General features: G+C 36.8%; 1 protein-coding gene across 3 annotated transcripts; it reads right to left on the bottom strand.

The window, feature by feature from the left end:
- Positions 1-7886: 7886 nt before the first annotated feature.
- On the bottom strand, positions 7887-87442 carry METAP1 (methionyl aminopeptidase 1). 3 transcript variants are annotated; one of them, XM_063107823.1, is made up of 12 exons: positions 87261-87325; positions 86053-86101; positions 37472-37523; positions 32177-32289; positions 28268-28328; positions 24175-24266; positions 23162-23245; positions 20812-20950; positions 18907-19038; positions 15672-15815; positions 10895-10960; positions 7887-8254 (listed from the first exon to the last, which is right to left on the bottom strand). In XM_063107823.1, the coding sequence occupies exons 2-12, from the start codon at positions 86074-86076 to the stop codon at positions 8091-8093; spliced, it is 1071 nt and encodes a 356-aa protein (XP_062963893.1). In that variant the 5' UTR covers positions 86077-86101; positions 87261-87325; the 3' UTR covers positions 7887-8090. The 3 variants fall into 3 exon arrangements, with proteins under 3 accessions (XP_062963893.1, XP_062963894.1, XP_062963892.1); XM_063107824.1 differs by lacking the exon at positions 87261-87325 and adding an exon at positions 86902-87075; XM_063107822.1 differs by lacking the exon at positions 86053-86101 and having other exon boundaries at positions 87261-87442.
- Positions 87443-109614: the final 22172 nt, after the last annotated feature.

Raw genomic sequence — 109614 nt, 5'->3', positions numbered from 1 at the left:
TTCACTCAGTATTGTGTGATTTTTCTCTTTTGTATGTGAAGCTCTCATTCATTGATTCTAATACTGTGTAGCACTGTTCAATTATATGAACTACCATAATTTAACTGTTCTCCAATTAATGGCATAAAGTTGTTTTCAGAGTTGTTTCTGTACTAACAATACTGCAGTGGAACATTCTTGTGCATTGTGCTCAGTGTGTTAGTTACGTAGGAAGTGTTATCACAGAACAGCATATTTAACCTTACTAGATGTTGCCAAATTACTCTTCAGAGTGGTGGTATGTTTTTGTGAATCAGAAGGGTGTGAAATGGTGTTTGTAACTTTAGTTTGCATTTCCCTCAATTACTACTTAAATCTTTCATTCTAATGGCCACTGTATTTCCTTTTTTGGGAAGGGTCTGTTAATATCCTTTGCCCGTTTTTCTATTGGGTTATTTATCTTTTTCTGACTAATTTTTAGGAGTTCTTTATTCTAGACACTAATCCTTTGTCAGTTTTTTATGTTGCAGTTATTTCCTCCTAGAATAACTTGTGACTTTTGTTTCTTGGTATTTTGTCAAACAGAGTTTTTATTTTAATAAAATAAATCTGTCTTCCTGGTAGTTAATGCTAATAACGTTTAGGTTTTTTAAATCTTGATAAGTATAAAGAAGTATAAAGTATTTCTCTTTACACGACAGCATATTTTAGACTATTTTTGTATCAGCACATCAGATCTGCCATGCACATAAATATCTTGTTTGAATTGAAGCTATGTTCTTTTTAAAAAAATATCTTTGATTGATATGGCTTATATGCTCCCAAAAGGTGGTATTTTTCAGAGAGCAGTATGTAGTCGATTGAAAAGTGGAGAAGTGGAAGTTCTGATCAGGACTAACCCTTTTCGGATCGTTGGTGCATTTGAAGCACCAGGCAATGTAACCAGTCTTCTCTCCCGTTTTACCTAGACGCTGGAGACACATTAGGTACCTAAATGGCCCCAACTGTTGTCCTCAGTGAACTGGAAGGTAACTAAAACTAGCTTCTACCCCTGCTGTAAGAAATGTGCTTTTGGTATGGTTTGCTTTAGCACAGCCTTCTACAAAGAAAAGTTCTTGGCAATTCCAATAACAAAATAGGCATGGAGAGTAATGGAGGAAAGCTATTAACTCAAAGTGTTTATTTCCTTTGTGTTCTCATACATGAGATATACTTGAATGGCAAACATTTTTATGTTCACCAATATAAAAATGTGAAGTAGTTTTAAGAGATTAAAATAATGTTACTCCAGTTTTTGTAGCTGGCCAATTATTGAGTTTACTTTTCGTTTCTGCCACCGTTCTTTTGAGCCAGCCTATTAAGTGTAACAAATATTAGCATTTCCTGGCTGAAAGCACAATTGTCTTTTTCGAAGATCCAATATAATAAATCAGTTTTACAAGATCCTTACTGTAAGGATTCCTGGATCATGGGACTCGACGGTAGGTGTAAAGTCTCCTTTTTAAACTCTTTTTCATACATCCTGTTGGATGGAATCTAGGATGTTACATATGTTGTTGAACCAAACAATTTTTGGAACAAAGTATATAGATGAAGCACAGGGCTAAAAACCATTTCACTGTGTGCCTGTCAGCAAATCTACTGGTTGTCCAAAATTAGGATCCTACCACTTTGGAAGGATGGCTGGAAAATTTTTGAAAGTATCTTTAAACTGCTTTCTTGAACAAAAGGATGGATATTAACTTCTACTGCATATTTCATGAAAGCTAGTAAAAGATTTTAAGGATCTAAAATTTTGCAAAATTAGGTACTAACTTTAAGCATCTATATGTTATGTTTAATTGGAAAGTTTTCATGTCTATCATTTTTTCAAGTCCTGCCTGAATGTCCTTTAGTATGTTGGGCTATTCCACTTTCTATTTAACCTACTTAGTAATATTTGCTGGAGAAAGTCCATATACAAGTATGTCTGACGTGGAACAAGTTCTTTATTACATGCATAGGGAACTAACATATGAAGTAGAATGTATGGGATAACGGGTCATTGGGATGGAGGTAAGGAAGAAACTGCATTATGTTCAGAATTCTACTAAAGTGGAGCCAGTTAACACATGGATACAACTTATACCAAACAAAAACAACTCCAAAAATATACATAGTGCTACTTCTATTTATTCCATTTGAATGCAAAATTACACTAAGCTGGCTATTCTCAAAATGTTTTCTTGATTTGAGGAAGGGGAAACATTTTATATGCACAGAAAAGTTTCAGAATTTTTTTCTGCTTGGCTACCAATCTGCCAGGTAGGCTGATAAAGTCCTAAGGTAACTGACAGTTCTTTGGGCCTTGAAAAACTTTGCTAATCCAGAAAAAAGACCTGCTTTGGATTCAGCCAATTTTGTTTCAGTTAACATACAAAGTCAGATTCTTTGTCAGCAAATACCTTCTAGAAAATGTATACCACAAACACATTTGGAAAACATTAAGTATGTTTAAACAGCTATTTAGATAATAAATGCCTAAAACTATATCAAGGGAATTGTATCTTTAAAGAACTACCAACTGAGCAAGGACTTAAGAAGTCCTCTATTACACGCGATTTCTTTTGGTGGAACTTTATGGAAACAAAGCAGCAGAATGGGCTCTTAAGCATATTGATTTTTATCAAAATGGGCATTATAACAGAATTTCTTGTGTATGAGGTACTTCTGCACATGTTCCTTTCAAAAAAGGAGTGATAAACCACCGTAGAATTACCTCCAGTTTAAATATATACTGAATTACTTAACTGCCAAAAAAATATCAAGATGTATTAAAACAAGAATGTGCTTTAAAATATGTTGATCTCTTTCTCTAATTTACATTTTAATATTAAAAGTTCTTATCCTTGGCTTTGTTTCCTCAGAATTACCCAAGGTTCAAATTCAGTGATTTAAGTTTAAAAAATCCTGACCTGAATTGGCTGATGACCTCTGACCCAATTACTGAAATAAAGCAAATTGGCTTTAGAGTGGCAATACATATATAATAAAATAGTTGCTAAGTTGTGGTACCACTACACAAATAGGAGCTCTCCATAGAGAAGTGTGGTTGGTCCTCCTAGCCATGCAGTCAGTTAAAAAATTGTAGAAATCAGAGAGAGCCCTGGTGTCCTGATTGTTGGTCTTGTGCTCTTCTCAAGACACCATAGTGCAAATATGCTCACAAGGTTTGGAAAATAAGTGTCCTTGGCACATGTTTTTTTGTTAGAGTGGGATAAGGAGGCTGGAGTAATAATAATAAGGGCTGAGAATCTCATTGCCCAGGAGATGGGAGTAATAACTAATAGCTTTATGATAGTAAAAAGTCTGGACATTACAGCAATTTCCATTTAAAGAGTTATTAAATACTCTGAAATAACATATTAGTAATAAGTGTGAAAGTCTTTACAAGAAGCCCTTCCTGAGTGCCCCACATACTGACTTTATGGCATATATTAGTAAAATAACATACCAGTGTTGACACAATTGAAAAAATAACCACGGAATTGCTAATATAGACAGCTCTGTTGTTGCTCACCCAGAGTCACCAAAACTAAAAGAGGCATATAACATGTGGCCAAGACCACCTTATTCCTGCTTTCTCTTGCAAAACATCCAAATACAAATAAAGAAGTAGGGGAGGAGGCCACCACAACGCTTTGAGCAGCAGCCACCAGAGGCTGCTGGCCACTCAAGAGTTCAAATAGCAGGGCCAGAGAACTTCCATGCATAGATCCAGTGCTATTAAACCCACCTTTCCTTAGGTGTTCATTTTTTAAATGAAACAATACACTTTAATAACTGAGTATTAGTGTAATGCAGCCTACATTATGAAACAATTTTTTCTTAAAACATTGTCTAGATGTTATCTTCTAATAAAGGAGCTGGAAAATGAGCCACACATCCAATTACAAGTGGTATAATTTACTCATGTATAAAGCTTTGTAGAAGTTAAAAACTATCAAAAGTGGACTGAATCTTATCACACTATCTCAAATGGTTCCGGTATTTCTAATTTCCAAACTGCTAAAATATTCTACCCACCCCTACTATATGTTTTGCTCCCAAGATTCACTGCATTCATTGTTTAAAAAAGTAGCTCATGGTTTGTGAAATTTATAATACAATAAGATCAAAATTCAAATGATATATTCTAAGAAGAATCACAAAGAAATTTTGTAGTTAATAATTTTATTGGTGGTAGTGATCTGGGTATACTAATTCTGAAATAATTTTACATGTCTTATAGGATCAAGCAAGTGAATAAATATTAATGTTGTTTGGAACCAAAGTTCTCACCAAGGGAGAAAGAAGATACAAACATGGAACAGGGAAGGGTGAGGAAGATCAGTGTTAGATTTGAAATGAAAATATCAGAATGATCTCATAATTTATGAAATCTATCTATTCCCTAAAAGGGCCCAGAGGCAGTGATAGCACAGTAGCACACACATCTTGATTTCCAAATGCCATTCCCCTTGAAAAGAAACCAAGGATTTTGGAGAAATAGCCAGTTCCCAGTATGGGGCAGGAAAAATAATAATATATAAGCCTAGAACATCTTGCTATGGCAAAAAGCAAGGAAGTACTCAAAAGACTGATGGTTCAAATGACCCATGAACTAGCTTAAAGGTGCTCCCACTGGTCATATTTGGAACTAATTAAATAGAATTTAAAAAATAAATCCATAAGTATACATTGATACTCAAAGAAAGTGAGTAGAGGGAGGAAAGTGCTTCCTTGTAGACAAATGTCAGCTAATAAATGTAGATGGAATACTAGGCTTACAGAAAATTCCAACTTGCAAGGCATCAGTATAATAAAATAATAATTGATTTAGGCAATCCATTTAGCATCCATGAATGATTTTAGCATTCCTTGATGCCAAATGGATTTGTGTTTTAGCACTCACTGATGCTAAATGGATTGATGCTAAATGGACCAAATGGTCTCCCCAGTATCTCCTCCCACATTACCTGTTTAAGAAAAAAAGATATTTTACAATGAAAAGACCTGAAAGACACCAAGCGATCAAACTTAGCACCAGCAATAATGTGACAGTAACATTATGTGCTTCCTTATATGATGCAATGAATGGGACACAAAACTTACCATCTATGTAGTCTTCTGCCAAAATGTTTACCCTGAAAATTACACTCATGATAAACATTCAGACAAACATTCTTACAAGCTAATTGGCCTGATTTTTCAAGTGTCAATTTCATAAATCAAAAAAGGTCGGAGGATTGTTCTAGGGTAAAAGTGACTGCACATACATGACAGTCAAATGTCATGGTTTGGGATCCTAAATTTTTTTTTGAAAAAGAAATGCTTTAAAGAACATTTTAGGGAAAACTGAATATAGCTTAAATGTTTAAAATTCAATGTTAAATGTTAAATTTCTTGGGTAGGGTGTGATAACTATTATGATCATGTAGGAGAATGTCAAGTTTTAAGAGATACATGCTGAAGTAATTGGTAAAGTACGATGGCACTTCTTTCAAAAGGAAAGTGCTGTATAGAGATGACACAAAAGTGGCAAATAACAATTGTTGGATAAAAGTAATGAATATATGATTACTTCACTGCATTATACTTTCAAGTTTTCTGTAAATTTGAAAATTTCCAAAATAAAAAGTTGGAAATAAAAAAAAATAATTTAAAAAGAAAAAATAGCTTACAGATACCACAAGGGTACATTTGGAGGCTTTAGCAAAGTACAATTTTAACCAAAATTGCTCTTAATTTTAACCAAACCCAATGAAAGACCAGAAGTGGTCAGAGGACAAAACTGAGGAATCAAGCTAAAATGGCAAACAAATTCCTAAACTTCCTTTTGCCTATTCATTTTGATATATTGGTGGCTAGTAGTATAAAGGTGTTGGAGAGTGGGTTCTAATCCCATTAATCCATCTGATCAGCAAAAGACATAAAGGTAAAAGGCAAACATGTTTCCCTTCTAAATTATAATTCCAAGGAGGGTTGGAGGACTGGCAGGAAAAAAAAAGATCATTTTAAAAGTTAATATAAAAAAGAATGCATTGACTTATTTTGTAAAAAGTTGGCAGAATTATGAAACTAGATGTTTTGTCACCTAAATCTAATAAATATTTGTAATTAGATATATGCAATTAGACTAGAGCACATATTGTTTTAAAATCTCCCAAACTGAGAAAAACATTGTCATCACAGTGGTTGGTATTTTATCTTTCAACCAAAAAACTATCCCACCAAGATTTTTTCTTTCCTTGAGCTTATTTTCTAATGATAGACATTGAATAAGCTCACACTGTTATTTCCACTATCAGTAAATAAAATGCTCCCCTAAATATTTAGCACTGTCTAAAAAGCTCTCAAAAATATGGTTGCATCTCAAATGCTGCTGGCAGACTGCTGAATTAAGAACAGTACTGCAATTATTGTATAGCCATTAAAACTGAAAAAGCATTTTTACTCAAATGGTCAAGAGTTTATTGTAGAATATGAAATCAGCCTCCCCATTCCCATCACTTCCATCTAAAATCCCAAAGAAATGCAGCGAAGTTAATGACTACATGGTGGGATAATCATTCAAACTTTTTAATTTCCCTTTACACATTATATTAACATTCATATTGCAAGGCATTCCATTCACAAATATTACAGTTTGATAAAAACTTCACACACATATCCCCAAAAGTCTATACTAGATTTAGTCACTTTACTAAATCATTAAAATAATAAAAGTAATGAAAACATTATCATAATTTTTTTAAAGCAGTAAGGTCTGAGGCACTCTGGAAAAGATGTTCTCTTACAAGTATAATGTGTCAGTGTTATCAAATTACACTACAAGGAAGTCATCACATACCCAGTAATCAAGTACACAAGAATGACAATGACTTTATGATCTGATGTGTCCTCATTGGATACACTCCTATTTGGACAACTGTTGAAAGGAGCATAGATATTCAGCAGCTAAAGTCATTTCTAATGAGGTTCCCCACTATGTAAAAATGAGGTGTGTTTGCAGCACACCAAGGACAGCTGCATCCCTACTGCAAGGTTACCAGTACTCAAAGTTCCTTTCTCACGATCAGGTTTACTAAGTATTAGACTCTAAAAGCCCACCTGAGTTACTGTGCTCACAGCTGGAGACATTTTAGAATTCTTTCCCATCATCCTCCACAGTGCAACCTCCACGCTTCTGAGTATTGCCAATGTATGCCCTTGAAATAAAATAGACGGGAAGAAAGGGAGCTTTTTTCCCTCCTACTTCTGACCAAATAGAGGTCTGAAACAGCAGTGTATTACAAAACTCTCATGCCCTGCAACAGCCAGCCACCACTTGGAGCATGGCTACTTCTGGCATAAGCTAGACTTTTAAAAGCCTGATAACCTTCTTCCAAGGTGAATTTTATCACACTCATTCACTGACAAACACACACAGTCCACATTGGAGAGAAAATATCATTGAGTGCTTTCCTATGCACAATTACAACGGTAAATAATTAGCAAGGAGTGGGGGATAGGACAATTCCCAACTAGGAATTAAATCATTGCAAACTATGGGTCCATTTATGATAGCATGTAACCCTGTAGGAGCAGAATCAACACAAACCCCAGGTCACATAGTGTTCAGTAATTACGTATATGAAATTTAAAATGTATACATATTTCCATATATATAAAATTTTTTTAAAAAATCTGGAGCAACATATATTGCTAAAGTTTCAAGGATTCTCATCTTCAACATTCACCCAGGAAGCAGCTGGCTCTTGATGGCCGGTTTGTGGCAGTGATAAAAGCAACTAGAAGCAGGTTTAAGTAAAAGTGCTCAAAAGGCAAATGAGAAAACAGATGTGCAGAGATGGGGGGAAGGATGGTGGCAGGGTGACTGAAAGGAGTTGAGCAATGTTCTCTTTATTCTTCTCAGCTTTCGCAAATCCAAGACAAGTTCTTGAGGACACATATCAAATGCTGTAGTCCTTTCTTATCTATAGTCAAAACAAAACAAGTGATAAAAAAAATTTCCTCTTCCTTTCTGTACTCTCAATAAAATGCATAGTACAGTAAGAAGGTATTATTGAGATGTGCCATCTTGGGAAAAATTAAAATTGGGACATGAAGTGAGGCCGTGCACTATCAAGTCGCCGGGTTAGAATTTCACAGCCAGTGTCCGTGACCAGCAGGGTGTGTTCAAACTGAGCAGACCGCTTTCCGTCTCTCGTCACCGCGGTCCAACCATCTGGCCAGGTTTCATCTTGCCAGCCGCCTTAAACAAACGAAAGCAGTCTTAATTCGATCATTCCATTTTCTAAATAAACTCTCTAGGTAAGTATATCAAAAAGAAAATCAATTAGAAAATTCACTATTAAGATCCTTATTTACATTTCAACTGCGTTAGCTAAAGCCTTTCCAACTTCATTTAGATTCTTAGTACCAACAAAGTAACGATGTTTAAATTTCCTCAGCTGTGTGACAACTTCACATTTTTTATATTTCTCAAATATCAAATCAAGTTGGCATTTCCAAAATAAAGGCACTGGATTTCATTTCAGAAAACTCATTGATACCCTCATTGAACCACTCATCACAGAACTATGAGTAAAAACTTGAATTACTAAATTTAGCTCTTCCCTGGTATAACTACGGCATCTGACTATAGCCAGTGTATACTGTGAAGGAAATAATGTAAATTTTTATACTTTTATATAGCTTTTAATTCTGATATAATTCTTAAGTGGCAGGCATAGAATCAGATGGTGAGAACAGACTCAAATTTTTGTTGACCATACTCTTATAACCAGAAAGAGGGGAAAAGAGAAAAAAACAGGGATTTGGGAGAGGATAAGAAAAATACGATGAGGCAGAAAAGGTTAGAGAGGAGTTGAAACTAGAGAAGGGAAGTGAAGGGACAGTGAGAAAAGCTGGAAGACAGGAAAGCAAACCTGGGAGTGGAGGGGGGCATGCAAAGAAGGGAATGCGGAAAGGTAAAGCTCAAGAGAATCAGGGGGGAGTGGAATGAGGAAGTTAAGCAACTCTGGATACTGCTATAAAAATACGTATTCACAGAACCTTGTTTCAAAATTAGATGTCAAAAAAAACCAATATATTCTTCATTTTCAGTAGTCTTTAGGTGAAATATATTACTTCTAGGCCTCACTGACTCACACAGACAAATCCCAGAATGTAAACTCTGTAGTGAAGTAACTTAGTTTTGTAATATTAAATCCCAGTCTAAAAAAAAAATACGAGGCAGCTTAAAGAAAGTTAAATCATGCTTTGTCAAACACTTAAAAATCACTAAACATATTTTTAAATGTAATGACTTCTGCATACAAATGGATTTAAGACATATTACTTCTTTGGATTTTATTGTGATCTGATAAAACAGGTTCTTTTCAGTAATGACAAGTCAAACATACTTGGCTACTATTTAGAGGAAATTCCTCTTTGGATTTGAGACTTTTCATTCCAGAGCTGGGATTTAACATACTTGAGTTACAATGAAGTATACGTGTTATAATTTGATGATTATCTGAATCAGCTCTATACAAAGTTATTTGCTTACTCCCAGAAATACTACATTATGTTTCACCAGGCGGGAGCCAGTTAATGAAAATATGTAAGCAAAGTGACACTTTCCTCCCCACTGTCTTTCCTTTCACTGCTAATATACTTACTGCCCTTACAATTGATTGCACATGATCAGAACTTTATTCTTTTCCATGAGGGTGACAAAAACACTACATTATATTTGTGCAGTCCTTTAAAGTATACAGGATATTTTATGTTACTATAAATCATCTCAATTCTTATAGCAGCCCTGGGATGTTGGGCAAGATAAGGATTATAATTTTCATTTTACAGAAAAGGCAATAAAGAATCAGGTTAAGAAGCCAGACTCTAAAGTGACTTCCAATGATCCCCACCTCCTGGTATTCACGCCCTTGTGTGAGCACCTCCTCCCCTTGTGTGGGCTGGATTTAGTGACTCACTTCTAAAGACGAGACATGAAAGTCACTCCCAAGACCAGGTTACAAAAGGACTGGAAGGATCCAGAGAGGAGGTATTCTCTAATACATGGCTCAGGAAACACAAGCCCTACTACTACTGCCTCACTTTGCATCTCCTACTCCCCACAAAGAACTAGCGGGAAGCAAGCTCCTGTAATTATAACTGCTCTGACAGTCTCAGTGAGGAGCCCTAATCATGACAGTCTACTATCACTGCTGCATGCCTGTCACATGGGACAACAACAGTGGGAACACAGAGGCTGGCTGCCAGAGCTAGGTGAGTCTGTGCTGTGCTTTCTCCACAAGAGCTGTATAATGGCAACATGAATGCGGTACCCCAAAGAGTCAGGACAGCTTGTGAGTGGAGAGTCTGACAAATTCTGCCATATAACTAGCTAAGTGATGCAGGCAACTCAAGGATCAGTTTATTCCTCTGTATAATAAATATATAATGTATACTGCCCTGTATAATGCTCCTCTCTGGATATCACCTACCTCATAAATTAAGGAGAATGAAATCACATAACTGTGTCTGCCTCCAAGGGAGACTCTACTTTTTCCCTCCTCTTTCCCTCCCTACATTAAATAAAAACTTCTACATAGACTTGATGTAGGTTCCTAATTATTACAATGCACCCTTTGACAGGATCTTTAGGGACCAGGATTCAAGTACTTCAGCATCTACTGACAGCAGGAGAATTACCATGCAGAGAGCATTACTTTCTTGCCAACCCTTACAGTTTTCAGTTCTCTACATGATACTGTATCAAGTGCAAGATGGGACAAGGAGTGGGAATGAAGCAAAAAGAAGGCAAGTAGAACAGATCACTGATCTTGAATGACCAAAAATAAATAAAAAGTCAATTAAAGAATGTTACAACATCCTTTTTTCTCACCTTCACAAATCATTGGCTCAATTGTAAATACATGGCCCGACTTCATCACTCCAACTGCTTTATTTTCTGAAATTAAACAAAAAAAAATCTCAAAGGACAGCAAAAATCAAGAGCGTACTGTTGAACAGCTCCCTAGAAAGAGTACACAACTTATATTCCCATCAGTGATTCTTAAAGTATTATTGTCTCCTGATTCTCTTTCTTAAAGTATAACATTCAACAAACAGCTATTATACTGATAATACCTACACTGGGGCAGATATTGTCCTAGGCACATTTCTTTCTGCTCATATTTTCCCTAGGAAAATACAGAGATATCTGTAGGCTGGATTTCAGATATGATTACCACTTCTATAAAAGGAAAAGAGCTGCATGATTAGAATTACAATCACAAAACCAAGCAAAGTTCCATTACTCATCCAATTATAGAAGTTTAAAGAACAACAACAAACGTTTCTGATTATGTCAGGGGTCTCCCACCTCTCTGGTGGTGGGTGTGTGTTTGTGTGTAGGGGTATAGGCTATAAAGTTTTATAAATTATTTCCTTTTTCTCATTTTCAAAGGGGAACAAAGCTTCTACACACTAACCAATTTTTTTTAAATGCTGAATAGATCACTCTTTTTTATTTGAAATCAAATTCCATTTCTCCTTCCAAATACTATTTTAGTTTTTTTGTCCAAGTTCACTAATTCAAGAATATTTTTCAGAACCATTATGAGAAACACAATTATGAATTAAAGAGTCCGAACTTGCCATGTCCCCAAAAAGGTCAAAAATTTAAAAACAGGAATATATCTTTTTAGACAATCTCATAGAAAAATAGAGAACTAGTTTAAATTTCAAATTAAAAAACAAGGACTGATAAAAATACCAGCTAAATGGAATGAGTGCATTTGCTCTGCCTGACCACCAGATGGCAAACACATCAGCCCTTCCAGGTTCCTTTGTAAGGCTGTTGGTCATCAGGATATAACTTTCGTAATGAATGATAAATGTGTCCACTTAGGTTGAGTCTACTAAACCCCAATCTTTCTAGGTATGGTCTAACCTCACCTATACTATTCCAGCACATCTTTCCTGGTGAATAGCTATTATGCTGCTTTCCACTATCTTAGGTATTGCCAAAATACTCTTAGTGCAGATTCCAAATCTGGAGTTTCTAAATTAAACTGTTATAAAATCTGAAGGGCAAAAAATAAAAATCTGACTTTTCATTTCTAACCTCAGAAACTTTCTCTCAAAATGGATGCAATTTACTACATATACAGAATTGGTCTACATTCCTTTGGAGATATCAAAAAGATAATGTCAAGAGTGCTAGTGTAGTGTTGTAGAAGTGCTGTCCAACATGGCAGCACTGGCCATATGAGGTAGCTAGTCAGAACCGAGATAGGCTATCAGTGTAAAAACATGCTGGGTGTTGAATATTAAAATAGCGTGTAATATACCTCAATAATTTTTACATTGATTAAATGTTGAAATGCTAATATTTTGGATGAAATGGGTTAAATAAAACAGATTATTAAAATAAAGTTTATTTCTTTTTACTTTTTAAACATGGCCTAGAAAATTTTAAATTACATATTGCCTCATAATATACAGGTTGAGAATCCCTCATCCAAAATACTTGGGACCAGAAGTGTTTCAGATTTCAAATACTTTGGGATTTTGGAGTATCTGCAGATACTTGAACCGGTTAAACATCATGTCAGCACTCAGTTTTGAACTTTGAAGCACTCTGGATTTTCGGATTAGGGAGTCTCAACCTGTATTTCTATTACATAGTGCTGATACAGAGAATCTAACTCCCATCCTGTTTTGCCACTGCTTCATTATTACTCTAGAAAAGTTACAACTCCTACTCATTTAGACTCAAAGTTGCAGTTTCTCAACCTGTCTCACACAACAAATATAAATTATCTGAGTGACTATACTATTGCTGACACTATGCAGGGTACTTTTTAAAAAATTTATACCTGCTCTACCATCTATCTCATAGAATTGTTGTAATATACATTCTAAATGTAGAGGCTTATCATCATTACTTTCTAAACAGTAATGACTGACAAGGAAGCAAATAAACTCTCGCTTAACAAAGACTTCTCTTACATAGAAGGGGTGGAGGGAAGGTATAAAATTTCCTGGTTCCTCCTTCATTTAGGTTAGGAATATAGAGTTACAAACCAAAGCAGACATTATTTACATTTCAAAAGGTATCTCTGCTATACAGAAAATCCCTCAGCAATTTCCTTTAACACTTCCCCCTAAAATGATCACAGCATAATTATATTTATACAACCCCGATTTGCATTTGATTTTTCATAAACATAACAAATGTATAAAGTGAAATATACCTGTGGTCCTTGCTTCTTTTTTCAGAATTGTTTTTTATGTCTAATTAAATGCTTTAATATGAAACTCGGGTGGTGCCTCTTGACTATCAGTGGCACCATATTTCACTGGCACTACCACCATTAACCATATCCCCTTTGCTCATAACTTCTATTGTCTTCGAACAGTTTCTCTCTCCTTCTCTATAATACTTATAAAAACCCAAGTTTTGTTGCCTCTGCAAGGACTTTTTTCATTCCCTCCCCTGCACAAAGTCGTACAAACACACACATGCACGTGACAGTTTAATCAGAATAGCTACTTCCACTCTGTGAAAGAAAATGCACACTCAGGTGACTGCAGGGCTTCATAGAAAAGAATGAAGTCAGCCATCTGTTTTCTGTTGCTAGCTTTTATTTCAAGGACGATTCGCAATTTAAATAAAAAGAATGTGGTCTGCTAATAAATGTTTATTGATGTACATCAGATGCTGCACTCTAAACGACCGCTCCAGCTTCTCCTACTGAGAGGTTTCTCACTTCACTTTCTCTTCACAGCTATCCACATCTAGGATTTTACCACCTCACACCTGAACTACAGCAACAACTGCCCATCAGGCTGTCTTGAATAGCTCCCACCTGCAATACATCCTAGACACTACTGCCAAGTTAGTCTTCCCAAAATACCAGCTTCATCATGCCATTCTTCTGCCCAAAAATGTTCTGAAGATTCCTATAGATGAAGTCAAATTTCCTCACTCTGGCATTTACCACACCTGGCCCTGCCTGTGCTTGTCCTTAACACATAACACTGAGTCAAGTTTAGCTTGTCTCTTGTATGGTCTCAGCTTTAAGCATCTATTCACATTCCCCACTCCACAAACCAAAATCTCAACCATTCTTTAGTTTTCCCACAGGACACAGCGCCACACTGCTTCAGTCCTTATTAGGCAGCACAAAGTATAGGAGAAAAGATTTGACTCCAGAAAGTCAGACAGCACCCTGGTACCAATATTAGCTCTGACAGCTATTTACTATTGACCTTGAGCAAACAAACTACCTCTGTAAGCACAGAATCCCTTCATAAAAATAAGGGTAAGAAATTATCATAGAGTTGTGATGACCAATGAGATCATGCATATTATCATCACTGCCATACTAACATTAAGTGCTTTTCAGGTACTGTTTTCATGCTTTCCATACATCATCTCACTTAATCCTCATAACAATTCGAAGGGAGGTTCTACTACCTACAGATGAGAAAACTTAGCGCAAGGAGACAGGTGAAAGTGTTTACAGAGCAGTGGCTAAATACATTTATGTTAAATTCCTTCCTAGGACACTTATGTGGACAGCTTTCATTTCTGGCACTAAATAACCAACTCATTCCTGTACATATCTCTTGTCTCTAGAGAAAAGGATTCTGGAAGACATTAATTATCTTACATTTCCTTTGTTATTCTATCATACAACACTCAACTTGAGGAAAGGTATTTTGTTTATTCCCCTCTATTTATGCCAACAAATAGAACAGTATCTGACATACACTAAGAACCCAAATGAAACCAAGTGAGATAAACTGACTTCACCTAAGTAATCAGCACAGTGATGGCTAGACATGTGGCAGACTACTGACTGTTTGCCAAAATTAGTTTACTTCTCTTCCTGAATACTCAGCTAAATTAGAGTTCCCAACCTTCCTTGCAGTTAGTTGCAGCCATGGGACTAAAATCCTGTCAAATACCAGTGATTCTTGAACAACATGGGTTTGAACTGCATGGGTCCACTTATATGCAGATTTTTTTCAATAAATATATGTACAATACTGTAAATGTATTTTCCTTATGATTTTCTTAACATTTTCTTTTCTGTAGCTTACTTTATTGTAAGAATACAGTATATAATACATATACAAAATATGTGTTAATCGACTGTTTATGTTATCCATAGGGCTTCAACAGTAGGCTACCAGTAGTTAAGTTTACAGGGAGTCAAAAGTTATACTCGGATTTTCAACTGTATGGGGGATCAGACCTCTAACCCCTACACTGTTCAAGATCAACTATAAAAGTAAACGATTTATGTCAATTCCAGGCTGACTCATTAAAACCTCCCAAGCATACTCCTCCAAGCTTTTCCCCCTACCCCCATCATTTGTTAACTAGGAGGGTGACTCCCAAGGTGACCTTGAAAGCCACAGGTTAAAGATGAGAGCACCTGGGTCACAGAATAACTGTCCTGCCCCCACAGTGAACAAACACACCTGACTTGAACTGTTATGTAAGCAACTTGAATGAATTTGAATTGTGTTTGAGCAAATATGTCTATTTATTAGCGCCAACAGATTATTCTAATAAACACCAAATAGTAGGTTCTGTTAAATGTTTGAATAAATATTTGCTGAATAAATGGATAGCACATACCAAATATATGGACAGTACTTACTGGCATAGTGGGGTACGTTGGGTGCTGTATGAAAAAGCTTGTGGATTCCATGCCCACAATAGCTTCGAACAACTGAAAACCCATTTGCTTGGGCATGCTTCTGAATAATGTTTCCCAATTCTCTGTATCGAACGCCAGGTTTCACTGAAAGGAAAAGAGAAGATTCATGACAAAGAATTATAACAACTAACAATTACTAAGCTATTACTATCTATGTGCCAGTAACCTTTCTAAATGCTCCCTATGCCTTCATGTCTAAACCTACAGATAAGGAAGTTGAAGCACAGAGAGGCCATACAACCATTAAATAGCAAAGCTCTGATTCAAATCAAGAGCACCTGTAGTTCCTCCTTTGATGCCAGAAAAGAAGTACACCCACAGTATTATGGGGTTGGGGACAGGCACCTTTTGCTTTCTCTGACAATAGAGAATAACACAGAATGGAAAATAAATTTCTCTTCCTATCCTTCCCTAGGGTCAAGTGTTCTGTTCTATTAAAGTCAGCAGCAGAGATAAGAGGAAAGTGCCACAGAAGAAAAAGGAATGTCCAAAAATTAAGTTGACATATCTGAGTGTCAGTCTGGTAAGTTCTCAAAAATTACTTCCCCTGGGCTTCTTTACCCCATAAAAACAGTTCTCAAACTATTCACAGTTGCCTCTGCAGAAGGTCCTGCGGGGTAGGGTATAGAAAGGTACTTCTGACTACATACTTCCTTCCCTATTTTTTTATGACTTTCCTACTGTTTCAACAAAAATCAAAAGAAGTGGTTCTCATTGCTATTAAGACTCTCCTAGCACTAAGATCCCAAGAGTTGGCACTGCCAGACTCCTGGGGAGTCTAGCCATGGTTCTGGAGGTCCTCTAATTCCCTACAGTCTCCTACTCAGCCTATATGAAATCCAACCTGAGCTCAGGCACAACATATCTTCCCTATCCAATCAAATTTCTGGGTAAACAGCTCAAGGACTCATTTTAATTAACATTTCTACTTGTTCTTAACCATATGTTCCAGCTTGACTTTTCTGGGATGGTCCTGATTTTGAGTACCATGCTGACTCTCACAATGATTTTCTTTCATTCCTATCCAGGCCTTTCTATCAGGCCTGGTGATAGGGAAGGAGATCCATGACAGAATTTTAATCCACGTTGCATGGTATACAATAAAGAGAATCCCTGTTTAACAATAATGAGGAAGAGTGACAGGGAAGATTCTTCCTTAACTCTCAACCCCAGGGCAACTCTGGGCCCAAGGGTAATATCTACCGACATTTTTGGATGTCACACAGTGGGTGGTGGTATAACTGGCATCTAGTGAGAAAAGACCAGTGTGTTGCTAAGAATCTTACAATGTACAGGACAGGACCCTACAAGAAAGAATTATCTGGCACAAAATGCCATAATGTGTAGACTGAAAAACCCTACTCTAAAAGGTTAGTTTCAACAACTTTTCACACTCTCTAGTGCTCTACACCAGGGTGCACAGCAAAATTAGTGGAAAATAAAGGGCAGAAATGACATATACAAAGGTATTAATAGCACTTTCCAGAGATCAAGCAACTTTTGCTATTTCCTGGATACTGTTATGAAGACTCTAGTTTCTGGTAGTTTCTTGGCAAGTTCTAGTCATGTGTCTTTGTAAAACAACATCCCAGGTGACTGGTTATTTCAATTAATTCACAGAGAAGCAAAAAGGATATAAACATTGAATATATTATCTGGCAGAAACCCTAGAAATTATTTAAAACTGAAGCTTCCACAAATGAGAAACAAAACTAAAATGCTTGCTACCACCTAGAGAATTAAGTTATAAAATAATTAACAGTAAATAATAAGTAAAAAGTTTCACATACTGGTACACAAAAATACAAGGGGTCTTCAAAAAGTTCATGGAAAGATCTGCACTATCTTTCAATTCTACTTTTCCATGAACTTTTTGAAATACCCTCATCTATCACTTTCTTTCATTTTCATTCCTCCAACTTTTTAAAATTAACAAAAACTTCATCATCTCTGATGCACATTAAAGAATAGACTAAAACAATCAAAATAATAGATCAATGTTATTAGTGATAACCACATGTCTGATTAAGAACTCCGTCCTGGGCTGGCTGGTTAGCTTAGTTGGTTAAAGTGCAGTGTTATAATACCAAGGTCAAGGATTCAGGTCCCATACCTGCCAGCTGCCAAAAAAAAAAAAAGGAATTCTATCTTGTTCAATACTCTGCTGATGATATATCAGGGGCTTTTGTGGAAGACCAAAGGTAGGTGCGGTGCAGATAATACACTGCATTTAAATCCATAATATTTGAATAGAGATCAAATGCTATGGATTTAACTGAAAGGTTGTTTGCCCTGATACTGCCCTTTTATTAACAGTCTGTAAACAACTGCAACAAGTTTTTCCTTTCCTTCTCTTATTCCCACAAGATACTGATTAAACAAAAAAGCCTGGATAAGTTGTTTGTGTAGACAAAGACAGACAGCCTAAGGAAAAAATCCTACAGAAATACTCAGATCCCTACCCAATATTACAATAGCAAGAAATCTGGAAACCATCAAAATCTAGTGGGAAATAAGTGATAGAAATTTTGATACTATGGAATTTAATATACAGCTATTAAAAGAATGAGGTAGATCTATGTATGCAGGTACATATGCTAATTTGGAAAGAGTGCTAAGATATTATTAGTTGAAAAATACCAAATTACAGAATATTACAAACTGTATGATTCGATTTAACTTAATTAAGCACATACACATTTCTGTGTGTGCATTAATGCATAGGGGAGAGAAAAATCCTAAACGTTAACAGTGAATACCTCCAGAGAGAAGAGATTGGAAAACCAAAGTGGACAGGCAAGTGTAAAGGAGGATCACTCATTTTCCTCTCATAATCTTCTTTCTTTCAATTTTTTACACTTAGAACATAATACTCATGTAGTTGAAAGAATAAAAAAGTAGAAATAAAAACTGCACCAAAGAACCATCCACACACTCCTCCTCATTTATCAGGCAAAGAAAAGAAAGATAAATCACAGAAGAGACAAAGGATGGTCCATTCCCATCAAGAGATGCCCAAATCACCCTCAAACCCACTGCTACTGAAACCCAAAGCTAACTGAGGCAGGGCAGAGGTAAAGCTGGCAGGTACAAGGAACGCGCAGTCACGCAGTGCCGAGTCACTTGCAGCCCGTTGACACAGAGCCGTGCCAAGGTGCCCAGCACTGAGGCTGACCTGCATCGATGGCTTGCATCAGGCACTCATAGGTGGTCTGAACTAGTTTCCGTGCTCCCTCATCCACATCTCCAACAAAAAATGTCTCATTCAGGTCCCCGTGATAACCATTTCGATAAAGTGTGATATCCACTGCAAAAGAACATGCAAATATAAAGACCACACTTTTTTTCATTTCAAAATAGAACTGTTTTTCCAACATGACAGCATCAAGCAAGCTTAATGAAAATATAATTTCTACATTCTCAAATTAGATCACTCTCAAATTACTGCCCAACAGAAACTCCTTGAGTGTAATGCAACTAAACTCACTGGTAAACAGGAATATGGCCACACAGCACAAGCCTGATGGTGAGTTTTATACTCTTACAGTAATTAACCAGTTAGTAACATTAAATTGATGATTTTGCTACATGTTGACAATAAATAAAAAATACAGTCACCCCTCAGTATTCCTGTGGGACTGCTCCCAGTACCTCCCTCAGATACCAAGTCCCTGATATAAAATGGTGTATTACTTGCATATAACCTAGGCACACCCTCCCGTATACTTTAAATCATCTCTAGATTACTAATAATACCTAATACAATGTAAATATTATATAAATAGTTGTTATACTGTATTGCTTAGAGAATAATTACAACAGAAAAAAGTCTGTACATGTTCAGTACAAACACAATGTCTTTTTTCAAATATTTTCAATCCTCAGTTGGCTGAATCCACAAGTAAGGAACCCAGAAATAGAGGGCCAACTGTACTATTTTCATTTATTATCTTTAATGAGTTTCTTCCTCCTCCTAAGGAATAACAGAAAAACTTACACTGTTGTACACTTATTTTTTAAACTCATTTGCCTTTCACTTATTTGTGAATATTCATCTTTTTCTTTGTCCCCATGTTTAAGAATATAGGTTATTATTACACCAGTATAATACATTAAATGCATGTCTAGAGAGCACATTGAATGAGTATTTTTATACCATGAATTTTAATCAACCTACAACACTGCAGTATAGGTGTTTCAGCTCTAGCACAACACAAACATTCCTGAAAACCCTCACATATCGTACATGTAATTTTTATAACAGGGTTTATATGAAAAGCAAAGTTGGCCTCAAAACCTGTAGAACTCTATAAACTAAGATACCCTAACTAAAGCAATAACAACTCTAATAAAAACAGTGTCACAGTTAAATCTCCACTATCATTCAGAGCCAGCATCACAATCAATCCATTCTCTGCAGCCTTTAACACTTGGAATCATGTGTCCTAGGTTGATATATAGGTCCTCTTAGATATTTGATTACTAAAGAGACTAATTTGATCAATATTAAAAATACCATCTAGGGGAGCCTTTTTCATCAATATTTTTTCGTAATCACAAAGAGAAATGTCTTTACAGCATCTTCCTCTACGCTTGCAGCTTCCCAAGACAGGAGTCCTTAAAGCCACTTTCACTCAAAAAAGGCACTTCTACAGAATTTTCAGTTTTTTTCTCAAGGTCTTAATATATTACTAAGGGATTCTCTTTATCTGTAAGAAAGCCTGCCCTGGTCTCTTAAAAACCATTAGCGGACTTAAAAAAAAAAAAAAATCACACTGGACTCAACATTACCTCCACATTTCATTGACATCTTTCACCTATTTACCAATCATATGTGAGATAATAAGCATTAAAGAAATACATGCTATACCAAACACCTCATATGAGAAGTATCTTAAAAGCAACATGATCAACATCATAAAAAAGGTTTTGATAGATTTTAGAGTGACTGTTAATTTTAAATAGGAAAAAAACATAAGTATAGGAAGTAAGTCAAGAAAACACAAGTCACTATCAGACTCCCAAAACCTTGTTGTTTCTTTGCTCATGGTGACAAAAATTACACTTACATATTTCTTACCATTAACAATATCGCCTTCCTGCAAAGGCCGTCTGTCTGGAATTCCATGGCAGATGACTTCATTCACTGAAGTACAACAAGACTTTGGGAAATTATAATAATTCAGGGGAGAAGGATAGCAATTTCTTGCAATGCATGCCTACGATAAATTAAAATACAAACAAAAGAATTTAGAATGTACACACAAAAAAACTAAACTGTATGCAATGAATCAAATTTTAAAATTTTTTAAATGTGAAAAAAGTTGGGCAGATGCTACTATAAAGAACTGGTTTAATAATTTATTTTAGAAATAGAAGTGGATTTTATCTGAAACAGTATACCACAGGGTTTGTGCCAGTCACATCACTATATGCAAACCAGTTTACTGGTAACTGTGCAAAAGAAAAGAAAATTCGCATATTACAAATATATACAAATGTTACTCTATTAGGATTCTACTTTAGAATCATATTTTTCCTTATTAAAAATATATTAAAGTAAAAAATAAATATTAATAAGAACTTTTAATGTAATTAAAATTTCTTATATAGAAAGAAGCCTATAAAAAAATGAATACTAGTATAATTAAGAAATGGTAAAATACTTCCAGAGACATTTTAATCACTACATTCAGTGTAACAACAAAAGAACTCTTAGAAAATGGTCTGGCTTCCATAACAAGTCTTACTTTACTTGGATGCTTTCACACAGCAGTAATCACAGCATACAGATTTTCTGTTTCCATACTGCCACACAGTCTTCAGGCTAATAATTTTTTAATAGTTGCATAAAATACTATTTGTAGAATATACGATAATTTTGCTAGCTAGCAATTCTATATTACTAGAAATCTAAATTAATTTAGTTAAAATCTAATTAATTTTTGTTTTCTTAATTACAAAAAAATCTTACAAGCAGTAACTACATGCCTGTGGCTTTTTCCTTATTTAGGGATATACTTCTATATTTCTCACAGCAGTATAAAAAGTAGTTTAGAGCACATAGACTTAGACTGTCATGACTGAAAATGCCAACTCCATCACTTAAAGTTGTGTAACCTTTGGACAACTGAGTTAACCTCTCTCTTCCTCAGTTTCCTTAATATAAAATGGAGATTAGTATCTACCTCAAGAGGTTGTTGGAGAGATTAAATGAGTTAATGTAAAAAAAAAAAAAAAAAAAAAGGGCCGGCCCGTGGCTCACTCGGGAGAGTGCGGTGCTGATAACACCAAGGCCCCGGGTTCGGATCCCATATACGGATGGCCGGTTCGCTCACTGGCTGAGTGTGGTGCTGACAACACCAAGTCAAGGGTTAAGATCCGCTTACCGGTCATCTTTTTAAAAAAAAAAAAAAAAAAAAAAGCACTTAAAAGAGCACCTGGCCCATAGAAAGCACTCAAAATGCTACTACTGCATACTATATGTCTTACACTAACATGACACAACACCCCAAAATCAGGATTTATAAAACTCTGAATAAAAAAATTTATAATCATTTTAATAGCTCAAGGTATTGTCAAATCCTTTCAAAAGGGTTGTCCCAATTTACAATAGCATCACCAACCAAAAGAATACCAAAGTACCAGTTTCATCGTCTCTGCACAAGCAATGAATATAAACATCTTTAAAATACTTATAAATTTACTAGGTCTTTAGAATTTGCATTTGACTACCAGAAGAATTTTAATCTGTTTTCTGTGTGTTTTATTAACTAGTTATCACACTTCTTTTGTGAACAATCTACTCCTATAATGTGTACATTAATCTATTAAAGAGAGTCTTAAGCCTCTCTTTGATGGATAGACAATCTTTATTTAAAAAAGATATTCCTATATCATTTTTACTACAAATATTTATCTGGTCTGTTTACTGCCTTGTTACTTTGAATATGAAAGGGAACATTTGTTTCTCCTAATCTAGCTTCAGAAGTTATATTCCTTTTTTATTTCAGAATATTTGAGGTACAAGGGTATTTTTTTAAAGTTCATAGAAAGATTTGTATTATGTTTCAATTCTATTTTTCCACAAACTTTTTGGAGTACCCTCATATGTACTGGAATGATTTATTTAAAGCATTGATAAAATTAGTCATTTTATAAAAGCCCAACTGAAATGCTTATGAAATGTGAGATTTCAGAAACAAGATATTTCAAGCTCATCTCAGACCTCAATATCACAGATACCTGAAGATGGGAATAATGACTACTGAATGTTTTCCATATTTGAAACAAGCAAAAATTTGTTTTCAAATTAGCTTTACCAAGTTACTTTACACATTCAGAACTTAAGTCATCTTAATTTTTTGCAGTCTAAAACATCTAATAATGTAAAAGTGTTTTCCAAACTAAAAAAAAAATAAAGTTCTTACTAAATGTACAGCATGATCTATTTCTTCAGTAGTAACACCTGGTTTAACCATCCCAGCAGCAATATCCAAAACTTCTCTAGCAAGCTGTAAAAGAGGAACACTTAATATATTCAAAAAGAAATGAAATAAAATAGAACTCTGTACCCTTTGAACTGTCTTAGATTTTGCAAAAGATTGGTAAAATGAATCTCCCCTTAAACATTATAATTTTATATAAATATGTAATATATAATATTTACTATAAGATATGAAAATATATAAATAAATGAACATTATATAAAAATTGGACTAACTAGCAAATAGCTTAATAAGCTCCACTGATTTCTATGTGAAAATGTACATCCTAAGTCACCTACACAATAACCAACTGATGGGGGTCGAGTCTTTTCACATTTCTACAATGGCGAAAGGTGGAGGAAAATAAGATAATAGACAAATGAATTTCCTCAAAGAATCACACCAAATAAGTGATAGGAATATAAATTCTTCCAGATTATCAAAGAAAATTAGCATCAAATCACTTTTAAAGTACTGCATAAAAACCTAAGGATCACATCTAAACGAACAGTTTCAATAATTTTTATTTAGAAAAATATTAATATGTTATTTCACCTGATAAGTACCAGCTACTACTACTACCATATTTCATAGATATTTCACAAAAGGACCTTTAGTCTAACTAATGCGTCTTAAACTTTATCCTATGTTATAACAATTTGTGGAAAAAAAAAAAAAATCATAAAAACCTGGGACTTTAAAAAATTCCAAAAGGTAGAAGAAATAGCCTGTCAAATATAGACTACCAGCCATGCTAACTTCCAAACAGGTTTTTTAAGTACAAAACGACTGTTGCATAAAAGCGTATAATAATAATAGTTTAATGAAAAGTAAATATGGCTAGTCATAGCCTTACAATGTAACATTTGATACCTTTACAAGTTAGTAAACTATTGACTTCATTTCTAAGTACTGTTTAAACATGTCCTACCCCACAGGAAAAAAGTTACTCTTACCCTACATACAAGTCGCATCCCTTCTATATCTTCAGATGATAGTAATTTAATTTGAGAAGTACCTTTAAGAGCCTGTTCAGATTCAGACATTCCTGCAATGAAAAATCAGTACGTAAAACCAAAATGAATGAAAAGATGCAGTATTTATTAGCATAAATATATCCCTAATGACATAATAATAGTCAAGGTTTTTCATAATTTGGGAGGATCTAGGTTAGACTTTTAAAAAAAAATATTTTCAACATGAAAAATATTTGCTAAATTGAAGAAAGAATTCTACAGAAGAAATCTTCAGATCTATTAGAAATCAGCCAATATTTATGAAGTACTTCTTACACGTCAGGCAGTGTGCTAATAATAATAAGCTCAATAAATAATTCACATTTGAATAGTACCATACAATTCATAAATTGGTTTCATGATCATCATTTCATGAAATAACTATATACTCACAAGTGATAAATCAATTACACTATTTTTTGAAACAGGAACTAAGTCAATTTTTTTCAAACTGTAGTACCTGACCTTTTAAGCGGACTACTACTAATATTCCTTAAAAAGTAAATAAATGGAATAGAAAATATTAGATCGTATTATATAGAGAAGGGATAAGCGCTGCTGTGAAATGTTTAATTATTAATTTAAACACAGCCATACATACATCATGTAATAAAGCTCATTTTTCACTCTACGTAATAGTCAAAAAATTTTGAAAAATACTGCCCTAAGAATCACCAGTAATAAAATTAGTTAGCTAAATTCAAGTTTTACATACCTTTAAAATAAAGCCAGTATAGCAATTACTTAAAAATCTGATAATAATATTATAAATTATGAACTAATCTTGTTCATAAGTACTGATAGAAAAATTCCAAGTAAAATATTACCAAACAAAATCCAAAAAACACAATACTCGTATACCATGACTTAAAGTGAGATTCATACCAGAAGGTAGAGATAGTTCCAATAGATAGTTCAATCAGATGAATAGCAAATCTATTCATCTAATTCATCGTAGTCAGAGATTAAGAAAGGAAAAATAAATAAACGATCACCTAGAAAGAAGACAATTTTGATAACATGACCAGCTACCACCTTAACATGATAAATATAAATCTCAAGCCAAGAACTAACATCACAGAAAGCTCACTATCAGCACTATTATTTAGCACTGTTCTGGCAATACTAGCAGATACAATTAAACAAGCGAAAGAAATGGATGAATAAAATTAGAAAAAAAAAAAGACAAAATCTTTATCAGTTTAAGATATGATTATATATCCCTAGAACAAGAGAATCATCTGGTAAATGACCATAAATAAGAATTCAGCAAGTTGGCAGATTATAAGGTAAGTATATCAAAATCAGTAACTTTCCCATGTACAAACAATGAGCTAAAGAACACAGCAGAAGATACAATCCACAAAAAATAACTAAAAAGATAAAGTACCCAGGAATAAACTTAACAATAAAAGACCTACACAAAGAAAATCTGAAAACACCATTGAAAGACATAAAAGGAGACAAGTAAAAATAGAAAAACATGCCCTCTTCTTGGATAGGAAGACTCAATACTGTAAAGGTGTCAATTCTTCCAAAATTAATCTATAAATTTAATACTATCCCAATAAAAAATGTGAACAGGATATTTTTGGGAACCAGACAAGCTGATTCTAAATGTCACATGGAAAAACAAACATGCAAGAATAGCCAGGAAAATTCTGAAAAAGAGGAAAGGTAGGGGCAACAAGGTCTACCAAATATTAAAACATTATATAACTATAATAATAAAGAGTTTGGCTATGGCGCATAATTAGACAAATGGGTTAATGAAACAGAACAGATCCAAAAACAGACCCAAAGACATGTTAAGAATGTAATGTAATGATATAGGATGCATTTCAAATCAGTAAGAAAAAGACTGTTTTTTAAAAACTGGTGATGTAACAACCAAGCACTTTTCTGAGAAAAAATAAAGTTGCATCCCTATTTAACTCCTAATACTAAACCAGTTTCAGATAAGATCAAACATTTTTATCACATACACAAAATGACTTAAACCACAAAATACTGGCAGAAAACACGGAAAAATAGTTTTGCAACCTCTGACTCAAAAAGGTCTTTCTAGGTAATAAAGCCAAACACACCTTAAAAAAGAAAATTGATAAATGTTACTACATAAGAACATTGAAAGTGTGTTATAAATGTAATGACAACATATAAATGGTTAACTGGGAAAAAACACTTTACGCATACTTTAAAGGATTATTTCCCTTAATATAGAAAGAACACTTTATGGAAAAAACTATTTTAAATCAATAGGGAAAAAAAGGCTAAGGATATGAATAGACAGTTCAAAAAGAAGGAAAATACAAATGACTTTTAACATATGAAAAGATGCTGAATTTTATTCATAACTTAGAAGTGCAAATTTTAAAGAGGTAACCACTATTAAATCTAAAAGCAGTAACAGCAAAACACCATTTTTTGTCTTTCAGATTAGCAAAGATCATAAAGCTTGATAACACACTGTGCCAGGGAGGACACAAGAGAAAAGGGACTCCCACGTTTTTAACAGGAGTAACAATTGGCAAAAATCTCTGAAATCTACAATATCTCTCAAAATCAAAAATGTATGTATCCACCTATTTTACTTTAGGCAATTAATCTACAGAAATGGTTTCACATATGGACAAAGATGTAAATACAAGAGTTACTGCAGTCAAATTGACAGAAGCAAAAACCTGGAAATGATCTAAATATCCATTAGTAGGAGCCTGGTTTAATAAATTATGATACATCCACACAATACAATACTTCAGTCACTAAAAAGAAAGAGGTAGCTTTATATGGGCTTATATAGAATATTTCCAAGATATATTAATAGAACACAAAGTGAAAAGGTATATATAGTTTGTTCTTTTTGATTATAAATGGGAAGGGGACACAGACTATCCCTGGAAAGTTCTGCAAGAAACTGGTAATAATGGTTACCTCTAAGGAGTAGGACTTACTTTTCACTGTATAACATTTTATTCTATTAGAATTTACCTTGTCTATATGTGGGAGTCTTCAGAAAGTTCATGGAAAGATTCATATTATCTTTTAATTCCATTTTTCCATGAACTCTTTGAAGTACGCTTGTACATTAGTTATTATATTCAAGAATATTAAATAAAGAACAATGAAATTATATGTCCTCAACAGTATTCTATCATTCAGACTGCCTTTTCCTTAAATTATCTGAAATAGTGGACTTAATTAAATTTAAAAATTATATTCTAAGAACTTAATATGGTTCCCCACTTCCTAGATAACACAAGCTTATTAGCTTAGGTAGCTTAGCAAAGGAGGCTTAGCTTATAGATTAAACCACCATGGTTGAGGATATTTAACCATTTTTGACACACAAAATCAGTAATTTCACATAGTCCAATTTAAATTATGTGTACGGGCCATAAGGTCAGAGACTGCTCCACTGACCTGTGTAGCAAATCCCAGTGTCTATCATTACCTATAAAATGCAGAAGACAACAGAACCTACCTCAGGAGTGTTGTGTTATATAGAGGAACATGCAAAGAACCTAACACAGTGCCTGATCCATAGTTAAGCAAAAATAAATACCAGTTATCATTATAGAATCATCACTCTCATGATTACTACCATTATCACCATCATTGCTACTATTTCCATTACTGTTACAGTCCAAAGTCTTTAGCTGGGCATTCACTCAAGCCTGCACAATCTGCTTTCACCTAAATAGATACTGTTGTTAGGAGGACATGTTATAATCAAAACTGTTTTTCTAAATCGAGAAGTTGATATAACAACACAAAATACAGTATAATTTTGAATGTAGTCTTTAACTGTTAAATAAACAATTTTTTTCAAAACTGGGTAGATTTCTAATGACAGAAAAGAATCTTTAATTCTTTTAAATGTTCTCAGGTGGCTTGAGAAAAAAAAAAGTGTTTACATTTATTAGAAGTCCAGCACTTAAAAATTTCTATAAGACAAGCACTCCTTACCTTTGCAGTAGTCATCAAGCCCACAAATTGAAAAATGAAGAATCAGCATAGCAGAAGAACTTACCTAAAGGATGATCAGCATAATCTGGTCTTTGAATATAACTTGGCACTGGTCTTGTTGGCATCTAAAACCATCAAAGAAGTTAGTTAAAACCGATTTACTAACAATAAAGATAAAACCAGTAGGAGGAAAACTAAAGAAAAAGTTCATTCAAAAGTTTTTAAATGAAAAAAATTTTAAATGACATCCTAAATATCATATTTTATTAAGATTAAGTTTTACTTTACTAGTGTTAATACCACCCCTTTCTTAGGATATTTAAGAGCGGAAAATGGTGGCCAAGGCCATTAAGGATTTAAGATTAGATACAGACCACATGGTGCCTGTGTTGTTCCAAACAAATTGGCTAGTTAACAATAACAATAAAATAATGTCTCTAAGTAAATACACACCAACATGTTCCTAAGTCATTATCTCTGGGGAACAGGATTAAAGAGATTTACTTATGTTGTTTATATTTTTCCAAATTTTTTAAATTGAAGATGTATTCCATCTATAAAAAGAAAATCATCAGTGAAGAGAATTTAAATATTTAAGGATGACAAACAGATTCAATTTAAGTGAATTCCTATGTTAAATTTCTGAGTCCTATATGCCAAGAACACAGAAGGGTTATGAATGGCAGAAAAGCCATATCTAAATTAAGATAGAAAGATATGTTTAAAAAAATGGTGATCATGGGCATGGTTCTGAGGGCTGTAAAAGGAGAATGCAAGAGGAGCTGCTTCTCTCTCTGCTCCTCCATTTTCACAATATGATATTCTGCCGTCACTGTTGCCACCACCAAGCCCTTCACCAAATGTGTTCCCTGGACTTTGGACTTCCTAGCCTCTGAAATTATTCCATACTGGTTTCCACTGTGGGGACAGAACTGTACACAGTATACATTTCATGCCCCAGCACATCAGGACGATACTGTACTACTTTGAAATTGTACAATGAATGACCAAGATGTGACCAGGGTCAAGAGGTTCCTTGGGGAAGACCAACCCTACGAAGTTGGAATGAGACCTCATCAGATGTCATGAGAAACTCTACCAGACGTCAACATAACCAATCTTATAAAGACTAAAATTCATGAATAGAACAGAAAAATCATCCTGACTCATGTCTTATGTTCTTTACCTTTAATTTTAAAAGAGGCTCTGATATAGCAGTTTTTGTCTATTTTAACACTGTAGTCATTTGTACTTTAATATCAGTATTTTCTGAAAGCTTTTAAGGTAACTTTCAATACATTTTAATTGCCTTCTATTTTTAAAACCCAATATAACCCAGTTAGGCTTTACTGTTCTTGCTATTGTAAAGCATATACATCTGCCTGGATGTACTTTTACTCTTGACCAAAGTTTTGTAAGAAACAGCACAAGTTTGGGACAGGGAGTTGGAAAGGGAGGATATTGTATTGAGAACTACTTATAAAAGAATTATCTGTAAGCTTGAACTCAGGAGTACAGTTTTAGCTAGCTATACTCTAATAGATTTTGCTCTAAAACTATTTGTTTCTTAACAATGAAAAAGATCTTGCTAAAGTCAAAATAAGGAAAACTTAACCCTTTAAAAAATTTTTTCAGGGCCGAGCCCGTGGCGCACTCGGGAGAGTGCGGCGCTGGGAGCGCAGTGACGCTCCCGCCGCGGGTTCGGATCCTATATAGGAATGGCCGGTGCACTCACTGGCTGAGTGCCAGTCACGAAAAAGACACAAAAAAAAAAAATTTTTTTTTTTTTCAGATTTTATTATTTTTTAATTAATTATTTTTCTTTACATTCTAAGATGTCATGGAGCAGTTGGGAGAGGGAGGAAGAGGAAGAAGGGACAAGGAAGGGAGACAGAGTGAAAAGAGGAAGGAGGAGGGAAGGGACACATGGTCGAGGCCTGTGGCACCCCCCTCATTCTGGCACGGGAGCCAAGGGGGCTTCTGGCGGCGGCAGCTCAGTGGGTCGTGGCTGGGCTGGATGCATACTTTGGGGGGACATAGCTGAGGCCCTCAGCCCCACCCCCACCCTAGTAGCCCAGGGCACTTCTGTTGGCAGCTCAGTAGTTGTCACTGACCTGGGTGCAGATATCAGGGGACATGACTGAGGCCTTTGGGCCCTTACTGCCCCAGCTCGGGAGCCTGGAGTGATTCCAGCCGCGGCTAGGTGGTCATCACTAGGCTGGACACAGACATCAGGGGCATGGCTGAGGCCCTCAGCCCTACCCCCACCTCAACATGAGACCCTGGGGGGCTTCTGGTCCTTCTACGATTTTACAGGTGTTCTTCGGTGATGTTAGACCTTTACTGGTTAATATGAGAACTCTGTCTCTGATCTGTGGGTTTTTTGTTTTTTTCTTTCAGTTCTGTGTCAGATTATTCACGGTTCCCACCACTTAAAGTCTGTACTGGGACTAACTTGTTCTCCTTTGGTTACTTCTAAAATCGGGGAACTTCCTGTGGGAACCAGCACTTGAGCCCTACGGTTGAGTTAAATTGCTGATTTGCTGATGATTCTCTGAAGAAGGCTTTTTGTGCAGCTCAGGTTTTAATTATTGACCTTGTAAGCACTTACAGGTCTTGTAAGATGCAGTACACCCAGGTTATGTGGAAACCCTGGTCGGGGCCTGAGTCTTTTCAGCAAACTGTACCCCCTGCAGTTCTATATTCCTGACCAGTCTCCACTGAGTGGTCCTGGGCTGACAGGAGGACAGATCAGCTGTCCATGCTGTGCCCCAACGTTCCCCTGTTGATCCAATCTCCCCCACCCCCTTCACTCCAAACACTTCCCCTGGGATAGGCCATGCGCCAGTCCCTTGTGATGATTCACTGGCCTCTTAGTGGCCCCTTGCTCCTATACTGTATGGATCCATGGGAACCAGTGGTCTAACTGGCTTGGGGCCACCAAGCCCCTCTTCTCCCTTTCAGTCTCCAAGCAACTTCACATGAAGGCCACAGCAGCAGCTTTTGCCACCTCTTGTTCCATGGGCTCACCAGGGCCAGGCTTGCAGTGATCAGGGCTCAAAAAGGTCACAGAGGTCCTTTCTTCCTTTCACCGTGGCTTCTCCCAACTTCATGAACTCCATAGGTCTCTCTTCCTCTTCCCCTGAGCTCTGGAGGCCCCAGCTTGGAATTTTTTGCTTTTTAATAGTTGTAAATTGATTGAATGTGGGAGTGGGTGATGCTGGGTACTTTCCTGATCGGATGTCAAATATTTAATTCTTATGTAGACTTATTTCCAGAAAACTTTGGTGATGATTCTTATGACAAAACGTAGTTAAGAGCATTATTATGTAATGCTTATATACCACAGACGTTTTAATAGAAGGTAAATAAGTTTCTTCTGAGGGCCATTATTAACAAAACAGTGCACTTTCGTAAAATTTAGTTTCATGATTGTAATGGATGCTGCAAAAGGATTTGCACATTACAATAAGATGTGGTGAGATGAACTGTTGTTAAAAACTACAACAGAAAGTATAAACTTGGTTGAAATCATTCCTTGTGTTTTTTTTTTAAAGATTTTTATTCCTTAAATGTAAAACGACTACCTAATTTTTGGATGTCAACACATTAAATTCAAAGAAAAGAAAAAAAAAGAAATATATGTTTAAAAAACTTTTTAAAAAGTAGTAATACACACTACTATCATGCCAGCCAGAAAGTAAATATTCCACTTTACCCCATTCTTTTCTAAAATTAACAAGTTTTAATCCTTTCATCTAAAATTTTTTCCACTTCTTCCATAATTGCCAATTATCTCTACTAGCTGCCAAATAATGCACCATAAGAGTAAAAGAGCTAGAATGCAAGTTCTTATGCAAACTTAATCTTGATTACATGAGTCACTATTAGAATACAAATTATAACTATCATTTGTAGAAAAGCAAAAATTGGATTAAAAGAATGTTAAATTCGTATTACCTTATTTACTCACCAGTGGATAATGTGGTCTGAGTTTCCCAGTATATCGATAACCTGCCCATGGGTCGGTGTTAATGTCACCTTCTACAGTCCAGGAAGACACTTCTCGCTTTGCCTTTTCATCTTCTGAGAGATAGTTGGACAGATATGAGAGGAAGAAGGAGAAGGTGAGAAAGAACCGCTTCAGTGGTCAAGCTATTGACTAGAAGCACACTTTATCTTTTGTTTTAAAACCAAGCCAGATAGCCCAGGCACAAAAATCCAGCAAACTTCCACTCTAACCTAAATAACCCAAGCTACTGTTTTACTGCTATATTCACAACACTTTTAACCCATTTTAGAAGATCTAAGTAAGTGTCTTGGAAGAAAAACCCCTCTCTAGACATATTCCATTTTTATACAGTATCAAAAGAAACAACTCATAGAACTGCTTTTATCAAGTAAATGCTAGATACATTCTTTCCATAACAACAATTTATAGGAAGCCTGTTTTAAAATACGAAATGAGCCCTATTAATTAGAACCTTCCCAACTAAGACTAGATGTTATACATGAACTCTGTGCTCTTACTAAAAGAACAGATCCTAAGTGGTGCCAAAGAAAATGTAAAATCAAAAATAATGATTTCCCACTTAGCTGATGAATGGCTTTCAAATCAATACTTTGAAGTGCTTTGAAAATTTTACGACAGCAGGAAAAAGGCAAAGATAAGGGAAGAAAACAATCTGTTAAAAGTTACTGAAAACTCACTAGAAAAATTAGGAAAAGAATTACATAAACACAATCATGTTAGTTATTAATATACACTGTTGTGTTTACTGAAATGTACCTAGGAATCCTTTTCACACAGAATAGAGCCTCTAATGGTGTCTCATGTCAGCACACTGGCTGCATCTCTTATCCATGAAGTAAAATAAAACTATACTAACCTAAGATTGTAAACAGCAGGAACCCTCCTAGACTAAATACTGACCTATAAACCTCCAAATGCACACAAGTCTTTTACTGATTCCTGTCATGCTAACATAGGTTTTAAAAGTCAAACTTCAAACTAATTTTAGAAGTGTAAGAGAAAAATAAAAATCTCCCCTTAAACAATGTATTTAACATACGAAATGAGAAAGAGTAGATGGATCATAATGTTAAACTAGAGAGGATCTTAAAGACTATCTAGTCTAACTTCCTTATTTTACAGATGAGGAAACTGAGGCAATGCGGTTCATGTGGGCAGAGTAATGCAATAATGCCGGTTCCTGGTCCAGTATTCTCTCTGGAGCATGTGGCCAACTTTGGATTGAAAGGCCTTGTGGTACAAGTGACAAGAATGCAAAAATGTAGTCAATCCATTTGCATTACTTTGAGAAAGAATACATTTATATTATTACATATAAAGTAAAGGAATAGAAGGTTCTACTATATCTTAAATAGCTTTCTCCCCTCTGGAGTTCAAGAAAGCCGCTGTATTAATGTCAATAGGAAAAACTGTTCTCGTCCCAGGGAAAAAATGGACCCCATTCATTGCCACTAGGTTCAAACAGTATAGAAAATACAGGCCAACTGATGCCTGCTTCAGCTATGAATTCTATCAACTGATTTTATCTGAAAAGTGATCCTCAAGAATAATTTTCTCCTAAAACCTAGGAAGAAAAGCAATCAAGATCAGGCTTTTTGCTTTAACACACTCCTGGGGAGGGAAAAGGGAGAAGGGAAAATGTAAAATCTTTCACAGCTTCCTGCTGATCTGCATTCCTACCCTTCCACAATCTACATTCAAAGAGAAGTGAAAGCAGACCTCAAACAAATAACATAACCCAAAAGCTATCTAGAAAAGTAAAGTTGAAATATGGCAACCTCTTTTCTAATTTCTAAGTACAATTTACTTATGAAAATTTACACTTGAAAAGTGTAACTAAAAGTTATTTTACATTTTGATCTGAGCCCTAAGTGCTAGACACGTAACAGACACCTAATAACTCTGAATTGAGGTTGGTAGCAAAACTGCATAATATCTGGTCATTTCTAAAAATCTGTGAAAGCACAAGGTAAATAAACACCTATAATCTGTCTTTCAAACATCACAATGCAATAGGCCCAAGAAAGATGCAGGGAGTGTCAAAGAGTACCTGACACATACAAAGTCTGGCCCAAAGTACACCACATCCAGAATCTAATCTCTTAAACGTTCTATGCAGACTGCCTCCCCCTAGTCAGCTAACAAAAATAACTGCACATATGTAAGCTTTGCCTCGGACAGGATTTTCTGATCAAAATTCTGGCTCAATTCTTCCAGAGGAGATAATTAAATAGTTGTTGAGCACCTACTATGCACTGTACACATGCTAAGAGCTTCATATGAATATGCTTATTTAATTCTCATATCAGACCTATGATTTCAGCATTTTGGAGATGAGGCTTAGAATAATTCATGGTCACAAAGCTTGATAGACCAGTTCTGAAGCATTATACGATACTTTCTTTCCGCAATTCAAAAATTAAGCACACTAGTGTGGAGGGGTAAGGGAGTAGAAGAAAAAGTATTATTTTGAATTCTTTTTTTAAATGGGGCTTTTATTTCATATTTTTGGCTATTCAAAAGATACCTGTCAAATTTGTCCACCTTTTACATCAGGAAAATGGGAGACAGAAATGCACTGAATATATCAGTGCTACATTAAAAAGTGTAGAATAATGCAGTCTTGAGATATGAAGTGCTACAACATTTACAGATCAGGCTAAAACTAAATGCTATTTAAATGCCCCACTGTGGCAGAAGATACAAGGGTACTTCAAAAAGTTCATGAAAAAAATAGATTTAAAAAATAATATGAATCTTTCCATGAAGTTTTTATTTGTTTTTTTTTTTTTTTTTTTTTTTGTCTTTTTCGTGACCGGCACTCAGCCAGTGAGCGCACCGGCCATTCCTATATAGGATCCGAACCCGCGGTGGGAGCGTCGCTGCGCTCCCAGCGCCACACTCTTCCGAGTGCGCCACTGGGAGCGTCGCTGCGCTCCCAGCGCCACACTCTTCCGAGTGCGCCACGGGCTCGGCCCTCCATGAAGTTTTTAAAATACCTTCATACAGTGTAGGAAATACGCACCCAAGCACAAGGATTACAGGCTTTTAAATAAGAGCTTTATTATCTGACTGCTCTTCTTTACTATGATACATAAAAATTAAATTCTACCCCTGAGTCATTTATTTAATTCACACTTGAAAATTTCCTGATGCCTGCACAAAAAATTAAGCTTCTGCAATCAAAACTCTAGATCCAGATGTTTCACTGCTCAATTTTACCAAACATTTAAGGGAGAAGTAATACCAATTCTACATAATCTTGTCCAGAAAATAGGAGAAAGTACTTCCCATTTTATGAGACCAGAATTGCTCCAATACCAAAACCTGTCAAAGATATTAAAAGCAAATTATAGACCAATATCCCACATGAACACAGATGTAAATCAGGCATTTTTAATCAGAAATCAGCACACACTACAGATAATTTTAGAAAGGCCTGAGTATTTCATCTTCATGACAAGAACTGCTTGCTATATGTTATCTCACTATTGTTTCAAAGAATAAAGTGCTATCTTTTAAGATGCACTGGTTCCTTCCTAGTCCAACACACTTTTTCCCTAATGCTTTTTCCAATATTCTTCTTAGCTCTACAGATCACCCTCCCCATACCATTCCTTCCTCCAGGACTGTCACCCACAAAAATGTACTTGGGGTCAACTTATTAGAGTGTGAAAGAGACAGTCTGGCCAGCTGAGTACTATCTCTATCCAACACAGCCCAAAGGGATTAAGAATATTAGGTAGGCTCATCCACTGAAGAAAATCATCCCAAAAGACCCAAGAGTGCACCATCTAAAAGATGGCACCATCCTAAACACTAGAAGTGTAAGTACCTCTAGTATCCAAATAGCCTAAGTCCAGTGCTGTAATAATCATGTTCTTTTTACAGAGGGAACACCTGCTTGTAATGTAGGTTAAAATGGAATAGCTCTGTCCTTAGAAATCCAGTACTAAAGACACAGGCACACTTTAATGAGTTAGCAAACAGGGTAGAGACCCATTCAAAGCTAACTTACTATTTAACCTCAATCCCTTATACTTCCCTATGCTTTTTATGGGTATAAAATGTTAATAACTGTCTCAAAGAGATCTGCAAAATACCTAACACATTGAAAATACAGTATGTAAAGTTAAATGACATTACTTAAACCTACTTCCATACTTTGATTTGAAGTAACAAATCATAATCAACAAATCCTGTTTTATGCTTTGATAAACTTGTGCTTACATCATTTTTCCTCATCTCTAACCACATTTCCTCCCACAACCAAAGCATTTCCATTAAATGTAGAAGTCACTTTATACAACCAGAGAAAATATATCTTTTTAAAATTTTTATTTCCTTTTCCTTCTAATGGTGGTTTGGCTGACCCCACTTAAATTCGTTTTGTAAAACAATCTACCAAACTTCGTTAAATAAGCTAACTCCTAAAAAATACACAAATAGATGAATACATGATACCAACATCACTAAGTTGAAACAGAAACCTTGGTATAAGAACCATGTGCTGTCTGCCAAGCCTTCATCCATCAGGATGGCAATGCTGTAAGAACTGGAAGCCCTTGTCAATTTTCAAGTAATTGTTACAGGTTGTCTTAAACTAGCCACATTAATGACATAATTTACAGGATGAATTAGCTGGAGAAAAAAAGGCTATTTGAATCACAGCTGCAACAGCGTGGCTGATAACAACAGCTAAGAAGCAGCCAATAGTTTCACTTCACGGGTGTCACACAAAATACCTTCAAAAAAAATTAAACATTAGATTGTGGGTAATAACATTAAAACACCAAGATACAAAGTAATATAATTTTGAATAGAAAAAAAATATAAATTGAAACTAAACAAAAACAAAAGGGACCTGGCTAAACGAAGTCAAATTTCTCACATGTCCTCTGCCTACAATATGCAAATACTTCTAGCAAATACAAAAGGGTACCAAAAGATTAGAGCACTATCTGTTACTGGTCAGGCAAGATCCATCTATCCTAGCAGCTATCTTATGTCTTCATGTTAAACATGTGATACAAGATTAACAAAGATATTATTAAGCCACATTTTATTTATGTGGTTAAATATCACAAAATAATTTAAAATATCATAATTCTTGCTTTCAAGATTACATTTTCAGAATATTCAAACATACATGTTCAGAACTCAAAGCATTCTTGTCTCCTGCCACAAAAGCCACTTCTAAGACAAATGGTATAAAGATGGTGTGATTTTACTTACTCGCTTTCTTATGAAGTAACTTGTGAGTAGCCCAACTTCCTTTAAAACATTCCTAAAGGAGCAAACAAGGAAATTGGTGTCAGGTCATCTTTAATTAGAAATATTTCAAGGAATGTTGCATAAAAAAAACAGTTACTGTAAACTTTATTTGCAAAAATCAAAACCGGTAACTTTGCAAATTAAATATTTGGAAAAAGCTCAACAAGTGACAAATATTCAAAATTTCACTTCAAAAGCAATTAAACTTTACTTCAAATAAGCAAGAAACATTAGACTACATGTTAAATAGTAGTCACGGTTATATTTCAATTTTATATCACCAAATTATTTTGAAGTATTTGACAAGAACCATTAGCCAATTAATCATACACTGGAAAAAAATAACAAGGAAAATTATGTAGATTCTTCCATTACTTACAGTAGTTAGATTCCCAATCAGTCATGTGCACACTAAAACCATCCATCAGAGCAGTTACCATTTTACCATACATCAATAGCACTAAGGCCATAACTTTGTGAGGGAAGGAACTATATCAAAGTTTAGTGCTATTGGTATGGCTAGAGTGCTGAGCAGAGGAAAGGGGGTGGGAAAGTGGGAGGGTAGGCAGGAGCCAGGTTGGAAGGAGGGCAGTGTACAACATTGATCGCCAGTGTTCATGAGGTCCCTTGACTCCTCAAGGGCTTCTAAAAGGGCCAACTAGAGGCCTCCTGGCCCTTTCCATCCCAGGACGGAAGGCAGGCCTTGCCTTCTGTCAGCTAAAACCCATCAGGGAGGAGAATGCGGATAAACCAAAAATCTACATGAGGGATTTTATTGAGTGATGAAAATATTCTACAACAGATTTGTGGTGGTGGTTGTACAACCTGGTTAATTCATTTTAAAAAACTGTTGGCTTGTACACATGAAATGAGTGAATTATATGATAAGACATCCTGCAATAAAGTTATACTAAAACCTAAAAAAAAAAAAAAGCTCGTTATCTCTGCTCCACTGTTTTTGCAATGTGATACTCTGCCGTCACTGTCGCCACCACCAGGGCTCGCACCAGATCTGTTCCCTGGACTTTGGACCTCTCAGCCTCAGAAACTACTTCCGGTCGAGATGGCGGAATACACGGTCCGTAGCATCACTCTCTCCCACAAATCAACCGATTTAAACTATAAAAACATAACATCAAGTGCATATGGAAAGGTGAGACGTCCAGTGGGGAAGGCAGAAGTTCGACGAAGACCACATGCCCTACGGGGCCGCCGTCGCATGATCCGGTAGATAGGCTTCATTGCCATCACCTGGCTCCATTCCCAGCCCGGCTCAGTGCACACAGAGTGGAGAGACGTCTAGCAGGGGAGGCGGAGGCTCTGCAGAAACCACACACCCTGTGGGGCTGCCACTGCGTAATCCAGCAGGTAGGCTTCACCACAGGCACCCGGCTCCATTCCCGGCCAGCCTAGAGCGCACAGAGAAGGGTGACGTCCGGCAGGGGAGATGGGAACTCCACAGGGACCACACCGCCCTGTGAGACCCAACAGCCCGGCCCAATGCGTACGGAGCACAGAGACATCTAGCAGGGGAGGCAGAAGCTCCATAGAGACCACACACCCTGTGTGGGGGCTGCCGCCACGCGATCCAGCAGCAGGTAGGCTTCACCGCCGCCACCCGGATCCATCCCAAGCCCGGCCTAATGCGCACAGAGCAGGGAGACATCCAGCAGGGGAACGGGATGCTCTGTAGAGATGCCTGCACGCATCCAAGCAGGCCGGCCCAGAGTGCACGGAACAGGGAGAAGTCCAACATGGGAGGTGGACGCTTAGAAGAGACCACACACCCTGCGGTACTGCCCCATGACACAGCAGCGCAGCCGAGTTGAAGCTGACCAAAGAGGTGGCTCCCCAGAGAGACCCAAGACCCAAGGCAACCACACACGCAAGGCACTAGTGGCCAACTGAGCACTCACTGAGGTAGCAATGCCAAATTGGCAACCCCAGCAACATCCTAGACAGACAATAGTGTCAAACCAGTGGACTGTGAAACACCCTACCACAATGACGAAACATCAAAGGAAAGGTACCAGAAATATGAAAAATCAAGAAAGTACACCACGAAAGGGTAATAACTCTCAAGCACTAAATCCTATAGAACAAGAAGCCCTTGAAATGTCTGACAAGGAATTTTGAGTCATAATTCTAAGGAAACTGAATGCGATACAAGAAAACTCAGCTGGACAACATGATGAAACGAGGAAAAGGACACAGGATCTGAAAGAAGAAATGGACAAGGAAATCAATGTCCTGAAAAAGAATGTAGCAGAGCTTGCTGAGCTGAAGAATTCATTCAGCAAAATAAAAAACAGAACAGAGAGTTTAACCACAAGCCTTGCAGAAGGAGAAGAGAGAACTCCTGACCTTGAAGATGGGCTGTTTGAAATAACATAGGCAGACAAAAAAAGAAAAAAGAATTAAAAGCACTGAAGAAAATCTAACAGAGATATCAGACAACCCGAAGCGCTCAAATGTCGGAGTCATGTGTACTCCAAAAGGGGAGGAAAAAGGAGATTACATTGAAAACATATTCAACAAAATAGTGGCAGAAAACTTCCCAGGTATAGGAAAAATCACAGATCGTCAGATCCAGGAAGCTCAACGATCTCCAAATGTATTCAAACCAAAAAGGTCTTGTCCAAGACATGTTATAGTCAAATTGGCAAAACTCAAAGACAAAGAGAGAATCATAAAAGCTACAAGAGAGAAGCGTCAAATCACCTATAAGGAAGCCCCAATCAGACTAACATCAGACTTTTCATCACAAACCATAAGAGCCAGAAAGGAATGGGATGATATATTCAAAATAATAAAAGACAGAGATTGCTAGCCAAGAATACTCTACCCTGCAAGGCTATCCTTCCGAAATGAAGGGCAAACAGTATATTTCTCAGACAAACAAAGACTGTGGGAGTTCACCACCACACGACCACCCTTACAAGGAATTCTCAAGGGAGTACTGGGTTTGGCTCCTGAAAAATAACTACCACTGCCATAAAAACCCAAGAAAAATCTAAACCCACTAGTATAATAAAACTGGCATTCATTAAGAGAAAACAAACAAACAAAAAGGCTATCTACAACCCAAGGAACCAACAAATACAGAAAACAAACAGTAAATCAGAAAGCAAGGAGCAAAAGACACCTAAGACAACCAAACAATAATCAATAAAATGCTAGGAGTAAATCAACACCTTTCAATAATAACTCTTAATGTAAAAGGCTTAAATTCCCCAATCAAAAGACACAGACTGGCTGACTGGATTAAAAAGGAGGACCCAACTATATGCTGCCTTCAAGAGACCCACCTCACCCATAAAGATTCACATAGACTAAGAGTGAAAGGATGGAAAAAGATTTACCATGCAAACAGAAAAGAAAAACGATCTGGAGTAGCTATTCTTATATCTGATAAAATAGACTTTAAACTAAAAACCATAAAAAGAGACAATGAGGGACACTAGGTAATGATAAAAGGATTGATCCATCAAGAAGACATAACAATCATAAATATGTACGCACCCAATGTTGGAGCAGCCAGATTTATAAAACAAACTCTATTAGACCTAAAGAAGGAAATAGACACTAATAAAATAATAGCAGGGGACCTGAACACCCCACTGTCAATATTGGGCAGATCATCTAGGCAAAGAGTCAGCAGAGAAACACAAGATCTAAACAATACTCTAGACCAATTGGAATTGGCAGATATCTACAGAACATTCCATCCAACAACCTCAGAATATTCATTCTTCTCATCAGCACATGGATCATTCCCCAGGACAGATCACATATTAGGTCACAAACCAAGTCTCAACAAATGCAAAAAAATTGGAATTATCCCATGTATTTTCTCAGACCACAATGGATTAAAATTGGAAATCAATAACAAACGAAATTCTGGAAACTATACAAACACATGGAAATTAAACAGCATTCTACTTAATGACATATGGGTCCAAGAAGAAATCAAGCAGGAAATCAAAAAACTTATTGAAACTAATGAAAATAGTGATACAACATAAGAAAACCTGTGGGATACAGCAAACGCAGTACTAAGGGGAAATTTATCACATTAAATGCTCACTTCAGAAGAATGGAAAGATGGCAAGTCAACAACCTAACACTTCACCTTAAAGAACTAGAAAAACAAGAACAATCCAAACCTAAAGTTAGCAGACGGAAAGAAATCACTAAGATCAGAGCAGAACTGAATGAAATTGAAACCCAAAAAACAATACAAAAGATCAATGAATCAAAAAGTTGGTTTTTTGAAAAGATAAATTTTGACAAACCATTAGCATGCCTAACAAAAAAAAAAGAAGAGAGGATTCAAATAACAAAAATTTGAAATGAAAAAGGTGATATTACAACTGATTCAGTTGAAATACAAGGAATCATTCGAGACTACTATAAACAACTATACACCAACAAATTTGAAAATCTGGAAGAAATGGATAAATTTCTGGACACACACAAGCTCCCAAAACTGAGCCATGAAGACATAGAAAGTCTGAACAGACCAATAATAAAAGAGATTGAAGCTGTTATAAGAAGGCTCCCAACAAAGAAAAGCCCAGGACCAGATGGATTCACAGCAGAATTTTACCAAACATTCAAAGAGGAATTGACACCGATCCTTTACAAACTATTCCAAAAGATTGAAACAGACGCAAATCTCCCAAACTCATTCTATGAAGCAAATATCACCTGATACCAAAACCAGGTAAAGATATAACCAAAAAAGAAAACTACAGGCCGATATCCTTGATGAATATAGATGCAAAAATCCTCACTAAAATACTAGCAAACAGAATACAGCAACACATACGTAAAATTATTCACCACGATCAAGTGGGATTCATCCCAGGGATGCAAGGTTGGTTCAACACACACAAATCAATAAATGTGATACACCATATGAATAAAATCAAACACAAGGACCATATGATCATCTCCATAGATGCTGAAAAAGCATTTGATAAAATTCAACACTCATTCATGACAAAGACCCTCAAGACCCTCTATAAGTTAGGTATGGATGGAAAATATCTCAACATAATTAAATCCATATATGATAAACCCACTGCCAATATCATCCTGAATGGGGAAAAGCTGAAAGCTTTTCCTTTAAGAACAGGAACTAGACAAGGATGCCCACTCTCACCACTCCTATTCAACATAGTGTTGGAAGTACTAGCCAGAGCAATCAGAGAAGACAAGGAAATAAAGGGCATCCAGATTGGAAAAGATGAAGTCAAACTGTCCCTGTTTGCAGATGACATGATCCTATACATCGAACAGCCTAAAGCCTCTACAGAAAAACTCTTGGAGGTGATAAATGATTTCAGCACAGTAGCAGGATACAAAATCAACACACAAAAATCAGTAGCATTTCTATTCTCCAATAGTGAACATGCAGAAAGAGAAATCAAGAAAGCCTGCCCATTTATAATAGCCACCAAAAAAATAAAATACTTAGGAATTGAGTTAACCAAGGAGGTGAAAAATCTCTATAATAACTACAAACCACTGCTGAGAGAAATTAGAGAGGATACAAGAAGATGGAAAGATATCCCATGCTCTCGGATTGGAAGAATCAACATAGTGAAAATGTCCATACTACCCAAAGTGATATACAAATTCAATGCAATCCCCATCAAAATTCCAATGACATTTTTCTCAGAAATGGAAAGAACTATCCAGACATTTATATTGAATAACAAAAGACCACGCATAGTCAAAGCAACACTGAGCAAAAAAAATAAAGCTGGAGCATAACACTGCCAGACTTTAAACTATACTACAAAGCTATAATAACCAAAACAGTATGGTACTAGCATAAAAACAGACACACTGATCAATGGAATAGAATAGAGAATCCAGAAATCAACCCACACACATACAGCCATCTGATCTTTGACAAAGGCACCAAGCCTATACACTGGGGAAGAGACTGCCTGTTTAGCAAATGGTGCTGGGAGAACTGGATATCAATATGCAGGAGAATGAAACTAGAACCATACCTTTCACCATACACTAAAGTCAACTCAAAATGGATTAAAGAATTAAATATACACTCTGAAACAATAAAACTTCTTAAGGAAAACATAGGAGAAACACTTCAGGAAGTAGGACTGGACACAGACTTCATGAATACGACCCCAAAAGCACGGGCAACCAAAGGAAAAATAAACAAATGGGATTATATCAAACTAAAGAGCTTCTGCACAGCAAAAGAAACAATTAACAGAGTTAAAAGACAACCAACAGAATGGGAGAAAATATTTGCAAAATATACATCTGACAAAGGATTAATATACAGAATATACAAGGAACTCAAACAACTTTACAAGAAAAAAACAAGCAACCCAATTAAAAAATGGGCAAAAGAGCTAAGCAGGCATTTGTCTAAGGAAGATATACAAATGGCCAACAGACACATGAAAAAATGCTCCACATCACTCAGCATCCGGGAAATGCAAATCAAAACCACACTGAGATACCATCTCACCCCAGTTAGGATGGCTAAAATCCAAAAGACTCTGAATGATAAATGCTGGCGAGGTTGCGGAGAAAAAGGAACTCTTGTACATTGTTGGTGGGACTGCAGAATGGTGTAGCCTCTATGGAAAATGGTATGGAGGTTCCTCAAACAATTGCAGATAGATCTGCCATATGACCCAGTGATCCCACTGCTGGGAATATACCCAGAGGAATGGAAACCATCAAGTCGAAGGTATACCTGTTCCCCAATGTTCATCGCAGCCCTCTTTACAATAGCCAAGAGTTGGAACCAGCCCAAATGTCCATCATCGGATGAGTGGATACAGAAAACGTGGTATATCTACATAATGGAATACTACTCTATTATAAAAAAGAATGAAATACTGCCATTTGCAACGACATGGGTGGACCTAGAGAGAATTATATTAAGTGAAACAAGTCAGGCACAGAAAGAGAAATACCACATGTTCTCACTTATTGGTGGGAGCTAAACATAAATAAATAAATTCACACACACACACACACACACACACACACACACACACAAATAAAAAACCAGGGGGGTGAAGAAGACATACAATTACAATTCCTTGAATTTGACATGACAAGCATACAGAAATGACATTGTTGGTTGGGAGGGGGGAGAGGGAGGAAGGAGGGAGGTTTCCGCAATGGGCCACAATAATCAACCACATTGCATATCGACAAAATAAAATTTAAAAAAAAAAAAAAAAGTTTAGTGCTATAGCCCAGAGCCAAGCAGAGTGCCTGGCACATGGATTCTGTAAGTACCTACTGATTGATTAGAATGAATGAATACCGCCGAGCCCGTGGCGCACTCAGGTGAGTGCGGCGCTGGGAGCGCGGCGACGCTCCCACCGCGGGTTTGGATCCTATATAGGAATGGCCGGTACACTCACTGGCTGAGTGCCAGTCACGAAAAAGACAAAAAAAAAAAAAAAAAAAAAAGAATGAATGAATACCTAGAAAGACAAGATTTTCCATTTGGGAAAATATGTTCATGTAATGTATTTCAAACACCAGTAAGAAGTAACAAATTGGGAAAATAATTTAAGTTAGGAATTCAAGTAATAAATTAGAAAAATAATTCAACCTGACATAGACCTTACTTATGCTTTGATTTTTACAGTCTCTCCTTGAAAGAGTTCAAAGTTACACACAAAAAAATCATTACTAACAAAATTCAAAAATTCATACAAATGTTTTTATCTTTGCAGACATAAAAGAAGTAAGAAATGGACAAGAGAAAAGCTAACGGAGGGGGAAAACAGGAAAAAAATATCCTTAACTATGTAGTATTCAAACCACATTACACCAGTGGCACTAAGGCTGCCCCCTCAAAGGTTTGCCCAGTGGCCCCTTAAGAGTCAAATTTCTCACTCTTGTGCCAGAATCTTCACTACTTTCCTTTTACCCTCTTTGAATCCTTCACAGCCTACAACAGTTAAGTCACAAAAAAAACCCCACGTCATATTTATCCCCTCCTACTACAACCTACAACCTAAACAGACTTCAAATGTATAAAAAAGGTATCTGTAACATTAAAGATTTTTCAGTTCTGAAGCTAAAACCAGGCTCAGTTTTTTGGCGAGAATGGGAAGTGTGACATGCAGAATAATGCCCCCTCAAAGATGCCCATGTCCTAATCCTGTGAATATGTTAGGTTACATGACAAAGAGGATTCAAGGTTGCTAATCGGCTGGCCTTGAGATGGGAGATTCTCCTGTTTTATCCATATGGGCCCAATATAATCCACAAGCATCCTCGAAAGGTTGAAGAGGGAGGCAGAAGGAGGAGCCAGAGAAAGACGTAATGACAGAAGCAAGGTCAGAGAGATACTGGCCTTAAAGATGGAAGAAGGTGGCCACAAGCCAAGGAATGAGGACAGCCTACATAAATTGAAAAGGACAAGGAAATGGATTCTTCCTTAGATCCAGAATAGAATGCAGACTTGTCAACATCTTATTTTAGTCCTGAGACCTGTCAGACTTCTGACCTAAAGAACTAAAATAATAAATTTGTGTTGTTTTAAGCCACCAAGTTTGTGTAACTTGTTATGGCAGCTATAGAAAACTATTACAAGAGATAAAACAGAGTTTATGCCTGTTGTCAAACTACAAAATCAACTCGCATCTGGCAAAAAGATCAGTTCCTCATACCCCAGAGTTACAGAAAATTGATTAAAAAAAAAAAAGTTATCTACGATTCTGCCACAAAAGGAAATCATTAATTGATATTCCTAATAAATTAAATGGGAATAAGTTATTTCTTCAGTATTACCACACCTATACAGAAGAAGAAAAGTCAGTGTTAAACCATAATGACAAAGACAACGATAACTGTAACAGTTACATTTACTGAAAATCTGCATTATCTCATTTAATCCTCACAAAAACCCTACAAGGCAGATGGCATTATCCCCATTTTACAAATGACAAAACCAAAGCACAGACAAGCTAAGTAATTTGTCTATCATATAACAGAATCACAACTAGCAGAACTAGGACTTTAATCCAGGATTACCTGACAAAAGGTCATGCTTTCTCACTGCTTTACTGTGTGTGTGTGTGTGTGTGTGTGTGTGTGTGTGTGTGTGTGTGTGTGTGTGTGTGTGTGTGTGTGTGTGTGTGTGTGTGTGTGTGTGTGTGTGTGTGTGTGTGTGTGTGTGTGTGTGTGTGTGTGTGTGTACTATGTTCAAAGCATCAAGTTAGCACCAAACTTGTAAGCATGGAACTAGAAGTCATGAGTCTGATTAAGCTCTACCACATAGCACCTACACCATTATAAGCTCTAAAATTGTATCTCCAATTCTAGGAAATGACTAAAATAACCATTCTCATGGATCCTTGGTTACCTCACCTACAAAAGTGAGATTGATATCACCTGTAATGTGGGACTGGTATCTGTAGGAGAAAATAATACAGCAGATTAAATGCGATAATGTAAATAACATATACAAAAGCAGTTAACATTGTGTCTAGCACATAGGAAGTACAGATACCTGAGAGCCACTGTGGCCCCAATGCTTACCACTGTGCCTGGCATTGAAGAGAACCCCAAATATATACTGGAGAATAAATACAGATTAATGTGATCACATACACAAAAGCCTTTTTCTAACTGTAGATGGAAATGTAAACTGTTTTCATTGTTACTTTCTGGAAAAGACTACAAGCTGCCTACTCCATAGCTGTTCTCCCCTCTCCTTAACACCAAAAGAATCTTGCTATAGTTGGAGCTGAAATATCCCAGCCTCCTTGATACGTGATCTAGTCTGGCCAACAAAATGCAAACCTGGTTGTGCAATGGGGTTTCTGAAAAGCTTCTCAGAAAACAGGCAGGCTCATCTGACACCAATTTTCTACTCTTTGCCTTTTCCCTGCTTCAAACTCAAGAGATGCTACCTGAAGTGAAAGCAGCAGTCAAGCAACCACAAAGCAAATAGCACACCCTAAGAATTCTAGGTCTCTCATGACTTTTGTAGAACTGTTCCAGTCCCAAAATGTCCACTTCCAGCAGAAAAATAATAACAGAGACATCAGAAAAAGATCTACCTTTTTATTTTTGGAAGACGTATTGTTTAGAAATTGCACTGGATTATGAGAAACAGAAACTCAGAAAACAATACAATAAACAAATCTGTCACTCACCCGTTTAATATTAGACCAAGAAAGGTGAGGAGTGAAGGTGACAATGACAAATGTAGCAGGCAGAATAATGGCCATCCAGAGATATCAGGTTACCTTATTTGAAAAAAGGGGCTTTGCAGATGTGACTATATTAAGGATTCTGTGATAGGAAGATTATCCTAGATTATCCAGGTGGGCCTTAAATGCCATCCAAAGTCTCCATGTAACAGACAGACAGAAAGAGACTGCACACACAAAAGAGGAGGAGATAATGTGACCAGCGAGTCAAAGATTTGAGCGATGGAGCACTAAGACAAGGAATGCCAGCAGCCACCAGAAGGTACAAGAAGCAAGGAATGGATTTTCTCCTAGTACATCCAGAGAGGGCATAGTCTTGCCTTTTAGGCTCAATGAAACTGATTTTTCAGACTTCTGGCCTCCAGAACTATGAGAAAATAAATTTCTGTAGTTTTAAACCAACTAGTTCATGATTATTTGTTACACCTGCCATAGGAAACGAACACAGTAACTAACAAGACATCAAGTCACACCAGAAGAATGAATTCAATCAATACACTCTAAGAGTGAAGGAGTAATTAATCTTTCTGGACTTTTGCTGCTTACATGTACTTACTTATGGAGTCAACTCCTAATTATTCATGGTAATTTTTAAATGGGGAGGGCAAGGACACATGACTTATTTTAAGAAACAACTTCAGTCAGCAATTTCAACCTCTTCTTTTCCTTCCCTTTCCAAACTGCTCCTCATCATAAATACTATCAGCAAAAATGATGAGATATATTGAAGTTTCACTTGTTTTTCCTTCTTCCAGTATATCCTATAGCAGAGATGACTGTGGCACTAAGACTGTCAGCAAGGAAAAGAATTGGGATAGAAAAGGAAGCGAGTGAAGGGAAAAGTTCAGTGTGGGTCCTAGAACCCCAGTCCAAGTCAGTTTAGAAACCCCAGCGTCTGTTGGGCCCAGAGGTGAAATTTCACCAAAGCCATATGTTAGCAGCACCATCGCTTTTGAGTATCTCAAAGAAACATAAAGTTAAGGAAATCACCCCAAAAGTAGAGCAAAATGACAAAAAGTTGAAACTAAAGAGATAGTATTAAAGGATTAAACCAACAAGCCTAACATCTGAATAGTTTAAGTTTCAGAAAGAAAATGAAGAGGGAAGATGAAAGAAAATTAAGTTTTCCATAACTGAAAGACAGTTTCCAGATTGAAAGAGCCCACAAAGGAAAAAATCAACACACCCAAGGCACGCAACATGAAATTTTATAATACTGGAGACAAGAAGATCCAACAAGCTTCCAAAAAGAAGGGGCCAAAATGACAATATACAATGACTATAAATCCCAATGGCATCAGATTTTTCAACAGCAACACTGAAACTTAAAGGAGATAGAAAAATAACATAAAAATTCTGAGAAAACATTTCCAAACTAGGATTCCAAACTATACCCACCCAAACTGAAAATCAAGGGTCAGGTATAACAAGACATTTTCACATATGCAGAATCTCAAAAATTTATATCCCATACAAACTTTCTCAGAAAGCTACTGAAAGAGATACTACACAAAAACAAGAGAATAAAGCAAGGAAGAGGAAGATTAATACAAACAAGACATGAGACAAGCAAAGGGAAATTCCAGGATTATACCTGAAGAGGAAGCAAAGGATGAGTTCCATTAGGGATCAAGAAGTGTTTATAGAAAGAAGTCAGACAGTTCCAAGAGAGATACTTCCAAGATAAAACTAATTAAATGCCAAATGTACTTAAACATATTGAGAGGAGCGCTACAGAATTATGGGAGTCTTTAGGGATGAATGAGTAAATAATCAAAGGAAATTGTTAAAAAGAATGGGGAGTAGGAAAAGGGCAAAGGGTTTTGTAAGTTAGAAGCATTTGATGTGAAATAACTTGAATTGGAGTTTAAAGGTTCCCCCAAAATTATTTTAATTAATAACACACATTCTGCATCTCAGATGTTAGGACAGTAAGTATAAACATAATCAAGACATATTTAAATCACCTTATTGTCAATTAAGAGTCAATATGATAAAAACATATATATGCCCATTACTCAAGAAACCCACTGTAGGTGTTTAAAATATGAATGAATTAGCATCTAAGAAAAAATCAATAGGTGAAAATAAAATTGACAAACCATTACCATGGGTAACAAAAAAAAGAAGAGAGAAGATTCAAATAACAAAAATTAGAAACGAAAAAGGTGATATTACAACTGATTCAGCTGAAATACAAGGAATCATTCAAGACTACTATAAACAACTATACGCCAACAAGTTTGAAAATCTGGAGGAAATGGATAAATTTCTGGACACACACAAGCTTCCAAAACTGAGCCATGAAGATGTAGAAAATCTGAACAGACCAATAACAATAAAGGAGATTGAAGCTGTTATCAGAAAGCTCCCAACAAAGAAAAGCCCAGGACCAGATGGATTCACAGCAGAAATTTACCAAACATTCAAAGAGGAATTGACACCAATTCTTTACAAACTATTCCAAAAGATTGAAACAGACGCAAATCTCCCAAACTCATTCTATGAAGCAAATATCATCCTGATACTGAAACCAGGGAAAGATATAACCAAAAAAGAAAACTACAGGCCGATATCCTTGATGAATATAGATGCAAAAATCCTCACTAAAATACTAGCAAACAGAATACAGCAACACATACGTAAAATTATTCACCACGATCAAGTGGGATTCATCCCAGGGATGCAAGGTTGGTTCAACACACACAAATCAATAAATGTGATACACCATATGAATAAAATCAAACACAAGGACCATATGATCATCTCTATAGATGCTGAAAAAGCATTTGATAAAATTCAACACTCATTCATGACAAAGACCCTCAAGACCCTCTATAAGTTAGGTATGGATGGAAAGTACCTCAACATAATTAAATCCATATATGATAAACCCACTGCCAATATCATCCTGAATGGGGAAAAGCTGAAAGCTTTTCCTTTAAGAACAGGAACTAGACAAGGATGCCCACTCTCACCACTCCTATTCAACATAGTGTTGGAAGTACTAGCCAGAGCAATCAGAGAAGACAAGGAAATAAAGGGCATCCAGATTGGAAAAGATGAAGTCAAACTGTCCCTGTTTGCAGATGACATGATCCTATACATCGAACAGCCTAAAGCCTCTACAGAAAAACTCTTGGAGGTGATAAATGATTTCAGCACAGTAGCAGGATACAAAATCAACACACAAAAATCAGTAGCATTTCTATTCTCCAATAGTGAACGTGCAGAAAGAGAAATCAAGAAAGCCTGCCCATTTATAATAGCCACCAAAAAAATAAAATACTTAGGAATTGAGTTAACCAAGAAGGTGAAAAATCTCTATAATGAGAACTACAAACCACTGCTGAGAGAAATTAGAGAGGATACAAGAAGATGGAAAGATATCCCATGCTCTTGGATTGGAAGAATCAACATAGTGAAAATGTCCATACTACCCAAAGTGATATACAAATTCAATGCAATCCCCATCAAAATTCCAAAGACATTTTTCTCAGAAATGGAAAAAACTATCCAGACATTTATATGGAATAACAAAAGACCATGCATAGCCAAAGCAACGCTGAGCATAAAAAATAAAGCTGGAGGCATAACACTGCCAGACTTTAAGCTATACTACAAAGCTATAATAACCAAAACAGTATGGTACTGGCATAAAAACAGACACACCAATCAATGGAATAGAATAGAGAATCCAGAAATCAACCCACACACATACAGCCATCTGATCTTTGACAAAGGCACCAAGCCTATACACTGGGGAAGAGACTGCCTGTTTAGCAAATGGTGCTGGGAGAACTGGATATCAATATGCAGGAGAATGAAACTAGACCCATACCTTTCACCATACACTAAAGTCAACTCAAAATGGATTAAAGAATTAAACATACACCCTGAAACAATAAAACTTCTTAAAGAAAACTTAGGAGAGACGTCTACTTCAGGAAATAGGACTGGACACAGACTTCATGAATACAACACCAAAAGCACGGGCAACCAAAGGAAAAATAAACAAATGGGATTATATCAAACTAAAGAGCTTCTGCACAGCAAAAGAAACAATTAACAGAGTTAAAAGACAACCAACAGAATGGGAGAAAATATTTGCAAAATATACATCTGACAAAGGATTAATATACAGAATATACAAGGAACTCAAACAACTTTACAAGAAAAAAACAAGCAACCCAATTAAAAAATGGGCAAAAGAGCTAAGCAGGCATTTGTCTAAGGAAGATATACAAATGGCCAACAGACACATGAAAAAATGCTCCACATCACTCAGCATCCGGGAAATGCAAATCAAAACCACACTGAGATACCATCTCACCCCAGTTAGGATGGCTAAAATCCAAAAGACTCTGAATGATAAATGCTGGCAAGGTTGCGGAGAAAAAGGAACTCTCGTACATTGTTGGTGGGACTGCAAAATGGTGTAGCCTCTATGGAAAATGGTATGGAGGTTCCTCAAACAATTGCAGATAGATCTGCCATATGACCCAGCGATCCCACTGCTGGGAATATACCCAGAGGAATGGAAATCATCAAGTCGAAGGTATACCTGTTCCCCAATGTTCATCGCAGCACTCTTTACAATAGCCGAGAGTTGGAACCAGCCCAAATGTCCATCATCGGATGAGTGGATACGGAAAATCTGGTATATCTACACAATGGAATACCACTCAGCTATTAAAAGAATGAAATACTGCCATTTGCAACAACATGGATGTACCTTGAGAGAATTATATTAAGTGAAACAAGTCAGGCACAGAAAGAGAAATACCATATGTTCTCACTTATTGGTGGGAGCTAAAAATAAATAAATAAATTCACACACAGACACCAAAAAACCGGGGGCGGGGGGGGGGGAGAAGACTCAACAACTACAATTCCTTGAAGTTGATAGGACAAGCAAACAGAAAGGACATGGTTGGGTGGGAAGGGGGAGTGGGAGGAGGGAGGGAGGTTTTGGCAATGGGCCATGACAATCAACCACACTGTATATCGACAAAATAAAATTAAGGAAAAAAGTAAAAAATAAAAAAAAATAATAAATTTTTTAAAAAAGAAAAATCAATAGGTGATTTAAAAAAAAAAACGCTGGACTTTAAAATAAGAAGAAATTTACAATTTTAAAGAAGATGAAATTTGCCAAGTTGCCTGTCTCCCATTCAGCAGCAACTCTACCCTACTTTTTTTTTTTTCCTTAACTTACCCATGATAATTGTACATATTTATTGGTTCAATGTAACATTTGGGTACTTGATAACCTATGCAATGATCATATCAATGTATTTAAGATATCCATCACCTTTTCATGGTGGGAACATTCAAAATCTTCTGAACTAACTACTTGAATTTATGATGTTAGCTGTGGGTCTGTCATATATAGCCTTTACTGTATTAAGATACTTTCCTTCTATTCCTAATTTGTTGAAAGTTTTTATCATAAAGGGACATTTAATTTCATCAAATTCATTTTATCTGTCTATTGAGATGACCATATGGTTTTTTTCCTTTTGTTCTGTTGACATGATATATCACGTTTCTTGATTTGCACATGTTGAAACATTCTTGTATCCCTAGAATAAGTCCCACCTGCTCATGGTGTATAATCTTTTTGATGCGCTGCTAGCTTTAGTTTGCTAGTATTTTACTGAAGATTATTCCATTTGTGTTCACCAAGGATACTGGCCTGTAGTTCTCCTTTTTTGCTGTGTCCTTGCCTGGTTTGGGTAACACAGTATGAGTTTGGAAGAATTCCATCCACCTCAATTTTTTTGAAATTCTTTGAAAAATATTGGTGTTAGTTCTTTTAAATGTTAGGTAGAATTCAGCAACAAAGCAACCTGGTCCTGGGCTTTTCTCTGTTGAGAAACTTTTTATTACTGATTCAATCTCATATTGATCTATTCATGTTTTCTCCTTCTTGATTCACTCTTGGTAGTTAATATGTATCCAGGAATTTCCAATTCCTCTAGTTCTTTTTTGCTTTGGGGGTGGGGGGAATATCTTCCAGCACAGGGATCTGAACCCTTGACCTTGTTGTTATAAAACCATTCTGAAACCAACCAAGCTAACCCTCCTATAGGTTTTCAATTTATTGGTGTATAGTTGTTCATAATAGTCTCAGTTATAATGTCTCCTTTTACATTTCTGATTTTATTTATTTGGGGTTTTTTTTTCCAGCAAGTCTAACAGTTTGTCGATTCTACCTCATCAAACCAACTTTTTATTTGATTGATCTTTGGTACTGTATTTTTAGTCAATTTCATTTACTTCTGCTCTGATTTTTATTATTTCTTTTTTTCAACTTATTTTGGATTTGGTTTGTTCTTGCTTCTCTAGTTCCTTGAGGTGCACTGTTAGGTTGTTTACTTGAAATCTTTCTATTTTTCTGATGTAGGCATTTATTGCTATAAATTTCCCTCTTAATACTGCCATTTCTGTATCCCATAGATATTGCTATGTTGTCATTCTTCTGCCTTCATTAGTTTCAAGAAATTTTTTAATTTCCTTTTTAATCCCTTCTTTGACCCACTGGTCATCCAGGAGAATGTTGTTTCATTTCCATGTATTTCTGTAGTTTCAAATGTTTCTCTTGTTATTTCTAATTTTATTCCATTGTAGTCAGAAAAAATACTTGATATGATTTTGATTTTTCTGGACTTGTTAAGACTTGTTTTGTGGCCTAACATATGGTCAATCCTGGAGAATGTTCCATGTGCTGATGAAAAGAATGTGTATTCTGCAGCTGATGGATGAAATGTTCTGTAAATGTCTGTTAGGTCCATCTGATGTATGGTGCCATTTAAATCTGATGTTTCTATGTTGATTTTCTGACTTGATGGTCTGTACAATGCTAAAAGTAGGGTGTTAAAGTCCCCAACTATTACTGTGTTGGTATCTATCTCTCCCTTCAGATCTGGTATATGCTTTATATATCTGGGTGCTCCATAGTTGGGTGTATATATAATTATAATTTTTATGTCCTCTTGCTGTACTGTTCCCTTTATTATTATTATATAATGTCCTTCTTCATCTTACAGGCAGCATATGAATGGGTCATGTTTTACTTTTTTATCCATTCAGCCAGTCTATGTCTTTTAATGGGGACATTTAATCCATGTACACACAGTGTTACTGTTGATATGTGAAGTCTTACACCTGTCATTTGCTGGTTGTTTTCTGATTGTTTTATGTACCTTTTGTTCATTTCCTCTCTTATCATTTAGCCTTGTGGTCTGGTAGTATTCTGTATTGATAAGGTTAAAGTCCTTTCTCTTTCTAATTTGTTTATCTACTCTACCAGTAAGTTTTATATTTTCAAGTGTTTTCATGATGGTTGTTAGCATTTTTTCTCTTCTAGATGTAGGACTCCCCTAAGCACCTCTGGTAAGGCCAGTCTGCTGGTGATGAATTCCCTTAATTTTTGCTTTTCCAAGAAGGATGTTATTTCTCCTTTAATTCTGAAAGACAGCTTTGCTGGGCATAATATTCTTGTCTGGAAGTTTTTTTCTTTCAGTACTTTGAATTTACCATCCCATTCTCTCTTGGTCTGTAGGGTTTCTGCTGAAAAGTCCATTGTTAGCCTGATAGGGATTCGCTTATAAGTGACTTCACATCTTTGCTGTTTTTAGAATTCTCTCTTGTCTTTAGCTTTTGACACTTTAACTACAATGTGTCCTGGAGAGATCTTTTTTGGGTTGAATCTATTTGGGGATCTTTGATTTTCTTGGCATTTGTATCTTTTTCAAGATTAAGGAAGTTTTTAGCTATTATTTCATTAAATAGGTTTTCAATACCTTTTTTGTTTTCTCTTCTGAAATGCCCATAATTCAAATATTTGTTTGCTTAACAGTGTCCCATAAATCTTTGGTTTTGTTCATTCTTTTTTACATTATTTTGTTTTTCTGCGTTATTTCAAAACAGTTGTCTTCAAGATCAGAAATTTTTTCTTCTACTTGATCTACTACATTGTTGATATTCTCATATGTACTTTTTCATTTCATTCAATGAATTCATCAATTCCAAGATTTCTGTCTGATTTTTTTATATCTATCTTTTTGTTAAATTTCTCATTTAGATCTAAATTGTTTTCTGATTTTGTTGAATTGTTTGCATTCTCTTGTATCTCAGTGAGTTTCCTTAAGATATTAATATGAATTCCTTTTCTAGCAAGTCAGCAATTTCCAATTCTTTAGGATCAGTTACTAGAACATTATTGTGTTTCTGTGGTTATGTCATATTTCCTTGTTCTTTCATATTTGTTTCCCAATTGATATCTGTGCTTCTGGTAGAACAGACACTTGAGATTTGTAGAGTGGTTTGTGTGGGATGGTTGCAGTAGCGTAGGCTCTGTGTAGTTTCTTCAGCTGTAATCCACTTTGCTATGTCTGCAAATGCTTCCGTGGCCTATGCTTGGTAAGTCTGTGGCAGCAGTGGCACAGCTTTGCTGGCGGTGGGGCTCACTGGGTTGGTTCTCAGGCCAAGGGTGTGTGCACGTACACTGTGGATCAATCATCTCAATAGCTGGCTCGCTTGGGGTAGGGTTGCTGAACTGATTCTCAGGCTCGGGGAGTGGGTATGTGGCATGTTAGGGTCTCTGGGACTGCTTCACTAGTGGCAAGGTCATTGTGCTGATTCTCTCACTGGGAGCAGCCTACCAGGAATACATCAACCAGGCTGTTTTCCACTCAAAAGCATGTGCACGCAGCGGCTCAAAGACTTAGAGCAGATCTGCCAGGGCCATGACAGCTGGGCTATTTCTCTGAGCCAAGGGTGTGAGCACACTTTGGCTTGGCTAGCTGGGTGAAGGTCTGCTGGGGACTGGTCTGCTGTACCACTTCTCAGGGATAGGTATGAAGTCATGCATCCCTCAGTAGTTCAGGAGGGGGCCCAGCCAGCCGCTCCTCAGGCAATGGGCAAAGCTGCCAGGCAGGCATGCAGAGAAGGGGCCCAATCAGCCACTTCTCAGGTAGTGAGCGAAGCCTTGAAGTGGGGCTACAGAGAAGGGGCCTGGCCAGCTGCTTCTCATGTGGGGGGTGAAGCCACTAGGCAGGGCTGTCCAAGGATGAAACCACTTGGCTGCTTCTCCAGGAGGTCATGGTTGCCTTTATTTCCACCAGCCCAGGGAGTGTTCTTTAGGACCAATGAGCTGTTTTTTCAGGTTGGGGGCTTGGGTGCATAGACCTCAGTCAACTGGGGGCTGGATGGGCCTGTGTGTCTGATCTCTGGGGACACAGGGGTGCATCAGTTCAATAGGCCTGGGGCTGGCTTCCCAGACATGCAGGATTAGAATCACAGCTGCTCCTGCACCCAAGCTCCAATCCACCAGGATCATGGCATTATAGCCACTTATATGAGTGTGTTGGGATGACAGCTGAGCCCTAAGGCTGAGGTGGAGTGGCAACTGGACCCCAATGTAGGGTGTGCTCCTGCAGTGGCTCTGGTTTCAAGACGGTGCCATAACGCATCAGCTTGCGTCACAAGGGTGGGGGCTGGGGAGTGCACAATATGTGCTCCTATTCTAGAGCAATGTAGTGTTTGTATCCTAGGTAGCTCCCCATACTCAGCTCTGGGCTTGCTAGGGCTGTGGAATTCTCCTGCAGTAGGAACTGCTGGCCTCTGTGGGGGTTGATGTGGTCCCTCTTTCTACTTTTTCCCCACAAGGGGAAGTCACTCCTGTGCAATCCTAGTGCTGGAGACTTGGCAGCTGAGGGGCATGTGCCTCTCTCTGCTCTCTATGATGACATCCTGTGTTTTTGTGCTCCACCAGGATCTTGCCAGTCTCCTGTTCTCTACCGTGCTCTTACAGTTAATGAAATGAAAAAAGTAGTAAAGCTAATATTTGCTTAGTACACTGTAACTTAAAACATTAGAAATGCTGAGAATTAAAGTGTTTTATTTCTTTATTAAAAAAACTCATAGAGACTAGTTTGAAGAGGGTTTGCCTTCTTTTCATTGTATAACTTATCAAACAAAGCAAGCATCTTTCTTAAGCATGGTGAAGTGTCATACTCCTTTCTAGGTTTGGAGTAGCCTCCAAATTTTATCCTATATACTTTCGATACCTCTGAGAGTTCCTTTAATGTGAGGTTTTTTTACCAGTGTTAGTTTCCCTGCAACAACTTCATCCTTCCATCACAACCACTTTCCTCATTTACATCAAAAGGTTCACCTCACCAACTTCCTCTGGCTTCATATGCAGGATCCCTAGAAAGGCAGTAATTGAACCATTCCTATGGTCACTCCCCTGTATTTTTTCTACAATTCCATTTATGTTTAACTTAAATTTCACTTCCAGCATTTTCATTTATTTCTTTGCTGAACTTTCATCTTTACTTGTCAACTACCTCTTTTGATTATCCATTTTTGTAAAAAGTCACATGAGTTTATCACTGGGATACATAACAACAACACAACTATATGCTCTGCTGTCTGGGTGTGAACTAAGCGACAGATGCACAGTGACCAATCACTGACAGGTTTTTAAAGAAGTAGAGGGATAGGTCACTGATCAAGATGCACATATGTTATTTACACAATGATCCTTGGACTGAGGAGCTAGCAGTAAAGTTTGTACCTTATGTAATTACTTCACACTAATACACTTTGGTAACCGTAATCTGAACCATGTTACTGGAAGACTGGTTTTATTTAACTGTGTTAACTAAACTCATGCATATCAAAACTGTGCAAAATGAGATCTGCTTTTATATAGTTAACAACCTGACACAATAATACTTTTCTAAATAGGTTCTGTAAACAAAATGCTTTTGCATCACTCAGCACCTTTTTTACCCTCACCAAAGCTGATGCAGATCTCCTTAAATTAATATGTATCTCCATCTAATTTTTTAATATTACAAAAAAACTGCCTACTTATTACTATGAACAACTCATCATTCATAAAGGGTTAATAAGTAGAGATAACTCAAAATCCACGTTATTTTCTAAAACACATTCAATTTCAAAACTAATGTTAAGGCAGTGGCTAAAATCATGAACTTTAAAGTCAGACTTGTATCCTATCTTGGTCACTTTTTAGCTGTGAGACAACAGGGGGAAATCTTAACTAAATTCCACTTTCTTTAACTGTAAGGTAGGGAAAACAACTATATAAAATATGTAGCCGAAAATAAGCATTAAATTATTATTATCATCAATTATATTATTTTTAAAAGCAATTTTAACTTTAAATTTGAAAAGATGATACACCTACACATATATAGAGATATCTTTATATACATGTCCCAATTTTTGGTTCATGAAAACTTATGCACAATTATACAGTGGTTACTGTGGGCTTTGTTATGACTAGCTTCCATTGCCTAAGGAACCTGTGCATTAAAAAGGGGGGTGCAAGAGCCAGCAGAACCCAAAATCTAAAAGTTCAAATGTGGTCCCTGGCCTACATGCAGACAATCGCAGAGAATGAAAGCCACTGGCTTACAATGTTTGTTTGAGAACAACCTGTGACCAATCTCTAGCAGAATATGAAGGATGCAGATACAAAGGCAACCCTCAGGAAGCCAGGCTTTAAAATTAAAAGACAAAATGAAACAAACAAAAAACACATTGAGCAGAGAAATCACACACTGCAAAGCAGACAGACATCACAGATTTAGTCCAACTACAAAATCTGAAAAGAATACACGGAGCACCTATTTGAAGACTTTGAAAAATAAATAGTAGCAAACAGATTAGGGGAGCCCAAAATTCCAACTACCACTAAACTCATGATGAGCTTACCATTTTCCTCACTCTGAAATCTGATGGGCAACACAAAGTGACCACCAGGGCACAAACACAATGCTCTAGAAGAAACCCTCTAATTCTAGCTCAAGGAACAGGAAATAAAACTCCTCACGCTAAAAGAGAGCAGAAACCCATCTTCCTTTCTCTGTTCTCTCACACCCCAGCACTTAAGCAATCCTGAGGTGTCAACCCACAATGGCTTGTAGGAACCAAAATTCTGAGGGGCCAAAATTCTGAGGGGTGGGCATTTTCCTCTCTGCTCAGTGAAGCTGTGGCCCGGAGAGGGTGGGATCAAATCCCATTGCTTTTCCCATCTCTGCATCCACCATTTAGCCCCACACAGGCAAAGTCGTGGAAGTGTGCAGCAAAGTAGGTAACTAAAACCCCAGCTTTCTGAACAGAGGACAAAGACGAGGATTCCCAAGGAACCAAAAAGTAACAAAAAGGAGCTCCGAAAAGTTAAGTAGTTCTGATGCTTGTGGAGAAAAGAAATAACGAAAAGACAGAACCAACCCAATCTCAGACAGAGCACTGGGACAGATCTGAATAGTACTGCAGAAGCTCTGAAAATTGAACTGACATTGGAACCACTGTCCAGAGAAGGCAGGTTAGAACTTGTTCCAAATCTAACTTGAGTAGTAGCCTGCTAAAATAAAAATATTTAAACAAGACCTAAGATTTCATAATATAATATTCAAAATCTCCAGAATACAATCTAAAATCATCCGGCACATAAAGAACCAAGACAATTTCAATTCGCATGAGAGAAGACAACAGACAACAATGCTAAAATGATACCAATGATGGAATTAACTGACAAGGATTTTAAAGCAGCTATTATACATATGCTCCAACAAGCAATCAAGAATATTCTTAAAACCAATGGTAAAGCAAAAGTCTCTGTGTAAAAAAAAAAAAAAAAAAAAAAGACATAAAGAAAAACCAAATGGAAATTTTAAAACTGAAAAATACAATAGTCAAATAAGAAAAAAACTACCTGGGTAGACTCAATTACATAACAGAGATGACAAAGGAAAGACTTAAAAGATCAAAAGAATTTATCCTATTTGAACATATGAAAAAATATTTTAAAAAGAATGAACAGAGCTTCAGGGATCTCTGTGACAATAACAAAGAAAATTACCAAGAATAAAAAGCAAAATTACATAATGATTTAAAAGGTCAATTAACTAAGATGACATAGTCCACATTGTATATGTACCTAACAAAAGAACTTCAAAATACATGAAGCAAAAAGTGACAGAAGTGAAAAGAGAAAAAGGAAAACCCAAAATATAGCTGGGGACAAAATTCAACATCCATACATGATAAAAATTCTCAGTAAATTAGGAATAGAAGGGAATTTCCTTAACTTGATAAAGATCACCTAAAAGTCTGTAGATTATATATCATACTTAACGTGAAAGCCAGAATGCTTTCTTTCTATGATCAGGAACCAAGCAAAGATGTTCACTCTCAACATTCCTATTTCAACATCACACTGCAAGTCTTAGACAATACAACAAAGAAAAATAACTAAATTGTCATTGTTTTAAACCCTTAAAAAATAATCTGGATCTTCAGGGTTGGTAAACACATCAAAGTTCTGGGACAGTGGTGCACCCGCAAAGCTCTGTGCCCCTCTCCCCATAGCATGGCTTATGTATCTCTTCCACTTGGCTATTCCTCAGTTGTACCCTTTATAATAAACTGGCAAACATTATATATACATAACATATATATATGCATGTAGGGACATAGGGAGAAGCAGGTTAGATCAAGAAAATACCCAAAAGAGAGTAGATTTGAGAGAAAAGGCTAATTAAAATTTTCAAATTAAAAAGTATATAAATATGAAACTATACAAACACGTCTCGGCATATACTAAGAATTGGCAAAAGGATGAAATCAGAGGAAGAAACATAAGACTGGTCTCATGTAGATCATACTTACCACTTAATTCTACAAAAGATAAAATGTTTTCATCCACAGATCTTATACCATTTTAAGTATGCTAATTATAACTCTTGCCAGTAGTAATTATTTCTTTATTAGGCACTATAGTAACCTATATTATCGAGCACAGGCAGGAAAACTGAATTCTGTTGAATAATATGCTTATTAAGTGATGTACCATGTACTTTGAAAATTCCTTGGGTAACACAGCAATGTGTTACCAGTAATGATTCCCGGGGAATTAGGGATAAGTGGGGAGTGGGAGCATCACTCTAAATTCTCTGCAACTAACATGTACTATCTACTTTTTAATAAACAAAAAAGATAATATTACTACAATAAAACAGATTTCCAACATAATTCATGTCATCCAAAGACATACACAGAAAAACACTAAGTATCAAAGCTATACTGAACAGAATTTAGCCATCCTGATGCATCTCCCAGAAAGGACTTGACAAAAGTAGACTGAACTCATGGGCTTGTAAATTGCACTACTGAAAATTTACTAAATGCTAAGCAAGCACTCTACTAATTAATCCTTCGTGGTAGGTAAAATGCAACCCTCTAAATAATAAAAACGAGCAAACATTGCCAGAATGTTCTACAAGTTGGTTTTTTATACCCTTCTTGGTGGTTTACAAGCAAGTCCTTTCTACCTCACTTTCAAATAAAGAAAACAAAACAAAACAAAAACTACCTCCTTATTCTAGAAGATTCACTAAACACAAGGAAGAGAGAGGAATACTGTGACATTAAAAAGTTTGGGAAAATATCCTTTCAAGATATAGTCCTGTTTTATAAATTCAAGAGACACTGTAAAAAGCAACTATGCTCCCATATTTTGCTTTCATGACTGGAGGACTTGAATTTTTCTATTTTAAAACTTTCAACAAATAGAAGAATTAAGTTGTCAAAATTAACCAATTAGTATTAAATTAGTGCTCAATATGTAAAAAGCATACCTGGATGATGATTTACTGTAATATAAAAAGTCCTATTTTTGGTTCAAACTAAGATTTTCTATGTAAAATTGCTATTTAATAGCTTTCACCATTACTGATATACATAACTCTAATACCAAAACTGTTTCTAACTAAGGAGCATAAAAAATAAAATTGTCATCTGTATGTGGTTTTAAATTACAAACAAATGCTTCATAACCCTAGAAAGAAAAATATTTTCTCAAAATGCTATTTTTCAAAGAAAATATCCGGCGGGCCGGCCTCCCCTCCCACTCCCTCCGCGGTTCTCTGGCGGGGCTGGTGGCGTGGGGCGTCCCCGGCCAGTGTCGGGAGGGCAAGGAAGTACGGGCGGGCTGACTGTCACTCCACCACACCCTGGACTCCAGCCCCCGGTAAACTTCCTGTTACTGGGAGACAGATACCATCTCTGCGGCCACCAGTTTGGAAAAAGCCTAACGAATTTCTGGTTGGGAATAGTGTGGTAGGAGAGTTCCCAGGTCCGCTTGAACCTGCCAGAGAGCTGGCTGCAGGCGGGCGCTAGATTCGGTTATGCCGGGGGGATACAAAGGTGAACAAGACCCAAGAAAGATCTACACAGTGCTACAAAGGCACCCAGAGCGACCGGTCGTCTGTGCCTAGCAGAAACCTGGTAGACTTCCTGGGCGAGGCGGTGCCGAGCAGGGGCTTGAAGGCCCAGCTGATAGACGAGGGGTGCAGAAGACATGCCCCAGCCCAGCACAGTGCACACAGAGTGGGGAGGCGTGCGGCCACGGAGGCAGAGACTCAACAGAAACCACACACCCGGTGGGGTCACCACTGCACGATCTAACAGCCTGGGCCAGAGCACACGGAACAGGGAGAAGTCCTGCACAGGAAGTGAAAGCTCAACAGAGATCACACACCCTGTGGTACGTGATCCACCAGCCCAGCAGAGTCCAAGCTGACCAGAAAGGTGGCTCCCCGGAGAAGCCCAAGACCCGAGGCAACCACACACACAAGGCACTAGAGGCCAACTGAGCAGTCACGGAGGGAGCCATACGAAATTGGCAACCACAGCAACATCCTAGTTAGTCATTAGTCTCAAACCGGTGGACTGTGAAACCCCCTGTCACAATGAATAAACACCAAAAAAAAGATACCAGAAATACAAAAAATCAAGAAAGTACACCACCAAAAGTTAATAAATCTCAAACTCTAGATCCTATAGAACAAGAAGCCCTTGAAATAACTGACAAGGAATTTCGAGTGATAATTCTAAGGAAACTGAATGAGATACAAGAAAACTCAGCTAGACATCATGATGAAATGAGGAAAAGCATACAGGATCTGAAAGAGGAAATGTACCAGGAAATCAATGTCCTGAAAAAAAATGTAGCAGAACTTGCTGAACTGAAGAAGTTATTCAGCGAAATAAAAAACACAATGGAGAGTTTAACCAGCAGGCTTGTCGAAGTTGAAGAGAGAACCTCTGAACTTGAAGATGGGCTGTTTGAAATAACACAAGCAGACAAAAAGAAAGAAAAAAGAATCAAGGTCATTGAAGAAAATCTGAGAGAGATATCAGACAACCTTAAGCGATCAAATATCCGAGTTATAGGTATTCCAGAAGGGGAGGAAAATGGAGATTCCATAGAAAACATATTCAACAAAATAGTGGCAGAAAACTTCCCAGGTATAGGAAAAATCAAAGAAAATATCCATGAAATATTTTAGCACGATACTGGAATCACGGTATTACACAAGAGAAGGTAAAGGAAAACCCCACGATGATGTGAGGTGATCCCCCAAAAAACTATATGGCAGAGTCAGAGATCAATCTAGGTTGGAGAGGTCAGAAGATTCTAGAAGAAACATCTCCAAGAACATGAAACCAAGCAATAGCATACTGGGTATGTTTAAATATACTAAGAAGAAATTTATTCATCTGAAGAGTTAGGGTAAATTAAAGTATATAGAAAACTAAGTAAAGGAGTTCCCTTTGAGTTGCACAGCAAAGGAAAAGGAATCACATATTCACAATGTAATAACAGAACACTTACATAGTGCCTGCTGTGTGCAAGTCACTACTCTAATCACTTTAGATATAATTCTTAACAACCCTATGAGATAGGTACTATTTATACACTCATCTTACAGATGAGAAAACTGAGATGCACACATGTTAAATGACTTGCCCAAGGTCACACAGCTATTAAGTGTCAAGTAGACTATATTACCCTTCTGTCAAAATCATTTACAAATTCCAGAAGACATGCCTGTGGAGGGTGGGAGATGAGACAGAGCTAAATCTTCTTCCATTCCAGGAACTCTAGAGATAAGGCCCTAAAACCAAATCATCAAGACGTAGCAATATAATCGTTATTTAGAGATACTGAAATAAATGCCAAAATAATTAGTTTAAAATACTGAAAGATGCTACCTGACACGAGATGTGAGAATTATAGAATATGTAACTCTAAACCATTTGCATGTCTTCTGGAGAATCAAAATCATTATTTAAAAAATAATTATTAGTATAGTTCTCTAAAATGTATATTATTAAGGGCATATATAATAATAAAAGTATATTAAGGCCATATGTATATTATTAAGATACAGTTACACATCATTTTCCACAGACAGGATGTTAAGTTGGACACCATCCTCCCTGCATAAAGATTCCATCTAAAAGACAACTTTTAGGGCTGGCCAGTTAGCTCAGCTGGTTAGAGCAAAGTGCTGATAACACCAAGGTCCAGGGTTTGATCCCTCAACTGGCCAGCCACCAAAAATAAAAATAAATAAAATAAAAGATAAGTTTTCTTATTCTGAGTTAAGGCATCTTGTCACTTGACACAGACACTATTCCAATTAATACAGCATTATTGCAACATATTTATGTGTTCCTCTCACAGGACTGTACAAGTTATTCTCTACCCCACAATTGAGTGTCACTCCCAGTAGTCAAAACATACAGCATGTCTCTTCTAACCTCTTCCCTGGGGGACACCAGCCTCTCTGCAGACCACCCTTCTGGTGAGCTAGGTCTGACAGAAACAATCAGATTGGTCCTTTCTTTCACATCAATCTCATTTCCTTAAACTCCAGTGTTGTCCTCTTCAGTGACCCACCCCATATAATGGCATGTCTACAAATTCAACACTATAAGTATTTGTTGATCTTTCCTAGTTTCTCCTCTCAGAAAGTAACATGACAACATCCACAACACTATCACCAAATCTTCTCAAGTTTAAATAAACAAAGACTTTTCACTTTTAATTGAAATGCTTGCCATCTGGAGTTTATCAGAGCAGGTTTCCAACATTTTTCTTTTTACCCCTCTTGATCACAGAACTCTTGTGAAAAGAAATCTAGAGCAATCTTCAGTATTTAGAACAGATCAAAGAGCTGCCATGACTGACACAGGAGGAGGCCGCTGGTGCCCCTTGCACTTGTGCAACAAGAGTGAAGAAAATATCTAATTTTAAATACCATCTTCTTTGTAAAACTCCTCCTGTTCCCTAGTTGGAAATGACTTTTCTTCTAAAACCTTTAGCAATTACTGTCTCTACAACTCCATTAATAATCTATTTTCCACTGTGACCTCTACTGTTGATTTAATTCTCACATAAACTTTGAATAAACTAAAAGCAGTATAAATGTTAAAAGGATAGCTCAGTTGGTTAGAGCACAGCCTTATAACACCAAGGTTATGGGTTGAGATCCCTGGACCGGCCAGCCACCAAAAAAAAAAAAAAACTTTAAAAGGAACCATATTCCAAAACCCTGCTCCTCCACCCTCACTTTGAAATGGACGAAGTAAAAAAACTCAACATAATGTGTAAAGACCAACACTTAGAACATACCTTAACTATTTACAGAAAATTATTTTTGTTTTCATATACATCCTGAAAAGTCCTAAGCTATGAAATAATTACCAAGATTTAAAACCAATTATTCCCTCCCTAAACCACAATTTCACTTTTTCTTCATCCTGTTCACTACCTGACAAAGACCACTCAAAACCCTGAGTGGGTGATCCATTCCCTGACTGGGTAGTTGTTCCATCCTTCTCTTCAACAAATATACCAATGACCTAACTAAACTAGACTTAAAAGTTCACCGGATGAATACCACATTTCCCAACCTCCTTCCCTTTGTAGAACTTTACCCATTTTAGCAGAATATTTTCAACAGGATTATGAACATACTCCTGGAAAAGCAGAACAAATCTTACATTTTTTAGACTACTTGGTATTTTGAAGAAGCTGACAATGCACTGGATAAACTCTGTCCCATATCAGTTCTTCTCCCCACTGCATTTTCAATGTGGCAATCATTAATTAATATTCTGAAATGCAGCACATTTATTGAAAAGTAGCTACCTAACTAGTCTTATATTTTCCTCGGAGGATTTCAGAGTACTTTATATTTGGTTCATGAATTTGCATCAAATCCCAGCTTTTTAACAAGAGGGCTAATAGGATTATTCTTGTTAAATAAACTGGATAACTGTCTCACAAAATAGTTTAATTAGCTAAAGGTTTGTATTTCAAGATATATGAGCATAAAGCAGATGAAGTAACAAAAATATTCATAATAAACATCTCTCACCTGTATAAGGATACCCACCGTCCTCTTCCTTGCTAAAGCCATAAGGCAGTCAGTCATGGATATCAAAATCATTGATGGCATCAAAAACATTCATTCCCATATCTCCTAATAATTCTCTAAGCCTGAAAAACGTTCCCTCCCCAAATCACAATTTCACTCTTTTTCTTCATCCTATTCACTACCAGACAAAGACCACTCAAAACCCTGAATGACTATCCATTCCTTAACTGGGAAATCATTCCATCCTTATCTTTAACAAATGTACCAATGACCTAACTAAACTAGACTTAAAGTTCCCCATACAAGCACCACATTTCCCAGACTCCTTCCCTTTGTAAAACTTGGTCTATCTGATCCTAACACGGCTACAACTGTCCTCAGAAGCTTTACCCATCCCATTAGGCCTATTTCAAATGCTACTTTCTCCAATATGTCCACACTCCACCCCTTCTAAGCCTAACAGGTCAAATGTACTTATTCATTACTCACTTGAGAGCAGTATCTCACTGCCTTATTCTCCACCTATTTAATAACACCAAAGCACGTCTACTGATTAACTATTATAACTAGTAGGGAACACTTCAGTTTCTCCCCCAGGAAAACATACTTTTTCTTTAGCACCAACATGCATCTACTAATTTTAGGAGCTTAAGTGGGCAATATGATTCTCAGCCCTGACTATTCATTGAAATTATCTTGAAAGCTTTTCTTTAAATGTATTTGTGCTATTCCTCACCTCAAATTAAATCAGAACATCTGGGGATTTGCTGAGTACGTGATTATTTTTTTCAAGAATTATAAATCACTGGAGAGCAACAAAGTACCACAAGAATTAAGAGAACTGTGTTTTCACTGCACTGCTAGAACAAGTCATTTCCTACTTAACTCTTCTTGTCTAATTAATCTCTATCCCACCTTATTTTAGGCCCCACTTACTTACCAAACTACAGCAGCTTCACAAATCGTCTCCCCACCTTGAAACTCTCTCCAAACCCTTTCCTATTCCAAACCATCCTACAAGAAATTGCCAGAGATAACATTAAGTCATTTCCATAAATGGTTTTCCACCCACCCACTCCTATCCCCTTAAGATCCTCTATTACTTCTCTCTTTTCCACCATCTCTAATATAAAATCAATTCATGTTATGAACAACTAAGCACATCATACAATGTTAGTGAATGTCGAATAGTCAACTGGTAACTAAAAGGTTGTATGTATCAAATTATAACACGTATATAACACTCATAAATACTCAATAAACACATATATACAGACAAAAAAGACAAATTTTCACCCAGTAATTCAACTGTTAGAAAATAAACAAAAGGAAATAACCTGACAAATGAGCAAAATATCTGCAACTTACTGCTCACTGTAGCTTTATTTACAGTTGTGAAAAACCACCGAGAATTTAGATATCCATCATTATAAAATAAGTTAGATAAATTATGACTCAATCATGCAAGTAAATTCTATATAGTCATTAAAAGTAATGAAATTAACCTTATATTTAAGCATACCAAGACGTCTACGGTATTTTAGGTTTTAAAAAAGCTAAGTTAGAAAAATAAAACTGGAAAATCCACAAGTATGTGGAAATTAAACATACCCTTAACCAATGGGTCAAAAGAGGTCAAAAGAAGTCACAAGGGAATCTTGAGACAAATAAAAACAAAAATACCACATACCAAAACGTATGCATCTTAACACAGCAAAAGCAGTGTTATAAGGAAAGTTTATAGCTATAAATGCATACATTAAAAAAGAAAGAGCTCAAATTAACAACCCAACTTAATACCTCAAAGTAGCAGAAGGTTGGAAATAATAGATATTATGGAAAAGAATAATAAAATATAAATAGGAAAAAAAATCAATAAAACCAAGAATTGGTTTTTAGAAAAGACTGACAAAATTGGTAAACCCTTGAACTGAAGAAAAACAGAGAGAAGACTGAAATAACAAAGAGGAGGAAAAACCTTCCAAGCTCATTCTATGAGGCCAGCATTACCCTGACACCAAAGTCAAACAAAAACAATAAGAAAAAAGTAAACTATAGACCAATATCTCTTATAAACATTGATGCAAAATCCTCAACAAAATACTAACAAACCAAATCCAACAGCACATTAAAAAGATTATACACCATGACCAAGCAGGATTTATTTTTGGAATGCAAGGACAGTTCAACATACAAAATCAATCAGCGTAATGTACATTAACAGAATGAAGGAAAAAAATTACATGATCATCTCAATTGATGTAGAAAAAACAATTTTTGCATCAAAAGCAAAGTTTTGACAAGATTCAAAACTCTTTCAAGATAAAGACACTCAATAAAAGGAAATAATATAAGGAATAAAATAAAATAAAATAAGGAAACTATCTCAACATAATAAAGTCCACATATGAATAGCCCATGTCATAGTCAATAGTGAAAGACTGAAAACTTTTCCTCTAAGACCAAGAACAAGACAAGGATGCTGCCTCTTACCACATCTATTCAACACTGTATTGGAAGTCCTAGCCAGAGCAATTAGGCAAGAAAAAGAAATTAAAATCATCCAAATTAAAAAGGAAGAAGTAAAATTATCTTTGTTCCCACAAGACATTATCTTATATGAAGAAAACCCTAAAGATTCCATAAAAAAACTGTTAGAAATAATGAATTCAGCAAAGTTGCAGGATACAAAATCAACATGCAAAAATCAATAGCATTTCTACACATTAGTAATGAATAACTGGAAAAGGAAATTAGGAAAACAATTCCATTTACAGTAGCACTAACAAGAATAAAATACTTAGCAATAAACATAAACAAGGAAGTAAAAGACTTGTATACAGAAAACTACAAAACTGTACCCAAAGAAATTAAAAGATGACACAAATAAATGGAAAGATATTCCACATAAATGAATTAGAAGACTTAATACTGTTAAGATGTCAATGTTACCCAAAGCAATCTACATACAGATTCAATGCAATCCCTGTCAAAATTCCAATGGCATATTTTGCAGAAATTGAAAAAATATCGTAAAATTCATAGGAAATCCTGTATTAGTCTGTTTCTGTTGCTTATAACAAAATACACAGAACTGGGTAATTTTTAAGAAAATGAAATTTATTGCTTAGTTTCTGAGGCTGGAAAGTCCAAAGTCCAGGGAACACATCTGGCAAGGTAGGTGACCCTACAGCAATGCAGGGTGTCACATGGCAGAATGGTAGAGCAGAGAGAGACTCTCACATGCTTTCCTTTTAAAGCCCTCAGAACCACACCCTTGACCACAATTATTATTGCATTCATTACAGCATTGTCCTACAATCTAACCACCTCTTCAAGGTCCCACTTTTCAATTACCATAACAGGATTTCCCACCATTTTAACACTGTCACAGTGGGGGTCAAGTTTTGGGGGAACACTCAATCCAAGGCAAATCCCAAGGGACCTCAAATAGCCAAAATAATTGGGGGGGGGGAAACAAAGTTCAAGGACTCACACTTCCTGATTTCAAAACATATTACACAGCTATAGTAATCAAAACAGTGTAGTACTGACAAAGAGACATACATAGACAAATAGAACAGAACAAACAGTCCAGAAATAAGCCTTTACATATATTATAAAATCATCTTTGACAAAGGTGCCAAGACCACTCGATAGGGAAAGGACAGTCTCTTCAACAAATGTTGCTAGAAAAACTAGATATCCACATGCAAAAGAATGAAGTTGGACTTTTATCTTACACCATATACAAAAATTAACCCAAAATAGAATAAAGACCTATATGTAAGACCCAAACTGTAAAACTCCTAGATGAAAACATAGCAAAAGCTTCATGACATTGACTTTGGTGATGATTTCCTGGATATATAACCAATAGCACAGGCAACAAAAGCAGAAATAGAAGGGACTACATCAAACTTAAAAATGTTTGTTCATCAAAAGGCACAGAGTGAAAAGGCAATCTATGAAATGGGAGAAAAGATTTGCAAATCATGTATCTGATAAGGAGCTGATATCCAGATCATACAAAGAACTCCTACAACATCAAAAAAAAAGTAAATAATCCAATTAAAAAATGAACCAAAGACTTGAACAGATATTTCTCCACAGATGATTTTAGCAGTCCATTTCTGTTGCTTATAACAAAATGCTTGAAAGTGGATGATTTACAAAGAAAAGAAATTTAACACTTTACGGTTTCAGAGGCTGTGGAGTCCAAAGTCCAGGGAACACATCTGGTGAAGGTCTTGGTGGTACCAACAGTGACCCAGGGATCTCACATGGCAGAAATGGTGGAGCAGAGAGAGACAAACCTCTCATATGCTCTTCTTTTAAAACTCTCAGAGCCATGCCCCTGAGGACCATCATTAATCCATTCACTACAACATGGTCCTACAACCTAATCACCTCTTCAAGGCCCCATCTTTCAATTATCATAATAGGATTTCCCACTCAACAGTTACAGTGGTGATTAAGCTTCAAGGGGGTGGGAATCCAATCTACAGCAATGATATACAAATAGCCAACAAGCATATGAAAAGGTGCTCAACATCACTAATCATCAGAAAAACGCAAATCAAAACCACAATGAGGTATAACCTCAAACCCATTAGAATGACTACTATAAAAAAAAGAAATAGAAAACAAGTGCTGGTGATGATGTGGAGAAATTGGAACCCTGTGCACTATTGGTGGAACTGTAAAACAGTGCAACTGCTATGGAAAACAGTATGAAGTTCCTCAAAAAATTAAAAATAGGGGCCGGCCCGTGGCTCACTCGGGAGAGTGCGGTGCTGATAACACCAAGGCCCCGGGTTCGGATCCCACATACGGATGGCCGGTTCGCTCACTGGCTGAGCGTGGTGCTCACAACACCAAGTCAAGGGTTAAGATCCCCTTACCGGTCATCTTTTCAAAAAAAAAAAAAAAAAATTAAAAATAGAGATAGCATATTATCCAGCAATCCCACTTCTAGGTTTATATCCAAAAGAACTGAAAGCAGGGTCTCAAAGAGATATTTACATACCCATGTTCATAAGCACTATTCACAATAACCAAGAGGTAGAAGCAACCCAAATGTCCATCAAAAAGAAGAACAAATAAACAAAATATAGTATATACATACAATGAAATACTATGCAGACTTGAAAAGCAAGGAAATCCTGTCACATGCCATAACATGAATGAACCTTGGGGGCATTATATTAAGTGAAATAAGCCAGACACAAAATGACAAATACTGTATAATTCCACTGCACCAGTCAGATGCCAAAAGTAAACAAACAAATAAATAAATAAAATCCAGTTCTTATCTCCTTCAGGAGGCCTTTCAGAGCTTGTCTTTACCTACACCGTTTTTCAGCTATTTAGGATGCTGTTTTGAAAAACTGCCCTCTGGCTGTTTTATTTGTGTCCATATCAGCAAAGTTCCTTCTCCTAGAAGCAAGGACAGTCCAGTAGCAAGAAGCACATACAGATCTAGATTTCTAAGAGGCATTACTACCAGAAACGAGGGCTACTTAGAAACAGGATTGATTCCAGGTGTGGGGTAAGGAAAGTATATGGTAAATGTGACTCATTTTGTGTCAGAAAGCTAGGAAGCAGAGACTAATGGAGGAGGCTTAAAAAGATATAGAAGCCATTTTAAAACCCCTGACTAAATATGAGACGACTTAAACATCAAAAAGAAAAAATATTCCAAAGTTCCCAAACTGAAAAATGAGAAAACTGCGACAAACATTTGTGACCACTGGAACAGACCAGTACACTGCCTTTTTTTTTAAGTGGCTAGCCAGTATGGGGAACTGAACCCTTGACCCTGGTGTTACAACACCATGCTCTAGGAATATTATAGTGCTTTTTAGTAGGAATATTATACTGCCATTTTAGGTGAAACACAGTCCATTCACCAGATGATGAGGAAAAACCCTTCTTTAGAGAAAAAAAAATAGCTATTAAATGACAAAATTGGGGGAGAAAAGGTCACCATTTGCACCCCCCACTAAATTAATTATCAGGGATCATCATGGATGCTAAAACCACTAGGGAAAAAAGATTGTTGAGGAAATGCATATTCTCATAGTGCCAGAGATTACATGCTAACTGCAAAGTGAAAAATCTATGTTGACAATGGTGATTTGCTAGCAACCTCTTTAACCAAATGATCAAATTTAATACCACTAGGAATGGAACAAGCAGGCATTTTGTGCCTCTTGATGTGCTGCAATATGAAGTACGCAGCATCACCTATGAGTCTTATCAAAAGCGTTTAACCAGAATCTAATTAGGCATTTAGGCTTAATTTCTGGCTTACAGAAAATACAAATAAAAAACAACCTAAAGACATTATGAGGAAATAATCAGATAACCAAAAATGTGTAACATTCTACAAGATAACTGACTAGTCTCTTTAAAAAGTCAGCATGATGAAAATAAAGATGAAAAAGAGGACTGTTCTAAATTAAGAGAATAAGAGACATGACCACCAAATGCTTATGGAGTTTTGACAGGGTCCCGATTCCAAAAATTTTAGAAAAACCAAACAGCTTTTATACAAGATGTTTGGAAAATAATTGAGAAATTTGAACAGGATTGACTATTAAATGATATCAAGGGATTCTTGTTAATTTTCTTAGGTGTAATAATGGTATTATAGTTAAGAAAGAAGGCCTGGCCAGTTAGCTCCGTTGGTAAGAGCATGGTGTTTTAACACCAAGGTTAAGGGTTCAGATCCCTGTATCAGCTAGCTGCCCAAAGAAAAAGAAAGAAAGAAAGAAAGATGTCACTGTCATTAGAAGATACGTGCTGAACATTTAATGGGTGCAGTGCCATGCTGACTGTGACTTATTCCCAAATGTTTCAACAAATACATATACACACGCATGCAATACACATATAAGTCCACATAAATAAAACAAATACGGCAAAATGTTAATTAAGGTGATTAGCATACTGCAATTAGTTACACTACTCTTCTATAAATTTTTCTATTTGTTTGAAATTTTTCCCACTAAAAGCTAGGGAAACTCAATAAAGTTGTAAAAATTTGGGAGAAAAAGATAAGCAGTTATATATAACTTTCACTAGCACCTCCATGTCATTAATTTTTTATTAAGTACTTCCTGTCTATACAAAGCATAACATAAGCCCTGTGAGGATAGTTAAACCTTTTTAAATTTTTGCAAGTTTACAAATATGAAAATAGCCCAACAAACACTGCTATTCATAAGTAACACACAACACCATATTAGCAAAAATAAAAAAGTCTGTTAATACCAAGTCCTAGCCAGGACATGAAACAATATAAACTTTCTGATGATAGGAGTATTAAGTACAACCACTTTGGAAAATAATTTGGCACCATCAGAATAAAGCTGAACGCATATCCTATTTGACCCAAGAATTGTTCTCCCAAGTGTATATCCAAGAAAAACTCTTATACATAGGCACAAGGAGTTAGGTATGAGAATATTTAGAGCAGCATTGTTCATAACAGTAAAATGTGGAACAACCCGAATTTCAATTTACAGAAAAATGAATAAATTATGATATTTTAACTCACTGAATACCATACAGCAATAAAAACAATGAAAATAAATGAATTATAGCTACTTGCAACATGGACGAAATCAGAAACAAAATGTCAAACAAAAAAAGCATGCTGCCAAAGAATACATATAGTGATTTCATTTATAAAAATTCCAAAAATACCAAAGCTAAATACATTATTTAAGGAATCAAACATATGGAAAAGCAAATAAATGATAAACACAAAATTCAGGATACCCTGTACTTCTTAGGTGAGAGACAGATAGGAACATTCTGTTTTTACTTGTTTTCTGGTCATGATCTTCTTAATAAATCAGGTGGTATGTATACTGGCATTTATTGTATCATGTTTCTTTAGATCCTGTGGATGATTCAATAATATTTCTTTATTCTACTCAACATCAAAACCAATTTAGGAAAAAAAATACTTAAAATGAAAAAAAAGAAAAAAAAAATATTGATCCTGACTTAAAACCTCGATTCAGAAGCAATACTAAATTATTCATATTACACAGGATGATTATCCATTATCTGAAATGCTTAGGACCAAAAGTGTTTCGGATTTCAGATTTTGGAATATTTGCAGATACTTAACCAGTTGAGCGTCCCTAATCAAAAAATGTGAAATGCCTCAATGAGCATTTCCTTTGAGTGTCATGACAGTGCTCAAAAAGTTTCAGATTTTGGAACATGTCAGATTTCGGATTTTCAACCTGTAACTGTATTTATATTTTTCAGTACTATTTGTTTAGTAGGGAACCATGCAAAATTATCAGTATTCAAATGGTCAAACCCATCCCTATTACCAGTTAGTCAAATAATGAGTAATAAATCCGCATTCAGGGAAAAAAAAAAAAGTCATGCCATGACTAGAACCTAATGGTACTTATGTTTAACTTCATTTACATTTATTTTTGTTTTACTGAATGACTTAAGCTCATAACTTGATGGTTAAGAAAAGGTAACCTTTAGAATCTGATGCAAAGGGTCGCCCTTTTGCACTTACATCAAGCCAAGTTCACAATACAGAGAAGTCTCTGCTGCCTCGCACTTTAAGATAAGGGAAATTGCTAATGTCATAATTTCACTCATCATTTATACCCTAACCACTTCTCAGAGGCTTGAGCCTGTGACCCAGATATATAAACACACCAGCAGATAGACCCCAACTGCCAGGGTTTTTAGGAACGCATGCCAAAAGACAGAGCACAGCTTTGGTATATCAGGACCAAGTCTCTACTGAGCCTTTCAGTAGAGCAGACAGGTCACTGGAGAAAAAGAGGAGATAACTTATTTACAATTTATCATGTGGGGGACGTTTTACAGGGTCCCTGTCCGAAGTTCAACTATACCTGCCAAACACACACATTGAGGAAGGCAGGCCTGGCTTATAGAGTGTTTTGAATTGTTCTTTATTCAAAGCCAGAAACAAGGCCAAAGAAATCAAAATAAAAAGACATAATTGTTGACCTGGGAGCACTACCTGTCCAAGCATGAATAAAAGAATATTTCATGTGTAAACTGTGAGGTCAGGAGAGGTTCAGGATCAAGCAGAAAGGGTTATAATTATATTTATATTCCATTACATTAACTCTTTAATACAGACAGAAGTCCAATGGCTTCTGTATAAAGTATTCCTGCCTATATTACATCTAAAAGGGTTTGCTATTAATACCAAAGACAATTCCTCATTAATACAGAAGCAGTTACCAATGCACTGCTTTCGCCTCCTAACATCTAGAGCTGCGTACGTGTATAGCTATGCACGTATGTCTGTCACCCCTAACAAACTTACTAAGACCAAACTGAAAATTTTGGAAATATGCCAAACCTGAAAAAGACTCACCTAAAAAAACTTCAATTTCCAAAAAGTATCTCAGAGTTAAGAACCTAACTTCTGATTACCTACCAAGAAAATGATGCTTGCTTTTTACAAGCTCTACAATAATTCATGCCAAACCCTACTGACCACCAGAAGGCCCTCAAACCAAGAATGATCTACTAACAACACTGTGAGGACTCCTGTTCTGAACAAGGACATAGAATCAGCTTGGGATGGTTCAATCCTGGGTACATGTACCAGTTCTACCATTATTCTATGTTCCTGAGTAAATCAAAATTATTTAAATTTTACAGGAATTTTTACTGAAGAGTAGTTAGACAGCAGCTAGAAAATTGAAAAGCAACTAAATTCAACATAAGTTAATAAATAAATGACAGTGCATTCATAACAATGTACTATTTCGCCTTTACAAAGGTTAATGTAAATGTAGCCATGACATGGTTAAGACACAAGGATGAAAAAATTCCCAAATATTATGTACATTATAGTGCCATTTTTGTAAAAACATATACAAGTATATGCACTTAAGTGCATGTAAGAATATATAAATATGTTTTTAAAAATACACATCAAAAACTTCACAGATATCATCTCTGGGTAACTAATTGTTTTCACCCATATTTTCCATTTTTCAACAAGAAATAACTAGTAAAATTATTTTTGTTTTTAAAAAAAAATTATTTTTGTTTGAAGAAAATAATAATAACCTCTCTATTCCTGCACCCTATCCTTTTGCTTATAAGAAGCCATGACAGTTGTACCCAAACTCACCTAACTTACAACAACATTTAAGTGTGCTCTTATGTAATATGAGGATTTAAAAGAAAATCTCTATAAAAAAGCAGAACATGGTAATATCTCTACTGATGATGACAGTGAGTTCCAGAAATACCCTATGTTGTCAGGAACTTTGTTACTGAAGGAGAAACAATTTCAGAAGGCAGAGTTGCTTTTCACAGATGCTGTATGTTGGAAGGGCAATTCCTTCCTCAGCTTATAACTCCAATCTACAGACTTTCTTCCTTCAGACTCAATCATGTTACCTTTCTGCTGCTTCTTTGAAAGAATCTATTGCAAGAATTGGTCCAAGATGTTCATAAACAAATAGTGCTTCTCCTTAAACATTTTTAAACCTTCTTAGAACTGATTTTAATAGTATTTGCTATGGGGCTATATGCATAATAAAACCATTTACTGAACACTGTGCTAGGCACTTTGCATATTTTCTTTCACCTTCCCCTCAACTCCATGAAGAGGATGTTCCATTAGTCCTCTCTTACAAATTAGAAGATGACTTACCCAAGGACAAGGAAGCAAAGATTTAAAGCCACATCTTGGTCCAAACCCATTCTCTTTCCACTTAAACTTGTACTTAGTACTTCTTAAGCTTTTACGCCTTATGAACATAAACAGGTACAGAACACTCAGGTCCTTCCCAGCTGATACTCCTTTAACTCAGGACAAGATAGCAACTGCCCTGTGCTGATCACTAAATTAAACATCAGCTTAAAAAAACTGAATGGAAACTAAATTCAGGACTGAGCATGTAGGCCTCGCCGCCACTGGACCCCAACCCCAGCCTGGCCAAGTGCGTGGCAACCAGAGAGGTGACCCCATGGAGAGGCCCAAGACCCGCGGAGACCATGCGCCCCACAGCGCCAGTGCGCAACTGGAGCAAGCAGGCCTCACCACCACCGGACCCCATCCCCAGCCCAGCTGAGTGCGTGCCGAACAGAGAGGCACCCCCCCAGAGAGGCCCGAGTCCTGCAGAGACCACGCGCCCCGTGGTGCCAGCACACAACCGAGCAGGGAGGCCTCACTGCTGCTGGACCCCATCCCCAGCTTAGCCGAGTGCGCGCCGACCAGAGAGGTGCCCCACAGAGAGGCCCGAGACCCGAGATGACCATGTGTCCAAGGCACCAGCGGGCAACCATGCAGACACTGAGGCAGCCATGCCAAATTGGAAGCCCAGCAGCATCCTAGCCGGACAATAGTGTCAAACCAGTGGACCATGAAATCCCTTGCCACAATGACTAAACGTCAAAGGAAAGATACCAGAAATTTGAAAAATCAAGAAAGTACACCACCAAAGGGTAATAACTCTCAAGCTCTAGATCCTATAGAACAAGAAGCCCTTGAAATGTCTGCCAAGGAATTTCAAGTGATAATTCAAAGGAAACTAAATAAGACACAAGAAAACTCAGCTAGACAACACAGTGAGACGAGGAAAAGCATACAGGACCTAAAAGAAAAAATGTACAAGGAAATCAATGCCCTGAAAAAGAATGTAGCAGAGCTTGCCAGGCTGAAGAATTCATTCAATGAAATAAAAAACACAACAGAGAGTTTAACCAGCAAGCTTGCAAAAGCAGAAGGGAGAACTTCTGATCTTGAAGATGAGCTGTTTGAAATACTACAGGCAGACAAAAAAAAAAGAAAAAAGAATTAAAAACATTGAAGAAAATCTGAGAGAGATATCAGACAACCTTAAGCGCTCAAATATCCAAGTCATGGGTATTTCACAAGGGCAGGAAAAAAGAGATTGCACTGAAAACATATTCAGCACAATAGTGGCAGAAAACTTCCCAGGTATAGGAAAAGACACAGATCTTCAGATTCAGGAAGCTCAAATATCCCCAAATGTATTCAATCCAAAAAGGTCTTCTCCAAGACATGCTATAGCCAAATTGGCAAAACTCAAAGACAAAGAGAGAATCTTGAAAGCTGCAAGAGAGAAGCATCAAATCACACATAAGGGAGCCCCAATCAGAATTTTCATCACAAACTCTAAAAATCAGAAAGGAATGGGATGATATATTCAAAATAATAAAGGATAGATTGCCAGCCAAGAATATTCTACCCCACAAGGCTATCCTTCCGAAATGAAGGGCAAATAGTATATTTCTCAAACAATAACTGCAGGAGTTCACTATCGCACGACCACCCTTACAAGAAATTCTCAAGGGAGTTCTGGGTTTGGTACCGGAAAAATAACTACCACTGCCATAAAAATTCAAGAAAAATCAAAACCCACTAGTAAAATAAAACTGGCAACAATAAAGAGAAAAAAAAGTTTATCGACAACCCAAGGAAACAACAAATACAGAAAACAAACAGTAAATCTGAAAGAAAGGAACAAAAGACACTTAAGACATCCAAACAAAAATCAATAAAATGCTACAAGTAAATCAACACTTTTCAATAACAACTTTCAATGTAAAAGGATTAAATTCCCCAATCAAAAGACACAGACTAGCTAACTGGATTAAAAAGGAGGACCCAACTATATGGTGCCTTCAAAAGACCCACCTCACCTATAAAGACTCACATAGACTAAGAGTGAAAGGTTGGAAAAAGTTTTACCATGCAAACAGAAATGAAAAATGAGCTGGAGTAGCTATTCTTATATCTGATAAAATAGACTTTGAACCAAATGCCATAAAAAGAGATAATGAGGACCACTACATAATGATAAAAAGACTGACCATCAAGAAGACATAACAATCATAAATATATACACGCCCAATGTTGGAGCAGCCAGATATATAAAGCAAACTCTATTCGACCTAAAGAAGGAAACAGACACTAATACCATAATAGCAGGGGACCTGAACATCCCACTATCAATATTGGACAGATCATCTAGGCAAAGAATCAGCAGAGAAACACAAGATCTAAACAACACTCCAGACCAATTGGAATTGGCAGATATCTACAGAACATTCCATCCAACAAGCTCAGAATATTCATTCTTCTCATCAGCACATGGATCATTCTGCAGGATAGATCACATGTTAGGTCACAAATCAAGTCTCAACAAATTCAAAAAAATTGGAATTATCCCATGTATTTTTTCAGACCACAATGGATTAAAATTGGAAATCAATAACAAACAAAATTCTGGAAACTATACAAATACATGGAAATTAGACAGCATTCTACTTAATGACATATGGGTCCAAGAAAGAAATCAAACAGGAAATCAAAAAATTTATTAAAACTGATGAAAACAATGATACATAATACCAAAACCTGTGACATACGGCAAAAACAGTACTATGGGGGAAATTTATTGCATTAAAGCTTACTTAAGAAGAATGGACAGATGGCAAGTGAACAACCTAATACTTCACCTTAAAGAATTAGAAAAACAAGAAAATCCAAACCCAAAGTTAGCAGATGGAAGAAAACCATTAAGATCAGAGCTGAACTTAAAGAAATTGAAACCCAAAAAATGATAAAAACATCAATGAATCGAAAAGTTGGTTTTTTGAAAAGACAAACAAAATTGACAAACCATTAGCACAGCTAACTAGTAAAAGAAGAGAGAAGACCTAACCAACAAAAATTAGAAATGAAGCAGGTGATATTACAACTGATACTTCTGAAATACAAGGAATCATTAGAGACTACTATAAACAACTATACACCAACAAATTTGAAAATCTGGAGGAAATGGATAAATTTCTGGACACACACAAACTACCAAAACTGAGCCAAGATGATGTAGAAAATCTGAACAGACTGATAACAATAAAAGAGATTGAAGCTATTATCACTAGGCTCCCAACAAAGAAAAGCCCAGGACCAGATGGATTCACAGGAGAATTCTACCAAACATTCAAAGAGGAATTGACACCAATTCTCTACAAACTATTCCAAAAGATTGAAACAGACGCAAATCTCCCAAACTCATTCAATGAAGCAAACATCACCCTGATAACAAAACCAGGTAAATATACAACAAAAAAAGAAAACTACTGGCCAATATCCTTGATGAATATAGATGCAAAAATCCTCAATAAAATACTAGCTAACAGAATACAGCAACACATACGCAAAATTATACACCATGATCAAGTGAGATTCATCCCAGGGATGCAAGGTTGGTTCAACATACACAAATCAATAAATGTGATACACCATATCAATAAAATCAAACACAAGGACCATATGATCATCTCTATAAATGCTGAAAAAGCATTTGATTAAATTCAACATTCATTCATGATAAAGACTCTCTACAAGTTAGGTATAGATGGAAAGTATCTCAATATAATTAAAGCCATGTATGATAAACCCACCACCAATATCATCTCGAATGGGGAGATGCTGAAAGCTTTTCCCTTAAGAACAGGAACTAGACAAGGATGCCCACTCTCACCACTCCTATTCAACATAGTGTTAGAAGTGCCAGAACAATCAGAGAAGAGAAGGAAATAAAGGGCATCCAGATTGGAAAAGATGAAGTCAAACTGTCCCTGTTTGCAGATAACATGATCCTATATAACAAACAGCCTAAAGCCTCTACAAAAAAATCTTGGAGTTGATAAATGATTTCAGCAAAGTTGCAGGATACAAAATCAACACACAAAAATCAGTAGCATTTCTGTTCTCCAATAGTGAACATGCAGAACGAGAAATCAAGAAAGCCTGCCCATTTACAATAGCCACCAAAAAAATAAAATACTTAGGAATAGTTAACCAAGGATGTGAAAAATCTCTATAATGAGAACCACAAATCACTGCTGACAGAAATTAAAGAGGACACAAGAAGATGGAAAGATATCCTATGCTCTTGGATTGGAAGAATCAACATAGTGAAAATGTCCATACTTCCCAAAGTAATCTACAAATTCAATGCAATCCCCATCAAAATTCCAATGACATTTTTCTCAGCAATGGAAAAAACTATCCAGACATTTATATGGAATAACAAAAGACCACACATAGCCAAAGCAATTCTGAGCAAAACAAATAAAGCTGGAGGCACAACACTGCCAGACTTTAAACTATACTACAAAGCTGTAATAAACAAAACAGCACGGTACCGGCATAAAAACAGACACACTGACCAATGGAATGGAATAGAGAATCCAGAAATCAACCCACACACCTACAGCCATCTGATCTTTGACAAAGGCACCAAGCCTTTTACTACTCTACACTGGGGAAGAGACTGCCTCTTCAACAAATGGTGCTGGGAGAACTGGATATCAATATGCAGGAGAATGAAACTAGACCCAGACCTCTCACCATATACTAAAATCAAGTCAAAATGGATTAAAGAATTAAATATACACCCTGAAACAATAAAACTACTCAAAGAAAACATAGGAGAAACACTTCAGGAAGTAGGACTGGACACAGACTTCATGAATGCGACCCCAAAAGCACGGGCAACCAAAGGAAAAATAAACAAATGGGATTATATCAAACTATAAAGCTTCTGAACAGCAAAAGAAACAATTAACAGAGTTAAAAGACAACCAACAGAGTGGGAGAAATATTTGCAAAATATACACCTGACAAAGGATTAATATCCAGAATATACAAGGAACGGAAACAACTTTCCAACAAAAAAACAAGTAACCCAATGAAAAAATTGGAAAAGAGCTAAATACGCATTTCTGAAAGGAAGATATACGAATGGCCAACAGACACATGAAAAAATGCTCAACATCACTCAGCATTCGGGAAATGCAAATCAAAACCACACTGAGATACCATCTTACCCCAGTTAGGATGGCTAATATCCAAAAGACTGTGATTGATAAATGCTGGCGAGGATGTGGAGTAAAAGGAACTCTCATACATTGTTGGTGGGACTGCAAAATGGTGCAGCCTCTATGGAAAATGGTATGGAGGTTCCTCAAACAACTGCAGATAGATCTACCACATGACCCAGCTATCCCACTGCTAGGAACATACCCAGAGGAATGGAAATCATCAAGTCAAAAGGTATATCTGTTCTCCCACGTTCACTGCAGCACTACTTACACTAGCTAAGAGTTGGAACCAGCCCAAATGTCCATCATCAGATGAGTGGATACGGAAAATGTGATATATCTACACAATGTAATACTACTCTACTATAAAAAAGAATGAAATACTGCCATGTGCAACAACATGGATGGACCTTGAGAGATTTATATTAAGTGAAACAAGTCAGGCACAGAAAGATAAATATCACATGTTCTCACTTATTTGGGGGAGCTAAAAATAAATAAATAAATACACAAATAAACTGAGTGGGGAAGGAAGAAGACACACAATTACAATTCCTTGAAGTTGATACAATAAGGGAACAGATATGAGGTTGTTGGGAGGGAGGGTGCAGAGGGAGGAGGTAGGGAGGTTTCGGTAATGGGCCACGGTAATCAACCACATTGTATACTGACAAAATTAAATTAAATTTAAAAAAAGAAACTAAATTTAACCATAAGTGAGTAAATAAATGACAGTACATCCATAACATACTTAAATAAGAATGGACACTTCTATCAAGACATACAATGAAACATCAGGAACTCTTGGAAAGTCGGACTTTCAAGTAAAATGGGATTTACCACTTTAAATAACCAAAACTTTTATTAAAATTAAGCATTTTAGAAAAAAAAATTCTACCTTCTGAAGCATAAAATATACAACAACAAAAAGAGCTAACATTTATTAAGTTTACTGTGCTAAGTGCTTTACGTACTTATTTAGTTTTCACCAAAACTCAGGTAGGTACTATTAAGTGGCCCCATTTTAAAAAGCTATAACTGAAAAACACAGAGGTTAATTTATTTGCCCAAAGTCACACAGCTAATAAATGATGGAGTCATGAGTTAAATACAGCAGTTTACCTTTCTATTCTGCCTATTGATACATTTATTCATTAATTCAAATATTTATCGACCACCTAATGCATAAAGAGCATTGTACTGGGAAATGAGGATAGGGCAGTGAACAAGAAAGCTTATTCATGAAGTTCACCTTCTGATTGAAAGACAGACACTCTTTTCTGTTTTCTAACAAATAAGGTAATTACAGATTGTTTTAGTTGTTCCAGTTCCTTAGAAATACATGAAAGAACTCACACAATAGAGAAACCCCACGAATGTAAGGACTGTGGTAAAGCTTTCACTTATTCCAGTTCCTTTCAAAAGCACAAAAACTCATATTGGATAAAAATGCTAAATGTAAGGTTGTGGGAATGCCCTCAGCTGACTCACACACCGACAAAAACATGTACAAATGCACACTGGATTGAAACCTCAGTAGTTTTCAAAATACAAGAAAGTTCAAAATTTTAACACATACTTTAAAAGTTATGTGAAAACTCACACTTCGGTGAAATCCTATGTCTGTAATACGGAATGCCTGATGACAATCCATGTATAATGCTCTACAAAATTTACAGTATGAAAGAAATGTAGTAAAATAAATAAAAACAAAAAAAATGTTATAATGGAAATAAACAAAGCAGTGTGACAGAGTAACTGGGAAAGGCTTACTTCTGTTATGGTGTTAGAGAAAGGCCTCCTGTTGCTCTGTTTGTCCCTGAAGACAAGCCAGCCAGACAGCCAGGCTGTGGACCAGAGGAACAAGAGGTAGAGAGAAGACAGACCACTCCTAGTGAAAATGATCAGACATGTGGCAAGGAAAAGCCCTAGTTTCATCACAGATGAAGAAACTGGTTTAGGAAAAGTTGCAGTGACTTGAACAAGGTCTCAAGCTGTGACTAAAATGGCTGTGATTTCAGAAAAGCGGTGATGTTTTGGGTAAAGGAAAAGAGTATTATAAACACAGCTTCTGGCTAGAGTGAGGGAATAAGAATAGACTGAGAAAAGGAGCCCTGATTGTGGGGCTAGGATCCTTACAGCAATCGGAACTCTATTTGCTACATAATCAGACTGAAGGAAAAATAACTTCTGTACAAAACGTTTTGTTTGGGTGGTTTTATGTGGGTGCTTGCAAGGTGAGGAATTACAGTAGAGAAATGCTAAGAGACTACTACAACTAACTTGGTGAGAATTTTTCAAAACTAACACAGATAACAAGAATAAGGAAAAAGAGCTGTGAGAGCCACTCTGGAAATGTTCTGCATAGCAGTGGTACCAGAAATATACCTACAGAATCCAACATGGAATACCCCCAATCATACCATAGTGAATAAACCCTGCATGTTTTCACAAATATGTCTGGCATTTTTCCACAAGCCCCAATAATTCAATATTCTTTCTAGTGAATGTCACCTATGCTTGATGAACACGGTTTCATGGCACTTTTTAAAAATCTGAACAAAGAAGTGTCAGTATACATTAATTAATTTTTTATTACCAAATGTCACATAATTTTAAGCACAGTGTAAACCACACTATTCTACTCAGACGGTGCACAATTTCCAAAAGCAAACTATTGTTTTTTTGTTTTAAATCTAGGTCTCACGTAGGCCTCAAGAAATTAGAATTAGAAAATTTTAAAGAAGCAAAACGACCTGTACCAGGTTTAGCAAATTGAGTAGTCCCAATGCTATTTTTAGATCAAGTGACACTTCTCCATGTGCAACTTTTTCCAAATGATACTAACAAGGTCAAGGATCATTATCCTATCTAAAAACAAGACCTATATAACACAGCTAAGATCTCTTACAAGGGCTTATCAACCAGTGCTGTTACTTTAAGGACTGTATTTATATGTTTATTTTATACATATATCTTTATTTTTTTATGTATTTTGTATTCGAAAATACTTATATTATTTGTATTTATTGTTTTAATATATTTGTTTTAATTCTTATTTCATTTATATTTTTATACATGGCAGTGTTAATTGTACCAGCATTCTTTAAAAAACAAAAAACCTTACATTGTACCAGCGTTTCATTTTCATTGGATAATTTAGGCTTCAGAGAACACTGTGAAATATATAAAAAAGAAAAAAACTGTCATCATTCCCTCTGTACAGGGTAACATTGGAGCTCAAAAAGATTTCAAAATCGCACAGTAATTGGCAAGAACGGTGACCTGACCAGGCCTTCTGACTTTTTATTCATGCTCTTCTCTCCTCCCCCCCATCCCCACCAATGTAATATATGCATATTCATGTGCCTCTCTGCAACAAACCTGTACCGTAATTAATAACCATACTACTACCTCCCTACCAATATGTGAGTCTCGAAATTCAGCAGGAATCCTAGTACTCTTCAGTAAACGTAAACACAAGCACACGCTTCAGTCAAGACCCCATTCAATGCTGGGTTTGCTCCACTGCACAAAACTTGCTAAAATACACTAGGGCCTTAAAGCATAGCCCTCAATGGAACTATCCTTATCACTCAGTAGGAAATTCTGTAACAGAGAGGTGACTCATCCCGTTAACTTCTGGTTTTCTAAATTAACAATTTTGGATGCCAAAAGAAAAGAAGTACACAGACCCCTTCTCTACACCCACCCCCGAAGTTGCCTAAGTGTCAATGCGCGGTAGTAACACAAAGAAGTGGGCTGGAGCTAGCATTCCTCCTCACTGCGACTCCTGCTGTCCCCTCAGGCAACCCACCCCTCAAAGCCCAGGAGGTCGCTTCCGTCCCCCAATCCAGTCGGGATCACAGTGACTACTCGGCCCCACAGCCCCGGTGCCCCATACCAGAGCCCTGCCGGAAGCTGCGGTTGTGGCGACTCGCACCACTGGGGCTGCCCATTTCCCCGGCGTCCCTACCTGCTCTGGGAAGCCCGCGCACCTGGCAGTCCTCGCCGGGCGGAGGATGAGCGGCAGGAACCCGCCCCTTAACTCGGCACCCTAGGGCGACCGGGCAACCCGGGGCAAGTCTGCTCCCGCTCCCAGCCCACATGGCTGCAGCGGACCGGGCCCCCCGCGTAAGCCCTGCGCTAAACCCGTCCGGAGGGCCCCGGGACCCCCAAAGGCCGGAGGGGCGGCGGCGGCGCCGCAGGGGGTGGGGGAGGAGGAAGCGCGGCCAGGGGAAGAGGAGGAGCGCTTCCCGGCCCGCGAGGGCGGGAGGGCAGAAGAGGGGAGAAGGTCTGGCGGCAGCTGCGGCGCCGCGGGGAGTGGGCGTCTACCTGCGAGCAGAAGTACGAGCCCTGGATGCCCAGCTTGATGCAGGTAGGGCACTGGAGCTTGGCCTCGCTGCTGCAGCCGTCCGTCTCGCACACCCGAGTCTCCACGGCCGCCATGCTGCCTGCCTGCCGGAGGAGCGCCTCACTGAGGAAGAGGAGGAGGAGGGAGACAGGAACGGCCGCGGCGGAGGGGAGGGGAGAGAGAGCGAGCCGGGGGAGGAGCTCTACCCGCAGCGGGCCTGGGCGCGGAAGGGGGAGGAGCGCTCGATCCCGACCGCGCTGCGCGCCCCGCCCACGCCCCACGCCCGCTCCGCGGGAACGCTGGCGCCCCGCCCCGCAGCCTTCGCCCCGCCCTCCGCCCCGCCCACGCCTCCCGGCGTCTGCGCGCACGTGGGGGTGGCGAGGGAGTCCGGTGGGGACCTCCACCTGGTTGGCGCAGTTCCGCATCCACCCGGAGCGAGCGTGACCTTCAGATGCCGGGTGCTGAAGCCTGGTTGGGCTCCGTGAAGAGAGGCCCTCGCGGCGCTCACTCTCTGTGCCCGGAGGGACAGATACCCAGTCGTCCTTACTGACGGAGACCCAAAAGCTCTGAATGTCCCCCACTCTCTCCAGCGGCTGGAAAGGTTGCTCCACTCCTCTGCGTCGGTTCACCTGGCAATTTCTTGGAAAATAATTCCCCTTTTTAAGGTTTGTCATTGATTGTGTTTGTCCTGAGTCCTAAGGACCACCACTCATTGACCAAAAAACAAAGAGCCAGAGAGCTGTCAGTGAAGGGGCGGAATGACATATGCATCTCTCCTACCCGGTGTCCGGTGTTTTTTTTTAAACCCCTCCCACCCACCACCCGCCACCCGCCCCCTGCCCCCCCATTCACAATCTGTAGTGGTGTTAATAGTAACACAACTACCATATATCAACACAAACAATAATTTTTTGTATTATCCCAGTTTAAGAGGTAAATAGGGGAGAATTGTATTAATCGTGACACTTCAGAGTCGAAAGAAGCTTTAGAGGTCACCCAATGCAAACCTGTTGCCTAAATTTTTTCAACTGCATCCCAGATCAACCATTTTCTAACGTGTGCTGGAATACCTCCCGTCACTTAGGGGAGAGAGAAACTGATACTTATTGATCATCAACTAAATGCTGTGAATTTTGTTTTCTAATCATATTTTTAAAAAATTTTTCTATATTTAATAGGCCAGAAAAGCTCATATTACATTTTTAATAACTTTGTTCTGTTATATAAGCAATACAAATAACGTAATAAAATCAAGTAATAAAAATGTTTAAATTACATAAGCAAAAAGAAATGACTATATATGCACATATATGTGTGTGTGTATATATGATATATATGGGTTTATGTATGTATAAAATATTTTTAAATAAAAACTGGACTGTAGCATGCAGAGTATTTAGTTTCCTGTTTTCCTCAGTTATTGTGACATGAACTTCCTTTATTGTCATTAAATATAACTTTTATCACATAATTTTCATGGCTGCATAATGTTCTGTTTTATGGATAATTTACTGAACCAAATCCACTAATAGACATTTAGGTTTTTTTTTTTTAATTGTTATAGATTATAAACAAGGCTTTAGTGAGTATCCTTTTAGCTAGAACTTTGCATACATCCTTACCAGTATATATGAGTATTCTAAAAAGTGGTAATTGCTGCATCAAAGGGTTTTCACTGTCTATTGTTCCCTGTACAGTTTGCCATTTTTTTACCTGTCTCAGTTTAACTCCCTACAAGACATTTAAAAAGGAGAAATAGTAACTTTAGAGTGGAGAAACCTGGTAATACTCTCTTAACCACGTTATCAAAGTGAAAATCACCAATAGGAGGACAAATCAATTTTGTACACCTCCCTATCTGAAACATTGAGAAGAACACAGTATATCTTTTGTGGTGTTCCTGCCAAAAATGCATAATTGATTCTACTCATGAGGAAACATCAGATAAACCCAACCTGAAGATATTTTACAATATAGTTGACCTGTACTCTTCAAAATGCCAATGTCTCAAAAAAAGATAAAAAGTTGAGGTACCGTACCAGATCTGAGACAAAAGAGACTTGACGGCTAAATGTAACACATAATCATGGGTTGAATTTGGGACCAGAGAAAGAAATGGTTTTGCTGTTGTGAAAGTTGATGAAATCATTTTCTGTAGGGCCCAGACAAAACAGAGCCGGGAAAGGCACAAAGGAGAGGGCTCAAGCTTGCTTGTCCAAGATAAGAACTGTTTCCAAGGACCTTCTAAAAACCCATCAGAAATCCCTTTTTGTCTTTCACGTTCATGCATATCCTGCTTTGCACATATGCACAAGTTTCTGTGATCAAGTTTATCATTAGACATTCTTTAGAACTGCAGTAATTCAGATAAGATTTTCCAAGAAGAAGTTGCCCAGTAATGGCATCTTGAGATGAGCCTCTGAGCAGTGAACTCTGTTTCCAAACAGCTTATGTGAGTCTCTACCTTTTTGCCAATAAAATTTTTCTCTTACCCTTCCCTGGCTGAACACATGGCTTGCCATGGTATGCATTCCAGATAATATAATCCTATTTTCTATTCCTGAATAAACAAAATATTTGTGGAGATATTTTTCTCTAACAGATTTTTTTCCATGTTAACACTATAAAGGAAATTAAGTTGGATTGTATCCTTATGAATTCCCTGATTTTGGCAGTTAGAGGGTAGTGATATCATACACACAAACACATACACATATACACGGGGAGACACAGAGAGGAAATAAACAATAAGACAAATGTGATAGAATGTTAACAATTGGGGAACTTAGGTATACCAGAGTTCTTTATTCAATTCTTGCAACTTTTCCATAAGTTTAAAATTATTTCAAGATAAAAATGTTTTTAAAATTCTTCCTTGATGCTCTTCACCTGCAGGATCAAGTCCAAACCAGGCTCTTTGTGTATATACCTTACTTAACTCATTAGCCTCATCTCTTATTATTTATGCCTAGGCCTTGACCCTCTAGCAATAGCAAACTGCTTGTGGTTTCTCAAACACACTGTGCTATTTCATTCTTCCATGTTCTTATGCATGCTGTTCTTTCTGCCTGGACTGCTTGTCCTCATTGGATTTCTTGGTGAAATTACTATTTCTTTAAAATGCAGCTTTGACATCACTTTTCCCATAAAATTTTTGCTGACCTCTTCAGCTCTAGTTAATCAGTGCCTCCTCTTTGCAACCTCTAAACCAAGTACAAAGTGCTACTGTTGCAATTAACAATAATTTTAGGTAAGATTTATTAAGGACTTACTATATCCTAGGCATATAGTGAAATGTGAATGTATAGGTACTAGTGATTTTAGTTTTAATCCTCACAACTACCCTATGAGGAAAGTACCTGTAATCTCTTTTATTTCTCTAGCCCAAGGTCACATAGCCAGTAAGTGACTGAGCCTGGACTTGAGCTCTGGTCTGTCTGGCTACAGATCCCATGCTCTTAATCACTATATTTCATTGTCTTTAATTTTTTTACCTATCTCTCCTACTAGGCTGTGACTTCCTTCTAACAAGAGGTTTAATTTATTTTTCTCTCTTCTTCTAACACTTAACCTGACTATAATGCTTGACATAATAGGTGCTCAATAAAATTTTTTCCTTAACTTTTTTGCAAATTATGAATTATTTTAAATATGCAAAAAGGATGTGTGTGGAGAAAGAGAGAGAGAATATCTATTCCATCAGTCAGAACCCAGCAAAAAACAGATGGTATTCTCAAGCTGGGTAATTTGAAAAGAAGGAAGAGTTTAACAAACAGACTATATACCAAGATGTGGACAGGGGCTTGGAAAACATTAAGGAATAGTCCAGGACTGGCCAGTTAGCTCAGTTGGTTAGAGCATGGTGTTATAACACCAAAGTCAAGGGTTCAGATAACAGTACTATCCAGTCACCAAAAAAAAAAAAAAAAAAAGAATGGTCTAATAACTAATAAGTGTTAACAATGGGTCAACATTTCCATTTCTAAGACTGAAGGAGTAATGGGACCAGGCAGTTAACAAAATCCAAAGTGAAGTGAGCGAGAGGATCTTCTAACAGGAGGTATGAACTTTGGTAAAGAGATCTGGCCAGCCTAAGGCTACCCTAAAATCAGGAAGCTAGAACCTCATTCTCCTCCCTCCTTACAGTCTTCTAAAAGCTAGAAGCAAAAGCAGCACATTGATTTACAGTAGACCACACAAGTCAGCCTCACAAGGTGGAGGGCAGAATTGAGAGGGGTAGGAAATGGATCAAGAGGAGCAAATGAAAGATAACTCAGAATAATGTTGTACCCACCACCCAGCTTAAGAAATGAAATATGGCCAATATACTTGAAGTGTACCCCTCCCCAATTTCATCCCCCTTCTTCCTCTCTTGCAAAGAGTTTTTATTCTAAATTTGGTGTTTATCATTCTCATATCTTAAACTTTATAATATATAGTCTTTATCTTGCCTTCATCATTATTCATCATGACAGTGAGATTCACTCTTGCAAGCACTTTTATCTCTTTTTTCCCTACCATGTAATATTCTGTTCTCCAAATACACCACAATATATGCATTCTCCTGCTGAGTTATTTTCCATATTTTCCTCTTACAATCAATGCTGCCATAAAGAATTTTATAATTCTGTATAACACATTATTTTAAAAAGTAACATGAAAAATGAAAAAAATAATAAAGATATAAAAAGGGCTGGTTGGTTAGTTTGGTTGATTACAATGCGGTGTTAAAACACAAAGGTCAGGAGTTCAGATCCCTATACTAGCCAACTGCCAAACAAAAAAATACAATTGCATAGAATTTTCTGACAAGGACTAGAACTTTCCTAGCTCTCTCATATCCTCATACTTGAGAAGCAGCATGATTCAGTGGTATGAACAATGGGTTGGGAGTCAGAAACTGATCCGTGTGCCTAACGCCTAATTTTTTGTATTGTGCAAGACACTTAAAATCTTTGAGCTTTTGTTTCCTCATCTGCAAAATATTGTTATGAAAATAAGGTGAGTTTGTGCCTGTGAAAGCACTTTGTAAAGCACCATACCAATGCAAGTTATCTCTGCTTATTGTCTGCCTGCCCTTCTGTAAGGTATGTCCTGTGAAAGCAGGAACCTTGTCTCTTTTATTGTATCCCTAGTACCCAGAATGGGGCCTGACAAAGAATAGGCAATGTGTTTATATTAATTGAGAAGACTAACTGCTATAATGAACAACCCCAAAACTTTCAGGAGCTTGTGAAAATCAAAGTTTATTTCCCTCTTATATCAGAGTCAGCTATAGATCAGCCAGGGAAGCCCTGCCCTAGCAGTCAAAGATCTCAGATCCAACTTGTGGCTCTACCACCTCCAAAGTCCTTGAGTCCTCACCCGAACATAGGTTGGCACATGAGTGTGGAGGATTGTGCATGAGATTTAACAGGCCAGTCCTGGGAATGGCATACTTCACTCTATTCCATTGTCCAGAATTCAGTCACTGGTAACATCTCACTCCCAGGGATGCTAGAAAATGAAGTTCATCTGTGCCTCAGGAATTAAAGAAAATTGGTTTGATCAGCATCTAGCCAGTATTTGCTACAACAATCAACAAATATTTGTAAAATAAATACATCAATAAATGAATGAAATATACATTTTTTTTTTTTTTTGGCAGCTGGCCAGCGTGGGGATCTAAACTGAAATATACATATTCAAATACAGCCTAATATCCATTTGCTTTTTTTTTAGTGTCTCAATAACGTCTTAAAATTGAACTTGTGTCAGCTAAGTTGCCTAAAGCATTTTCACTATGTTCGCTGTTAGGGCCCCATTGAGAACCTAGTAGTTTCTCAAGAGTCCCATTTTCCAGAGCTGGAGGGATTGGTCACCAAATGCTGCTGTTGCCCCATTACTATTCTTTAATAACATTGTGGACTTGATTCATTCTCTAATAACATCAAGGCAGCATCTAGGTTTCTGAGGAAACAGAGTCAAAAGCTCTTTTTCCTGAAATCTTGCTCCCAGAATCTCACTTGGACAGTTTGTAATATGGACCCACTGACCAAGAAACTAACCCTTTTTGTTCTGATGCAAAAAAAGGGCTCCACTCAAGGGCTTCTTTACAGGTGAGCACCCCTGGATAAAGTGAATGTCAAAACTTCTGAGGTCAGGCCTTAAGAGAGCTGTAGCTTCAACTTTAACCCTTATTGGAAGGTATTCAACCATCATACAAGAAGTCTAGCTACCCTGTAGAGGTGTCACATTTCTTTGTTTTTGTTTTTGGTGGCTGGCTGGTACAGGGATCTGAACCCTTGACTTCGGTATTATCAATCTTTTCTTTTTCCTTTATACATAGTTACATAAAAATGTGATTTGAGGAGGATTGTAGATATAAATATGAAAGGTAAAACAATACAACTTCTAGATGATAACATTGGAAAATATCTTTATGATCTTGTGGAAGGCAATGATTTCTGGTTTCATTTGTGTTTTTGACAGCTGGCCAGTACAGGGATCCAAACCTTTGACCACCGCACTCTGACCAGCTGAGCAGCAGCCTGGCAATGATTTCTTAAAGAGGATAGAAAAGACAGAAGAACATTTATTGAAGTCCGTCCTTTCCCCTCTCCTCTGCATACCATCTTTGTCTTATATCAAGTGTCCATAGGTGAGTGGATTTGTATCTTGACACTCTATATTAGTCTATTTGGCTATCTCTTACCTTTATACTGTACTGCCTTAAATACTGTAGCTTTAAAATAAGTTTTGATATCTGAAAGAGGAAGTTCTCCCATTTAGTTCTTTTTTCAAGAGTCTCAGTCCTTAACACCAAGCAGTGTAAGGAAACAGTCCATGGAAAGGGGTGGGTGTCAGAGATCAAGAGTGGTAAGGAAAGGGTCCATGCAACTAAGAATAGAGTGCCAGAACCTAAACAAGGTGTGGAGGGAGGGGATTCATGCAAGGAGGCAGCACAGGGCTGAGGCCGAGCATCAGAGCCTGATGCCCCTCTCAACTCACTCAGTCTCTGACCCTCACACTGGGTTGCCTCTCACTGGGAATTCCCCTTTCATCCTGCTCAGGCTCTGACACTAGGTGTGAAGAGGGTGTTCACCTTGAAAAGGATAATGTGGAGTAAGATGTCAGAGCCAAAGCATAGTGATGAGAACCTCTCTGCAGAGTGATGGTGCAGGCTGGAGTGTCATCACCTGAGCAGGGTAAGAAGGGCGTCCCCACAGAGACAACCTGGCGAGGGGAGTCAAAACCTGAATGCCATGAGGAGGGGGTGCATGGGAAAGGGGAGAGAGTAGGTATGGGGTGTTGGAGCCTGAGCCAGCCAAGAAAATCATCATGTGAAAAGAGGAGACTGATGTGGGGTGTTGGAGTCCAAGGATGGTAAGGGGAAAATGTGCACAGAAGAGGGCAACAGCAGTAATGGAGATTGGTTTTGTACACGGGGATCAATCAAATAAGTAAATATGTTAAGGATAACTAAAGTCAGTTTTCTCACTGTCAGAGAAGGGAGTTACAAATACAGAAAAGTAGAAAATGAAAACAAACCCTGTAGTATTGAACGGGAATTGAAGGAAGTGGTGTGAGCCATGGTTTTCAATATACAGATGGATATTGACCTAAATATGTATGTGAATGTATAAGTACGTGTTTATATAAATGCACACATTCCCTACCTCTGTCCACTTAGCAAGTCTGAGACCTGAAACATCCCAATAGCAAGGTCATATCTACTGCCCAGATCTCAGCTTCTGAATATTAGACTCTGCTTAAAAGAACCAGAATAACTTAGAGGAATGACTAGTCTCTCAGCCGGGACAGGAAAAGTACAAAATCTGGAACATCTTATATAGAAAGCAAGGAAGTGCTCAAAGAATGGTGGGGAAGTGTAAAACAAAATAAATCAAATTTAAAAAGTCTGCTTGAAGAGGCTCCCACTGTCCATTTCAGAGAGAATATTAGCATCAAAATAAATAATGGTAGTAGATTATAGCCCTTTGAAATGGGCTATGGTTTCATATTGATAGGACATGATGAGTCATACTGATATAAAATGATAAATTGATAGTTTAATGAAAAATAGAATATTTACATGATTTCAAAGTACTTCCCATAAAATGCTAATTATAAAGGGAAAAGCAACTTCAGAGTGGACAAGCCAGGCGGACACCACCTTAATAATCAAAGTAAACATCATCAGCAATGGGACAAATCAAAATATCTCCCTGACAGAATGCAATGAGACAAATCACTTCTGTGATGTCCCTTCCACAGATGCATAACCTGAATCTAATCATGACAAAACATCAGATAAACCAAAACTGAGGAACATTATATAGATAACCGCCTTGCAACTGTCAAAAGAGTTAAGGTAAAAAAAAAAAATAATGGAAAGACTAAGGAAATATTTTGGACTTGTTATGGACTGAATGCTTGTGTCCCCCCAAAATTCATGTTGAAATTTTAACTCCTGATGTAATGATATTAGGAAGTGGGGCCTTTGGGAGGTAATTAAGTCATGAGGGTGGAGCCCTCATGAATGTGATTAGTGTTCTCATAAAAAGAGACACAGGAACTTGCTGCTTTTCTCTGTCTCTCTCTCCATTATTTTGTGAGGATGTAGCAAGAAATCAGGAAGGGTGCTCTCATCAGACACCAGATCTGTGGGCACCATGCTATTAGATTTCTTAGCCTCCAGAACTGTGAGAAATAAATGTTTATTGTATAAGTTACTCATTCTGAACTGACTAAGACAAGACAAAGGAGGCTATTAGTTCTCTATTGCTGATAACATAAGAACTGAAACTGGGTTATATAAAAAGAAAAGAAGTTTATTTCTTACAGTTTTGGAGGCTGGAAAGTTCAAGGTCCAGGAGGTGCATCTGGTGAGTTCCTTCTTAGTGGGAAATCTCTACAGGGTCCTTTGGCAATGTAGGCAATCACATGGCAAGAATGGCAAGAGTGCTATCGTGTACTTATTCTTTATAAGGCCACCAGTCTACAAACCCATGATAACTCATTAAACCACTAACCCATTATTCCGTGAATGGATTAATTCATTCGTGAAAGCATGGTCCTCTATCGAATCACCCCTTAAAGGCCCCACCTTGCAATACTGCCATAGTCTGATTTCCCACCCTCTTAACAGTTACAGTAGGGATCAAGCTTCAATGAGTTTTGCAAGGACATTCAATCCACAGCAGAGACTAAAGAGACATGAAAATTGAAAGCAACTCATGATTCTGAAATGGATTATTTTGCTCTAATGGACATTATTTGAACATTTGGCAAAACTTGAAGAAAATTGGAGAATTAAAGAGTAGTAATATATCAATGGTAATTTTCTGATTTTTATGGCAGAGTGTGGTTATATAGGAGAATGTCTTGTTGTAGAAAATATACTCTGAAGTATTAGGGAGTGATGGGGCATCACATTTGCAATTTACTCTCAAATGGCTTGAGAAAAAACAACTTTTGTACTGTAGTTACAACTTTTCAGTAAGTTTGAGATTGTTTTAAGAAATGTAAGCTCATCCTATGCAAGGTATTTATAAAATAATATTTTATATATCCTACTTAATGCATTTTTCTAATGCATAGTATGGGGAAATGCAGTGCTTGACCACAGACATTATAAAATTTGCCTGACCTACTTCAAAAACATAGCTTGACCTTGACTGAAATGCTTTAATTTTACCATGTACATATTTTAATTCTACTAGAAAGTGTTTTTGACACTATTAACAAAGAAATGTATACACTTATGCATTTGTTTTTACATGTATATGTGTACAGAATAACAAAATGACAGAGTAATGGTATCACACAAATGCTCATTTCAGACATGAACTACATAAAATATACCTCTGTGTGCCTATATACAATATCCATGGGTTTATTAGACAATGAATATGGTAGATTGTATCTCCAACAATTGTTTTTACTCATAAAATGCAACAGAATTAACATGTTTTATTAAAACATCTCTAAAAGCCAGTATTTCCTTTACTGTCTTGCCATAGAGTGCCTTTTCCGTAATACACTTTTACATTTTCTTTAAAAGCCACATTATAACAGGCTTTTTACAGTTCTCAGCAATGACATCTTGTTCTTATTAAATTACAAAGAATGAAATGCATTTTAATAGATGTTTTGATTAAAATGTATGAATAACAAAATTTCTGTTGCCCTTGATTTACCAATGAGTATGTGGAATCAGAGAAAAAGACTCCCACACCTACTTTACACATAACTACACTTGCTGTTAAGATGTTTAAAATATGACATTTGCATTTAAAACCATATAAAAATGGATAGTCAATAAATATTAGCTGATGAATATCTGTTAATGCTTAAGATGATGACTTTTCTTACTTTATTCATGACATCTACTAGATATAACTAGAAAATATAAAATTTTTTATAATAGCAATTTTAAAAATACAAATAAGTAGCTTGTTGAGAAATATATTAATATAAAGATGAAGAAATTTAGAAAACTTTATTAAGAGACTTAGTAAGTGGAAAAACACATGTTTATATATAGGAAGAGAGACTTTTTTTAAAGGTTAATATGTAGATTAGTTATAATTACAATACCAAAAAGATATGTTATTGTTTTGTTAATTGTTACTGAAATTTTAAATTTTATTTATTTTTTAAAAACAGGTAAGGATAGCCACAAAATTATGCAAGAGAAATAATAAATGAGAAACCTAATTCTACCACCATAATAATAATACAGTCCCACAGGACAAAATAGTCTAAAAAGCAAAGGAAAAGAGTGAGAAAAACAAGAATATCTGAATGCAAATCCTGATTCATCTCCTGTGCAGTAAGTTTCTCATTGCCCCTCTCTTATGAAAATTTACCCATATATGATATACTGTAAAAATATAAAAATTAACGTAAAAAGGGAAGAACGATTGAATAATCTTACGAAAATTAGGTAGCAATTGGAAAAAATATTAAATAATAAATTAGAGAGCAAATGTAAAAAATCAAGATTAATAAAATTAGCCAAAGAATAACTGAAAAATAAAATTTGATTTGAATATTTAGTAAACCTCTAAAATGTTTTTTTTACAGTTCTATGTTTAAAAAATATTAAAAGAGGGCCAGCCCGTGGCTCACTCCAGAGAGTGTGGTGCTGATAACACCAAGGCCGCGGGTTTGGATCCTATATAGGGATGGCTGGTTAGCTCACTGGCTGAGCGTGGTGCTGACAACACCAAGTCAAGGGTTAAGATCCCCTTACCGGTCATCTTTTAAAAAAATAAATAAATAAAATAAAAAATAAAAAATATTAAAAGCAAAAGAATGCATTCAAAATTCATAAGTCAAAACTTAATTCCCACAGCAATGGTATTAAGTAGTGTGGCCTTTGGGAGGTAAGTAGGTCATCAGTGCTCCACTGCATTGTGCCCTTATAAAAGAGGTCCAAGGGAGCCTGTTCACCCCTTCTGCCATGTGAGGACATACAGAAGGCACCGTCTATAAATAATAGGCCCTCATCAGACACCAGATCTGTTGGTGCCTTGGTCTTGGGCTTTCTAGTTATGAGAACTATGAGCAATAAATTTCTGTTGTTTATAACCTAGTCTGAGGTATTTTGTTATAACAGCTCAAAAAGACTAAGAAACAGTCTGAATGTCCATCAACAGAGGATTTAATTTTTTAATGTAATATATCCCTATAATTCATATAATTCAGCAATGAAAAGGAATAAATGCATACTACAACATGGATGGATCTCAAAAAACATTATATTAAGTGAAAGAAGTCAAACATATTGTGTGGTTCTATTTATAGAAAATGTCCAGAAAACACAAATTAATACAGACAGAATGAAAATTAGCTGTTTCCAGGAGGAGGGAAGAGGGAAGATTGAGGGTTTCTTTCCAGGTGAAAAAACGTTCTGAAATTAGACAGTTGTGATGGTTGCACAGCCTTGTAAATATGTACTAAAAACCATTGAATTGTATACTTTAAAATGCTAAATTTGAGGAGGGTGGAGTGAGATGGCCAAATAGTGTTGTCTGGTGCTCCTTCCCCTCCCCCCAAAAAGAGACCAAAACAACAAATGAACAACTGGATTTTGACAGGAATGACTGAAGAAAAACCTGCAGAACATCAGGGGAGTGATGAAATCCTTGTGGAGCACAGAAGACGAAGACGAGGATAGCACCATACAGAGCAGAGCAGAGCATCTTGCCTCTGCCTCACTGTCTGCCCACAGGCATTGGCTCAGAGTCAGGTGGAAAGAAGGTAGGCTGCAAAAAGCCCAGCTGTTTCCACTGCTGCCACAAATGCTAGCAATACGTGCCACAGGAGAGTCCCCCAGTCCTCACAGGCCCCAAACCCATTTGGAGAGTAGTTGGGAGTTTGTGCAGCTGCACAGCATCATAGTAGGAGCCCAGGGAGATCAATCCCCACCCTCTTGACCTAAGCAGCTCTGGAACAGCACCATCATGAATCTGAACCCACTGTTAGAGTGTGTTCTCCCTTGGAGGCCAGTGGAAACTGACTTGCTCCATCCTGAGGCCCCATCTACATTCTAAAACATTCAAACGGATGCCTTCAGGACCACAGCCCAGCTGCACTGAGCTTAAGCCAGATAGAAAGACAAAGACGCCAGCATCTGAACCCACACAGCAACCCTTCCCCCACAGGAGAACAAGCATACCTGCTCAGTGGAGAAACTGACAATAGGCAACCAGTTCACCACATTCAGATGCCCTTTCCCTGCCCAACTTCCTGGCCCACTGACCCAATAGGTGCCTGTGCCAGCCTGACAGCCAGTTTGGCAGTACCTCTACCTCCCCCTGGTGGCCCTCCACAGAGCTGCTGGGACCTCCTGTATTAGTGTACACCAGCTCCCTGACCAACAGCAATCAGGCAGCAGCTTTGCTTCCTCCCATCAGTCCTTCATAGAGTTGCTGGTCCTGGCTGCACCCTTGCAAGCTTGTTCCAGGCTCAACAGCTCATCTGGTGATCCTCCAGAGCTGCCAGCCCCTGCTGTACCACTGTATGCCTGCTCCCTGCTGGATAGCAGATTGGGCAGTGGCTTTGTCTTACCCCAGCAGGCCTCTACAGAGCTGTCAGGCCCTTGGAGGCCAGCTCCAGACTAAACAGTTGATCTAGTAGCCCTCTATGGATCTGCTGCACCCTGCTGCACCTGTGTATGCCTGTTCCCTGCTTGATAGCATATAAGGAAGTGGCTTTACCTCCTCTAGTAGGCCTCTATAGAAATACTTGGCCCTGTTGCACCCATGCATTCCAGCTCTTGACCAGGTGGTGGCACCCATTCCTCTGACAGGCCTTTGTAGAGCCACTTGACCACCACCACCCCACCCCCACCATGTGCCCTGGCTAACTTGTTTCTAGCCCAAAAGCTGGTCAGGCAGTACACCATCCCCTGGGAGAGAAAACCTCAGAGCTACATACCCATGCTTAGCCTGATAGCCAGTCGGGCAGTGACTCTACACCTCAGAGAGACCACCAAAAAGCCAGACATGCTTGTCCCAACAATGAGCCCAGAGTCTTCAACCCAGCAAAACAGAGTCAGTGTTGTCACAAACTCTGGCATCCTAGGACTCTGAGGCATTTACAGACATTGCTAAAGAGGATTTACAACCAAACAAACTGCACAAAGACTATGTTACTGAGTCCACCCAAAACCAAAGTCAATACAACATATCCAACAGAAACCCTAGGACCCACCTACAGGAAAAAGTCATTTCTATGTAATCTATTCCTGAAATTTGGGAAAAGCAACTACTTCATTAGATGTGCAGATATCAATGTAGGGAAACAAGAAACAAAAAAGCAAGGAAACATGATGCACTTCACCCCCGCCCCCAAAAAACACAATAAGTCTCCAGTAACAGATGCAAAAGGAAAGCACAGTTATAAAATGCCTGCAAAGGATTTCAAATAACAATACTAAAGAAAGTCAATGAGATACAAGAGAACACAGACAACAATTCATTGAAATCAGGAAAACAATTCATGATCTGAATGAGAAATTTAACAGAGAGATAGATATTATAAAAAAGAACCAAACAGAAATCTTGGAGCTGAAGAATTCAATGAATGAGATAAAAACTACAACCAAGAACTTCAACAACAGACTGTATCAAGCAGAAGAGAGAATTTCTGAATTTGAAGACAGATCTTTTTGAACAGCCCAGTTGGAGGGGAAAAAAAAGATAATAAAAGACAATGAAGAAAGCCTACAAGACTTATGGGACAACATTAAATGAACAAATGTTTAAATAATAGGTGTTCCAGAGGGAGGAGAGATGAAGAAAGGCACAGAAACTCTAATGAAATAAGAGTGGAAAACTTTCCAAGTGGTAGGATAAATATGGACATTCAGATTCAGGAAGCTCAAAAGTCCCCAATTAGCCTCAACCCAAAAAGATCCTGAGGCATATCATAATCCAACTGTCAAAAGTCAAAGACAAAGAGAATTGGAAAAGTAGCAAGAGAAAAGTATCAAGTCATGTGTAAGGGAATCACCATTATACTATAAGCAGATTTCTTAACAGAAACCTTTCAAGCCAGGAGAGAATGAGGAGAAATATTCAAAGTGCTGAAAGAAAAAAAATTGTCAGCCAAGAATACTTTATCAAGCAAAGGTGTCCTTCAGAAATGAGAAATAAAGACCTTCCCAGACCAGCAGAAGCTGAGGAAATTCATCACTATTAGGTCAGTCTTACAAAAAATGCTTAAGGGAGGGCTACAAATAGAAGTGAAATGATAATTACTATCATTAAAATATTAAAAAGTGTAAAACTCACTGGATATGGTAAGTTCATAATTCAAACTCAGAAGTAAATTCATAATTCAAACTCAGAATTCCCCCATGAAGTAACAGTCTATAAAAATCTTTAAAACTATGCACTAGAGGATTGAAAGTCAAAAAGGCCAAAAAACAATAACAGCTATAATTACTGGCTAAGGAACATACAATAGATACAAACATAAATTAAGGCGAAAAAATATGTAATGGGTGGGGGAGTCTAAAGTATTTTCATGAGACCAAAGTTAAGTTGCTATTACCTTAAAATAGTTTATTATAACTATAAGACTCTTTATGTTAGCCCTAAGGTAATGATGAAAAAAGAAACTATAGCAGATACACAAATGAGAAAGAGAAAGGAAATAAAGCTTAGCACCACATAAAACCACCCACCAATCAACCGAAGTAAATAAGAGAAAAAGAACAAAGTAAGGTTCTACAAAACAACTAGAAGATTATTAACAAAATGACAAGAATAAGTTCTCACATATCAGTAACAACATTAAATGTAAATGGGTTGAACTATCCAATTAAAAAATATGAAGTGGCTGAATGGATTAAAAAATAAGACCAAACAAAATGCTTCCTGGAAGAGACTCACCTGTTAAAGACAAACATGACTGAAAGTGAAGGGCTGGAAAAAGTTGTTCCATGCAAACAGAAATCAAAATCAAGCAGGAGTAGCCATACTTTTACCAGATAAAACAGACTTTAAATCAAAACTGTAAAAAGAGACAAAGAAGATTATATAATGATAAAGAGATCAATTCAACAAGAGCATATGACAGTTATTAATATATATGCACCAAACACTGGAGCACCTGGATATATAAAACGAACATTGTTAGACCTAAGGGGAGAGATACATTGCAATTCAATAATAGTAGGGGACTTGAACAACCTGCTTTCAACAATGGACAGATCACCTAGAAAAAAAAAAAATCTGACTTAAACTGCACCATAGACCAAATGAACCTTACAGACATTTACAGAAAATTCCATTCAACAGCTGCAGAATACACAATATTCTCAATTTCACATAGAACATTGTCCAGGATAGATTATATGTTAGGCCACAAAACAAGTCTACACAAATTTTAAAAGATAGCTATCATATCAAGTATTATTTCTCACCACATGGTATAAAACTAGCAATCAACATGAAAAACTTTGGAAGCTTTACACATACATCAAAATTAAACAACATGCTCCTAAATAACCAGTGGGTTAATGACAAAACTAAAAGGGAAAATTAAAAATTTCCTTGAGGCAAATGAGAATGGAAACACCTCATACCAAAACTTATGGGAAATGGCAGAAGTAGTTCTAAGAGGAAAGGTTGATAAATAAATAAAAGCTCATATCAAAAAAGAAGAAAGATTTCTAAAATAAACAACCTAATGATGCACCTAAAGGAGCTAAAACAACAATAAACTAAACCCAAAATTGGCAGAAGAAAAGAAATAATAAATCTCATGGCAGGAATAAATGAAATAGAAACAAAAAATAATTGAAGAGATCAGCAAGATGAAGAGTTGGTTTTTCAGAAAGATAAAATTAACAAACCTATAGCTAGACTAACCAAGGAAAAAAAAAAGAGAAGACTCAAATAAATAAAATCAGAAATGAAAAGGAGACATTACAACTGATACCACAGAAAAACCAGGGATCTTAAGAGACTATTATGAACAACTATATGCCAAAATATCTGATAACACAGAAGACATGGATGAATTCCTGGACAAATATAATCTACCAACATTAAATTATAAAGAAATAGAAAATCTGAACAGACCTATAACAAGCAAGGAAATTGAGTCAGTAACACAAAGTCTTCCATTAACAAAAAGCCCAAGACCTGATGGCATCATAGCTGAATTCTACCAAACATTTAAAAAAGAACCAATACCAATTCTTTTCAGATTATTTCAAAAAAATTGAGGATGGACTACTTCCTGGTGCATTTTATGAGGCCAGCATTACTCTGATTCCAAAAACAGACAGGGACACAAGAAAAAAATACAGGCCAATATCCCTGATGAACATAGATGTAAAAATTCTCAACAAGATACTAGCAAACCAAATCCAACATTAAAAAGATCACTCACTATGGGATTTATCCCAAGGATGCTTTAACTTATGCAAATCAATAAATGTGATATATCACATTAACAGAAAGATAAAAATCATTTGATCATTTCAATTGATGCAGAAAAAACATTTGAAAAAATTTAACATTCCTTCATGATGAAAACACTTAACTAGATACAGAAGTTATGTATCACAATACAATAAAGGCCATATATGACAACTCCACAGCTAACATCATATTGAATAGGGAAAAGCTGAAAGCTTTTCCTCTTAGATCACAAGATGAGGATGCCACTTTTACCACTTCCATTCAACACAGTACTGGAAGTCCTAGCCAGAGCAATTAGGCAAGAGGAAGAAATAAAAGTCATCCAAATTGGAAAGGAGGAAGTCAAAATGGCCCTGTTTGCAGATGAGATAATCTTAAATATAGAAAAGCCTAAAGATGCTACCAAAAAACTACTAGAACTAATAAACAAATTCAGCAAACTAGCATTTCTCTATGCTAAAAGTAAATTATCTGAAAAATAAGTCAAGAAAATAATTCCTTTCATGATAACAAAAAAATAATATCTAGGAATAAACTTAACCAACAAGGTGAAAGATCTATACAAGGAAAACTATAAAACTTTGAAGAAAGAAATTGAGGAGGACATAAATAAATGGAAAGATATTACATGTTCATGGGTTGGAAGAATTAATACTGTTATAATGGCTATTGTACTCAAAGCGATCTACAGATTTAACGTAATACCTATCAGAATGACCACTGACATTCTTCTCTATAATAGAAAAAACAATCCGAACATTCATATGGAATGAAAAAAGACCCTGAACAGCCAAAGCAATCCTGAAAAAAATGAACAAAGCAGTATCACTGTACCTAACTTCAAATTATTCCTCAAAGCTATTAGTAACCAAAACTGCATTGTACTAGTATAAAAACCCACACATAGTTCAAGGGAAGAGAATAGAGTACCCAGAAATAAATTCATGCACCTAGAGCCAACTAATCTTTGACAAAGGTGCCAAGAATACATATTGGGGAAAAAATACTCTCTTCAGTAAATGATGCAGGGAAAACTGGATATTCACACGCAAAAGAATGAGACTAGACCCCTATCTCTTACCATATACAAAAAAATCCACTGAAAATGGATTAAAGATTTAAATGTAAAACATAGAACTATGAAACTACTAGAAGAAAACATAGGGGAAATGATCCATGACATGGACCTGAGCAAGAACTTTTTAAATAAGGCTGTAAAAGCACAAGCAACAAAATCAAAAATAGACAAGTGGGATAATATCAAACTAAAAAGATTTTTCACGTGAAGGGAAACTAACAGAGTGAAGAGATAACCTACAGAATGGGAGAAAATGCTTTCAAACTATACATCTGACAAGGAGCTAATATCAAGAATATATAAGGAACTACTGTGGTTTGAATTGTGTCCCCCAAAGTCTATGTATTGGAAACTTAACCCTCACTGTGACTGTATTAATAGTTTGGGAAATCCTATTATGGTAATCGAAAGGTGGAGCTTGGAAGATGTGATTAGTTTGTGAGAACCATGCCCAAGTAAATGGATTAATCCATTGATTGTTTAATCACTTATATGTGGTTCTGAGGGCTTTAAAAGGAGAAGTGAAGCATTAGCTCTCTCTTTGCTTCCACCATCTATCATGTGAGACCCTGCTTTGCTGTGAAGAATCACTACCCACCAACAAGGCTCTCACCAGATGTGTTCCCTGGACCTTGGACTTCCTAGCCTCTGAAACTGTAAGCAATAAATATTGTTTCTTTACAGATTACCCTGTTTTGGGTATTTCTGTTATAAGCAATGGAAACAGACTAATACAGGAAATTTAACAGCAAAAACAAACAAAAAAACACTCAAATAACCCAATTGAGAAATGGGCAAAGGATCTTAACAGACATTTCTCAAAAGAAGATACACAAATGGCCAACAGGCAGATGACAAAATGCTCAACATCACTAATCACCAGGGAAATACAAATCAAATCAACAAAGAGACACCACTTCACTCCAGGTAGAATGGTTGTTATCAAAAAGATGAAAGAAAAACAAGTGTTGGCAAGGATGTAGAGAAAAGGGAACACTTGCAAATGGTTGGTGGAAATGTAAACTAGTACAGCCTTTTTGGAAAACAGTATTGAAGTTTCTCAAAAAATTAAAAATAGAACTACTATATGGTCTAGGAATCCCACTACTGGATATATATCCAAAGGAAATGAAGTCATTATATCGAAGAGATCTACACTCCCTTATCTACTGCAGCATAATTTATTATAGCCAAGGTATAGAATCAATCTAAGTTCCTAACAAGGATGAATGGATAAAAAATGTAGTATGTATACACTGTATTAGTTCATTTCTGTTGCTTATAACAAAATACACAGAACTGGGTAACTTGTAAGAAAATGAAACTTATTGCTTACAGTTTTGGAGACTAGGAAGTCCAAAGTACAGGGAACACATCTGGTGAGGGTCTTTGTGGTGGTGACAGTTACCCAGGGGTCTCACATGGCAGAAAATGGTGGAGCAGAGATAAACAACTTCTCATGTGCTCTTCTTTTAAAGCCCTCAGAACCATGCCTTTGACCACCATTATTAATCCCTTCACTATGCCATGGTCCTACAATCTAATCACCTCTTCAAGGCCTCACCTTTCAACCAGCATAAGAGGATTTCCCACTCTCTTTACACTGTTACAGTAGAGACTAATTTTGGGGGAAAATTCAACCCAAGGCATATGCAATGAAATACTACTTAGCCATGAAAAGAATGAAATCCTGTCATTTGTGGCAACGTGGATGGACTTGGGAGTCATTATGTTAAGTGAATTAAGCCAGGCACAAAAAGACAAATACCACATGATCTCACTTATATGTGGAATCTAAAAAAATGTATGAAAAGTTGATATTATAGGGAGAGAGTGAAACAGTGGTTACCAGAGACTAGGAGGGGAGAAGAGAAAGCAGGGAGAGGTTGGCCAAAAGGTACAAAATTACAATTAGGAGAAATAAGTTCTGGTGTTCTACTGCACAATAGGGTGACTATGGTTAACATTAAGTCTTGTATATTACATAATAGCTAGAGGAGAGGCTTTGAATGTTTTCGCCATTAAGAAATAACAAATGCATGAGGTAATGGATACATTAGCTACCCTGACCTGATCATTATGCAACATATATGTGTATCAAAACATCAGGTTGTACCTTATAAGTATGTATAATTACAATATGACAACTAAATTTCAGAAATGCTAAATTTTATTATAAATTATCTCTATTTTTAAAATATACTTTGAAACAAAAAAAGAAAAGAAAATTAAAGATATAAAGGCTGACTCTTGGAAGTGCTCCTGAAAAGGACTTTAAAATTTTTATTTCAATGTTTTTGATTTTTACAATTTTGTTCAAAAGCTATCATTTAGTCTTGTTGCTCCTTCAAAAGTGATTTTTTCCTCCCTGAATTCTTTTAATATTTCTCTCTGTCTTTGATTTTTCAGTAGTTTTGCTAAAATGTGCCTAGATATAATTTCCTGTATTTATCCTGCTTAGAGTCAAGAGCTTATGAACACTATGGATTGATGTCTCTTGTCAGAATTGGACAATTATTAGCCAATATCTCTCATTGCACACATATTAATAATAAATTCCACAAACTATATGAAATGGAAATCAAGAGAACAATCCCATTTACAGTAGCTAAAAAAAAAATACTTAGAAATAAATTTAACCAAGGAGTTGAAAGACTCATACACTGAAAACTATAAAACATTGATGAAAGAAATAGATGGAATGATACCTCATGTTCATGGCTTGAAAGAATTAATATTGTTAAAATGTTCATACCACCCAAAGCAATCTACAGATTCAATGTAATTCCTATCAAAATTTCAAAGTCATTTTTCAAAGAAATTGAAAAAAATTCTAAGATTTATATAGAATGACAAAAAAAAAAATAGCCCACAAAATCATGAGCAAAAAGGACAAAACTGTAGGCATCACACTGATTTCAGACTATACTACAAAGCTATAGTAACTAAAACATGGTACTGGTGAAAAAATAGACACATAGACCAATGGTACAAAATAGAGATTCCAGAAATAACACACGCATATAGTCAACTGATTTTTGACAAAAGTGCCAAAAATACACAATGGGAAAAGGATAGTCTCTTCAATAAATGGTGTTAAAGAAACTGGATGCCTGTATGCAGAAGAATGAAATTGGACCATTATCTCACACCATATTCAAAAAATAACTCAAACTGGATTAAATACTTAAATGTAAGACCAGAAACTGTGAACCTACTAAAAGACAACATGGGGGGAAACTACATTGAATTGGTCTGGGCAATGACTTTTTGGATTTGACTCTCAAAAGGCAGGGAACAAAAGCCAAAATAGACAAATGAGATTACATTAAACTAAAAAGCTTCTGCACAGAAAAGGAAACAATTAACAATGTGAAGACCCAGAAATACAGATTGGGAGAAAATATTTGCAAGCTGTACATCTGATAAGAATTTAATATTCAAAATATACAAGGAACACAAACAGCTCAATCCCAAGGAAACAAAAAGCCCAATTAAAAAATGATCAAATGACTTGAACAGGCATTTCTCAAAATAAGACATACAAATGGCCTACAGAAACATGAAAAAATGCTCAACCTTGATACTCATTAGGAAAATGCAAATTAATACCACAATGGGACATCATCTCATACCTGTCAGCCTGGCTACTATCAAAAAGATGCAAGATAACAAATATTGATGAGGATGTGGAGAAAAAGGAGCACTTGCATACTGTCGGTGGCCGTGTAAATTAGTATAACCATGACGGAAAACTGAGTTTCCTCAAAAAATGAAAAAATGGATTTAATGTATGATCCAGCAATCCCATTTCTGGGTTTTTACCCAGAAGACTTGAAAACTTGGAATCAGTGTGTTGAAGAGATGTCTGCACTTTCATGTTCACTGCAGCACTATTCACAATAACAAAGTTATGGAATCAACCTAAGTGTCCATCAACAGATGAAAGAAAAAAGAAAATGTGGTATGTATACATAATAGAATACTATTCAGCTCTAAAAAAGGAAATTCTGTCATTTGCAACAACATGGGTGGAACTGAAAAACATTATGCTAAATAAACCAGGAACAGAAAGACAAATACCACATGTTCTCACTTATATGTAGAATCTGAAACAATTGCAAAGAATGGAATGGTGGTGACAGAGGCAGGAGGGTGGGAGAATTGTGGTCAAAGAGTATAAAAATCTCATTTAGGCAGGAGGAATAAAGCTTTTCTCTTAGATCTACTGCACAGAATGATGAATAAAGTTAATAATAGTATATTGCACATTTCAAAATTGCTAAGACAGTAAATTTCAAATGTTTTCACCAAAAAATGATAAGTATT

This window comes from Cynocephalus volans, chromosome 9 (genome assembly GCF_027409185.1).
Source record: "Cynocephalus volans isolate mCynVol1 chromosome 9, mCynVol1.pri, whole genome shotgun sequence".
NCBI lineage: Eukaryota > Metazoa > Chordata > Mammalia > Dermoptera > Cynocephalidae > Cynocephalus > Cynocephalus volans.
Note: the sequence above shows the minus strand (reverse complement) of the source record. Positions and strands in the feature narration are given on the sequence as shown.

Bases quoted from the DNA above. Each gene is read 5' to 3' on its own strand.
- METAP1 (XM_063107822.1), bottom strand. From the start codon at position 87,374: ATGGCGGCCGTGGAGACTCGGGTGTGCGAGACGGACGGCTGCAGCAGC. The intron at 32,290-37,471 runs GTAAGTAAAATC...ACTATCTCTCAG, and splicing joins GTTACTTCATAAGAAAGCGA to AAGATGAAAAGGCAAAGCGA. The intron at 10,961-15,671 runs GTAAGTACTGTC...GTTTAATTTCAG, and splicing joins CAACGTACCCCACTATGCCA to AAAATAAAGCAGTTGGAGTG.